General features: G+C 40.0%; 6 protein-coding genes across 9 annotated transcripts; 2 read left to right on the top strand and 4 right to left on the bottom strand.

Annotated features, from left to right (window-relative positions):
* Positions 1-7,821: 7,821 nt before the first annotated feature.
* On the top strand, positions 7,822-28,148 carry golga7bb (golgin A7 family, member Bb). The gene is made up of 5 exons (XM_084948621.1): positions 7,822-7,951; positions 15,702-15,827; positions 16,602-16,754; positions 20,558-20,659; positions 22,666-28,148. Exons 1-5 carry the CDS (start codon positions 7,940-7,942, stop codon positions 22,747-22,749), a joined length of 477 nt encoding a protein of 158 aa, XP_084804747.1. The 5' UTR covers positions 7,822-7,939; the 3' UTR covers positions 22,750-28,148.
* Positions 28,149-33,870: 5,722 nt separating this feature from the next.
* crtac1b (cartilage acidic protein 1b) lies at positions 33,871-57,045 on the bottom strand. 3 transcript variants are annotated; one of them, XM_084948885.1, is made up of 15 exons: positions 56,922-57,045; positions 53,902-54,092; positions 52,357-52,553; positions 51,853-51,989; positions 49,330-49,486; positions 47,296-47,430; positions 46,486-46,628; positions 41,971-42,107; positions 40,478-40,560; positions 40,094-40,194; positions 39,834-40,002; positions 38,079-38,224; positions 37,812-37,854; positions 37,560-37,703; positions 33,871-37,289 (listed from the first exon to the last, which is right to left on the bottom strand). In XM_084948885.1, exons 2-15 carry the CDS (start codon positions 54,084-54,086, stop codon positions 37,162-37,164), a joined length of 1,905 nt encoding a protein of 634 aa, XP_084805011.1. In that variant the 5' UTR covers positions 54,087-54,092; positions 56,922-57,045; the 3' UTR covers positions 33,871-37,161. The 3 variants fall into 3 exon arrangements, with proteins under 3 accessions (XP_084805011.1, XP_084805009.1, XP_084805012.1); XM_084948883.1 differs by having other exon boundaries at positions 33,871-37,284; XM_084948886.1 differs by lacking the exon at positions 37,560-37,703.
* A 12,411-nt stretch (positions 57,046-69,456) lies between these two features.
* On the bottom strand, positions 69,457-94,099 carry loxl4 (lysyl oxidase-like 4). The gene is made up of 15 exons (XM_084948859.1): positions 94,031-94,099; positions 92,640-92,973; positions 90,416-90,732; positions 90,121-90,335; positions 83,469-83,507; positions 83,066-83,279; positions 82,799-82,976; positions 78,152-78,306; positions 77,891-78,058; positions 77,371-77,533; positions 77,049-77,292; positions 76,077-76,192; positions 75,611-75,747; positions 72,273-72,384; positions 69,457-72,185 (listed from the first exon to the last, which is right to left on the bottom strand). Exons 2-15 carry the CDS (start codon positions 92,950-92,952, stop codon positions 72,115-72,117), a joined length of 2,442 nt encoding a protein of 813 aa, XP_084804985.1. The 5' UTR covers positions 92,953-92,973; positions 94,031-94,099; the 3' UTR covers positions 69,457-72,114.
* A 4,812-nt stretch (positions 94,100-98,911) lies between these two features.
* LOC146374921 (uncharacterized) lies at positions 98,912-108,722 on the bottom strand. 2 transcript variants are annotated; one of them, XM_084949046.1, is made up of 16 exons: positions 108,514-108,722; positions 103,558-103,628; positions 103,385-103,465; positions 103,242-103,298; positions 102,942-103,151; positions 102,648-102,761; positions 102,347-102,392; positions 102,101-102,191; positions 101,857-101,998; positions 101,655-101,759; positions 101,015-101,108; positions 100,861-100,900; positions 100,682-100,759; positions 100,456-100,558; positions 100,234-100,355; positions 98,912-100,108 (listed from the first exon to the last, which is right to left on the bottom strand). In XM_084949046.1, exons 1-16 carry the CDS (start codon positions 108,569-108,571, stop codon positions 99,973-99,975), a joined length of 1,548 nt encoding a protein of 515 aa, XP_084805172.1. In that variant the 5' UTR covers positions 108,572-108,722; the 3' UTR covers positions 98,912-99,972. The 2 variants fall into 2 exon arrangements, with proteins under 2 accessions (XP_084805172.1, XP_084805173.1); XM_084949047.1 differs by having other exon boundaries at positions 100,861-100,897.
* A 2,939-nt stretch (positions 108,723-111,661) lies between these two features.
* Positions 111,662-122,486, bottom strand: pyroxd2 (pyridine nucleotide-disulphide oxidoreductase domain 2). Its single transcript, XM_084948802.1, has 16 exons — positions 122,313-122,486; positions 121,968-121,987; positions 121,784-121,877; positions 117,603-117,676; positions 117,338-117,493; positions 117,028-117,181; positions 116,845-116,906; positions 116,670-116,767; positions 116,430-116,571; positions 116,205-116,339; positions 116,053-116,125; positions 115,564-115,717; positions 114,773-114,924; positions 113,169-113,275; positions 112,754-112,874; positions 111,662-112,553 (listed from the first exon to the last, which is right to left on the bottom strand). The coding sequence occupies exons 1-16, from the start codon at positions 122,434-122,436 to the stop codon at positions 112,483-112,485; spliced, it is 1,737 nt and encodes a 578-aa protein (XP_084804928.1). The 5' UTR covers positions 122,437-122,486; the 3' UTR covers positions 111,662-112,482.
* Positions 122,487-126,644: 4,158 nt separating this feature from the next.
* Positions 126,645-132,714, top strand: slc25a28 (solute carrier family 25 member 28). The gene is made up of 4 exons (XM_084948906.1): positions 126,645-127,190; positions 129,448-129,676; positions 130,464-130,520; positions 130,923-132,714. Exons 1-4 carry the CDS (start codon positions 126,846-126,848, stop codon positions 131,471-131,473), a joined length of 1,182 nt encoding a protein of 393 aa, XP_084805032.1. The 5' UTR covers positions 126,645-126,845; the 3' UTR covers positions 131,474-132,714.
* The last annotated feature ends 11,465 nt before the right edge of the window (positions 132,715-144,179 follow it).

Raw genomic sequence — 144,179 nt, 5'->3', positions numbered from 1 at the left:
TTTTAGGTCCATTCTGCTGCTGATACATACTTTAGGTTTCTGAATGTTAAACTTGTTGCTGCCTTTCATAGTGTGTAACTTGAAGGCCCTGAGTACTTTCTCCCACACTGAAAACACTGGGAGGATAAAATTATTTGAACATTACCTAATAAGACTGATTCAGGACAGACAATTAGTGATTCTAAACTTTCCTAGCAGTCCTTCACAAACAGGGAACAGTCTGCCTATTTTCTCCATCTGTCAGCTGCTGCTGGCTCTTCCTCCTCCTCTTCCTCACACACTGCTGAGTTTGTCCTGGTCGATCATCAGGGGTGCAAAGCCTCACAGATTATGTGCAGCAGTGGGTCCCTCAGTCTGTCCTCACTCTGGACACTTGGAGTTGTCACACATGGAAATCAAATGTGTGATAAGCTGCAGGATTCAAACACAAGTGTAACTTATAAATGAATGTTCATACTTTTATTACACAATCAGAGAGAAAGAAACAGAGAGAGAGAGTGAAGGATAGACAGATAGGTGACAGTCTCAGGTGTACACACTGCTACAAAACAGCACAAAAGAAGGAGGATTTAGTGTTTGTGTTATTACGAAACAAAAAGAGTTCCCAGATGGTACAGTGGACACATGTGTGACTCCTGTGATTAAAGCATCTTTCTTTCAGCTTAACGAGTGAACCGTCACCACCGAACAGAGGCAGCAATATAACATTAACAGTGCAGTGAATCCTGCTTGTGCCGTGATATTCAGGACTGCAAACCGAGCAGCATCACTGACTTTCAGCTTGTTGTGTTTGTGGATATATGACTGACTTTAATTATCCATAAAATCATCACATTCTCTGTAAGATTAAAGTCAACTATTGAACGGCGTATATTTTGAAGTAAAGCCTTTAAAACCAAGTTAGTACAAACATCGCTAATGTCACATAACTTTCCCGACATGTGGCCAACAGTAATGTTTTAATGTTCTTCATTATAAAAACATTTGCGCATAAATAAGTGACATAATATTCAGTACTTACTTCTGAAAGTTTACTCTTCGGCGGCTCCGCTTCCGCTGTTTTTTTCGGCAAAATTATCCACACCACCGCCGCGCTATGAAATCTGGGATATGTTGGGCCCATCCTTACAATTCAGGGAAATTAAGGACGCATTTGAGGGCCGCATTTCGAGCAGCCTTCGAATTGGGACAGCCTTCGTAGTGTCGCTGTGACATAATCGGCCTTAAAATGCGGCCTTTAAGGCTGCAGACCCTGAATTGGGATACAGCCCAAATCCGGTCATTGGTACTTCCTGGCTTGTGTAGTTACTAGGTAACAAAAGCTCAACACTGCCCCTAGCGTCCTGGAGCACTTCCGTTGTGTTTTGGAATTTGCATGTGTTTTGGGGTTTGCATGTGTTTTGGATTTTGCAAGTGTTTTGGAGTTTGCAAGTGTTTTGGAGTTTGTACGTGCTTTGTCTAGGGGCCACCGTACGTTCCCATCTTCAAAACAAGCATTTCAAAGGCAACAAGACTGCAAGTTAATTACACACAGTTTACACTGATCATTTTGGTTGCGCACCAGTCTCCAATTACGGTTTTCTCTAGCACGAACGTAACTTTAGCCAGCTAGCTATATTTTATCTGTGGTAGATTGCTCTGGTGATGCTTATGACATTTATGCAGATGAGCTATCATTAGCTAACACCAGCCGGAAGCCTGCGTAAGAATGATTTGATCCCTAGCACCATCCATTCTCTTTCAGGGTTGAGGAGGGCCTGGAGCCTATCCCTGCTATCATAGGGCAGGATGCATAAATCTAAAACCATGCTAATAACTGCATTTGTCCAGATGGGTGTCAGTCCTTTCATTGTATTTCATTCTTGCTAAAATTAGCTTGCCTGCCAAGCTAAAAATTAGCAGCTGGCTAACTATAGCTTGCTTCACCTCCTCTGTAGCAGCCTTGGCCTTAGACCTTCCCATGGATATCAGTCTCCAAATAGAGTGAGTCAGAGGACATCTCTATAATCTTTTGGCACATTTGCAAAAAACAAAAGTGCCACGTGCACTCTGAACACCAATCCCCTATGAGAAAATAAGTTTTGTAAATTTAGGATTTTGCAACCAGTAATCTGTTTACAAATCCAGCTTCATGTCAAACAAAGCTTTGGATTAAAGCTAGACAACATAAGCACTCAATAACCATGCGGTAAGGCTCACATGTTAACACTCTGACTCTGTGCTTCAACAGGAAGGGACAGCTATTCTCTGTGTATGTGTGTTCTATTTAAACAAAGCTGAATATGTCTTTATACGGCAGTGCAGCAGTATGCATATGAAGACCTAGGCAGGAATCTGTTGACTCATCTTTCCTCCTTCCCTCTGGCAGTGGGTAGACTGAGGAGCCACAGTTGTCACCACAGCATACAGTGAGAATAGTAATATCTGGCAGGACGGCGGAAAGCAAGGGAATGCAAAATACAATTTGTGGCATCTAAGTGGGAAAAAGATGAAGTGTTTGTGTCAGTCTCTATTGAAATATAGATATAGAGAGTCTATCACAACCATTGCTTGTCATTAATGTGAGCATGCCATCCTTATGCCTTCATAGTGCCTTGAGTAACAAGCGTTACAGCAATGTTTCTGCGCTTTACAATGGAGCCCAGTTCATGACAAACTCATTTAAATCTCCATCGTCTCTTGTCTTATTCCATTCTATTTATTCTTACAAGAATTTACATAGCACTCCTTTGTGAAGCCTCTGACTACCTCAAAGTGGCAAGGGAATTTCATTTGTTGCATGTTATTATCTCCCTCACCGCTAAATTAACTGTATTGTTGCTCATGCGGGATTACATGCACAAAAATGCATCCTCTCTACCTTTCTGTATTCTGTTTGACTTCGCTCCCTTCCCATCACTCACCCGTCTTTCTTCCTTTGCAACCTCTGTGTCGGATAGCTCAGAGCACCTCAGTAATGCTGATGTGTTTCCCTTGATCTGAAATATATTACATGAAAATCTTTTGTATGCTTCTGGCATGTTATTCTCTCATCCCAAATGTCCTATTCAGTTCTATTCTAATAAAGCTTACGCATAAGTTCAATAAGGAAGATCTGTAGTCATACACCTGTCTGTTTCTCAGGTGTTGGCGGCTAATTTAAACTTTACATCACTTCCACTTTCACACACTGCCGGCCTTCTTCAGGCCAATTTGCCTTCAACACTTCAACTATGTTAAATCTCACTGCGCATCTGTTTTTCTTCCTTGCAGATGCAACCCACTTCCTCCCCATCACCGCCTCTTCCTCATCATTCAATCCGCCATCTTCATCTCCATCAAAAGCATCTAGACTCATGTCCTAATCTTTATCACCGCTGGGATTCTGTTCTGCTGTGATGGGCCATCAGAGTCTTAGCGCCAAATACCTCATATTGAATTCTATACATCAATAAATCATGTTCAGCTCCTTCTTATAATCTTTCCTTATTGAAATATTTTTAGCCTGTCTGGGAATGAATGCATATCCCTATACAGATGGATTATTTCTTTGTATTGCCCCATTCAAGCCCTTGAGTACGACATTTTATGTTATTGAAGATTCTGCATTTTATAACAAGGATGTTTCTTATTTCTTCTGTTTGTACTTTGGCTCAAGCACGACATAATTGGGAACATGCAAAGTTGTCAGCCTCTTTCGTTTATCTGTCTGCCACCCAGTTCTTGTTATTTCTCAGCAAGAAGAAACAAAGGCCTGGATACTCTGAATCACAGCTTCCTCCCCTCTGTCTGTAATAATAAGCCTCTTCCTTTCTTATAATTCTATTCATCAGCTCCTTTCTTTTAACTTCACTCAGAATAAGCATTTTCCTCCTGAATGTCTGCTTAGAGTTGTGTTACGACAATGACGTGAATCTCCCATATACTAGCGTAATATGCGGGAGTTACCTAGCCAGCATTGACATCAGATATGAGAACATCCTCTGGCTTTAAAATGGAAAAGTCTTTGACTCAGATCCGATTGCTAGCAGAACCAGACCAATTGCTGAGAGGCCAAAAAGACACTACATAACCCAATGGGTTCTTACAAAAGATTGAGGATGTGTGGCAGACTGAAAAAGACAACTTGCCGAGCTTTATTTCATTTGACTATCCAAAATGTTGGGAGGCATTTGAGAAGATGTTTATTTGCTTTTATAGATTCCAAGTTAATATATTTTTTTGGGTTGAGTGTTCTCATTTCCTGTCATGTTGGAAGAGAACAGGATCTCTTTGACTGTCTTACAGCCCAATTCTGTGCATAAGTGTGTGTGAGAGAGATTCTCAACTTGTGGTTAAGTCAATAGAGAAGGGTGTTTGCAATGGCACTGAGCCCAGATGTGCTGGAGATACAAAATACGGCATGCATGAGCGCAAGTCGCATGCATTACACCCTTGTAGAGGTAGCATGAGAGACGCACAAGAGTAAAGTGAAAATCTGTACTAACACTTTTATGTACTGGCATTTCAGGACAACACAGTCACAAATCCAGTGACACACACATGCATAAAAAGGCACAAATAAAAGACAAGACTTTCATGACAGCAACCAAGCACACCAACAAACTGATTTGTGTAGCAGTGAGCCAAACATAATGCTCAAGCACAGTGTTATTCAAACTGGGATGTTAATAAGTGCATGGGGACTAAAAATCCTTAGTGCTTATTTTTTTGTCCATTCACATGTCATGTCATATGCAATGTACTGGTCACTCTTCCACATTGCAGGTGATGATTTGATTAACCTGACAAGTCAAAACCACTTTAACCAAGAAACCCTGACAAAGTGTTTAATTCTACCTTAACACTGCAAGTTTAAGGACATGGGAAGAGAAAAAAAATAGCTGATATTTTCTTAAGCTCTTATTTTCCTTTTCATTGCAGGGTCAGTATCACCATCTTCAACATTTCACAGCACAGGGTCCAAATAGAAACTGGCAGTTCTGGAGCGAGGCAGAAACCAAGAATGTTTTGCTGAAATAAATATTTCATGAAATACGAAAAGTGAAAAAGACAATATTTGTGTGCGGTCAGTGTGTGTCTATGTACAGCACTATGGGTCATTATGATAATTTAGGGCACTGGCAACGTTATTATTTTCTGCTGAAGTGTTGATTTAGACTCACACTGAAATAGCAGAGTGAGATATTATATGAAGACGTCTTCTTTCATTACTTTCTCAATATGAATAGGAATGCATATGTTCAGCCATGATGGAAGGTTTAACGCAACAACCCTGTAATTTTCTACAGCTTGCTTATATCCGCTGAAAACCCAAAAGACAGCTCAAATCCCAATACCTTTCCTATCTCAGTCATCTTAGCATATCAGTACGTATGTGTCAATCCTGTGATCAAATATAAATGCTCACACAAGCACAAAGTAGCCACCACAGATGTCCGCAACAACATCACATCATCTCAGCCCCACCTTCCTTCTTAGCCATGGCACAGCATAGTTTGGTTATGTTAGACCATTAATTCAATACAGGTCATTACACATCATTAGAGATGATGTTGCAAGCAGCATAATGTTTGCCACAGATTCTTTGATGTCTGTCAAATGTGCTCAGAGTACATATGCTCTCATCTATAAAGAAAGTAAGGCACCACTGGTAGACCTGCAAGTGCCAGTGTCTGCGAGTGAATTCAACTTGACCTGCACAGTACTGGTCTGTGAGCACAGGTCTCACAAAACATGGGATGTTGAGCTCTCATGTGCCCCATGGAGTCTGTTTGTCAGAAAAATGCTCAAGTAGCTGCATCAGAGGTCATCGTAGAGGACTCTGCCAGCGCTCCTCCTTTACTTCCTTGTACTGAGGCGTAGATACCGGTCCTGCTGGTGTGGTCCATCTCTTCCACGTTCTTTAGACTGTGCTGGGAGACCTTCTTGCAACGGCACATTTGGATCTGCCATCCTGGAGGGGCTGGACTACATGGGGGTGCATGTACCATCATGCTAAGAGTAGTGACAGTGAACACGAACAAAAACCAAAACCCATAAAAATAAGTCAGAAGAGATAGGAGAGAGAAACAGTCTGTGAGGACCACCTGCAAAACCTTTCCCTTTTTGAGGGTTTTCTTGTTGTTGTTGAATACTTGTGTTATATGCAATGATCCAATGTCTACCACACACAAGTGTTTGGGGAGTCCCCTCATCTTCTAGGATTGCAATCACAAAGGATACAATAAATAAATAAATCTGCTCCTATTTGGGATTATTTAGGTTTAAAACTGTGTCAAAATGTAGCTTTGTGATGTTGACAAATCAGATAATGCATTAGATATTCTTTTTATTCTTTTTATTCAAATATGCATTAGATATTCTTTTTTTATGTTTCTTCAAGATTTTTTAAAGTCACCTGTATTCGGGTGTGTGACGGGCATTTCTTCCTGTTGCAGTGTAGGAGTTTCACCGCAATGTATTCCACTTCAATATGCACATAAATTAAATATTTACACTAAAAGCCGCATCAGCTGAATAATAGGGTGTTTCAGCTCAGGCAAATGGTGCGGTCAGCGTGCCTAATAATGTGTACATGTGACTGAGCTTAAGATATATCAGAGACTGTCATATGGAGAACACACACACAGATTCACATGCAAACAAAACATGTGAATGTGGATATAAATAAACACAGCCCAAAGGAATCTGTGCCAGTGTGTGATTAGATACGCATCTTTTCAAGCAATCTGGAGCAAGCAGTGGGATCTTGGCAGATAATATTAGTTTTGCATAATTTTCTTTTTGCTAGAGCACTCCTGTCTTATTTTTGGATTCTGTTTCCATTCACAAGAGTTGCTTGCTGTTGTGTATTTCTAAATATAATGTGTGTTTGCATTGCCTGTGTTTGATTTGAGGGAGTTTGCCAGGGATGCAATGTAAGCCTTGGAGAAGTCGTTCATTTCAGCACACTGCATTCATGGTGTCAAACAAAGTCTTTTTACTCCCTGTAGTTCTTCATTCTCTCATTTTTATCTAAAGAAAAACATTTTTAGTAGCACAAACATATAAGTCTTTATCATGCTACCACATTTTAGTCGCGTTTTTGAATTTTAAGCCAACCTTCTAAATAATTCACCTCAGGTAAGACCTTGGTGTGTCCATGACTTGGAAGAATTTTCTATTTCTTGAAGGGAAAAATGCAGCAATGCGGTGCATCTGAATGGGCTCTGAATGAGAAATGTTGAATACGAGTATATCTTGATGGTGCATTTGACATATGGACTACAGTATGATTTATATCTCCATCATAACCAGTCTCCCTTAATCAGATAAGAGTATAAGCAGTGCCTAGATATGAAAACAGGGTACAGTATGACTGAACAGAAGTATTTCTGCATGCTAGCAGTTAAGAGTGAGTCATCTGTTTAAAAAAACAAACTTTGCTGTAATATTCCCAGTGGAATCACTTTATCATTCAATGTGATGATCTAATACCCAATGACCATTTTTTTATCATCATTATTGTTAATACTCCACGCTGTAGAAACAGGACTGAGATAAAGCGATTGTTGGGCATCCTGACTGGTCACAAACAGAAGCAGCAGCCAGGGCACTTTGTTTGAATTATTGATAATCAATGTAATTATTAATATAGCCCTAAAATAAAAGGGGGGCAAAAAAGGAAAAACTAACCCAAATAAACTGCTGATGCTTCAAAGTAACCTCCGTTTGCTTTCTGAAACTGTGACTGAATCTGAAAGCAGATTATTCTGGATAAAGAGAAATTCAGATTACTATAACCACCAGTGACCGCATCCCGCCGTGAGTCTCCAGCAGGAGCGCGCGCAGTCACGCACACACACGTGCACGCGGGCGACCGCTTACCGGCGGGCTGTAGTTGCGTTGTCCCAAACAGCACGCGCAAACGGTTGCCGTTTTCAGCACGGGACAGATCCCGCAACCCACTCACTGCAATATGGCGACAGAGGTAAGGAAATTCTTTACATTTTCTGTGAGTGCTGTATGAAAAAAGCTCCAAGATGTATTGTGCACCTCCCTTTGCTGTTTTTCTAAGAAATCCAGCTTGAGAATTGCCGTCTTGTAACTGAATGTCTTACCTATTGTGCCTCCGATTTCTGTGTCTTATCGTGGTTCGGGTGAACGCTGTTTTATTTCAATCAAATCAGCCGACTGGATCTTGAGAGCTGTGTGAATTTGAAGTCGTGTAACATTATCCTTACGTCAGGACATTTTTTTTCCTTCCCCGGCTTCAATTTCTTCTACTTTAATCAGTGTTTAGAAGCTGTGACTAATATCGTCTGATAAACAAGTGTTTGTTTTCCTTTCCCCCTCCAACACAGATACTGCTTTCTCGGGCATTGCCTGATAAGAAACAGAAACCAGTATCACTCAGACAGCTCCAGTAGGCTCAAAGCGGAGGAGGCTGATGACAGTGGTAATGATGATGGAGCAGTCAGCACCATGGACAGGGACAGCCTAACCATGTCTTTGCCTTGGTCATACTTTTAAATCAGCTCGATAAATCTTTATCCCTGCCACACACTTAACTCTCCACTGTCCGATTTCCTTCACGCCCACAAAAAACATGGAAATTATTTATTCAAGAAAATGCAGAGATCCCATAACTGTTAGTTTATCGGTTAGTATCACAGAGCACAACTGCTGGATAACCAGCCAACTGCGATGAATAATCAAACCCCAGCCTTGTGGGTCAATGATTATATGTTTGTACATCATGTAAAGATAAATGGAAGTCAAAAATACATTAAACAGACACACTGTGCTGTGGGACAAATTAAAGTGTCATTTTCTCAGTACTCATGGATCAGACTAAACATATCCACAACCCAACTACATACCTGTAGTTTTGTGACTATATGTAGCACAGTTGTGATGCTATTGCACTCAGAAAATCAGTCACAGAGGTACCTGCCAAAATACCCCAAAAGCCATTAGGCTGAGCAGCACGTCTTCCTCTCCGTCAGTTTGCATCACCATATTGGTGATGACATTATCATAATCATGATCTCAGGAGACAGCACATTTGGTTATATTCATACAACAGTGTGTTTGCATGCGTGTGGCCGTACATACATGACCATCTAACTTATTTCTGAGTGAAGGTATAATTCTTAAATAGTGATTCTGCAGGTAAAGGTGCAGGGGATAAGAAGCTTGGCAAGATCGATGCATATATTTTTTTCGGATCCTGCAAGACCCTGGCAGAGTGTCCCTGACTTCCTTTGGTGGTCTGCCAGTATCCCTGTCCAAGCCCCATCAATTACACACAGACACACACAGGCACACACATGCCTACACAGGAACACAACATGCACACGCACTCAAACACATGCAGTGTATGCACCTAGGACAGATTTAATGTCCAAAGCCCATCAATTATCCATGCCATATTTAATGCGAACAGGCTGCTGCAGTTTGTAACCATCGGTGATTTGAGTCTGAGATGAGCACCACAGTTTGCTTCCTATCCATCTGCCTCTCAGCCTGTCTCTACTTCCCTGTCACATATTATATTAGAACTCATTCTATGACATTTATTGTTTGCCAAGTCAGCAAACGACTGCATTAAGTGTTGAGTAACACTCAGCTCATTCTGCAGACTGTTTATGCTGCATGGACACTCTCTGGATCCATTAAGTCCACTACTGCCAGAGTTTCCTCGCAGACTGTAGGTTTTCTCCAGCTTGAGTATGACACTGTCAAGAAATAATGTGCAAAAGCACTGAACCCACAGAGACCTGCACAGACTTAGCTCCCCACTGAGAAAAGGAAAAAAAAAAGTCGTCCTTTTTCATGAAAATTATTTCTTCTGTAAGCTTTGGTCCAACAGTTACTGTTCTTCGACCTAGATGTCATGACAGTCTCACAGTTTTGTCAACACTGTCAAAGCATTATTGATTTATAGACCTCTGGATAACCCAGCTTGGCAGCAAGCATTAAAAACTCTGCTCTCAATGGCAGAGAATCACTTATATTATGAAGGGCTCAAAAGGGAGCTGAGTGTAACAAAACATGCTGAAAGGCTGCAGAAAACAAGAATGAAGTTTCTAAATCTGGGTGCATTTACTGTGCTGTAATCGTCTGTGTACCGTTTGCAATGCCTGCCCACTGGCAGCACTCACCCGTGCCGTCTGTATGTGCTCCCTGAGTCGGAGTGACTTAACTAGGAAACACGTCAGAGCAATGAGGCTCACAGATCTACAGATGCAAACTGCAGGAATTAAAGTGTGGGTTTGATTCAGCATGTAGGACTGAAAGAATATGACAGAGAAAAAATGATATTTTTCTCAGTCAACAGATTTCACTGATGCATTTTGCGTTTGATTTAATTTTCTTTTGTCTGCTCAACTTGGCAGAGTATGCTCATAGGGTATGAAAATGCTCTTTTTTTGTTCATCGTATGAAAGTCCTTCAAGAAAATTATTCACAATAAAATTGAAATGAACTGCGTATAAGGGGACAGCAGTTTATTATTTAGTAATTTAGAATATGTCTGTCATTGCCATGCAGTAAAGATTATCTATGTGGTTTTTATTCATCCTTGTTTACTTGATGCAGTACCTTTCTATGCGCTTGTTACCTGGTGAGGCACGTTTTTTCTGAAATCTAATCAGTATGCAGGCAAAAAAATATTAAACATAACGTTAAAGATGGGTGGGTGGAAATAGAAGTCAGTGTAGCACCATGCAGAGCTTCTTAACAGAGGCCTGTGTGATCAGTATCACACTTTAACATTGGTGTCTGCTTCTGCACTATATTTAGATGCAGGAACAGACCAGATTTGAACCCTTGGCTCCCATAGAGGAAACATAAGCAGTCTACCAAGATAAACCTGTTTGTCTTCAAGGTATAAATATACAGAGATACTTCTGCATTTCATATCACCACCAGAAGACTAAGAAAGTTTTTTTGTGTTCAGTAGTATAAATGAAAAATAGCTGTTTCATCAACTGGAAGTAACTCTCGAGTGAGTATAAAACTGTCATAGATAACGAGTCAGACCCATCCACCCGGGTCCTACTGGTCCAGGTACTCTTACTTTTTTTTTTTGGCTGCTGTCTTTAGGGGTCAACGCAGTAACTTATGTGAGTAAGTCATCAGCCCTCACCCTACCCCTAGCATCCTCTTCTGTCACACTAACCCTCCTTCCCTGCATCCATGAATCCTCTCTGTGGTCTTTCCTCTGTATATGTCCAAACCATCTCGTCCTTGCCTCTCTAACCTTGTCTCCAAACTGCTCAGCCTGAACCGTTCTTCTGATATACTCATTTCTAATCCTGTCTTAACGGTCACCCTGAAAATCTTAGCATTTTCAACTCTGACACCTCCGGCTTTGCCTCTTGTTATTTCGTTACTGATACTCACTTGAAACCATCCATAAAAGCAGATCTCACTACCATCTTTTAAACTTCCCCTCTCACTCTCCCTTCTGTCCTTTTATTACAAATCACTCCTGATACTCATCTCCACCAGCAGACTTGGTCTAGTAAATGCAGGTCATGAAATATCATGAAATATGGCAATGAGTTTGACAAAGATGTTTTATTAGTCTGATTTCCCAGTTTGATGGCATAATTATGATTATTGATGTCACTCAGTCTAAAGGAGCTTTGGCAAGAAGACAGGTTAAAAGGTTAAATATGTAGCCTCTTATGAGACTGAATTTTCAAGTGTTTCTCCAGCTTTAATCTCATCGGCCTTAGTTGCATGGAGTGCGAGATTGGGATACTGTGAAGCCTCATGTTTAGGCAAATCACAGGGAGGGAGACACCTGCCTTTCTTCTTTTAGTGTAAGTTATGTGTAGCACAGACATGTAAGGCAGAGGTCAGTTGGTCAGCACGGGGCCAACTGTCCTGCTGGCCTGGATGTGACAGTGTGAGGCAAGCCAACAAGGTTTACTCAGATGACTCGTGACTGGGTGACTGGACTGCTCCCAGAGAAACTGTCAGTGAAAACATGGTGTTACCCTGGTATTCCGTGCAAGTGTTCAGGTATTAGCAGGATGAAAAATCCAATGTTTCTATTATTTTTTTAATTAAAACCACAGGATAAGCATTGAGTCACTCCTTTACTGGGGTGTTTTTTTCTGTGAGTTTATTTGCATAGTAGCTTAATAAGTTGCAATGTTTTAAATCTTGTTTATTTCATACTTTTTCCATTTTATTTGTCATTTTACATGTTCTTCATGTCCACTGTTAAAGATTTTTTTTTTTATTTACATGTGTGTTTAACCAGCCCTGGTATGTGCATTTAACAGAACTTTTCATTTTGTTCTTTTTTGATTTGTGCAGCACATCACACAGGCCACTTGACTGTTTTATTTATATAACACTGTTCATTATGCATAAATTCAATGTGCTTAACACAGAAGATAAAACTATAAAAAGCTGTGTAGGTTCGTAATGCTTTAAGGCAATGAAAACAGCAAAATACAACTGAACACACACAACCACACACACAGCTATTGAGGGTAGACACGTGTGAGCAAAGAAGGTTTTGAGTCTGTGTTTGAATGTCAGTACAGATGTAATTGATCTCAAGTCAGCAGACAGTAACTGCAAGCACCCTCAACATACTTGGATCAGATTCTAGGACCATTTAAAAGATCTCCACCTGATGACCTGACAGATCTGGCCGAGTCATAAACAATGAGCAAGTCAGAGATATACTGGCGGCCAAATCATTGAAAACTTTGTGAACTAATAGAAAAAGAGACCTTTTGGACCAACAACAAATATTTCTGCCATGTCTCCATTCAGTTCTAAAAAGACATCTAACGTATGTACATGCATGCAGTGCATGTATGTATAGCATCACATTCACATGCACACGTTCATAAAAGACGGACCTGCGTGATGTTAATGAGTCTCTCTTTTGGCCAGCTGATTCTGACTTGGATAAATGATGCTCGGCTCTGTGCTGAAACTGTAAATTGCTTCTATTAATAGAAGGACTTGTTGTTCATCATGATAGCCTGAAGATAACACTTGAAAGAGTGAGGGCTCCGTGGTGGCGAGAGACAGGGAAAGCAAAAAAAAAACCCAAAACTGTGTGTGTGTTTTGGGGAGGGGGGGTGTATTAAAAGCTCTGGCTGTGAGATGGATGACTGTGGCTGTTAGCAGACAAAAATAGCAGCTTGGATGCTATTCCTGCTCGTGAGTGATACACCATATATAGAGATGAAAGGCTGGCACTGTACTAAGTCTGGCTACTGCCAAAAAGATGCAGTGTTTTTAAAGTAATTTAAACTTGATTATTATCAGTAAATACTATACTTAAATACTAAGGTCTATAAGATAAGCTCTCTTGCTTGACGTATTTCAGCTCCTCAACAGTTTGTCTTCTTTGTCATTTTTTTAATGATCCAATGATCCAAACTGCAGACGTGGAAACATCCTGATATAATATCAGTAGAATGTGCTTTAGCACTGTCCATGCTGACAGAACATGTCCACAAGGCAGCATCTGTTGCTCCAAAATCTCAATATATTATTTAGCATTCATAGTGTGCACAGATGTGCAAGTTATCCTGACCATGTGAACTAATGCATTATGCCATCATTAAGGGAGGCTTTTTGAAGTATGCACTGATAACAGGCTGGAGGGCCCTTTCCTTCGTAACTCTGAGGATTCACCTTAATTTATTTTAAATTATCAGAGGCTTAGGCAAGACAGTAGTGTTTCCTGGATATTGTTCATGTATTTCCTGTTCTTGGTTACATGTGTTTTTACTTGACTTTGTGGATGCACTGACATGGTTCTGAGACGTGTTCATGAGCCACGTAATTACAACACCAGCATGTAATTAAAAAATGAATGTTTTAATTAGGTGTAGTTCCAGCTACTCAGTATTGTCTGTGACATTTTGCTTGATTTATCATTCACCACATTACTGACCACAGATAATGAAATCCATGAATTCTTTCTTGCAGTTTCATGCTAAGAAGTGCCATTGTTAAATTGTAACTAATCTAACTATTTCCATCTACTGCCTTTCCATTTCTGGCAAAGATTTTTAGCATGATATATCTTTTTAGTCTTTTGTGGCCTCCATTTAAACTTTTGTTAATTTTTTAGACTTTTTAAAACTCAGTTTCATTAAATATGCTCTCTTTCTACTATTTACAAATAACTGCAAGGTTGAAATGATCTACAAATTGAATTCTCTATTGACGTATACACTGTATCCCAAATTTTTGGAAAGTCTTTCTCTGCCTCATGCATGTACAAGCATGTACTTGGATAATATATAGGTCACAGTGACACTGCTGTAACTGGCCAAGCCTTCAAAAAAAAGAAGAAAAAACTTAACAGCTGCACAAATGTTTAGCTTATCATGTGAACCATAGTGTTTTTATAAAATGATTTCAGGTTCTGTCTGAAGTGAACACAACCTCATATTTCCCACCTTATTTTCTCTCCTTCTCCCTGCCTTCTCCTCTTCCTGCATACTTTTACCGTATCCCTAATTACCGTCCTCTTGAGGACAGTAATTTAGATCAGCAGGGGATAAGTTTACAGTGCCCCACTTGCTTGTTGCTGTATGCTTTTAATGTAAATGACTGGGTGTAAAACATACTGTTCACCAACAAAGTGCTGTAAAGACCAGTCTTTTAATGTTACAACATCAATTTTGATGTTGGAAGACAGCAATGAGAGTGCCAGCTACTTTAAGTCAAAGATGTTGGTGCATTAACGTCGCAACAGTTCTTGCGTTTCGAACTTAAACTTAAATTTTATTGTGCAGCAAAAGCCTTTTTACACTTTCATTTATGCAGTCCTGTGAAAAACTAAGAACATTCCATGATTCAACAGCTTGTAAAGCCACCTTTAGCAGCAAGAACTTGAAGTATTTTGTCTTTTTCTTTTGTGTGACTTTATCAGTTTCTCACATCATAGGAGAGGCATTCTGGCTCACAGTGTTGCTTCATTTCTCTGAGGTTTGCATGTATTCACTTATACACAGCTCTCATAAGGTCCCACTACAGCATTTAAGTCAGACTGTGGTCTGGACTTCATCTGGACCATTGCAACATCTTGATTCTTTTCTGTTTCAGCCATTGCTGCTGTGCTTGGGATTACTTTTCTGTTGCACGACCCAATTTGGGCCAAGCTTTAGCTGTCAGACAGATGGCCTCACATTTAACTAATGCTTTGGTAAACAGAGGAGATCAGAGGACAGAGGAGGAGATCCTGTTGCGACAAATCAAGCTCAAATCATCAACCCTATACCACCGTGCTTTACAGTTGGTATGAGATGTTTGTGCAGATACGCTATTTGTGTTTTTGCTGTCATCTAACCTCCAAAGGACATTGTTCCAGATGTCTTGTGGTTCGTTCAGATGCAGTTTGGCAAACCTAAGCTGCACAGCCATGTTCGTTTTAGAGGGAAGAGTCCTCTTCTTGGCAACCTTTCCAAACAAGCCAAGCCAACAAGGGTTGCAGAAGACATTAGGTTGCTCCAAAGAGTTTCTGAGCCCAACTTTAGAGGCAGATTGAGGAGCTTGAACACATATATATATATATATATATATATATATATATATATATATATATATATATATATATATATATATATATATAAAACATATATCTTATCTTATTATATCCATAGAGTACTGTACATGAATTGAAATGTATTCTTGACCACAAAATTCATTTTTCTGTTTTTTTCTTCTGTTTTGTAACTTCTTAGTTCCACAACCTTCAGGAGCTCCGGCACAGTCCATCGCTGGTCACCAAGGTGTTTATACAGAGAGACTACAGTGAAGGAACTGTGTGCCGATTCCAGGCCAAGTTTCCCTCAGAGCTTGACAACAGGGTGAGTCCAAACACACACTCAAATACCTAGACAAAGGCAATATAACCCCCCTACTTCATATAACTCTAATTTGACTGATACAGAAAGATTGATGGCCCATATAGACTTGTCTATTAAGCTAAACTCACAGATAGATGCAGATACACTTAAAACAACACTTGTGCATATGGGATGCTTCTTAAACCAGGAAACTTCTCATTCCTGTAATGCTGGTCCTCAAAAGCAAAAAGCTAATACTTGAAATGCACACATTATGCATAATAATTACAAGGGCATCATCCACAGATGGATGCAAACGTCTGTTGTGTAAGTAATATATATGTTTCTCCCCATCTAACATCTCCTGAGATGCCTTTAGTTAAAGACTGTGTGAGAGAATGTGCTATTTATTTAAAGAGCAATTTTACTTTCTTTACCTTGCTTTAATTAGTGAATGGTGTTATGTAGGAGTATTATTGCATACTTGTCTAGCAATTTGCATATGAAGCAGACAATCCACACAAAGAGCAGAGCAAGAAAACATCAGTTGACATCAATTTACTGCAAATGTTCTCTGTCAGATGGAAAAAATACATTGCTGACGTAGTTATAAGTAATTGTTCATCAGGTTTTCCATATTCTGTAATCAATGTTGTTGTTGTTTTAATTCCTTGAAAAATTGCATTTTGGGTTGAGTAGAATACAGGCAGTATATTTGGCAGGCTAACAGAACATATTGCACTTGTGCCATTCTTACAACCGCTGTTGGTCTTGTTTGTTTTTGTTTATAAGTAGATTGAACGAACTTTACTTGAGGAGACGGTGAAGACCCTTAACTCTTATTATGCTGAGGCCGAAAAAATTGGAGGTCAGTCGTACCTGGAAGGATGTCTGGCTTGTGCAACAGCTTATATCATCTTCCTCTGCATGGAAACGCGATATGAAAAGGTAAGAAGTCCGTGTACACAAAATATTACATTTTGGGTGGAAATACTGTATAATCACAACTTTTTTGTAACTTGTCATGTTTTTGTTTCAGTTTGCTGCTTTTTATAGAGGTTGTAGCTTTAAAATGAGTTAAAATTAGCCTTTTAAATATAAAAATGCAATTATTATTCCATTAACCATCTTTAAGATCTGCTGTAGATAAAACAACAGACTTTTGCTGTAAATACAACCATTCTTTCAGTTTACTGCACACTTCGATTCAGCCACCATCTATTCCTCAGGCTCACTTTATGAGCTTTTTTTATGTTTTGTATGGAGTTCAGTGAGCATCTTCTATACCTGTCCCCCTTTTCAAACCTGAAACCACATCTTGAACTAGAATGTGTCTTTAAATTGCAGCACAAGACAACCTGTATTGCACTCTCTTCTCTGGGTATTGCAGAGGCATAGCGAAAACGCCATGCAAACCCAAACACAGTTCACAAGTGATAGCACATTAATCATGCTGCACGTATCCCACATGCCTTGGTAGGAGACTGAGGAACCTGAAAAAAAAAACAGCAAAAGATGCACACAAATGCCTCAGTGGAAAGAGCCCAGAATCTCAGAATGTGAGATGAAGGTGAACCTTTTAATGTGCAGTGATGAACTCCACTTACAGAAGTGTTATTTTCTCCTCTATGTGTCAATTTCTATTGAATTCAACTCTTTCCCACTCAAAAAAACATTAAGCCTCATCCGGCTCTTTAAGAAGAGAACACACAGTTCTAGGAGATGCAATCTCTCTCTCTGTCTGTCCACCAGAGTTTAAAACTCACTCTAAAGGCCACACAAGTGTGCCGCTGGATAAGGCATGGCACGCCAGCTGACGCTTACCTAAAGTGCAACCAAGATGCCCATCTTGACAAAGGGCAGGTGGTTAAAGCTCCGCATGGCTGTGTAGCTGCTTGTTAGTCACTGAAATGGAACAGGAACACACGCACACATAACACAATCGCATAGGCAGACACAGCGAGCGTGATTAATCCTCTTGTGATTTTGTGTGTACCTGCCGCCGTTTTAGATAGAACTGGAGCTGCATGAAGTTTTCAGCATTCCTCTCTGTTCTGATCTCTGTCACCCGCGGCATTCATCTCCCTTGTCTTGTTGCATTTTGTAAACATTTCTTCATCAAAGCACTACAGAGGTACTAGGAGCTTGACCAAGAAGTACAAAAGGACTTATTGCTGAGTTGAAGCCATGCAGAAATTGCCTAGTCTGAGGCTCTTTTCATCTCCCTGTCAGCTGGGTGCTGCCCCATTAAGATCCTGAGATTCTATCAGTTTCTCAGGAGAGTTGTTTATTTGCTTGCTTAACTCAGCCATCTTGGCTGAACAACATTATGACTGATGATGATAAAGTGTACCCACCCAAGTTGATGCTGCATGTTCATGTGTGTCCGAGTCCCACAACACAGCGCTCGCAGATCAGAGTGCAGATTCACTGGAGTCCCTTGATGCTTACATCTCACACCATCAAAGGACACTGATTGCTCCCAGCATGTCAGAACAGATACATGTGCGTAAAAACATTCACAAGACTTCCCTCACGCACACTTTGTGCCCTCCATCTTCTACTTTTCTTCTCGTATTATTGACAAGAATGTAGCTGAACATACAGTATGGGTTTCTAAAGGACACGTGTACAAACGCATAAAATCCTTTATATTGCATTTTTTTAGCATAAGCAGGGGATTGTGCGTATGCTGTCACAAACACAAAGCTTTTCCCAGAAGGGCTGTCACACACACATGCCAGTACAACACAGGCACAGCTTGGATACTTGACTGTCATATTGTTACACCGAAGAGGATTGAGCTGCCCCGAGAGCTCGCTAGCAAGTGAAAGGATTGGCCTTTTCCCTGAACCACAGTAAACTGATTAGTCAGGGCTCCTCTGTGTGTCTCTCTGCCACTTTACCGCGATGCTTGATTCTCTTGGAGTTTGTAGCAAAGGAAATGGTTTGTGTTGCGTTAAGAAATGTGTGGATATCTTATAAGTCAAATATTGATTGCTTTGTGCTCAGCGCTATTTCACATGGATCTCACTGATTTAAAGAACAGCGGGGCAAAACCGCTGAATTTCGATGGCTTCAGTTCAATTTCTTTTCACTGAGAAACGCAATGTCCTAATGTTTTCCAGACATTTTATTGCAAAAGTATCTTTTTCCAATGGGAGACAAAAAATATTTCTTCTGTTGTTTAGTCTCCACTAACAAGGGTCACTGTATAAGCAGCTGGGCCTGCAGCTGTAAGAGGCCTTTGACATACTAGAGGAGCACAGTGCTCAGTGAACTGCTCAGTGTTGTTTTAATCGCTCTAGGCTGTGTGCTGCAATGACCTTTAGCTAACTCACAAAAAAAGGATGTGAATTTGTCATGTTCAATAGAACCATTTTCACACGTACTGCAGCTCGGAAACTTTGAAGTCATTACGCAGCAGAGCTGTACTTAGGAATGCAAATGTCCGAATCAGCAGCACTGGACATTACAGAGTCTGCACCCTGCCAAATATTATAAAATCTGTGCAATGCCCTTGTTAAAACAGGGCAGGTAGTAGTTGGAAGAAGTCACAGCAAGCAAATGCTTCTCCTGTCTCCTCCTCAGACCTGAGGAAATGTACAGCGTCTCTAGAAAGTCATAATGAATTTAAATAAGCTCTCTTTAATAGAGTTGTACATATCGGTTAACGTGTGTAGTGGCAGCAGCTCTGTGGGTGCAAATGAGGCACAGAGGAACACGGCGCTGGCCGACATGACACTGGCAGAGTTTAGGCGAGCCGTGGTACATCAGCATGATTTGTTCCCATGGAGGCATAGCTAAGGCTGAATAAGCCGTTCTAATAAACCCACTTTAGCTAATAGCTGCCTGTTTGGCATTACTGGCCATCAGTCTGCAGACATTTGGTTGCTATCAGCAGCATCGCTGGAACAACATTCAGTTCTTAGGTTTCGTAGACACTATTCACATCTCCAGATAAAACGGTTTGTGTGCAGTTGCAATGAATGAGAGAATGTATACAGACATGCTTGTTTGAATCTGTGTGCCAAAGCATGGCCTGAACCGCACAGATTCACTCCACTGCTGCTCTGTGGTTTTCGCACAGTTGCTGCAATGCTCACTTGCAAAACCGAGAAAAACGTCCACTGCCAGTGCAATCTAAATAAACTGTCCACTTCATATTTTAGAGCCTTGACAGTTAACCAAGGCGTGACATTTAGCCTTAAAGAGAGCCATCTTTTGAATTAGGAACTCAAGCTTCCAAATGGAAAAGTTCAAAAGGAGAAAAGCTCATACGCATCATTTTTAGTAATTCAATTCATGCAGCCCTGCTTGACATGAGTGGCTTGGAAGTATGCAGAAAAAATAGCTGCTATACTTGGAGCATAATGGAATTACTTTAAGTTTGGATTTTAATGCGCAGGAAAAATAAAGCCAGGCAATGATTTGACAGAGCTGGTATCATATGCCACATGCTAAGTATGCGCAGAAGGACTGCAAATTAGTTTCTTTCATTTTTCATATTTTCCAGAGGTTAAAGTAACTTGGGCCAATTTAACCTCTTTTAGATACCGCGTGTAACACAGAACGCATCCTGAAAAAGTAGTCGGCAGGTACTGAATCTCAGTTCTCGCTTATTAATTTTTTATGGGAGCCTGATTGTCCTGCTTGGGTTTTCATCTTACCTCCAACATTTCTAATCAAATCTGGATTACCTCCAGAGGTACTTGTTCTAATACCTCTCTGCCCCCCTTGTTTTATTCCAGGTGCTGAGGAAGATATCAGGTTTCATCCAGGAGCAGAATGAGAAGATCTACGCTCCTCGAGGTCTGCTGCTCACAGACCCCATAGAGAGAGGAATGAGGGTTGTATCCTCCTCCCATATGTTACTGTAATCTCTGTGCAACAAATAGATAGTGGATAAAAGCCCAGACAGGACAGATCAACATTTATAAGACAATTTAAAGATGGCGTGGAAAGACATTGGTTTGAATTATTGAAACTGGTGGAAACATCTGGATTTGATACAGCAAATGGATGAAAAAAACTTCTTCATAAATTACCATCAGGATGCCCATGAACAAGACACTTAAAGTCCAGCTGCTGCAGAGTAGCTGTTCAGTGGCCAACTATTTTTTATCGTGAGTAAATCTTAAAAAAGCTCTGAAAAAAACAGAAAGCTCTTTACTTTAAAATGGAAATATGCAAAAAATAAAAAATAAATAATATTAATGTGGTCAATCGGAAGTAAGGTTTTATATCAAGGCCTTTTCAATGATTTCCAAGTTTTCATGTGGCTGTTCTTTTATAGATGAATTGCTACATTTTCAGGAGTGGACAGCACTATATCTCCTTTTGACAGCTGGCCTGATACCAGCACAGACACATGGAGAGAGTGAATGTGTCCAATAGACCATCACACAGTCCTGGCCCACACTGGCCCAAAGAAAAAAAACGGGCTGCAGGTCAACCCATTACCAACTCTTAAAAGACTGAGTGGTTATGCAGAGAACGAATGGTTGAAATTAAAAGGTGATATTAATAAATGAAGCAGACAGTCTCAAAGGAGAGAAAACAATGGAAGCAAAGAAACCAAAGACATACAGAGAAAGTTATTATCAATAAAAAAAGAAGAGGCCTACAAAGAAAGTAATACATAAACAAACAAAGGGGGAGACGCAGACAAGAGGAATTCTGGAAGGAGAAACCCAGAAGGAAGAAATTCATGGCAGACTATTGTTATGTTGTTTTTTTAATAAGCTCAGATTTCCTTGATGCAGAAGGAATTTTTCAAGAGACTCTGATGTGAGTTCATATGGTTCAGAAGCTGTCCTCCTATTGGGGGCTCAGCTTCCTCACCTTCATGTAGCTACAAACACAAGTAAACACAATATAGACATGTGCCAGAGACAGGCCACCATTAAAATCCACTGACTACGTTAAAGAGCAGAGCCCATAGGCTTGACTCTCTCAGACCTTTTCAATAGAATAGTAGAAGCCTTCACAAGTAATTAAGTTTAGCCTCGTGAACATTTTATTAACAGTATAATCAACATATGATGATAGTAGAGTAGCGCTGTCCAGTAAGACCATTGCCAAGGTTTATGAATGTAAGCTCAGAGTTCAGATAACTTTGATTCATACATTTCTGGACAGTGACACGCTTTTTGTCGGTACGCCATCACAGTGGATTTTAAGTAAACCAACAAGATGTGATCAGGGAATAGAGTTTCTGCTTTAACTAAAAAGCATTAATCCAAAATTATTTTTTAATCATTGAAGCAATTTTTAAACATTGTCTCCCATTCTCCGTGGCTCAAAAGGAATTTCACTATTTCCTGACAAGCAGTTCGACAGCCAGATGTTCCCTTGTTATTTTATGACAATCTAAGCAGATAAAAAATCTGGTGTTGAACTAGCGTTTGGTAGCCGTTCGCTGGAACTCGCTGATGTGCAAAGAGCTGCAAGTTTATGCAAGAGAAGGAAGCTCTTATTTAGATGAAAAAGAGAGAAAGCAAAATTTCTTCTTTAAAAGTAGGAATCCACTGGCCAGCACAGTAACAGGAGAAGGCCACAGAAGGCTACTAAATTATAAGATTCCAGAGTTCTTTCCACAATTAAGAAAAACAATTTCTTTGCATATAATCAAGTCAAGGACACCCTGGAGGAGTCTGCAAACAAGAGAACCCTTCATGAATGGAAATACAGAGGATTTAGAACAAACCACTGGTTACACTGAAGAACAGTAAGGTCAGATTAGGCTTGCCCAAATAGTTGGAATACCTTACTGAGGTTTCTAAAACTGTATTGCTTTAAATTCTCATGGAATTTGTCGACAACGCACAGTGATCCTTGACATTCAACAAATTTTCAGCTTGAGATCAGCGTGTTTGAAGACCGGGGCTCGGGCGGCTCCAGTCCCAGCAGCACCATGTCGTCGGGCAGCAGCGCTCGGTGACTGGAGGGGCAGCACCAGGCTTACGGATACCACCACAGGGGCAGCGGCACACTTACCAACATCCGCATGCTGAAACATGAGAGCACCAGGTTCTAGGACGAGTGGAAAGAAAAAGGCGAGGAGGTGATTCACAACATTCATGCTCTCTCTGCTGGGGCCTACAATGTATCACCTCCAGAAGAAGAGCTGGCTTAAAAACACACCCTGGATACAAAACAGAATAAACACAAGTGCAACAGAACCCACACATACTCTAATCGTTAGACACATAACAGCAACCAGAGTTTCTGTGAAGAAATATCCTACACTCTCCAAGAGCTATCAAACTAAAATACTCATGGATTGTTTTTGCTCTAATTTTTTTCCATTCACATTTTCTCTCATTCCATCACATCTGCTACTATGAGTCACACCATCTCTGCATTGTAGCTGATTCTCCAGACTTTCACTTCCTTAGACTAAATTTCAGTGCGGGACTTTTTCAAGGAGAGGTCACTTTGTCTGTCTGTTTATGCACTGACATTGCAATCTTAGGTTTTATGCAACATCTCTGAAATCTGAAAGGAAGGAAACGGCCACCTTACTGGGAGACTCGTAGCTGTCTGTTCTTGCTAAATGACTGCATTCATCTCAGGTGGTTTAGGTCAAGCTGCTTTGAATCCTGGCAAATTAGGCCAGCTGTGGGACTGCTTGGTTCTCTGCTCTGTTCACATACACTTGGCTTCAATATCAAAAGGCTAACAGAGAGCACCTTAAATTATTTATTCTTCTCATTCACAACAGTGGATACAAGTGATCCACATCACAGCTGTAGGTCACGCTCAAACACACTCTGTTTCTCACTTTCTTTCTCTCGCTTCCTGCATATTCACATACTTGCACATAGAAATGCACACAGCCATGTCATTTACTGCACTCGAAAAAACACATATCAGCGAGGGGGAGTGCACACGTGCATATACACAAATACACACCTGTAGATTGTGGCCAGGCATCCCTGCATGCAAGCAGATTCTGGTAGACTTGGAGTTGTAGTCGACCTACGCCTCAGCTCATTTAGAAAACAAGCAAACCTCAGGCCCTTGAAGGCTGTGCCATCTATTCCAGCTTAGCAGAGGTCATTAAGAAAATATCAAACATCAAGGAGCAGTACCTTCAAGAAGCCACAGAGTCAGTCTGACATGTTTGGTTCAGAAGAAGAAGAAATCGAAAGACATTGGTCTTTTATCTCTACACCTGTTCCACGCATGAAATAGTGTGGATGTTATTGGCAAATGCATATTTATATGTGAGTATAGATGTGTGCAAGAGGGTCAGCCACACAAAGTTCAATACCTAAACCCACACAAAAGCAAGGATTTAAAAAACTGTCTATTGACTTTAACTGATATATACCGCAATATGTTGATGCAGAATAAAGAATCTTTCATTTTGTAAGATAAAGAATAAGTTGTAGATCCTTTTAGATAAAAAAACCCCATTATGTTTGATCACAAAATATCCATCTATCATCTATCACATCTATCTAACTACTTATTCACAATATCACACTACAGTACAATACAATACAGTGCATAAAAACTATTTCTCCTTTGGGAAATTAAACACTGTATGACTAATGTGTATGTGTGTGTATATGTGGAGGCTGTTAAGATTAAATATGATGCGATTACCAACAGACAGCAACAATGCCCACACATCTTCCAACAAAAGACAAGGCCTTTCAGAAAAGTTTGTCTTGACCATGGTTCATTTTCATTTTTTATTTCTTGTTACCATAGTGTTGGTCTTCATCTTTTACCGTCTTCAGTCTTTTTCTCTGTAAACACATACATGTCTCTTAATAAACCATGAGAGTGTAGGTTTTGCTTATTCTTTAACACAGTAGGCTAGAAGCAAACTGCTCTGCAGAGAGCCCTTGCATGAAAATAGCCATGTGCACTTTTACCAGAGCCATGTCGAGTTAAACTACTCACTGGACAGTCATTGCAGAAACGATTACATGTTGGCTTCATTCCAGTAAGTAGTTTAATTTCAACATAACATTTTATTAACTAGTTGATTGAGATTTTTACCACAGCAGTTGAGTTCAGTTGTGCTTGTGTTAAGCCTCCTATGCTTTTTGATGCCTTCATGTTTCATCCCGGTGGAATGGATATCCAGCCTGGGGCTGATGGACTGACCGACTTTAAAATGACTCAGCACTGCCAATAAGCAGATAAAGGAGCTCATTAGACAATGTATAAAGAAAAAAAAGAGCGTGCAACAGAGTGTAAATGAACTGTACAGGAGATGAATTGTAATGTACATGCTTGTCAATGTTTACCCACACAAACAAGTGGATAGGGATTGCCATGAAGCCGTTTTCTTCCCCCCCAAAATCACTGATGTCCAGTATCAATATACGTTTTCACAATCTGTCTACATCTGGGTATGAAGTGGACGATCAAATTGTCTGTACAGCATGAGCTGCTGTATAGTATCATATGTAACAAGTCTTAACAATGTAGCTTATGATATTGTTGGTAATTATAACAATATTGTCACTTTGTGTAGGAGGTATAGAAAAGGGTGGTGTTAAAGATCCTCAGGGGAAATGTGCAAAATACATAGGCTAAGGTTCTTGGAGAAATCACATTTGCTTGGAGCTTTGGTGAGAATATTGTTGATGTGTGGGATTACAGACTAGTGATGGACTCTTTTTTAGGGGAATACAATTTGTCAGTTCACAGAAAGGTAGCCTGACAAAGTGTCCATTCACCCTCTGATTCCCAGTTCTGTCCTTCTGTTTGCTGTTTCTCAACTCCCAGTAGAACTTCAGTGCCATATGCTCTCATTTAGTCTTTGGCAGTGCATTCATGTGAAAAAGAAAGTACACACTCTTTCAGTTTCACATGTCAGGATATAATGGAAAGTTTTATCTTTAGCAGGTCTTAAAATAAACGAAATACAACCTCAGTTCAACAGAAATACATGAGATATTTTACAGTGTTATCGTTTATTAACAGAAATTAATCCTTAATGCAGACTGTGTAAAAAACACAAATACGCCCATAGTGCTTGCATAGAATTCAGATCCAGGCGCTGCTAATCAAATGTACATGATTAATGGATCATCAGTGAGTGTGAGCAGCAGATGCTTTGGTAGTTTGATGGTCTGAAGCATTCAGATATGTGTTAACGCAATGCCAAGAAGGAAAGACATCAGCAATGATCTTAAAGAAGTAATTGCTGCTGCCAATCAATGTGGGAAGCATTATAAGGCCATTATCAAACTATTTCAAGTCCACCACACTACAATGAGAAAGATTTTTCACAAGCAGAAAGCATTAAAGACTGCGTCCAGTCTTTCCAGGATTGGAGATCCCAGCAAATCTACTCTAAACTCAGAGAAACTACAGAAAACCAAAGAGTTACACCTTGGACACTACAGCCATAAGTTAGCAGGTTATATGTTAAAGTTCAGGAGAGCAAAATTAGACAAAGGCTGAACAAATATGACTTATTTAGAAAGGTTTCCAGGAGAAACACTCTTCTCTCTAAAAATAATTCGCATGGCTTAGGCTTGCAAAGCTGGATCTGAACAAAGACTTCTGGAACAATGTCCTTTGGATACATGAAACCAAAGAGGAACACTTCATGCTAATACAGTGGAGGAGCTTGTAGCTCCTCGCATGAGCTTGACAATGAACTCTTCTGTATATCAAAAAATATTTTAGATTCAAATGTTGGACAGGCTGTCTGATTGACATCTAAAGCTTGTTCGAATTTGATTCCCACTACAGCTCGTTGCAACAGAATGGCTGAAAAAGAAAAGAATGAAGGTGTTGCAATGATTCAGTCCAAGTGAAATTATTAAGAGAGCTCATCTCAGTCAAATGAAGCAATGTGAAGAAGACTGGGCTTCAAGTTACTTCAAGGTGTTGCTTATTTTTCCACACACTGCTTCTGCATTTTGGCTTAATTTTTTTTTTAAATAAAAAAAGTCACAGTGTAATATGTCATGTGTTGTTGTGAGGTTGTATTTATATAATTTTAAAACCTGGTAAGGAACAGATGTTTTTTTTTTTTAAATTTTATCCTAATATGTAAAGCATAGGAATCAACACAAATAGCTTGGAGATGCTGGTTTATAGCTTTACTGATCCTCCAGCAGTTGGTCCACTGTCACAATATGGCTTTGAATGAACAGCTTCAAGAAATGTCAGATTTCCATTAAGTAAAATGTTCCCCGCAAGATGAGTCGTAATAACTTTGTGATAAATGAACTTTTTATTTAGCACCATCATCGGGTTTCAATTTGTTCATGAGAAAACACTAACAGAAATCCCATCAACATCATCTCTTCTTTGAGATTAGTGTAAATTACTAGATGTTACTATGGTAAGAATTTTACCTACTAAAAATTAAGCGCTGCCATTGTGGGAATGTTACCATGCTAACACTGGTAATTAGTTTAACCAATTAAGTGCTGCTAAGCACAGCCCCACAAAGCAGCTAGCATGGATGTAGGCTTTTGGTGTTGTTTTAAGTGTGTCAGTATGTGGGCATGTGTGTTGGTGTAGACTGATCAAAAGTATTGCATTTATTTTCAAGAAGAAGCACTGTGTGCTATTTTATACTTAATGTAGCTTGTCCTTTCAGGAATGACTGATTCATGAAGACTGCCAGGGGAGTAAAGATTATGATAAAGCATTAAATATATTATTGTAAAAAGATGTCCATTGAGATACAAATAAATGATCACAGGTGAGAGTAGCCTTCACTTTGGATCCTTGAGCCTCAGTCAAGGTACTTATCAAGATAACCTCAGAAAAACAGCCATCTAATGATGTACAGTTCGTTTCAGTATGTAAATTCTACCATGATATGTATTTATCCTGTACTGTATGTGGGACTGCAGCTAGTTCATTTAGATACACGGGCTCATCGGCAAGAAGAAACATATGTGTATTATGCTGTTACAAGTGAGAGATTACTCAAAAGTGCAATATGATGTCTTCCTAAAAATATAAAAGACAATAATGATGTGTAGAGTCTGGCACCAGCATCTTTGACTTGCTTTGAGTTGAGTTGTTTTGCTTCAGGGAGAATAAAACCGCATTGATGTTTAATACTGCATGATGTGTGTGTAAACAAAGCGAGACGAAAAGAAGTGAAGCCCCTGATCCACAAAGTCTCCAGCGGTGCTGCTGCGAAAGAGGAATTTATATCTTATCTTGATGCTAATTGTGTGTTTACATTAGCTTATTTACAAACTAATTAAAATGGATTTATGTACTTTTTACATGTATATTTTTTTTTCCAAAGCTGATTATTATTCAAAGCCTGCTGAGTGAAGTTTTAACTGTCTCCAAGAGATGAATAAAATATCTGATGAAGCTGATAAAAAGAACGTTGCCTTTGACTCCAGGCTGCTGTTTGTAGCTACAGTTCATGTTGTTTATAAGCTCAGTCTGTGCTGTGTCTTTGCTTGTTCGTGATATATGATCTCTCGCTGTCTCTCATTGTTGAGAATAGCAACAGGAAGAACTTGAGTTAGTATAGGGTGCTCTTTGAGTTTGGTGCAGTGGTCTTGAAATTTGTTTTATGTGTTTCTCTAAATGTCCGTGCATTTGTTTTGACTGAATAACAGAATGGAAAGTAAGTTTTAATACAAAAAGTAGTTCACTCTACTTATTTAATCCTAAAATGAACTCTTATGGTAAAGGTGCGTCTGTGTGATAAAATTATTGTGTCCTAGTTAGTTGAAGCTCCAATCACAGTCAGAGTTGTCTGAGTATTTCAGAACAGGGATCGTCTCTACAGTTTGAAAAAGAGTAAGCTGAAGCTTGCTATGTTAAAGTGCCTCGTTTATGTCAAAGGTCAGAAGAGACTAGGAAGACTGCTGCAAGCTGATAGAAGAGTAACTCATAATTGGCATATTTGAGGCTCATAATTGCCTATCATTTAAACACCACAACCTACCTCAGTATTGTTGCCAACCATGTCCGTCCCTGTATTACCAGAGAGTGTTACCAAATCTCAATCTGACCTTTGGGATGTGAGCAGCAACTGTGCGATGCTATCCTGACCAACATGTTAACAGAACCATGTTGAATCTATGCCATGAACATAGAAGGCCCAGTGCAAGCAAGGTGTGCCTAATAAAGTGTCCAGTGAGTGTATATGTATATTGACTTTTTCTGTCTCCCATGCAGTGCAGAGTGGGCAGTGAACAGAAAGCTGTAGGCAGCATAAAGTTCAAAACTGAACCATGAAGGTTAATCTGACACTGAATATTCAGCTGGTAGGCTGTTTTGTTCACATACCACCCAAACCATAACCTAACCATTGTTTGCATAAAGTTGACAATTTCTATAAACATTATTTAGCCAAAGAATTGTTCGATGGATGCGTGACTAATGCAAAATTGTCCATAACTAATCGACCCTTCTTCATTACAACAGTTCAGTAACAGAACAATGAAACATTGAAACATCTGCAACCATCTAACAATGAAACATTAAAAGTTTGTCGCTTACCAAAAATGTCATGGTTTTCTTAAAATTGATATTAATTTTTGAAGAATTGTAACATCAGTTATCAACTAAACAGCTTGATTTCCAATTTTCTTCCTAACTCTCTCCCCTATAAAGACGGCATTTGACAACCTTCCCAGCACCATTAATCATGAGCTTTGACACCTCAGTATGTATCAATAAATATGTGGTTTGATGACCATTTAAATAGTTTTATGGGTTTTTCCAAGGGTAGCTGCACAGGCAGAGACCACTCTCAGTAAGTTCAGATGCACACCCAGTCATTTTGTTCAGTAAGCACGCCTGAAATAAGACAGAAACCGTCAAAGGGTTGTTCCTTGTAAGCTTTCAAAGTGCAAAGAGTTACCCATTTATATTTTCAGGAAAATGTGCGGTGCTTCATCATAAATAAGTAAAATGATTCCTGTGCACATCCAGTTTTCAAAGTTTTCAACGATCTTGCCTAATGAATATTTTTTTCTTTCATCTTTTTTTTTTTTTTGGTGCGCACAGCTTTTTGTATTAGTGTCTATTTGTAAGCATGATTCTGTGTGTATGTGTGTGCGTGTGTATAAGAGGTGTACAGTAGATCCATCATAGCCTGCTCATAAGGCCATAAATGAGCGATAACATCCTGATTGACACTGAGGCTTAGTTAAAATCTCAGGAGTGTAGACAGAAGGAGGAGCGGCGAGAGTGGACTGATATTTTCTCAAAGACAGCAGAGGAGTGAAGAAACATCTCAACACCTGCGGGCAAAGGTCAGCCTCACGCTAACGAAGCGCAAGCAACTCTTTCCTTCAGCACAGATCCCCCTTTTTCATCAAACTTTTGCTGGAAGGTTTTAGCTAAGTTTCTTTTGTCTTTCCAAGTTTAAACATTTTTTATTCTTCAGCTGCACAACGCTGTCTTTCTGTTTTATTCCTTCTACCCCCCTCCTGCTCATTCCTTGTTCTCCTTTTTTAAAAAAGGGGGGGAGGGGGTCTGCTTAATCTTTTCCACTATTTCTTTTCTGTCTTAGTCACAGATGGGGAGAATGGAAAGTCGCTTTCTGGTATTGATTGGTTAAAATGTTTATTCCTGCAAATGACAGAAAATCTATATCCTGTGTTTCAGGCATATTTTAACTGGCACCGGTGCCTGGCAAACGGAGTGCACCGGTTACAGTGAAGTTTACAATTGTGTGCTTGCATGTAATGCATGTAATGCGTTATATGTGGAACCCCTCGAGAGAGAGAGTCTTGGCCTCAGAGAAAAGTCCTGCCTGTAGTGACATTAAAGGATGTTCACGCCTATTTTCTGTTCTTGACATTAGTTTGGGACCGGATTACAAACAAATACACGTTCATATCAGTTCAATCACAAAAACTGGCATAACAACAGGAACTCAGTTAGGTAAATTAACCCTGGCAGTCCATCCCAAACATCCAACTGTTGGCTGGCGCACTGGAGCCTTCCAAACATTTATCCGCATCTGTCCAAATTTCAGGATCACGGTGACTTGCTATTCTGAATGAAAACTCTGTGATGCAATGCACAGAAAGACCCAGTGCCCAGTCTTCCTTTCAAAACTCAGACATTTTGTACACAGAGTCCCACCCACAAGGACTCTCTCGGCTTATTGTTTGAACGCCGGATGTTGTAACTGATTTTTAACATTTGTTTTGAGATTCTGGTATGAAAACCGCAGCCCTTCAGGAGCTCTTTGAAGAGTGGAAAGAGGTAAAACACAGTGGAAATGGCAGGATTTGTCTCTGTGTGTTTGGCCACACTTGATTTGCTGTGTACTCTTTAAAGTCGATTTTTCTGTTTTTTTTCCTCACCATACTGCTGCCCCGCCTGTTGGCTTTGGCACCAATATCCACTCGGTTTATTTAACCTCAGTGTGACTGACAGCTCTTGTGTTGTGTTTGCTGCTGGGCCTCCCCCAAGCACAGCCCAGAATGCTACATAAAAACACAATGTGAGAGTGGAAATGTGTGGTTCCAGTTAAAAATGTCACTTAGGATCACATTGTTTAATTGTGAGACAGCGCTTATTACGAGCACTCCTCCTCAGATCTACCGCTAAAGGAAAATAAATGTTCCCGTGTCAGTCCCTGCCCTCCTAATAGCTTTTAAATGAGTCAGGGATGAGATCCCGCCGAGCGCAGAGTTGAAACACAGATAATCGCTGAAAGAAGGAGAGCTGTGAAACACTGCATCTGTTTTCAGCAAACTCAAGGCCAAAAGCAATGATGAGAAAATACACAGAGATATCGCATGATCGGTGTTGTGAGTTCAAAGCCCTCCAGGGGTCATTTAGTAGACAAATGATTAGGCTAGGAGAAACAAACAGGTAAGTAAACGGTGCAATGCCTGAAGAAGTTTTGTTTCCTCACAGTACACCAGGATTGACCGATGTGCTCCATCTCTAGCCTGTGCTGCCGATTACGGGGATTGGAGACTTATTTTTGTTAGTTTGGACCTTTGATGAGTACTAATTACTAAGAATTGCCATTTAACTGATCTGGAGAAACACTCTAATGTTCAGCAGTGTGAGAAGTTTGAGGTAAAAAAAAACAATCACCTTATGCTACAGTCACACTAGGGAAAACAGTGATTGCAGAAAATGCAAGAACAAGAACAAAATTACTATGACCGTGTGAAAAAAAAAACTTGCATTCTTGTTACCTTTGAAATAGTTACTTCGAAGATGGGGACCAGTTGCTGTCCTCAAAGTGACTTTGGTGCATCAGGACAGCAGCAAAGCCAGAGTCAGCCTGCTTAAATTACTTGTGCTTTTACACGCAATTTGTAACAATACAGTGTTAACTGTGATATATCTGCAAATCTGTTGCTCTACATTTACACAGAAATTCACATAAAGCAGAAATTTATATTAATTACTTGCATTGAGAATCCAGCTAGAATGTCATGAATTTGAAAAGAAGTTCTGAAATTCTTCAAAAAATTGACATAGACACTCAACAAGTTTGCAAGACATGCATGACATACAAGTTACTCAGACTGATAGCGATGTGTCCATTTATAGCTTGTCTCCATTTATAAACTAGATTGTAATTATTTGAAAACCTTTGCCAATCTGTCTGAGAGTGACCGCAGTTAGTTGGAGACAAGTTGCCTCCCAACAGATGACCTGTTGATCCGCCTTGTGACCTAAATGGTGGAGGGTGATGGACGCTCATTGATTGTTGCAACTACTTGCAAATGATTGCTGAAAGAGGGAAAAAAAATTTTATTCCAGCCCCACTGAGATTTTAGGTTATCACAATTTATCCGAAGAGAGGTTGAAGCAAAATCGAATACCCAGTGTGTTTTGCTTTGATCTAATGTTGCTATAGTGATGTGGCCCCAAGGTTTCAGCAGTAACTCCTGTGAGTGTATTATCATTAAAATACAGAGACAAGATTAGAAAAACAGATTTTTTTTAACACTGCCATTACTTATGACTATTGTACTATGTAAGAAAACCTTTTCTAACCCTTTCTTTGCAAATTACCTATTTTGTTCACAAACGGGCTTTTATAATAACCTACAACCAGTCAGCTGCTGATGCCGTTCATGCTCAAGTGGTTGTTCGAGTGCCTTAATCTGTAATGTCACTGACTTATGTTAGTGTGGAGGCTTGGTTAAATTAGTCGGATAAGTTTAAATGAAATGACCTGAGTTGTGCTCGGGCAATTACAAGCAGGGTTGATAAAGTTTTAATTTTGATCTCAGGCTGCAATGAACCGGAGTGCACCCTTAATGGAATGAAGCTTGTGCTGGCCTGAGGAGAGTTTGCACACAGCATTATTATACTCATCAAGCTCTGAGAAGGCCGGCCTGTTGTTTGCACTAGGGATAAGAGAAAATAAGCACACATATTCTCTGGCTGCAGCTAAAAACAAATGACCGCTACAGTTAAAACATCCACATTTATGCAGCTTTTTCCGTTTGCAACCTTCCGTTCTTTTTTTCTTTTTCTATTCATTTCGGTGCAGTACAAATGTTTTCTTAACATATCACTCCATATCTGATCTTCTGTCATTTTCTGGGAAAGCTTCCTAGTGTGTGAACATCGTGCATGTACTGTTTGCAGGGCGTTTTGGCATTGGCAAGACTGCGGAAAAATAAGGCATTTTGGAATATGTTTCCACGTGGACAAAATCCCTGCACACAAACCGACTGAGCACATGAACACACACACACTGGACTCTCCTGAAACACACATAAGCGAGCATTTTGTTCCCGGTTTTATTTTGCACAGGGACATCTCTACTCTCAAGTTCATTCCTGCAGAGAGAAAAACAGCTGGAGCCTCTGGGATGTAAATAACGCAATGGCAATGACCATGCCAGATACCACACACACACACACACAATCACACTCAGCTTCCTCCCTCAGGTTCTTGGATGTTATTCACAGACAATCTTTAGACACATTTTGCAATTTTAAGACTCACAAAGTGATTTTTTTTCTAATTACATAGTTTCCCACTAAACACTATGCTCTAAGTGTATCTGATGATATCACGTGTGCATGTTCATCCACTCTATCCAAAAAATGTTTTTGCTTCCAGGTACATTTGCAGTGGTTGAGCAACTAATTCATCACAGTGAATAGTGTGCTTTTATTTATTTCCAGGCCTTCCATACATAGAACAAGCTGTGAATGCAAAGACACCCTGCATGTTAGAGTAGATCGAGTAGACACAGTAAATACGGCACACAGCATATTTTAGCATGTACATGTCGACGGGAGTTGCCATTTCTATTTACCAGAATCCTAACTTTTCTCTACAAACTTTCCAATCAGCTGAAATTTTACAACCTACTTCAACACAGCTATAGGAAAATATATATACTAGATGTCTTTGACAGTAGATTGTTTTGAGCACTGTGTACTTTAAATATGATAAACAGGGTTAAAAAAACAAACAAAAATAATGAACACTTTCAGATCCAATTATTTATGCAAACTGTGAGCTTACACATGTCCTTGTTCTGTTCAAGTCAGACCCAGCAGCGTGCAAGAAAGTAGAAAAAGTTTTGCGTTCTCTCCTTACAGTCCAATAACAGCTCAAGAGGAACCTCAGTTGAACCTCTGACATAATTTTTGAGAAAACATAAAAATGTTTAAGTGGACTTTGTCTCACTGAGCACTCAATCTCAAGGTTCTTTGGCTTTCATGGAGGGTGTCACGACAATGTCAGCATAGATCCAACAGGGATCTGTGGTGATTCATTTTAATTGCTTTAACACATCCATCATCATTTGCTTATTAGTTTTTCATGCTCCGATGCCTCCTTATTTTCATTAAAAAAGAGAGAACTGAGTTCAGCTCCCAAAACCTCTGAAATGTGTGATATTCACAGGTGGCATCTGGAGTTTGGGTCCAGCCCATTAAGAGGCTCAAGGACAAATGTCACGGGGCAGAGAGTAGCGCTGGAGCTTCAGTGGAATGTGTGAGGTTTGTGGTTAAGAATTTCCAAAATATATATAACACTTGCCTCAGCAAGCGAGTAGGGATGAATCCATGAATCATACAAAGACATTCGCTTCTCTGGAGAATTGCACTGGCCAACATTTAATAAGGAACATTATCCCCTGCTGTGACACTGATTGTGGTCGAACACTGGCTAAAGTTGAGGGTTGTGTTGCAACAAGTGATGTGCCCCTGCAGAATTATATGGAAGCAAAAACCTGTCAGTCAACGCGTTGTCATCGTGGAGTGGAGGAAAATGCTTTCACTTTTTAGTCGTCTTTTTTGTTTTTGGCCAAAGTATTTATTCGTTTCCCAAACGCTTCAAGAAACATGGCAATAAGGCAAAAAGATCTGTAGCTTTTAATAAAAATGAAGGGCTCCATATGTTTTATGTATTTTAGTCCGCTGTAGCGAAGGTTTCACGCTGAGCTATGTGAAACCTCACGGTGTGCAAATCACGACTCATCAAATAGCCACTTTCTTCCTTTTTTCCATATATTTGTTTTTAATGTCATTGTCAACAAATCCTTTAAAAACACCAAAATAAAGAATTAGATCGTATGCCTTTGTAACTGAGCTACACATTTACCAATGTGCCTTCATTTTATGTACATGGGAACTTTTTTTTTAACAAGTCAATGCCTCGTCCCACTGCAAACCAAATCTGCATTGTACAGTCAGTATAAATGCCAGCATACCACCGTTTTAGGAAATGATATATTAAGAAATTCATTTTTAAAGCTAAACTGTATATTTGAGCTTGAGCCACAATGTCACAGACATAGTAGGGGACTTGGAACGTAATAAGAGACATTGGGGATTTTGGTCTTGTAAGAGCAACAAAACTACTGAATGCCACTGCAACTTGTCAAGCTTTATATTATGTGGAAAACTATTAGGAATGCTTTAGTGCACTTAAAACTTAAAGCGGCAGTCTCAAAGATTATTATTATTACCAACTAGGTGCCTGTGGCATCATTAGCGGTTTAAAAAAGCTACCTTTAAAGCAAACTGAGAATTTTCTGCTGCCACATCAAAGGTAGAAGGTTTGCTTTAATGCTTTCTGCCACAAAGCCTCTTCAGGGCACGGTTCATGTTTTTGACAGGGTGTAATTTAACCCAAACTAGGATTTTATCTACCACTAAAACCAATGTAAAAGGAATAAAAATATTCAGTGACTGAATATTTTTGCTCTTAAAATGCATTCGAAGGTAGTTGCTACGAAAAATACTCGGCAGTTGTTTGGATTAATCATCTATCTACTGTCAGAACTAAAACACGCAAAGCTTGTCTCAGTAATTTCTCGATACCAACTGCTCCAAACTGACTGTGGTCTGGCTGTGAGCACTGGCATGATGGATTCCTTGTGGCGGTGATATCGTACAAATATCCGGTTGCAAAAGAAGACCTGTAGGAGTCCCCAAATCAGTCAGGACTGAAATCTTGAACACTGCTGCTTTATTTTGAACACTTTAAAATGTAAGAACAGCAGCTTTTACTGCATGTTGAGTTCATGATTGTAATCACAGTGTAACAGAAGGAGAAACACCAACATAAATTAAGTGCACTGTTCAGTTCAGTTTTAGGTGTTTTCCTTTTGTCATCATGTTCTTTGCACATGCCTACGGTGATATGTTTTAGTACACTTTCCAAAAAATGTAAAATCTGCCTCATCCTGTGCTCACACGCACGCACACACACACACAAACACACACATGTGTTTGCCTTCTTCTCTGTGCTGTTGTATAATTCATGTGTAACAAAATGTAACCAACCATCGGAGACAGATGGTCTGGCATATGTTCCCCTACGCGACTGCCTCTTTGGACCCAGTACACTGAGGCTCACACAGCCACGCAAACACATTAATACACACTCAAAACATACAGTTTGGAGACCTGGTGTTCCTCGGCATCCCAGTAAGCGCATAATAAGAATGAGAGTGACATTGTAAGGATTACCATAGCCGCATTTTGGATATACAGATGGGGCTCAGCGTGTCTCTAATGAATGTGGTCTGTGGAGCCAGTAGATCTGTTTGCTGTATGCGCAGCGGTTTCTATGCCGAAGCTCCTCTTATTGACTTGGCCTTGTTTCAGGTCCCACTAAGATAAGTGCCAGGTGATGACGTGAGGACTCTGCGGGTGTGGCACAGTTAGTTCTGAACCCTGTAGCTCCCAGCGAGCATGCTCCCTGTATGTTTCTTTATAGTCCAGAGGGGGCCGGGAGCCAAGAGGTGACACAAAGCAGCGGATGACCAGGAGGCGAGACTGTAAATAGCTGATGGGTAAAGATAGCATAGATCCATAGAGGAGAAGGTGAAGAGGAATTTCTCTTTTTTTGTTAAAAGTTTGCTCTAAGAGTTTCTGTACACCCACTTTTAGTAGTGGAAAGAGTTAGGAAGGGGAGAAAACAGTCACAGCTACAGCAGTCCAGAATAGAGATGGGTAGAGATGAGTGGTAGCAGAGAGACGGGGAGCAGCCGGAAAGTAAGGCCCGAGCACTTGCGCTCCCCAGAAGACCGCGTTCCCCCAAAGTAAGCCACCTGGGCTGCCGAGAAGAGAGAGAAACAAAGGGCAGGGAAATGTTAGCCGACATGTGTGTCTTTGTAGTTGGAAGACAGCTCATTCACATGAGGGTCAGTCATGCAAGACAGTGGGGTGCAGAGAGAGGACACGGTTGGAGGAATGTAAGCACCTCTACGCCTTTTATTCAAAACCACTGTAATTAAGACTTAATGCATCTCGTTCTCTGGTAGTGCTTCTTTTGTTCTAACGATCTTGGTAATCTGGATACCCTGATTCTGCCAGGACCACTCACCCACACAGGCTGACCCATCGTCGTTGGGCTCAAAGCCCTGGTTGCATCTTCTCTTGGCGCGGCACTTATAGCTACCATAGGTATTGGTGCAGACAGGGCGGGCAGAGGGACACACAGAGGGGAACTGGGTACACTCATCTTGATCTGAGGGCAGGGAGAGGTGAGGAAGGCAAAGACACTTGACGTGTGTGAGGATTTTTAAACAAGGAGACAAGCACAGAGTTTGAAGGTGGATAAAGTGCCTCAGCTTACCCGTGCAGCGGCCATTCTCATTCAAAGCAAACCCGTGACCACACTGTAAGAGACAATTAGTAAGAAATATTATTTTTAATGAACTCTCCTGTGAAAGATCCTTAAAACTGTTGCACTATCCCAACAATTTACAATAAACAACTTGATGTCGATTGTTTCTTGAAGTTGGTGTTGTGTTTGTAGCAGCTTTGTTATTCGGACAAAATGAGTATTTAGTTTATTGAGAATAAAAAACATGCTGAAACCCACTATGAAGCACTTGTGTACCTCTATTTCCACAGTAGGAGTAACTTCCTCCTCATCTCTTGGATAGTGGATCTCCTGCACTGAGTTGATCTCTGACGGCTCGAGGGCCCGGGCTACTGAACGACCATCTGGCCAGAACACCTCCACACTGGTGGCCACATCCTTGCCTATTCAGGGAAGTAGAATCTGAGGTAGTTACAGTGCATACAGAAATATATGACCACTGATCACTGAACCTTACAGTGTTGAGGTTTGTCAGACACATGACTAACCACATGGCGGTAACTTGTCTGTCATTTTAGATGGATAACAATCTTGGTGACAATGTATGGTCAAGACATCAGTCCACAAAGGAAACATTTGTATTCTCCAACCAGTTGGCAGGTGGTTGCCTAAGGTTGTTGCTAAAGCCCCAGTCACACAAGCCTAGAGACTGCTCCCTTAGCAGCCTGTCTTAGTCGGCCATAGTCTGTATGGGAGATGCAAACTTGTCTGCAAACACTGTCCAGTAAGGTGTAGTAAATCTGTGCAAACTGTGACACAAACCAGAAACTGAGACTTTTCACCTTCAAAGTAAAAGCTGCACATTTTGAAAGGTCAGTGGCGGTGCTGAGGCACAACTTTTACTTGGGAGGAGAACGTTCTCCATTTTCCAGTCTGCATTGCACTTTTCCAAGTTTCACTACAGCACAGCTAGTAGTTAGCGAATGTCTGCAAACAAATCCCCATCTTTCATGCAAATTATGGGCACCTGCAGCAACCAAGTAACAACCACAGCAGTTTACAATCACACAGTTTTCCCTCCCAACCACTGGTTGTATCACATCCAATACAAGAGACAATTCTTGAGCAATGTACACATGATGAAACGTGAGAAACCTCTATATAATGGAGGTTATCTCTTTCCTTTCTTTTTTACTGGCTCACGTTGTACAGGCACTCTCCCCTCTTCGCTCTATTAACTGTTTTCATCGGGCATAGAGAAAGCCCCTCTCCAGAGGCCCTCTGTAGCCCTTAATTAAAGTGGCATTTCTTATGTAAACAGATCTGGAGTTACCTTGCCAGACAGACAGTCCACTCAGCAGGTGTGCTGCCTGAGAGCCAAAGAATATTTCACCTGTTCTACACCCACGTGACACCGTCTCATTTTGTTGTGGGGAACAGATCTCACATGTCTAAGAGTACTGACACTTTTCAACCTGGAGAATGGAGGTCTCTACTAAAGCCACAATTGTCTGGATAGTTTGCTGCTGGAGTGTATTATGAGGGCCACCAAAGGTGATGTGAGCTTGGACAATCCTGATATTGAACAGGCTCAGTGAGGAGAGCCAGGGAGGAGTAGTGGGTGGGTGGGCAAGCAGGCCTGTATGGTAACCAGCTGACTGTCCTAGGGAAGGGCGGTCGGAAAGAGACAGAGAGCTAGTTCCTCACAACGATGGCTGGCTTCCATCTGCAGCACCTGTCCTCCTCCGCTCTTCATGTTTTACCCAATCAGCTCCCTCCCACAGAGAACTTTTGCTCCCGTGGGTGCCTAATCAGGCTGAAGGTATTAAGACAATGCTTTCCACATGCTTTTGTTTTCTTCCTTGCTGCTACTCTCTGCAATGTTTATCTGTCTTACTGCCCATTCAAACCTCAGAAACCAATTTGAGAACAAGAGAAGCAAGCTATGAAGAAATGCTTTTATTAATTTATATCAGAGTGAATTAACATTAGATGTTGCATCTGCGGATCAGAGAAAACAAGTTAAGCGTGTATTTTCTGATATTTCCTTACCGAGGCCAAAGTGGGCGACAGGCTCCATCTCACAGAGGTACCCTGAGCCGCCATCAATTATTCTTGTGTGTGGGCCACTCTTTTTTGTATATACAACCACTTTAGCTCCCCTGGCAAAAGCGCCAAATTTTGTCCGGGGAATCACTCGCAGCCATGAGTTTGCATTGCCCTAAGAAAAAGGCAGAAAAAGGGAAAAAAAGAGGGAGTAAGGCTTAATGTCACACTACCTATCGAGTATCACATGTCTCACAATCACTCACCTGGTTGACTTTGTAGACAGAGAGAGGCTGTGCTGCACTTTCACCGTGAGACACCAGCAGTTCCAGGCGCCCATCCCCATCAAAGTCTGTGGCTACCGCTCCTGGAGATTCATCACAGTAATGATGCGGCTAAACACTCGAAGATACATTCCTCATAACATTTATTATCCTCATGCAGGGACATAATCCAACAGTCATTGAACTAATAATGTGGAACCAATTCTATTTTTTCCTATAATAAAGTGCATGAGGAAACTCAGATTTTAAGTGGAGCTCCAATGCCATCTGGAGGTTTGATGTTGTAATAGCAGAGGAGATATGGTGTACTGCTGCTTATCATTTTTAATAGAGCTGTATGACAGCTATCTTTTCTGCCATGCTCACCAGTTCCTCGTCCTTCAGGCTCTGCTGCCTCCCCGATATTCAGCTCTTCTATCTGGGGGTCTCCATGTTCTCTCCTGCTCACCCTATCGAAGTAGCACCACAAACATTACCCTGAAATCACTGCAAAAATTCTAAGCTGCTATAAATGTGGTTGCAGTATAGGAAAGATCCAAATAACACAACTTATCACTATGCTACAATTCACTGTTTTGTTTTGTTGTTTTTAAACTGGAAACTCTTTAATGTATAAATTATACAATTCGATTAAAATATGATAAGTTTATACTTGATTTAATAAAAAAGACAATGAATTGTTCCAATTGCTGATATGTGTAGTGATAATGTCAATAAATTAGTACATAGTACATATAATATGCACCACTCAGACTACTGACAATATTCTATTATGAGTAGATTTTGAATAGACAATTACTGTAGTGGAAAACTTTACAGTGACCTGCAGTCTCCTAATCAGAAGATATAGTGCATAATACTACACATAACACAGGAAACTAACATAAATAATGCACATAAATCTCAGCAAACACAAATACAACAACCAGAAGACAAGAAGAAAATTAGATATTTCCAAACTTACATAATTACTGATTTGTATGAATTAATTATTGACAAATCAATTCGTAATTTGTCATATCTCTGTGAAGCACATTGGTAAAAATGTATTGAGTTTACAAACCTGTATCCTTTGTTAAACATATGCACATTATCACCCACCATGAACCTGCTTTCCTTAAAATAATTAGCTATCTTGGTACACTAATCTGCTGATCCTGACTATTAAACACTTCAGCTAAGCTAAATATTGATTCGTTGTGTTGAATTAATTAGTTTGGGCTTGTTTTTATTTCAGTGCCAGAGAATAGAGTTTGAAAAAAGCTGATTCATCTTCGGAGCAGACAATGGCAGAGCCACAGGCCATGGAGCTGTGACCCCTGTCAGACCATGCCCAGAAAAACAAATTTTCCTTTGATGACCTGGTGTGCAGGAATATTCAGCTCCAGGAAATCTGTGGGGCTTAAACTGATAATTGATATTCAGAATAAATTAACCCAACAGCTCCTGGCAACGTTCATCATGAGTTCTGCATCCTGTTCAGATAAATATGCCAGATCAGATTTTTATTCAGGAAGATGGGTTCATTCTACTATTAAGTCCTAACAATTGATATGTATCATATATTACATTTTAAGAGCTGAGTTCATTAATATTATCGAGAGAGGAAGCCAAACCACGAGCCAAAAAGAGACCTAAAACTGTCTTAATGAAAGATTCATTCATGTGTGGAGGAGGAGGCGGGATGCCAGACTAGATAAGTATCCTTGGCTGGGAATTTTAAATTCTTCTCAGCTTCCATGCTCGGCTTTAGAATATTAAATCAAGACACAAGAGTATTCGGTTAAGCTTCTCATCAAAGTGATGTTAAAAACTTACTGTCATACTTGAACAAAATCTGAGAGTGTTGGTGCGAGTACCTAAAGAGTCTGTTGGCGGAGGGGCCTCTGTAAGCGATGTTATTGAAGAACACCTCCAACTCGTTGTCATTGTCAAAATCTGCAGCGATAACAGTTCGAACCGGGGAGGGCATGGAAAACTTCTGGGATGCTATGTCCTGGGGAAAAAGGTAACATCACTGAAACACATGCATGCATTTAGAGAAGCACAGTGCATGCATAAGTTGAATGCATTTCAATTATTTGGATGAAACTGGATGCTGGATACTGCATTTTAACTATTTGGATGAATCTGGATGAAACTTACTAGATAAACTGCCTAGGGTACCAGAATTATCAGGATTTATATAGCTTTTTCTGTATTTATAGTTATAACATTCTAATTTTTACAAATAATATATTATATAGCATGTAGCAGCTGATCTCAATTCTGTTCTCAAAATTCTGTTATTCAGACTTAATGTACTTGAGTTGGACCAATTTTATTAATTAATAATATATCAACTTATTTACTGCAGTTGAGTCCAACCCATGCAAGAGTGTTGAGGCAAAGTACACCCTGGTGGACAGGTCGCCAGTCAACCACAGGGCTAGCACAGAGAGAGAGACAACCATTTGCACTCACATTTACATATTTATGGGTAATTTAGAATCACCAGTTAACCTAACCCCACTAACTGCATTTCTTTTGACTTTGGAAGGAAGCCAGGGTACATGCAAACTCCACAAAGACAGGCCCTGGCCTAGTAGTGGATTCAAACTCAAGACCTTCTTGCTGTGAGGCAACATGGCTAATCAGCAAGCTGTCACACCATACTTAAAAAAAGTAGGAAAGCTATGATTACAAGGTTTGATGCTGAATTTTTGTTATATTTTTGTCCTTGACAAGTTAAACTACAATAAATAGCAATAGCATACACGTGGTGCGTGTGTATGCTTTTCTGCCTCTTATAGCCACAGTGATTTTCCTGTCCTTTTTTTAATCTTGTTTAAAAAGTTGCTCAATTCCACTGACTAATCAGGGTTAAAGGGTTTTCCTTTCCTTCAACTGTCTAGATATGAGAACACCAGAGTAACTTTGTATAAGCAGAAGAGGTTTTCGAGGTAAAAACATTGGAAGGATGTGTCATTTTACATGAACTTGTTTTTACATGAACCTGCTGTGATTACATCTCGTGGTTCCTTAGTCCATTTTGTTCAATGTTATGTGACCTGATGCACTCGCTCGAAAGACCGTTTCATAACCTCAAGGTTCAACCTCCTTCAAAATAAAAACATGTCAATCAGTGTCCAGTGCTTGTGTCCAGGATCTTTTTACATCCTCTGGCATGGGGCAAGTCGACAGCAGCCCTCGTGCCCCACCTCCGAAAAAAGTCTGCAGCAGAAGAGTTTTTGCATGAGAAAGTAACAGATATCTCCCCGCTTCAGTGACACAGTGATAAGTCGGGAAAGAGTTATAGAGCAGCCCTTCACTCCCCCCAGTATTTACTCCCTGTTTTAATTATAAGGCTCATAAAGCTGCAGGGGTGGGGGCCGCCCACAGTGACCTTCTGCTTCTCAGGTGAAGGAGAGGGGATGGCCAGCTGAGGCCAAGAGTGAGGAAAGCAGGGACAGCTCCGTAATAAGTGCCGAAGACAGTAGGCGCATGAATAAAAGTGCCTTCAGGAACAAAAAGGGCTCTCCCCAGAACTAATACAGGGCTTCTAAAGATATAATCTGCATGGAGTTAATTAGAAATAAATAGTAAAATGACTAAATTTCCTTACACTGACCAATTTTTATTTCAGATTACTGAATGCAAAAGAACTCCAAGAGAACTTCTACTAAAACCTTTCTTCTTTTTAAATATACAGGGAGTAATCTGCAGAATTATTAGGCAAATGAGTATTTTGTCCACATCGTCCTCTTCATGCATGTTGTCTTACTCCAAGCTGTATAGGCTCGAAAGCCTACTACCAATTAAGCATATTAGGTGATGTGCATCTCTGTAATGAGAAGGGGTGTGGTCTAATGACATCAACACCCTATATCAGGTGTGCATAATTATTAGGCAACTTCCTTTCCTTTGGCAAAATGGGTCAAAAGAAGGACTTGACAGGCTCAGAAAAGTCAAAAATAGTGAGATATCTTGCAGAGGGATGCAGCAGTCTCAAAACTGCAAAGCTTCTGAAGCGTGATCATCGAACAATCAAGCGTTTCATTCAAAATAGTCAACAGGGTCGCAAGAAGCGTGTGGAAAAACTAAGGCGCAAAATAACTGCCCATGAACTGAGAAAAGTCAAGCGTGCAGCTGCCAAGATGCCACTTGCCACCAGTTTGGCCATATTTCAGAGCTGCAACATCACTGGAGTGCCCAAAAGCACAAGGTGTGCAATACTCAGAGACATGGCCAAGGTAAGAAAGGCTGAAAGACGACCACCACTGAACAAGACACACAAGCTGAAACGTCATAACTGGGCCAAGAAATATCTCAAGACTGATTTTTCTAAGGTTTTATGGACTGATGAAATGAGAGTGAGTCTTGATGGGCCAGATGGATGGGCCCGTGGCTGGATTGGTAAAGGGCAGAGAGCTCCAGTCCGACTCAGACGCCAGCAAGGTGGAGGTGGAGTACTGGTTTGGGCTGGTATCATCAAAGATGAGCTTGTGGGGCCTTTTCGGGTTGAGGATGGAGTCGAGCTCAACTCCCAGTCCTACTGCCAGTTTCTGGAAGACACCTTCTTCAAGCAGTGGTACAGGAAGAAGTCTGCATCCTTCAAGAAAAACATGATTTTCATGCAGGACAATGCTCCATCACACGCGTCCAAGTACTCCACAGCGTGGCTGGCAAGAAAGGGTGTAAAAGAAGAAAAACTAATGACATGGCCCCCTTGTTCACCTGATCTGAACCCCATTGAGAACCCGTGGTCCATCATCAAATGTGAGATTTACAAGGAGGGAAAACAGTACACCTCTCTGAACAGTGTCTGGGAGGCTGTGGTTGCTGCTGCACGCAATGTTGATGGTGAACAGATCAAAACACTGACAGAATCCATGGATGGCAGGCTTTTGAGTGTCCTTGCAAAGAAAGGTGGCTATATTGGTCGCTGATTTGTTTTTGTTTTGTTTTTGAATGTCAGAAATGTATATTTGTGAATGTGGAGATGTTATATTGGTTTCACTGGTAAAAATAAATAATTGAAATGGGTATATATTTGTTTTTTGTTAAGTTGCCTAATAATTATGCACAGTAATAGTCACCTGCACACACAGATATCCCCCTAAAATAGCTAAAACTAAAAACAAACTAAAAACTACTTCCAAAAACATTCAGCTTTGATATTAATGAGTTTTTTGGGTTCATTGAGAACATGGTTGTTGTTCAATAATAAAATTATTCCTCAAAAATACAACTTGCCTAATAATTCTGCACTCCCTGTATATTCATTCTGTGTATGTGTGAGCACAAGTGTATGTTAAACCTATTCCAAGGAAACCCTCTGCAATAGATTTTAATTAAAGCACAAACGGGCCTAGTCGGCACTTTCCACTGCCCAGGCAAGCTGCTGGTTCAGCCCAATTTAATTGGTGGTTTACTGAAGTGATACAACAGCTTCATTATGCATGCCAAAGGTCAACACGGCTAGTAGGAGTGTCAGCTTGTGTGGGCGAAGGGGGTCTTAAATATGTTTTGGGGTTGTGATTTAACAATCTTGGTTCAAAAAAAAAAAAAAAGCCATTGTCAGGCTAATTCAATTTGTCTTTTGTGTTTTTGCACGTATAGGCGTAACAGGGTTTGAGTGTCTCAGTGTGTGTGTGTGTGTGTGTGTGTGTCATGCTGATGGAACTATCTCTGGGCAAAGCATCACACATTAACCCCTTACTCGACCCCTATAAAGATGTCTTGGGTGACATTTATCTCCTAGGTAAAAGATGCGAGTGCAGGTGGTGGCAGATAGATCACCGAGCCCGAATCCTCTACAGATTTATGCAGCAGGGCCTGTCTCTGACTTCGCCACTCTAAAACTTAGTACCCAAACAGATGCGTGCTGCTGGCTGCCTTGCTCGCGCTGTCTGTAGAGTCATTGATTGAGTAAATCACTAACCTTGCGTCTTTAAATACCACTCAAACGCAAAGTGGGCAGCCACTGAGGAGTGTTAATTCACTCGCCAACCATTTGGACGGATAGTACTTTGATTCACAGTGAAAACAGGTCTGATTTGTTTTATTTGTGCTCCTTGTTCATTAGACAGAAGAACAACAACCTCTCTCTGAAACTCTCTACAGTTGACAGTGACAATCTGAATGGGCTTTTTGGGTCCTTCACTAAGTACAATCATATTATTCAATCGATTATTGCAGTGAAATCACAAGCACTGCAACTTTTGAGCACACTTTCCTCAGCAGATCACATGTGGAGTGGAATGTGTGGAAATGTGAGAATGCCCATGCTTCCATTCATCATATGTGATCATCTGAAGTAGGTCTTTATAAGGTATCTGGCAGTCGTGTCGGTTTGATGCTAACTGAGCTGATAGCATCAAATTCGGGCCCACCTTAAACTTTTGCTTGCGGTTACTGAGCTGCATGTACAACCGATGAGGTCCGTTCCAGTTCCCGTAGACGATGTCCGTCTTACCGTCACGGTTGAAGTCTGCAAGAGCCACCCCTCTGCCGTGCTGCATGGGGTCTTCTACACCTAAAAAGATTCGAGATGTTCCCAATCTGTTTCCATCATCTGCCATCAATATTTTCAAAACCAGGTAACCCTGACCAGTGCTGTTGCTGGAACTGTGTCATTGGGTACAATACAGCACTTCAGTGTCTGATTTATTAAACAACAAACTGGTGACATAAAAACGATGAAGTGCTACATTTCTAATGTTTAAAATCAATCACTGAATTCTTGGCAATCACTTTCTTGTCATCATGAGATGATGGTAAAAAAACAGCTTCTCTGATAAGCCGATGGCTTTGCGCTTCACCTGCAGCAATCAAACACATACTTTATCACAATGAGTCATTACAGAAAAGGAGGCCTCACCAGTTATTATTACTATAGTGCATTTAAATCACAAATCCATTATCTTGATTTATTTATTTTTTTAATAAACTTTCTCGTTCTCATTCTGTGAGGTTTCATTGTTGACAGCTAATTAATCATTAAAAGCCACAATATTAAAATATATGGTTTAACAAACTTCGATTTTTTATATTAATTAGGTTGAAATATTTTAGGAATCATGCACGACTGATATTTATTCTATACAATAACGCCGCTATTGTTTTTCACAGGATGATTCATGTGTGAAGAAATAACTGATCTCCCAGGCTATGATCTGGTAAACTGCACGTGATCATCTCACCAGCCTGCTGTGCCACATCCGTGAACGTTCCATCGCCATTGTTCCTGAACAAGAAGTTTGGACCGTACTCATTGTCGCAAAACACATCAGACAGAGTCTGACTGACAATGGGCCCCACCACGACACCTCTTCCTCCTGCACAGAGAAAGACAAGGGAACAAGACACACAGCGGTGGGAGAATTAGGCAGCTCAGAAGAGGGCCAGCACAACATCTGGGAGGAAAAAAATGAAGCAGGATATGAGGAACAACAGAGAGAGCAGAGGGAGAGAAATCACCGCCTTAACAAAAGTGAAAGGGAAGAGATTATTACTGTCTTTCCAGGTCATTTCCTCTGAGTAGGGCAGCTCTTTCTGCTGACACAGACACTGACTCTGATGGGTTACATACACACAAACACAGGTAAACACACCTAAGCACAACAAGAAATACAAAAACACAAAGAATCTTTTGCATTAACCAAAAGCAAACAGTAATTTTCTCCTTATGTAGTGATTTTTGTAACTGTTACACTTGAAGGTACACTTTTAGCATCACCCCAGGATTCTCCAGTGACATTCTGTAAAATGTAGTGCTTCATCTCAGACCAGCAGAGTTTAATTATGGAGTTGAAAGGGCTTTGATTGTCCTTCCAGTATGCAAAGTCACTGCTGCAAGTCATGACTCGCTGCTGATTTACTGGCCCGCTCCATCAACCCAGACAAATACCACTCAACCCCTACGGCCATAAACCACTAATGTCTCTCTGGAGATATGTAACCATTAGATATACAACTTCACCGACTGTCCCTCTCCTCTGATTAACGGCAGTTTGATGACAAAGCCATCTATCGTACATCATTCACAGCAAATGTGAGCCAGCTCATCTTCCCCCCTGGTGGATCAGATGATATCCTGCACGTGAAAAAAAAATCCACAGATGATGAAGATTCATGCCGGGGCGCTCACATACAAAGTCACCTCGTATTTCCAAAACTCACCAGAACAAGGACTTTTCAGTGATTATAATAAATTATCACAGGGGCAGCATTTTTTTTCATCATGACAGTCTCTATTATGAAGAAATTAATCATGGTAACATTTTTGCATTTACTGTTCTGTTCTTCTATATATCACAGACCTAAATTGATCCACGTGATGACGCGGGCTGCAGTGACACATTTCAACATCATTTCAGTGAAATATTCATTTTGTTTCCAAAAACAGTTCTAAGCAACATTTTTAATGAAAACAGGGGGTTGATTTGCAAATCAGTTACACCTTTAACTGAAAAAGGACCAAAAAAAGAAGAAACACTTGAGCACGTGATTTTTTTAAGCCAGCGTCACCTTTAAAAAGAAATTAAAAAAAAACATTAAAGCTGGATTTTGGATTTTGTACATTGTACAACTTTTTTTCTTGAATGAAATGTTTTTGGGCTTATTTCAAATTTATTAGACCACCATCTAAGGTGGTGGTAAGGTTTACGCCACAACTGTCCTAAATTAATAGTGCTGCTAGTTACCAAATACAATGTTTTATCTTCCTGTAATGATTATTCTGCCAGTATGTGAAAACCCTTTAATCCAAACAATTAATGCTAAAATATAATTAATGCCATCCATGAATTTTCTCATTTACTGTCTTACTAAAACGGAAACTATTTAATTTGATTTAGATGCCAAGATTAACAGTTGAATTTCATGGTTAGAATAGGTTTGATATATGTGTTTGCCGCCCTTTGCCTTTGATTCCCTGTGACTTTGGCTGGAGTAAATAGCTGACAGCGCCAAAAGAGCCTTTACATCCTCTTTATTCTTCTTCCTCTCAAGCCCTTTTTCTCTTTCTCGCCTGGCACTTCTCTAACCCCCTCTGACTCGCTCCTCGTCTGGTTCCCTGTGTGTCGCGAAGTCCTATATTTCAACCTCTGTGAGTACAACAAGCACATGCCCCTTCTGCAAATGTCTGTATAAATCAAACTGAAGGTCCAGTAGTGCTGGGTGATCTTAAAGCAATCGTCTATATCAAATACCCCCAGTCAGTGCTTCATACCCACCAATAAATTTGTTGACTCCAGCCCGCTCTGCCACATTGGAGAGGGCAACGACGCCCTGCGAAAGGTCACTCGCTGCCTCATCCATTTCTATGAGCGCATGAGGGCCCACGTTGCCACTGGCGTAGTTTGCTATGTAGATAGCATAACGACCTGTACCCTGTGCAGAAAAATAAAGATTTACGTGTATTCATATTTTCATTAATATAAATCAAGAATATGCTGCAACGCGATCAAATGCACTCATAGCTACGCATGAAATTATAAGCAACTGTAAATTTAAAAAAAAAAAAAAACATGTTTTATATTTCTGCATTTCTGTGTTTCCTGGAGAGCTTTTTAAGATGTCTGTAGTCAGTAAAACAGACTCTACGGTGCTCATGTCATATATAAAAACATTTACTTTTCCTTTGACCATATTAAGAATTGGCTGCATTTTCTCTTATTTCATTAGTTCTTTAATTGCATCATCAACACAATTTTCTTTTACTCTTTTGAGCGGGAGTGGAGGCTCTAAGCTCAATATATAAATCTATGTTCTACCTCTAGACTGCAGGACAGGACAGAAAACTTGTAGTCAGCTTAAAAATGTCTGAAATACTATAAAGTTCCTTAAAGCCAACTGAAAAAGCAAATGTTTTGAAATATGCAACCTCTTTCAGACCCTCACGTTGGAGTATTCATCAAACAAAAATAGGATTAAACGGGTTATTTGTAACACTGTCTGGATCATCTTTTTTTATTATTAATATTCTGGAGTTACTATGCTTATTAATATTGTTTACTTTCCCAGTCAAACCTCTCTTTCTCTTTAGCTCCACCTACCCCCATTTCTTAGCCCTTTCTCCCTACTCCTTGCTCTGCCTCCCTTTGGAGATTAATTTCACACTCCATTATCAGTCAGAGTCCCTGCAGACACAAAATCACAGACGGAACCACACTAATAGACTACACACTCGATTCCAATGAGCTTTCCCACCAGGCCTAACATATTTCAATCAACAGAAACACATGCACATATGCAAACATATGCACACACGCAATTTCACTATTTCTGTTACACCATACTGTAGCTTTACAATGCAAGGAAGGTAAATGAGTCTGGTTGATATAAATGTCATTTAGTGTCACATGCTGTGGGAGCAGTGCGTCGCGCACACACCGCATGCCGGACACGCAAGCACGCTCCGAAGCTGCCAAACATGAAAATGAATTACAATGAAAGAGCTAAAGGCAACTGGCAGTTACTTAACCAACTTAAAAGTCAACGGTTTTTCAATAAGTCTTCACCCAAGGCTAATTTCTGTCACTGGGATTGGCATTGTGAATAGCGCGCTATACATGCCTGCAGTGCATGTTGGTCCAAGGACTGCACACCCTTTACATCAATCAAGAAGTGTGAATAAGCTAACTTGCTGCTACTGCAGCATTTTTATTCTTTTATTGTCAAGAACTGCATCTTGTACTTTTTCACTGAGCTTCATTTGAACAATTTTTTAATTATTCTGGCTTTTAAAAGTCGTTTATTTTTTCATGCCTGCCAGTTTAAAGTTGTAGTGAACCAATCTATCAGTTCAATGTGAGGCCCTTCAATATGTCACCTTCATCAGTTTGTGTTAGAATGATGATGGGATGTCACTTTCAAGGAGACCGGGTAGGGACGAAACGGTCGGGTGGTAAATCGATCTTTTTCTCTTACAGATAACACTTTATTTATGAGTAAACAACATCGAAAGCATTAGCTACCCAGCTGACTATAAAGCAAGCTTTGCTTTTGGCCTGTGCAACGTTCTGCAGCTGTTTCTTTTAATATGTTCTAATAAAACCTGTTCAGCAACAGGAAAACATGTTCTCTCTCTGCTGGTCAGCTGGAACTGACATGCAAAAGCACACATCGGGGTTTTGGCTCCTTCCAAAAGAATCGTGTCATTTAAAAGCAGATATCTTTCCAATCCGTTTGGCAGCAGCACAACTTATCAGTGCTCAGTGTGATGGGACGGTGGTTAAAAAAATCTATTGTAGTCTTTACTTTCCTCTTCCCGCTATTACCTTCTTTAGTCCGTCCCTGATTGGAAGTGAGAATTGCATGCATGGGTGTGAGATAAGAGACAAAGAAAGAGGGTGAGCGTGTCAGTCAGTGAGAGAAAAGGGACTAAAAAATAAAAGTGGAAACAATGGAGAAGGGACTGAGTGAAAGAGGGGAAAAAAATGCTACAGGCAGAAAGCAGTAGTGTGCAGTCATCACTCCTCCCCTCGTACGATGTTCTATAAAACAAACGAGCCCTGGCTTCTGTAATTACACTGGTGCGATGGACAGAAGAGAGAAAATGGCACACCATTCCCCCCAAATGAACTGTCATAGCACATGCTGAGAAGGGCGGCGTAGGCAGGGCATGAGTTATCACTGGTAAACAAACAGAAGCACCCGTGCATGTACGGAGAAGACACTCTAGGGAGTGTGCGTACGGTGCAGATCTGCATATAGTGCACTTGATGTGTGTGTGTGTGTGTTTGTATGAGAAGTACCTTTCTGTCCACACAGGCCACTGAGCGCCCAGCCATAGGGTTGGCTACGTCTCTGTGTTCGTTAATATCATCGCTCAGCAGATCTTCAAAGCGCCCATTACGGAACTTAAACAGCTTGTCAGAGTATGTTGCCCGACCTTGATGCAGAGAGAGAAAAGGTTCAGGAAAGACAAAGACTGCGTGGAGAAAAGAGGCATTATGTAATGCAAAAACTGTGGGTGAGTGAAAACAGGCTCCTGTGGCTGGAAGTGAGCAAAGTGATAAAGGAGTTTAAGAAAAATGACAGACGTGAGGTGTTGCAGTTTTGGCAGTCTGATCTCTGGGTTTCTCACAGATTAATAGCGGTGCAAAGCTTATCTGTTATCTGCTGAAGACTCAGCTGAGATAAGCTTAATATCTGCATACCGATTCTCCTTCTTTGTCTCTGTGTAAAAGGAAAAAAAAGAAAGAAACCCCTGTGTGTGCCTTTGTAGTTTTCCAAAAGTGTATCAGCTCGCACTGTACCAGAGAAGGCATTATTGGTGTTGAGGACATAAATCTCTTCCCGTCCATCTCCATCGATGTCACAAGCTGTCACTCCGATGGCGTTGCCTTGACGGTCTCTCAGGGCATAGAACGGGGAGCTACGGTTGTCAACAGCGATGTTGACAAGCCTTTTTCTCTGTTTGTCGTACTTTAGCACCAGGTTCGGGCCGTTGTAGCTGTCACGGGCAAAAATAGCACGCTGTTATAATGCACATGACTGACAGTATGACATTCTTGTTTTACAGTTTATGAGCTTTAGCAAGTGCTGGCTGAACATGCTGAAAGCAACATTTTCTTGTTGGTTTAGTTTGAAGTTTAACTTTATAAAGACTTTGATGACAGCTGGACTCCTGCATCTCACTTCTATTCTGTAGTTGCAGATTTGATCAGAGAGATTGATTGGCAAGCAAAATTTTTAGATTCACATTTTATTTATTTATTTTTACTTATAACAAATCATTTTGACCTTAATGTCTATATTTTGCCTCTTAAAAATATCTGTTACATGCAAACGAATTCTGTTTATTGCGTAATAAAGTCACTCATGTATTTTCATAATTTGGATTTTATGGCATGTAAGTCCAGGATGAGTCAGTCATGTAATCCTTGGTTTACCGGACACAGAAGCCCTTTAGGTTTATGTTATGGAGACGTTTCACTGAGATCTTATGCTTGTCACATTGGAGCTCATGAATTTTGTTTACCCATAAGCCTCAGGTGCCATTGCAGTGGGGAGCAAATCAGTGAAAGGTGTAAAACAGAACAATGGATAATTTTGATTGCACACTGTTGTCATTTGTTTTTCAACAGTGTAATCTCTACTCATGGTTTTGATTTAGAATCCAAGCCTCTGATGTTTTTTATGCCAGTTTGCAAGAAATGTTGTAAACTTACTCCTGACAGTGCATTTTGCTAACATCCAGTTTGAAATCAAAATCTAAAATTGCCTAAATACTTAGAAGTAAAAAAAAAAAAAAAAGTCTAAAATGTTTGGATATACACTACAAAAGCTATATTGGTTGTCACCAAAGTATATTAGAGAAGGTCGGCACTGTCAGTGTAATGTATATAAAAGTAATTCATCTGTAGATTCTTTTAATTGTAAATTAAATTACATCCTCTATGAGGTTTTGGGATGAGCTCCCGTCCAGGATACCTGCTGAATAGGATGTTTTACCTAAATTACATCTATTAAGCAGGGTCATTTTTGGTTCATCTATTTCCTGTTAAGCACTGGGAAATGTATTCATGCTCAGTCATTGCTGGATTGAGGCAGTTTTGTAAAGCTGTTCCCATCACTGGCACTCTTTTCGATCATATCCATTTTTCATCAGTTGAGTGAGCCCCAGGGTGGCCTTAGCATCTCTTATCTTTTAGCTTTTTTTGCCTTTGTCTTTAACCTTTATCTTTTGGAAGTTGTGTTTTTATTTAAGCTTAAGAGTTAGACTAGTGGGAGGGAAACTTAAGGGATTTAGGGGGTTTTCATGGTGATGGTAAGTCCAGCTTTCTCTGCACACTCCTCACCCAGCTACAAATATCTCCAGGTCTCCATCCCCGTCCACATCAGTGACAGCCACGCCATAGTTGAGCTGGGTGGGGTTGTTGTCGTAGTCTGGAGGAAGGACGGTCTTGGTTATAGCTGAGAACACGGGCTCTGACCTCTGAGCCACCGAGAGGGCGGGCAGGAACAAAACCAGCCATAACAACATCCTTACCTGAAGGGCGAAACACACTATTTGCAACATGACTCGACCGTTTTTGTTTCAAAGAATTCAAGTGCTGAATAACGCCAACGGACGTTGTACAGACATATACACAGTCTGAACAGCAAAATTACCATTCATCCAATCCACAACGCTATTCACCTGAACTACTGCACACGTGACCTGCTAGTTGATGTGTAATGAGAATCCCATAAAAAAATATGAGTCATTCATCTGCAACTGCAACACACACCCCCCACTTTTTTTTGCTAGTTCTCCAAATCCATCATAAGGCAAACATTGCTGGCAAAGCTTCCTGCTATACTCAGACATAAAGATGAAGATATACCACTGCAATCAGCGGCATTCTGCAGGGTTAGATCTGAACAACCCATCACATGCAGACAGGCTGAGGAATTACAAGACAGAAAATCCATACATGGAGCGAGGGCATTAGCCAGAGGCCAAGTGAGTACAGAGGAAACCAATACGGCCTGTTATAACAGACCTGAGGTGTTGTTTCCTTAGAGACAAGGACCAACACTAAAATGGAAAAGATTTTTTTTCTGTTTGGATAAAAGGACTCAGTGATGTATTATTGTCCTTTAAGTGGTAAGCAGATAAAAGGTGAACATTGATCCAATTCGAGTTGTGAATTGCAGGCAGGTAAAGGTGAGGTGGAGTTTCTGACGCTCAGGCTGAAAAGAAGCAAAGAGGAATTGGCAAAGAGAAGGGTCACCTTCTTAACGCTGAAATAAGAAGCTCATCAGCAACAGCCCTGCAAAACATCACACACACACAGACACGCACGTGCACACATTTAAGTGGCATTCTAAAGGCTGACAACTTGATTTTCTCTGCCTGTGGATTTATGAACATGCCCTCCGTCATTCCATCTGTAATGCCACTGAGACGCTCCCATCTATACTGCTGCAGATTCTCCCTTTCTGCTGAGTGTCCAGGTGATGTATGGCTCTTTAACATCTCCCTCAACAATTCAATTTAAGATAAAACCACAGTGCTGCTTGAGTAATACTCTCAAAAGCACAAAAAGCAGGAGAGGAAGCACCTCTGCTGACACCTGCAGAAATATGGCCGGAGCCAACGCTAGCTCCCTGGGCAGGCAGCGCAGCGATAACGCCGGCAGAAGAGCCGGTAGTAATGTAGACTGTGCCTGTTAGCAAGAAGGGTTAATTAACAACACTGGGAGCTCAAGATGAGGCAGTTTCTCCCCATTAGAGCATGTGATGACAAATGAGCTGGCCAGTTCCACACTAGAGAAAGGGACTTTACAGACTTGCTAATAAACTCCATATTAGATAGGGGGAGTGGGCTATAAATTAAAAAGAAAAGGAAACGTAAACTTGGAAAGTCAAAAAACAAAGTGTTATGGAACAGCACAGAATCTCTTCAGATCTTTTCTTTTTAAATGAACTGCAAATCAGCCAATTAGAGGACAAGATAACAACGTGTAAATGATGCAGCTTCTACTAGAAAGGTGGACAGGTTAACTTTAATAGCCATGCATACAAGGTTATATTCATATTTCAGTTGAACACCAGCCTGAAAAAGACAAAAGGAAAAAAAACCTTTGGTATCCCTTATAAGTCACCCACACAAAGTAATAGCGACATGAAAGAGGATTGGCGATAGGACAGATGAGTGCATGAAATCACTGGAGACTTTTCAGTTTGATAAAATCATGAGGTACTATATTATCCAGCCAAGGACATGAAGTCTCTTCGCCACAGATTCACTGCAGTAAGAACCAAGACATCCTTCTTCAGCTGTCAAGCAAAGTTGGACTTTTCTGCAAGCACATATCCACAAACCATTTTTGCCCTCATCTGGGTTCGATGATATAACATCTGCCGAGGTCACCGCCCAAACAAGGGAACATCAAGCAAAGTAATCTCCTGTAAACCATTCAAAGACAATGAAACGGCCCAGGAAACGAATAGTCGTTTCAGAGCAGAGAAATGCTTTCGATGTGGTTATTTATGTTGGCATTAAGAGGTCATTACCACAGCGTGCAACATCAGCATGTGCTTTCTGAAGAATTCGTGCTCAGCTCTGATCCTGATAACACTGCGACAAAGAGCCAGCAACATCTTCACTTTCAAACACACTTTTGCAGAAGCTCTTTTCTGTGAAGGACACCCTCACTGCAGAACACACACACACACACATACACACACATGCACACACAAAGCACTCTACCAGTCACAGTGAATTACACTTCAATCAACACCTGACATTAATGACAAGCTCTTGTTCGTCTATCATTTACCACTTAATATAAGGCAACAATAAATCTGGCAAGGATTATTGTTCATTTGACTCACAAAACACATCATATGAGTAGTTTAAACCACCACATATTCATTTAAACAACGTTTAGTAGTTTTTATTGGCTTTTGTTCTATCTATCTATCTATCTATCTATCTATCTATCTATCTATCTATCTATCTATCTATCAAATAAAAATACTTCTTTTAAAAATGAGAAAAGTTAAAAAAAATAAGCGCACTCCACCTCGGTAATGATAAGTCCATTTACAAAACAAACCTGCTGTCATTTAACTACCTGCACATCGGCGTTTTTAAAACTATGAGCATCATTTAATCCGTGACAGCTACTGTAACCAAAGGGGATGACCGTTTAACAGCATTACTGATAACAAGCGTCTCTGTCTGGGTTGAGGTTTTGCTCTGAAAGTTACGTTCAAATCGTCAACTTTCTTTCGCGTCTTTGCGCAGCAGATCCCAGCTGAGCACCACAACGATCCTGAACCCAGCGGAAGACGGCAGCTTCAGCAGCGGGCAGACTCAGGTACTCACAGATGCAGAGACGCTCGGGAAACTCCGACAAAATCCTCCAGCGAACTGACACCAGGGACGGTGAGAGAGAGCGAAAGAGAGAGAGAGAGCTAAACAGCCTTTATCTCAAGGGTTTTTCCCCACTTATTCCCTTTACACAACTTCCAAAAGATTTGCTTTATGAAATCGCTTGTATGAGATTTGAGCCAATCTCCGCGCAGCTTGTTGAATATCTAAAATGACAACCAATAGGGAAGCTGGGTAACGGCGGGTGGGCGTGTCGGCAGGTGTTTATTATAATCTGGCAGTGGGGCGCAGCTGGAATGAGGATGCGGGGCTTACTCGGTTCAGTTGGGATGCTGTGACTTCTGTCCCATCCACGTGTGATTATGGATGAAAGTTATTAGATATTTTTGGATGTCAGCCACCATTTTTTTCCTGTGTTTTTTTTTTTTTTTTTTTTTTTTTTTTACACGCAGGCAGACTGATTTGAATGAGCCATTTAACAAATTGGAGCATAAGTTCGTTTAAACGGTGCCTCCAGGCTCCATTCATGTATACTGAAATATATCCCCACCATATATGTTATGTGTTCATAAAGGTTTATTATATTTATATCTTCAAAAGGTACAGGCTTCGATTTTTCTTGTGACTCTATATAATTAATATTTATAAAAGAAATATGTTTTTTTTTTTCATTTCAATATGTTTTTTGCTTGTTGTAGTAATGCCATTGAAGCAAAAGAAAGCACACTTAAAATGCTTAAAATGCTTCTTTTTCGTTATCTTAAGATGCCCAGAAAGCTGCTTCAGCTGTATGTGCAAAGTCATAAAACTAGAAGCTCTCAGGGAGTTCTCCAGTGAGGCTCCGCTAATGCCCTGTCTTGCGGTTTAAAAAAATAATTGGAGAAAGCACTAAAATTAAGCTGGTGCTTTCTGTACCCACGCTTGACCATGCTTCAAGAAGTTTCAAGAAATTTGGTGCATTAATTTTTGCACAATCATGCTGATTGACAGGGAAATGGTGCATCCTGCTAGGAGGAGGAACAACAGCATCATATCCGCACAGAGCTCGTTAGAAACATCAATATCAAACAGCAATAATAACAAATAATTCCCTCTCAGATTGATCATCAAAAAGTTAGTGTTCTGCCTCATACCCGTGAAAGAGAGAGAGAGTTTGCAGGTTTACTGCTGCCAGATGTATAATTCTTATGTCACACTCTGCTGAGTCCAGCCTCCCAGAGACCCCCCCCCAATGAAATGAGTTGTGTGTGTGTGTGTGTGTGTGTGTGTGTGTGTGTGTGTGTGTGTGTGTGTGTGTGTGTGTGTGTGTGTGTGTGTGCGTGCGTACGGCATGGTGAAATGAGATGTTCACATCCCAAGGACGTCTCCCACCATAATTTAAACTCACTGGTGCTGGAAGACTTCAAACTGAAAGTGCTGAAGTCATAAACCAGTGCACTTCTGTCTTTACTGTTATTGTCTGTGATCTACTGGTGTAAATCTGTAGGCAGGTGGCTGTGACTCAAACAATGCAAACATGAGGACAGAAAGCTTTTTCATGTTCTGATTACTGCATATTGGCTCCAGGCTATAAAATTAGTTAAAGACCCAAAGAGAAGTCCTTTTACATACTGTGTCTCATTGCTCTTTAATTGGAGTTTATCTGTCCTGGCTGATTTACAAGTTCCACAGTTCTCTGACACGGCCACAAAATGTGAGGGGTTCGAGAAAGAGAAAATGCTCTGGGCTTGATGTACTACTGCGCATGATACCTTCATCTATTTACACCCTGATCTACAGTCTCTTACAGTGGAGATCAGAGTTTTTTGGCGGGGTTTTTTTTTTTTTTTTTTTAACTTATTTACGAGGGACGAAGAGACATCTATCAGCACTCAGCTGAAGCCAGTGACAGTATATAGTGTGACTTTGAGGCGGAAAGTGAATTGTATTCCTACCCCTGGGGTACGCTGGGACAAACACGAGAAACAATGTTGTGGTCGCCGCCTGTTTCCATCAGCCACACACGCCCATTCAGCGCTCCTCTTCGCCTCACTCTTACTTGTCGTCAAGGTCGTGCCCCCCCTTCTTCCTTAGACACAATGATCCTTAAATAGACCTTCTTTAAGCGACGATGAGGATTGTGGAAAGCTCGAGGGAAGAAATGGGGAAGGGACAGGGCTTTTTACTACAGCATGGAGAAATGTCCCCTTTCCGTTTTAAGGGCTGCTGAAAGATGTATAGTGCTACAGCATCATGATGAATCCCCTCTGCGGTGGATAGAACACTTCTCATATCATTAAGCTTTAGTAATGGTCCCAGTGCTGTGCCCCTCCTGGCAGGGTTGCCTGGCATTTACTCCTCTCTGGCTAACAGGCCCGTTTGCTACCTACAGATTCTCATGGCGTTCCTGCAACCTTTAGGCTCCTTCAGGTGTGTCTGATAGCGTTTGTTTCCTAAAATAACTCCTAGTGAGTTGCAAGCTCCTCTGTGTGTTCATGTCAATTCATTATTATTACCACAGAAAAGTTACTTTAACAATATGCGCTTCTGTAACCAAACTGTGCAAACATAACACAAAATGCACTAGTTATCAACTTTTGTGTTATAGTGAGCAGGGTGTAGTTGAATGATAATTATCTTTTTAAATGAACAATGTATGATAACTTATATATAACGTTTTGTGGTTTGCAAGAGAGAAACTTTGATTGATTGATAAACAGCTGTTGCGATATCATGACATTTAGTCCCCTGTTGGCTCCAAAGCAATGAATCTTAACATTCAGAATGAAACTTTGCACCATATTCTTTTTATTTCTCTTGACTCTGTTCATGTCTTTAGGTTCCAAATCCTGTATCCTCACTTCTTAAATGCAAACTTTCAGTTTAAAAGTGATTTCACTAGATAATTTTGTCTATTTACGCAACAGAGCTACAGCGAGTTCTTACATACTGGCTGGCCTTAGTCTTTAGTCTTTATTATATTAGGAAGATAATTTCATTTCAAACCCTCCATGTTTAAATGTCATGCGAAAATATGAAAATGGATGCTGAAATATAAACACCTATAAAAACATCCATTACCCTAATGTGAACTTAACCCCTATCTGGCCAAGACTTTGCACTAAAATTTTATGGTTTATGTTATAGGGACAAAAAGGGATGCAAGTCCCCACAATGTCACTGTGTGAGGACATTTATGGGCAGTGAAGGCACAGGGAAGTTACACACACACACACACACACACACACACACACACACACACACACACACACACACACACACACACACACACACACACACAGAGTATATGTTTGATGGACTTTTTGTGAAATTGTTTAAAAATGCTTCCACAATCAAGAGCTGGTTCATTTGTATCATGTATGCTTCCTTACTGTCCTCACAGAGTGTGGACACAACTTCAAGCTGAACTGCAACTTTAAAGTTGATTACCCCCCCCCCCCCCCCCCCCCCCCGAAAAAAAAAAACGTGTTATTTGCAGTTGAGCAGCTTATCCCTTGCTGTTTGCGTCCCTACTGCTTTTGTAGACTCATTTGATTTTCTGTGTGGATGGGCTTCAGCTCTGATCTTTGAACCTGTGCACAGAGACTCCACTGTGCGTTAGCCTCCAGGGTGCATGTGTTACAGCATGCATTGGTGCAACTACACTTACGTCTCTCCCCAGCCCTCTCTCGCACTCTCACACACCAACACATACTCACATGCTGGGATATAGGTTTCGCCGGGGTCCTTCATAGATCAGCCTCCCCTGACAGCTCTCTTAAATGTCCTTGGCAGCCCCCCAACCCTCAGCCCTCATTCCCTCTCTGTTCCTGCACCTTTTCCTCTTCGACCAGGCTTCTGATGGATGCTGCCATACTTCTCTGCCTCTCTCCTCTGGAATGCTCCCATAACCACTGGGCCCTGTAATGCAAGACACAATCTGTATATATCCCATTAAGTGTCACTTTGTGAATGAACCTGTTTCTTCACACTCGGTTCACCTGACAGAATGAGATGCACGGGATGGAGGCTGAAAGTTGACCAGCTCCTTTAAAGTCAAGAGCTCTGACTTTAGAGGAGCTGGTCTCCGATCACAAACGTCGCTGTTACCATAGCTAGTATTCCCATTGTTAATTCTCCTATAAAAGGGAGGTTAGATGCTGATACTTATTTATAGGCTCCTTTAGCTCTGGCCCTACTCTGTCAATATTCCTTTCCCTTAAGCAACAACTCATCTCCAGCACATAGATGTCCTCAGAGCGGTGAAGAATTGTACTCAAAATGCAATGTTTGTTTTCCCTTCACCCTCTGCAGTCCCCAACTAATTTTTTTTAACATCATGAGGTTTTATACACACTCGCTGCTTTACTATCAATCATATTTCTAATTTAATGTATGAATATGTGATTTATGTTGCCCAGGCAGAGGATATAAATCTGTTTTCCAAGGGGTAGGGTGGGGTGGGGAGGGGGACAGGAGCGCTGATGTTCCCTTATTGATTGGCTGGCTTAATAGTGTTTGTTCTTTATAGCTGATCTCAGGAAATAAAGAAAATAAATAGTTGAGAATGAGTTCAGTCACTGTGATGCTCACAAGGGTGTGAGAGAGATGGAGTATGGAGGAAGGAACAGGAACGGAAAGAAGGAAACAGCAGGGAAATGGGATGAAAAAAACAGCTCAAATCATAAACCAACGATAAATATGGAATGTCAGTCATATCCTTATTGTTAAACCGGTGGGGGTGAAACTGTTCATCTAAACAGAGAGAACTCATTAAGAGTATTAACTTGCAACTTTTCTGTCCTTTAGTCTAACTGTGAAATCAAGGCACAAAATCACATAATGTTTTCGTCACTTTTTCCACGAGGCTGGGTCAGAACCAGAGGTTAGGACAGCTGTAGAGGAAAAGTTTGCTTCGAGGTATCTCTGTCCTTTGCATGGTCAAAATGCTAACTTTTATTGACACCTCGTCACAGTGTCATGAGTGACAGAACATGATGTTTTTCTTTGCAAACCCAGAAGCCACATGGTTAGATGTCAGTCTTGAGTCATAGCTTTTCTGTTAACGCGAAGTGTCAGGCCATTATTGGCTCTGAGACTGTTTTACAATTCTCTGAGGATTTGTCAAATTGATTTGAAAACCAAACTGTGGTAACTGCCCGGCACCAGGCTCTTTGGAGGAGTGATGAATTAAATTTGTCTTGACATGTCACATTAGGAGGAAGGAAGGAAATTACTCTTTTAGGCAGAAGTACTTGACCACGTTACATAAATACGCTAAAGTCATAATCACATAAGCACGGGTTTATGCTCTTATCTACATTCTTTAATTTTCATATAGATCTTATATCAGCTCCTCGTCTCCAACATTTAATCATAAACAATGGAAGAAAAACGGCAAAAAGACTTCGGCTTCTTCCAACTTAACTGAAGGGAGGAGATGAGAGCATAAATCAAGCCCATTAGCCCTCAGGTCTCTTGGTGACAGTTCCCGCCCTATGGCTGATGTAAACCAAACTTACTGTTTGGAGATGAAGAAGCCTGTCATGCAGCTGCGGCCACCTCAGCCCCTGTCACCCTCCCTTGGAGATGCTCAAGCATTAATAGCAAATCGATTGTAGTTGAGAGACAGGAGAAAGTAAGGAAAAAAAACGTGGCGTTCATGTCCGGTGGAGGGATGTGCATATAGGAAAATATTACAACAAACCCTGGAAACATTTCGGATATCCTTGCCAGTCTCTGCAGCTATATATCACTTGGTGAGGACAAATAGCAGTAGGTGGTGATGACACCAAAGGACAGAAAGACACAATTGCACCTTTTAACCCTTTTGTGTTACGAAGAACATAACTCAGAAATGCGCATCATTACTGCACCTTTCTGTTAAACGGACTCTCTTCTGCTGCAGCAGATTTCATTCATTGGTGCTCAAGAGCTTGATTGTCAACTTTGTTGTTTTGTTGTTTACCAGCCGATGGATTGCTATGTGACCAAAGTCTCCCCGTCTACAAGCTTCCCGCAGTGACCTGATGATAGGAGTAATGGGGGCTCTTTCATCTCATTATGCCTAATAGTGTATTGATTTCAGTCTGGGAGAAATGACTACATCATCTCCTTAGTTAGCCCAAGGCATAGATACTATAGACAAAAGGGTTTTTAATCCCTTTTAACCGTAATCTCAGCAGAAACCACCAATAACTAGTATCTCACGGATATTTTGCTGAATATAAAAACTGGTATTTGAGGGCTTAATGTTTTGTATTGGAGTGTACTGTACATGCCATGTGCTCTGTGATCTGAAGGTGTAAAAGCACTGAAAGCGTCCTTGCTGCCATTGCTGCCAGCCTTAGTCAACACACTATCCCTCCTCGTGTGTTTCTGTCGCTGTCTCCTCAGTGGGGTAATCAGCCATTCTCCTGCAAGGTAATTCCTGCTCAGGAGTGCATGTGGCCGACACTGCGGAAATTCATTTTTTGGTTTAATTTCAGGCCTATTGATCGCGGAGCGCTTTACGACTGCATGACATCCATAATCACAACAATGGTATGACAGCGCAGATAAATAATGTGGCAAAGGCAGAGAGAGCAGGAGGGATGAAAGGGAAGCTGAATTGAAAAAAAGGGAGGAGAGCCAGGATCCATCTCTTACTGTATTCTGTATTAATTACCAAACTCCAGCCTATTACACCCTCCCAAACCCAACCTAGTCACCTGATTGATCTCCTCTCAGAGGCCATAAATTAGTTTTCTTCCCAAACTTATCTGAAATCTGTTTGTTTAAGCATCCATTAAAGGATAGAAGCCAGTGCTCTACAGTAATTACCACAGCTACTGTAATATCTACAATTATTATGATTAGTGGAGCAGAATTAAGTTACTGCTAAAGAAACCACAAGGGGCTAAAGTCATGGAATAATTATGAGGTTTTGCATAGAGTAAAGCTGTAGAGTGCAGGCTGGAACGATGTAGCTGAAATGAATATCCATTGATAGAGCCCACAGTGGATGCTTACTGAAAAGCAAAACATTTTTTAAAATTATTTTGTGGGCTTTTTTTTCCTCCCTTCATTAAACAGGGCAGCATAGATGGAAATATCACGCAACACAGGTCCTCAGCTGGATTCAAACATTGCATGGTGGTGCAACTATCTGGTATGCACTGTAACCACAGAATGCCCCGGAAAGCAGAAATGATCGCGCCAGACGTTTCAACTGTAAACTTGTGTTTGTTCTGGCGGAGCGTATTGACACTACCACTGGCTATGTGATTTAAAATTAGATGCTTCCACACCATTTTGCACCTTTTATGAGATATTTGTGGAAATATGCACGCTTTCCCGTCAAGCTGCTGAATCATTTTCTCCTCAGTAACTATAAACGGCCATTTCAGAGACAGCAGGGGCCAGTGCGGTCGGTGTTTGAGTGGGCAGGAATTTCGAGAGAGTCAAGAGAGCTGGTTTAAGCTGGCAGCAGAGGCCAAAGCAGGTCTTTCACCTCAACTAACATACTGTAACTTTACCACAAGGCTGCCTCATTTCAAATGCAGCTTTAACCCCACATTCTATGTATTGTACAATGAGATGTGATAAATTGAAGTCCGAATTGTGACCTTTAGCAGTGTACATGTAGTTAAATGATAGTGGTGTCTAGTAAACAGTGGTTCCAGTGATGCAGCAGTGCATAAAGTGTGGCTCTTTTGGTTATTGGACTCTGAAGAGGGTTGACAGCACCAGCTCATAAAATGTCTCAAGTCAAAAAGGCGATAAGGATGCAGGGTTAATGCGGCTTGGCACACAGTTTTATTTGTGCGGAGGAGGAGAAATCCTGCTCTTCTCCCCCCCTCCGAAGAGGCTTACAGCAAAGTGGATACTGTTGCAGGACGGGAAGCAGTGAGGCGACGGAGGATGCCCAGCGAAACAGAGCAAGCAGGCGTGAGAACGAGAAACTGACCGTTTTTATTGTGGCCATATCAGACACACTTTGCAGGAGTCATCAAAATGACAATGCTATAGTGTCACCTTTCTTACAAAAGATACAAGCTAATCAACTAGTCCTCTGGATTTTTTTATTTTAATTTTGTAATGTTTCATCTAGTATAATGAAAAACAACACTGCATGTTATTGCATGAAGATTTTGCATATAGGCCTACATTTGGTGGCTCATCAACATAATGAACTTGTAATTTGCGGTTGTAACAGAAAAAAACACTTTGCTTAACCTATTGAAGTTAACTGAAGTTAGCAGGTGTTCATTGACAGATTAAGTTAATCTAAGTGCCTTCCCACTTGGAAAGAGCAACTTCTCACATACTCTACTACTGAAGTATGGACCATCCAAAAACTAAAGTAAGTGCTTGTTTTTCAAATGGAAAATTCAAGTGAATGGCCATGTTTTCTCAAGGTCTTTTTCACACATACAAGGCTGTTGCTATGTTTGTATAGCTGACATGCTGAAGTTTAAAATGAGCATCGGAGTGGGGAAGAAAGGCTGTTTAAGTGACTTTGAACATTGCATGGTTGTTGGTGCCAGACACGTTTGTGTGAGGATTTCAGAAACTGATGAGCTACTGGGATTTTTCCAAACAACCATCTCTAGGGTGTACAAATGATGATCTGGAAAAGAGAAAATATCCAGTGAGCTGCAGTTCTGTAGGCGAAAATGGCTTGTTGACGTCAGAGGTTAGAGGAGAATGGCTAAACTGCTTTAAGCTGATAGGAAGACAACAGTAACTCAAATAAAGCATTCAGAGATGCTTTTTTTCTTACCTTGATGCAGCCAAGGTATGCAGAAGAGCAGGAGCACAGATGGGATACACCAACAGAAGATCACACTGGATGTCCCTCCTGACAGCCAAGAACAGGTATCTGATAGTTTGCATTGGTGGACACAAAACTGGACAACGTGTAGATAAATTAGAAAAGTTGGTGTTGGCTGTACTCAAACGACCCCTATAGCCACCAGATTTCAATCTAATAGAACACCTCTGGGATGTGTTGGAACAGGAGATTCACATCATGGATGTAAGCAACTGTGTGATGCTATCATGTCAATATGGACCAAACTCTCTGAGGAATGTTTCCAGCACCTTATTGAATCTGTGCTAAGAACAATTAAGCCAACCATACATTAACAGGATGCATCTAATAACTGCATGGTGAGGTTATACCTTTGACGGCTTGGTAATGTAACAGCTACAGGCAGTAAGGTTTTAGAGCAAATTGCTGATCACAAGAGGATTTTCAGCCATGTTGCATGTAGTCACTGTAAAAATCTCCTCACTTGCTTCCATTATCCTGAGCCCCTGGATTTCTCTGCTGCTAAACATGCATACACAATGAGACACGGCTTGGCAACAAAACTATTTCTTGTTGGTGTTAGGGATGAGCACCACTGGGAGTGAATTGTACTGCCAGGCTCCACACCACTGATCAACTAAAGCTATTTGTATGTGAATCAACAACACCGCTGTCTTTTTATTAGGGAGGGCCAGTGACCCTATCATGGACACGACCTGTTAAGAGAAGCAGCCTTTTCTTATCTGCATGCCCTTGGAGTATGCGCCTATTGATATGCCACCTTGACTCTATCTTCATGCCAAGATGCTTCCAATTATGCGAGCCGCTGGAGTGAGGCAGAGCGTGGGTTTCTGTACGATGAAAACTAGTCCATGGGTAATGTGATTGTGCTGCTCTTCCCCATAGGTATGGTTTCTGCACACGGAGGGGGGATTAAAATGAACAGCCATTTCTCCCATTTCTCACCATTTTTCCCCCCACAACCTCATGACCCTATAAGCTAGACTGATCTATCTAGTTTAATAGTAAATGGCTTATCACGGGGGTTTGAGCTCTGCTACAGCTATCGATTAGATTTAGCAGTCAATTTTTAAATCATATGTGGGGATTTTTGCTGTGATATAACCTCCTGGCTGTCAGTTCTTCTGTAGACAGCCCAACGTCACCATACAGGCTGATTTAGGTGACCACAGGGCAGCCCAATCATTGACGGGAGGCTGTCACTATGCTGAAGTAATAGGATCTATATTGGACAGCCACTGGGAAAGTGAGAGATGAATAGGGAATATGTGCAGTAACTGTACATAGTCGGTTGAAGTTGCCTAATCTAACAAACTGTTGGTGTCAAACATTATTCTTTTCTTTTATTATTTTCCTGTCAGGATTCCAGAAAAAGTTCTCTCCATATGCTGTTATCTCGGTTTGGACTTTGCTGTTCGATACACCGTGCACAAGAAAATGATCTGCACAGTGATTTAACTCTCAAATCTTTCTCCTGTTTTTGCCATATTCAATTTATTTGGTATCCCAGAAGAGGGCAGCACTTCTTTACCAAACTTGCAACTTCTTGCTTATATAGTATTCTAGTACTTACTGCGCAATTTAATGAGAAACACGCGAGCAGAGATCATAATCTTGATACTTTTCACACACAAAAAAAAAGACTAGAAGAAGGTGCTGCTCATTTACTGCATGCTTCTCGTGCCTTTAATCTAAGCTCTGCTACTTCCTTATTTTCAAAGTGATTCAGACTAAAACACAGCTTGTCACATGCACTGTGATTTATGAAGAAAGCGTAAGACAATTTGAAGCAGACTTTAGTCACTTCAAATTGCACTGCCCTTTTCTGCTCTGTCTTTCTGCCACTCCTCCTCTTCTCCCTTTCTATCTCAACTAGCCTCACTTTTTTCATTTCCCCCCCTTCTCCTTCTTTGCTCCTGCTCCACCCTGTAATCAGGCCGGTTCATGGCTCTCATTTGGAGTGGTATATATAGCAGTAATTGTCAGGGTGCAGTACTGAGACTGGGCAGAGCATGTGTACTCTCTCACAGGGCTGTTTTGCAGTAAATCTCTTAGGGGAGAAGAGAGGTCCAGGCTGGGGAGGGGAGGGGTTGGGGTAGTGAATGTGCTAAATAACATGCACATGTGTGAAGACAAATTCAGTTGAACAAAATGCTCAGACAATGCAGAACTGAATGAAATTCTCAAAGCGGCTAAGCAGAGGCACTCTACCTAATCTGCCCCTGTAAGTCATTATATATCGCTGCCTATTCATTTCCTCTCTCAACGAGCCTTACATGGAAAATGAGCGGTGTCTTGCGATGTGCTTTTCTCTACAATTATGCAAATGTGTTCATTATTTAGCAAGGCGTCTCATTGTCAGTAAACGTTAACAATTCCAGGTGATGAGCTGTATGTCAGGTGGTCTGCTTATGATTCATGAGCAGATACTGCACACATACAAAGCAAAGAGAACAGGAAACTCAATCCCAAGTGGAGGAAAACCCAAGTGATCATCTTCAGCATAGTTTCAAATTCAAACATTATATAAGTTCATCTTCCTGAAAGTGATTCAGAAAAAAGCAAGTCAACGTGAAGGCAAAAAGCTGTCACGTGGCTTTCAGGGACAGCATTCCTGCTCAGTAATCTGAGATATTATCAAAAGATCGACTCGTGTCTGTCTGCTACACCATGGAACACTGCCTCCAAAAGAGATGACGGCAAAGCCTGTTATGTAGTTCAGTTGTTTGTGTGTGTATTTGAGAGACTATTGGCGTGTGAATGGTTGGTGGGTTCCCTGTAGCTTGTATGGACAGGTCTGTCATTCACTGAGAACACACAGTCTCCATTGTGGAGCTGTCTGTGGACCCCATCAGGTCAGGGCGGAGTGGGGGCTCTCCAAATAAAAACATGTGCTGCAAACAGGAAGTGGGCCTGTAAGGATAAAATGAGAACTGCTTATGAATGGGGTATGCTCATATTTCCTCAGTTTTTCCTTCCTCAGTTTCTGATTCATCTCAATACAATGATGTCGTTTGCTTGAGTTCCACATGTGTCTACACTGTAGCATGAGCCCTTTTGGAGATTTAATCAAGTTCTGACTAACAAAATCATATTCTAGCACGTTCTAGACACTAGTATCTTGTGTCTGCCTGCATGAAATGATAATTGCGTGCTTTCCAAAGAAGTAAGGAACTGTCTTCCAGAGAACAAGTAAAAATGTAAAAGACACATGTGGAATTTTCCAAGTTGCATGCGCTTCACTTAAAAAGTTTAGCATAAAAATAACTTATTTTAAAGAAGTCAAGATAAAGTCAAGTTTTGCCTCATAGTGTGTGTGCGCTTTGGTGAAAGTGCATGAAAGGATGCTGAACTCACTCCATGACCCCAGGTGCTCTGCTTTCAAGTTTTCCTGTCATGTTTGCCCAGCAGCTGTTTCATCTCAGCGAGTGACCACTTCACAGCTCTGCTGTTTTCTTTCTGGGTGGATTTGTCAGCTGTGATCAAATCAGACTTTTGTTAAAAGTAAACTTTCTGTTCAGACATAGTTGATTACTCTCCCCACGCCTCCCAAAGTTGGTATGTTTGGATTTAGTCATTAATGCTTTCTTGTTTTTTTACTGGAATGGTTAGTCAATTTCTCAGTTCCCCTGAGAGGCAGTATTCACAAGGGGACTGAGTCAGAGCAAACCTAAGATCTTAAAAGGGAATATAAAACTGAAGAACATAAGATACCTGACACATATCTTCCCACCAATTAACTTGCACATCAAGAGCAGGTAAAAGTTAATGCTACACATAATATCACATCTACAGTACTCACCGAGAAAATACAGAATTTGATTAGTTTTCTCATCAACAAGTATTCTGCAACATCATGCAAGGAGGAGGCAGAAAACAGAGGACAACTTTGTATGTGATGAAGTTTTATTGATTCACAGTAATGATGGATGAATGGATTGCGATTTGTTCTTTAACTGAAATGTGGCTCTGACTCAGACAGTGTCTATCTAACTTTCCTCAAGGAAAGACGTAACAAAGCTTATCACCTTCATACCTTAAATTTTACCTGCAAGATAAACATGTGGGTACAGATTACATTTTTTAAGAATGCTGACAAAAATAAAATTAGAAAAAACAAAAACAAAACAGATCCAGTTTATTTGGTGTCATAATGTATGCATCACAGCTAAAATCACATCATGTTTTTTAGTTTTTAGATGAGGTCAAAATCCCTGAGAGTACAGCTTTGTAGATAAGCACCACGTAGATCACACTCTCAGCTTAAAAGACAGAATTAAAGCACAACTGGCCGTAGAAAACAATACAGTAATATGATGAATATACAGCCACTTAAGCTATGGAGTGGCATATAATGTTAAATAACACAGAAAAAGGCCGTAATATGTCAAAATACACTGTACATAAGCACAAAACAACAGAAAAGCATCAGCAAACAGTAAATTTAGACTATCCCCCCAAAAAATCTCTTTGTTTAGCTGGGCATGCATGATTACAGAGCTGTAAAGGGCCTTCTTTGTCAAGGAAAAAAAAGAGTCCTGGATTACGCCAATCTGCTGAAGAAATTAATTAAGTCTGCAGCTGTCTTTATGAGTGACGTGTCTCTTCCACAACATGTCCTGGAATCTGTCCATTAGAAAACCATCTTAATGGGTTTAACCACTAAGCCAGTAAGCCAAACACATCAAACACATTAATGGGTAAAATAACATCATTAACACGTGTTCCACGTTGTAAAGAAAATGTTGTATTATTGTTTGCTGTGCTAAGAGATTCAGCAAAAGTGTACAATATACAGTACGTTTTACCAGGCCTTCTGTAAGCACAAACAAGGCCAGTGTTGAAACATGAACAGGACATTTTATTTCATTTTTTTCTCCCAGACAAACATGTTGTTCTCGTAGGAGAGCTGAAAATGCCAGCTTGTGGTCGTTGTATGGCTGCCTACAAAAAAACGCAGATTTGGTAGTAAAACTGTATGTCTGCTTGAGTCTTTCTCCAAACCCTGATCCCTTTCTGTCTTTCTCCTTTTCTTTTCCATCCTCTCTTTCCCTCACTTGCCAAATCTCTGAGAAAATCTTTTTCTTGTAGCCTATGTAAATACGCAAACACAAATTTGTCCCTTTTAAGTAACTACTCCATAGCGTTTCTTTGTAATGTCTTTGCTATACCCCGAATGTTAACCTTAACAGTAAGTCTAACCAAACGCATGCAATTAAAAGGCTTTTTATATGCTCTCAAAACCCAGCCTGCCTTCTTGCCTGCCCCAATGCTGTGGTCTTGTCACACCAGTTTTCTCTCCCATCAGAGAGGGTGGAAGAGAAAAAAAAGACACTTTACCGTTACAGTTGTTTTACTAAGTAAAATAAAATCTACAATTATTCAGCTGTATTATGGGGTCATTCAAATACCAAATACTTTAACAACTGTATAAATGATTTATCCACTGGTCTAGAAAAACAGCAAAAACATTTTATATAGATTCTAGCTAACAACGTCTTGACTAAGAATGCTGTTTAGGTGTCAATTTCATGAATAAATAAAGTAACAATGTATAGCATAAATAACACATTGAATATGAAAAAAAACCCTTTGTATTTCACTTTTTGACATGTAAATATGAAACGATAAAATTCTTAATGGTTAATGAAACAAGAGTGGGGACAAAACTAGAATACTGATGTTTAAAAGATAAAGTGCTTTGTTCCACAAAAATAATCTGACATCTACTCTAGATGAGAGGGACAGCTACACTTCTGTAAAATGCTGATTTTTCTTTAAACCAAAGTAAAAATAATCTGAAAGGAAAACTACCCAGAATGTACCGTTCCCCTGAAATATACTGAGGTTAATATAATGACATACAGTATTGTTAAAGAGCACCAATAACACAAGTATTACAAATGATCCAATCCCAAGTTTCTATCATGATATTGGGGAAAATAATTCTAACGCACCCATTTTTAGTCTCCAACTTTGGGGCTGTCATTTCCTTACAGCATCGGCACCCCTGTTGTCTTTGTGGCAGGTTAGTTACAGTGACATGAAGGTCTTTCATGTGTATGTGTTTTTAAAATCTAATTTAAGTTACTAGTAGTCCACATTCACAAAAAATAGTGTTGTTATAATAACAAAAATCTTACTTAATTAGAGTAAAAAACGTGTCGACCTTCTTTAACCTCCCAACTCTTGTAGTCGGTGAGTTGAGTAGTGTCTCTGCAATGGCCGCTGTTGTGTATTATTATTTCCACATCTTGCAAGGAGATGAGCAGGCACAGTTTTACATATTATTGTGGGTCCTAATATCCAAAGAGCCTGATGCCATCAACGTAAGCCCAACCTTAGTGGTCCCTGGGCCACATGAGAAGGCCTCCTCCTGGAACCTGGGACAGGCTACAGAAAGTTGTTGGTGATTTGCCTCTGATGCTCAAACAGGTCTTCAGTTTCTGCACTATATGCATCACCTTTAAAGGAACAACATCATTAATAAGAGGTGAGAGCTGAAACTTACGGCAATGTGAAAAAACCAGAAAGATTTTTAGTATCCTCACCTGCATGGCATCCATACATGTAAGCTCTGTGGCCATCATATTTGCACCGACATCTCATAACATTGTTCATAAAGTCAGACTCAGCCATGTCCAGTGAGGGGTTGACTTCCACCTGCAAAATAAAACGATAATATAGGACGTTATTTATTAGGAAACAGGGCGCACACTTTGGTCTAGTAAAGAATCCTCAGTAGACCATGTCCATGGCTAAGGAAGGAACAAGTCTCTTCTCCCCACACATGGGAAAGCAGTTTAAATAAAGAGCAGTTGGATTTAAAATTGAGGGCCTGTTATTAAACTGCACTCGTAGCTGGTATTGTTTTTATAGTCAGTCTGTTTCTCATCTATAAAAAGTTGGATGACTTTTCCATACAGTATTACTATTGTAAGGATAAATACACTATGTGGTACTTTCACATGGACCTAAAGCTGGTAGTCTACAGCTGAATATATACACTGAATAACATGGGGCAGTAAAATGCTTTTGTTATGCAAAGCACGGAATATACTGTTTGACCACAGGAATTCTATTGTTTCTTGCTTTTACATCTTGTACAAAAAGATTTAACAGTTTACACAAATTATGGCAACTGGCCATGTAAGAAGCTCTGGAAATTTACAGGTGCCCAAAGTGTCTGCAAGGGAAATCTTCTCTGCTCCTCATGCTGACATTGGAGTACACAACCAGGGCCTGAAATTAGCCTGAAACTGAAGTCTTTTGCAAAAGAGTAGTTATGCATAAGAATGTTTATGTGTCTGAAATTAGTCTTATTCTGAATTTTGCCATACACTCTACTAATAGCCTAGTCTGTCATTTGCAGAGCAACTCTGTAACTGCTGATACAACCATTCTCCTAATCTGGTCTGGTGATAATACTGAGACGCCATTTACTGTAATGGTTGCTCTGCAAACTGCTGCACCCACTTTAAGTACAGGTTACAAACTGCTTAAAGCAAGCAAGAAGGCTAACTATACTAAAAAAGGGAGAAACCATCTTAAAAACACAGTGAATGCAGAAAAACTCTCTTAATTTTTCAGTGTAAATTACAGTGTTGGACCAGAGTGTATGAGGCTTTTGCAGAAGATTGGTTCGGTGACAGAGTGCGTTGCACAGTGAGAAAGTAGCTATAAAAATAAAAACAGGGCAGGAGAAATTCCTTGGTGGTAAATTAGCCGTTCCTAATGGAAGAAGGGAACTAGGTGCTGTTTGACTAAAGGGAGGCACTAGTTAATTTGGGTAAATTGTGTGTTTCATTAGCACTGGGTGGTTCAAGGGCAGGCCTGCTAAATCCTCCTGTACAGCCTGCGATCTGTAAAGTCAGGCATCATCTGCACTTTACTAGATAAATGAAAGAACACAGCACAGAGGAGCACTGCTATAAGAGATGTTTGTATTTTTCCAATTCTGCAGCCTCAGTGAAAAACTCCTTCACAGGTTTTACTTTCTCGTTTCTCTCCGTTAAAATTGGTTCATACCCTTTCATGATGACCTTTGCACTTTCACTGGTTCCTGTCTCTTTCTGTCATTTGATATAACTCAATTTCTGCCTGTTCTATCATGTATTGGCCTTCATTTGCCTCCATACTATGCTACAGCAGTGTGCCACTTAATTACGCCCACTCATCTTACTCAAAATACATACAGTTAACAAATGCCTTTATATATGAGTACGACACATCAATCATGCCAAAATTAAATGAACTCTTCCTAAACAGACAGCAGAACAGTGTTAATTACAAAGACCTAGTGCAACCTCTCAGACAAACTGAGGAACAGCAATAATTATCAAACAGTGAGCTATACTGTAACCAGTCTACCACATCGAGAAGGTAATTGGGAGCATGCTCAGATCTGAAGACTGGTAGATCAGAGGTCTGTACTGAAAAAGGAAGATAATGAGATATGGAGTCCTTGATGTGTTTTAGACTGGCAGCCACAATGACTTCAGTCGACAAAGAAATGAGAGACACATGAATGGTTAAAGTGATGACTGTTTAGAAGAAGGTCAGTAGGTTTTACTGAAATAGACAGAAACCACAACCAGCCATGAGGAAATTCACCTTTAAAGCCTGTGAACCTCTCTTAATAAAAGGATCTCTGATCTTGACGAACCAGTTGAACATTTTAAGAAATAAATGTGATTTTTTTCTGGAACTTAGAGGAGAACATTAATACTGCACTCATAAAATACTATTCAAAAGTCCTAAGCCAACCATTTTCTTTGTATTCTGTTAGGAAAATCGGAAATAGGTGCAGCAACGTATTAAAGTGTCCAAAATAAAGCATACAAAGTAAAAGCATAGGTTGTACAATGTTTGGTATGAGCACCTTTATTCTTCAACACAGCCTGAATTCTCTTAGGCAAGCTTTCTTGTCATTTCTTTAAGTAGTCTTTGTTCTCCAGGCTTCTTGAAAGACATTCAAAGCTCATCTTTGCAGGGTAGCTGCCTTTTGTTACATTAACTGTACAGATGATCTCACACTATTTTGATCATTTTGAGGTCTGAGATCTGTTCCCTCATGTGTTTTTCTATCCGGGTATACTTTTACTGCATTGGCAGTGTGTTTGAGATCATTGCCATGCTGAAAAATGAAGCTGTTTCCAATCAGATGCTTTCCAGATGGTACTGCATGGTGGATCAAGTTTTCAGCTAATAGGTTTTTAGGAATCACCTTGTTTGCGCAAAAATATTATTTTATGCCTGTGACATTTTGTTATCATTGGCATTTTACATAGATTCAACAAATGACATTGGAACATATATGTGCTTTTGAAACAGCCTGCTAGAGACAAAGTGCCTAGAGATATAATCACCCGAAAGTGAGTGGAAAAAGCACTCAAAGTCCAAAGAAAAAGACTTTCAGAAAGGCTACAGAACTATTGCTCAAGACCACTTTGCAAAATAAGTTTACGAAATGAAGGTTGATTAAGATTTGTGCACAGTACTCTAAATGTATGCCATACATAATGCAGCCAACAATCACTTAGCTTAGCTTTGAAAACAGAAGCTCATTAAAGGGCATATTATACAGTATCATGTTTGTTTAATCAGAACAAAAGTATATGTGTAAAAATATCATTGTTATATGCAGATGTTTCAGCAGATTAATTCTCCACCAGTCACAAGAAAATTGTTGAGATAACTTAGAAGTCTGCAGTTTGTGCTGACAGTAGTTGCATTTTAACCAAACAGACCTTCTTTTCTAACAGAATAAGCCTATTTCCCTTTACTTTAAAGAGTTTTCTGAAAAGCAAAGTTACTTATATTTCATTTTTCTGGCAATAAAAATTTCCCACGTTGGAAAAAGAAAAGGTGACAAATATAAACTTCTGACCTGGAATATGTAGTCTCCTGGCCGTACATCAGTCACGTCAACCCACTGACAGTCGATATCATGGCGATATGTATCCCAGCAGCCCACAGAGATGCCTTGATCACCCATGTTATAACAGGAAAAGCGTTTCTGGAGGCCTAAAATACATATCAGCAACATTATCAATCACAACATCAAAGCTCATTTAATGCTTGGCACCCCCTGTTATTTTTAAGAGCCTTTAGCTTTCTGAATTGTGCTGGACTGCATACTGTATGAACAATGGGCTTTTTCATATGAGCTATTTCATCCATGATATAACAAGTAAATGGAGAGTGAACAAACAACAACAGCGGCGATCTAATACATTAACCACAAAGTAAAAATCTGAATAGCTGTAGCTGAAATATTGATATTAATTTTCTGTCACTAATGGGAAACATTATGGGTTTTTTTGGAAGGAGGGCTGAACTGTGCTGAAAATTACCATCAGGGCAATATGTGTCCTCCAGACAGAAACTGGCCTTGTGTCCCTCTGCAACCCTCGTGCCATTCAGAGTCAGCAGGTCGTAATGCGTGAACACCTCAATGCTGTGGTAGTGCCTGTGACGACAGATGGGAAAGTCCAGGTGAGAGCGTGTATGTGTGTGTCTGCATGTCTGAGTGTGTGCATTTACACTTACTGAACACTAGCTCCCTATGGCTTATATCCTTATGACCTCACTGCTTGAACATGAGAGAGGGTGTCACCGTAACACCTCTCACAGAAGCTTATTTTAGTTCTGGCTTGGTTGAAATGTTTATTCATTCTAAATGAATGGCAGGCTTTGAAACGCACATCCATAGCTCTGATATGTTGTAATAAACTGAGGCGGACTTGACTGCACATAGGCTGCACGGCCCTTTGTATTACACCTAAGCTGTGGTAGCCAAACGATTAAAATCATTGTGGAAATCATTTCCACAAACACGCGCTGTAGAAGGGTTCGTGATTTGGGACATCTCACGCAGTCAGCACAGTATGCCACCCTCTTCGCTTATCCTGACAGGTTTGAAAGTGCTCTGTTCCTACTGAAAAGAAACTGAGACCTAGTGACGGACAAAGGCGCTTATGTCTATTGGCCATATTGCATGCTTCCTGCCGTGTCCACGGGAATGAGATCACACATCAGTATGTTTTTTTTCCCTGGTTGCAATTGAATGCAATTAAAATAAATATACCTTTAATTACTCAGTGTGTAAGGAGCATTACTCCACATCCATATGTGGAATAAAGAACATGCTTTTGCCTGAATATTTCTGACAGCTCGTGAAAACCCAAAACACTCAGAGTGACCATAAGGGCAACCACAACATCCTACATCAGTATTTAAAAGTTTTTTTCCACTCCGTCAACCCACACTCCTAAACAGTGAAGCAATTTTACACTTCTCTTTACCTCTTTTCAGGGATAATGTACCTGTGACACTGGTGCCATGTCCAGCTCTCTTTCGATGCTTTGGGTCTGAAATCAGAACGACCCAAATTCATGATGCGGGAGGAGAACCTCAGCAGGCGTCGGTGGCCATAAGGCCAGTTCATCCTGGCAGCAGATGATGACAGACAGTTCTCTTCATTGGCACAGGTCAGAAGATGGAGAGGACGGTCTTCCAGGTAGGCTGTCTCCTGGACCAGCTGGGCATCCACAACAAGGTCAGGCGCCGCTGAAGCAGGTGTAACAGATTATCTTAAGATTCAAACTGAACGAGAAGGGAAGACTACAGGTAAAAACTGCAACTTACTGTCAGAACAGCTGACCCCAGCAGCCTTTGCTCCACCTCCACGAGGACAATGGATATGGTTGTTACGACGACACTGTTGAATTGAAAGCTCTGTCCCCACGCAGTGAGTTCCGCTGAGAATCACATCGTTGACACTGGGGTCGCCAGGCCAGTACCAGGTTTCCTGTCAAAGGAAGGGTGTAGAGTTTTCTATCAATAAATAGTATCATAGTCATCATTTCCCAGTCATTGTTGAAGTTAATGAAGGGGCTGTGACTATGGATTGGTCTCTACGTGTTCATTTATTTCTCATCAATACCTTAAGACACTGCAGATTAGATTTTGATAAATCTTAGAGGAAAGATGGCTCTGACCACTTTACTCTGACATTTTCAAAATTAAACTAATTGGGTTAGAAGTGGGAGTGCTTCGTTGTCCTTTTAGAACGTTTCAGATACTGATGACAATACTTTGGCAAAAGTTGGTTGCACCATAAAAAGAGTTCAAAATAACCTGTTATGTTTGACAAGGGGATAGTTACCTGATGAGCACTGGCAGCAAAGCCCAGGCCCAGCTGTCTGCATACCACCATGGCCTCGGTTATGCCCCAGTTCTCACTACAGACAGAGCCCCAGCGTTTACGACCCCCAACCTCCATCAACACCTCTACACGGCCTTCTGATGGGACTCTACCACCAGCAAGCCGCACCTTGAAATCCATTGAATTAAAAGAATTAAGTGGATGATGTGTTATAAGTGAAAGCTCATAAGCTCATGAACTGTGATGGTGTAGATTTCATACCGTCTTTTCTGTGCCTGTTTTAGGAACGTTGCAGCGTACTGAGGCATCCTGGCTGTGTTTGAACGTCCATGGTTGGACTTCCTGGAAGTAGCAGTCTAGAATAGAGTGTTCCAGCCCAGTACACTGAACATTGTTCATATGGATGGGCCCTGTACCTGCATAGAAAGGAGGAGATTTATTAGATTAAAAAATGATGCATCAAAAAAGTGGGAACAAATGAAAACCCAAAAAGCATGGACATAACTGAAGGGCAATATCCCTTGTGACTGTCTGAGGCCACCCACCACAGATGTAATGGCATTACGAGACTCTGTCATGCAAAAGAGCGCAAACACATAAAACCGAGGCTCACTATTCCTTTCATATGAAAAAGCTTCCTCTATGTTAGCATCAAACCAACAATGAAAAGTTCCTATCAGTCATGACAAAATGCTTCTGCAAGCCAAGCAGCAGCACAACCAACATCTACTTTGGGCATCTGTCACACCTCATTACCACCATTCTTTTGATTTAGGAATAACAACGACTACTACATTGTGTGTAGTCCACCACCTTGGGTGAGCAAAAAAGCAAAAGCTATGTCAGCATTATAAAGGATTCAGACAAGGATTTGTTTGCTATTTAAACCCAGATAATCTTTAAACAACATAGGAAAATGCAAAAGTTCTTAGGGAAATAGCTGGTGTGATAACGATGACAGGATATCAACAAACTATGGCTTCTGTGTTTTCCTAAAACACAAAGCACAAACTGTAAACTGAGAAATGAAGTAGCATTGAAATAAACACAACCAAACCACACAAACTATGGGAAAAACAAAACCAAGAAAAAGGGCGTAAAAGAAGATAGTTGGGACCAGATTGCAGCCCAACCAAATACGTCTCTGTGTTGGTTTTGGTAGATTGTAGGCCTTCTTCCATACTGGTCACCATGCGTGGGTTCATATGGATGAAAAGGACATATCTAAACCACTTCTACCTCTATCTGCATGGTAAATGCCACAAACTAGAGCCAAAATCCCACTGTTTAACGTATGAAGACAAACACAGGGGGACAATTTAAAGCAATACGAACAGTGAGAAGATCTATTTAAGCCTTAGTTTGGGAAATCCACAAAAGCTTAAAATAAATTTCAGGAAAGCCACATGCACTCTGCATCCACACAAATACACACAACCACTAAGAGTGTTACTAAACTCTTTGTGTTCCCACTGTGTAGACTATAGTACACAAACATTATACACTGGGTGTACGGCACCAAGTGTAAGAGGGGAAACAAAACTGGTTAAGGACCATCAATTATAATCAGACTAAAGATCTCTAATCATCTAAATTTAAGATAAAGCACAACTTTATCGTAAACAACAACAGGCACCATCATCACCATCATCATTAGAGCCAACAAGTAACAAAAATACTGCATCCTCAAAAGACACATTTGCGTGCCAGCACACACACATACACAAACTAAAACACACACAACTGTAAATTCGTTATTGATTGTATGTATTAATTATTAACAACACAGTCACATGACTGATCAAGCTCTAACAACAAATCAGAATTACTACTTTTCTACACCAGAATCAGCTGAGCTGTCACAGTTTTTACAGCAGCAGTGCTTAGGTTAAATGAGACCAAGTCCTAATCTCCCCTATTGCATCAAAATGGCTGGATATGTATGTACTTCACGGGCAAAATTACACAGTAAAAATAACAATGTTGGTTAAGAAAGGAAATAGAAACATTGTCCCTGTAATTTAACTCACTGATGATGATGATGATAAACGTAATGATGATGGGAGTTAAAGAGTTTGCGGGTGGAGTCTGAAGAGAACCTTTCTTCTCTCATATTCTGCCAAATAATTAAAACATGAACACAAGCATAAAATATCTAGGTTGTAGAGTGGATACATCTATGAGAGCAATAATGAGACATAATATAAATGTGGTATCTTAAATTTAGTCTATACAAGAAAGAGCAAGTTTGATATGTAATTATGACTGGGATATGCCAAAGATCATTTGAAGAGATTAGAAAATTGACTTTTGATGATGGAAAGAGCATAATATCAGTTACATTCTTGTTGAGAATAGCGCAAATAGTTGGTTTAGTGGTTACAAGGGAAACCCTGTTCTTGTCCTCTCTGAAATTAAACTCAATTTTAGGAACAGTTAAATGTGTGTAATGTTTTTCTTTCCATGGAATGCCTCTCTCTCTCTCTCTCCCTGCCAAAAGACTTTTTTCCCCTGTAAAATGCAACAGTCATTTAAATTTCTGCACAGATTTGCTTGCTTATTTGAAATTAAATGGCACAAGCAAACTTGCACCAAGATCGGCATGTATTATTTATCGTATTTATGTTGATATCTGGATTTCAAGGTTAGTTAGAATCCAGCTGGGATATTCTATGTCTGTATACTATAAAGGCCATTTAATACGTGCAAGCAAGCGTTTCAACAAATCTGATAAGGGAGGCCACATTCAGAGGCAGAACATCTGACTGGTGCGCTGCACTCTGTAATCAACCAGTCAACTCGACCACAGCCTTTATCACATTATTTATGATGATCAAATGTGATAAAGTCATGCTCTTCTGTGGGGTCCTGCTGGCAAAAAGGTATGACAGAAATGATGAGGAATTTTTTTTTGTGTGCGTTAAAGATATATAGGTATAGGCAAGTTGGCAAAAGTAAACACTTTTTACACAAATTTACATTGATGTGTTGCTCCTGTGAGAGTTTATTCCATCTACGAGTCTAATTAGGCCTTTTCAAATGACATTTAGCCCAGTATGCATATGTCCTCTGAGCACCAGGGAAATCAGGTAATAAAAATGACAAGCTGAATTTTGTCAAAAGCAATCTGAGAGAGCTTTGAATATTGAGTACTTTAGGACTGGTGGCATGACGCTTTCCAAATTCACTCTTAGCAGATCATATCACTGCTATTGTTCTAAAACCACCAAGTGAGCTGTTAGTGAGCTGATGTTCCAAGCATCAGCTGGTCTGATGCATATAAAAGAAGTATGGTTTGTCTGTAGCAGCTTGGTACATATTGGATATACATTATTTGAGGTTAATATAGTGGACAGCGGAGTGTAATTGTACTATACTATCGTGTATCACTTCTGCTATTTTCAAATGACTTCAGAGTTTCAAGAAATCAGTGACATTATATTATCAGTGCTCCAACGTTATCCACATAAAGCAGTATTCTTTGATTGTAACTAACTTAAGTGACATGGTTAACTGACATTTTGTATTTGCATTTTTTAAAAGATTTTAAAAGTCTAGAGGCAAAGTAGTTATAATACTTTGCTGATGAAATGCCAGTGCAATGCATTGCGCGGCCTCTAGAATAAAATTTCCACCTATTTACGTCTCTAGAAGAGCAAATCTGAAGGTCAAGATAATATCTCATCGTAAAGCTTTCTGCTCTGGTCAATGCATAGCCACAAAAAAACAGGGTTGCAAGTGTATGAGTGAATCACCAATTATAGAAACCAACTCACAGAAGTAAAATATAACAAATGTAAGAAGAATACATCTACCAATTCTGAGGCATATTTATTTTTTAAACCTAATTAAAGATTTTCAGCGACTGTGTTTTTCTGTCAGTTATGATTGCAATAGTTTCTCTCTACCTGTGTGTTTGTGTATGCGTGCAATGAATAGGAGAACCAGGTGAAGTGAATCCCAGTAAAAAACATTGTAACATTGTGGTTAAATAAACGAAACTCCACCGAGAAAACTGACAAATTATACACCTCTGTCTATTCTAGACATATGACTTTGAAGCCTGGCCAAATAACTAACTAATAACTAATGCAACTGAATCTGAGGAAAGCCAAAAAAAGCTGATTTTAGTTCTTTAAGGTAACACAAATGCCAGTTCAAGAGGTAATCGGGTAAAAAAGGACACATAAAACACATAAAAATATGCTTTTTGTGATCAACTGAACAGCTAGACCAGTAGAACATCATCCCACATTTAATCTCCATCAGCAAGATTAGAGACTACTCCCTACCATGTGGCATGGGGAAGCTGTTTTCACATCTCGTAAGGGTGGGGTCACCACTGGTGCAGCTGGGTACTGACTGCGTCTGTGTGTGTCATCAAAGCTGGACATTTGAAATTAAAGCAAAAAGACCACAGCTCTCAGTAAGTGAATGAAAAGCTTGCTTGAATCTAGCAAGATTATGTCTCTGGCTTTAGTATCAAATGCCAATATAAACTACTATGACTTATAGTATTTCATTTTGTGAGTGAGTGTTTGTCTACACACACATGCATATGCTGTTTGGGCAGCTGGAAGTCCTGGCACAAGACTCACATAATCACAGCTGGAGATACTGCAATCAACACATTTGCAGCTTCACAAGGCAACATACACAGACAGACAGACAAACACACATGCCCACACATTATCTGATCAGTCAGAGCAGACGGGTGCGGCGTCTATGGTAAACAAAAGATAAGCAAAAGGCTGAAAAGTCTCCCTGTCTTCTCTGAAATACCATGACGCATGATAAACACATTCAAGCATCCAAATTATACAGGCAGAATGACTTCATTAAATGTGGAGTTTTCCAGAATGTTTAATGAAAGTCTGTGCTTTGGGCAACAGCAATTTCTAGTCTTACCTTGACCCATAAAGGCTCCATGCAGCGCATCTTTGGCAGTACCAAAGCCCAGTTCCCTGCACACAACACTGGCTGCTGTTCTGTCCCACAAGTGATCTACGATAGTCCCCCATTTTCCATCACGGAGCACCTCCACACGCCCCTCTCCCAGTCTGGGGCCCACCTTGAGACGAACAGGCTGTATACGGCAACAAAGGGAGAATAAAAATCAGTTTACTAAGAAAACTACATGATTGTGCAAATGTAGATACAAATTCTTAACCTTACCACAACTGGATAGGGCGCTTGAGGTCTTCCTGAAGAGATGCGAGCAAACTGAGGTCCTGGTACACACTTGACCACTGCATGTCTCCCATTTTTACAAGGGGTAGGACTATGGGGGATTGACAGTTGAGCATGGCACTCTGAGAGACTGTTCTCAGTGCCTATACAATGAACTTTCTCTACCCAAAATCCTTTCTTTTTTGCCATGAGACTCAGTCTGCAAAGAACAGAAAGTAAATTGTAGGTAACATATTCTTAAAGATACTAACAATTTGGTTTTAATTTGTTAGCGTTTCTTAATGATATTAAGTAGTAGTAATTCCTGTATAGTTAATACAGGAATGTTGTTATAAAATTGCACATTTGTAGATAAGAAACAAAGGGTGAAAAGGGTCATTTTTATTACCTTGTTGAAGGATCTTCAACCTTGGTATCCCATATTTTCCTGTAAAAGAACAGAACAGAAACAGACATGATCAGGACTGTCTGTTTTCTGAGGTTGCAAGCACAAACACTCACACACACCTGGACCAATTTGAATATCATCTGCTGGTTTTTGTTTCTATCTAATCCAATCACTTAAAAGTGTTTTCAGCACAGAGAGCAGTAGCAAACACTTAAAACACCAACTTCATTTTTACTAGAAAAGTAGCCTTACTGGGTTACTTGAAATGAACCATGCAGCTGCAAATATAACTTCTGCACATAAATCAGGAACAAATTTAGCTGTGGCTTTGTGGTGAGTGTAAAGTTAGATATATTGATAGTAATGACTAGTACAGTTTAGTACAATCCTTGTCCTTTTTCAGGAACCTCACTTTCCATCTCTCTGTATATATTCAGTATGATGTATTTCTTTCCTGAATGTGGGCTGTTTGCTATTTACCAAGTGTACTCTGTTTATGTTTAGAGCCCGTGTAATAGTATGTTCTGTACCCACCAACATAAATATGTGTTCAACAAAAATGTTCAGGGTAATTTTTATCTAAATTACACACTTTTACATTAAATAAACTAACCCAGACTTTCTGACTTTCGGAACAAGCAATGCTGCTTAGCTGAGATTTACGCAATGTTGAAGATGTTATAGCTATAAAGAGATTAAAGAAATAACAAAAAAACAAAACAAAAATGAGATATTCTGATCTATTTTTTTTTTCTCCAAAACCACACTAGGGGGAGGGAAAGCATGCCATACAGCGTCTGTGAAGAAGAACATTTCTTAAAAAACAGGCTTTGACCAAGCACGATATACAAATAAAACCTCTGGCACTACCCGACGCTGAATGTCCAAGAACTGTAAGATTGAAACAGAGATTTATGTTCCAACTAGGCTGGCTGAATTGGGAGAGCGGTGGAGAGGAAAGCCGTCTGTTCTCTTGGCAGACACACAGTGCACACATGCCAAACAGATCATACCAGGACATCCTCCAACCACTGCAAACTGCATACACCATTACCAACATTCACATCAATTACACCAAAACACTCAAGGATATACATGGCACAATCACAGTGACATTTTTATTTTATAAGTCTGGACAAGTGGCTTAAGTTATTATTAAAGTAAGATTAATATTCTTCAGTCAGGAAAAAAGACCTATTTGTTGGGCTCCAGCATGTACTGGCTTTCATCAAACCACCCTGTACAGTGGCAATACACACACACACAGTATCAATATCAATATATATGGGGTTTTTTTTATAGTCACACACTGAAGAAACTGAAAAACACTCCAGTTCTGATTTGAGTGGTGTTCCCATTTAAAGAAACAAACACATTGAAGATCTATGAAAGTTAAGGCAGGTCAATATTTTTATTTCGGACATGAAACTCAGGACATTCCTGGAAAGTTGTAAGAGACAAACCATTAAAAAAGCAAACAAACTGAGGAATGAAAAAAGTCGTTGTCAGTGACATGATGTTATGCTGATGGTTGAGTAAAGTCATGGGCTGCTGATTTTACACTTTCCAGAATCGCATAATAACTTGTTTCCTAAAGCTATAAGTAGTAAGTAGGCAATGAGACCTAAAAATATAAACAATCCTTCAAAAAGTATTTCAGTATTAATAACATGTTTTTATTTCAGGAATCATTCAACATGCGTTTTGAAATTCACAGATATATCTCAAATCTTAAACCAGTCCTTTTCTATGGCCCATTTGAAGCATAAATGCAAAAACGAACATCTGTAAAAGATCAGTTGCATAAATAGCCCTGCCCTGATACATAACTACATGAAAAATATATCAAACAAAACCCCATGAAGGCATTGTTTTAACTAATGTGCATAGCTTAAAATAAAGCCCTACATATTGCCATGCATCTTACTGTAACTTGGAACTGGCTCATTGCATTAAAATTTAACACTTAAACTTTACAGTCTCTTGAATTACACTTGTAAAACATTTTAAATGTGTCTACCATGTGGCTTTATAGTACCATAAGATAGACAGCGAGGAACAGCTACACACTCATTTTCACATGAGGCAAACATGTCTGTGACTTGTTTGTGACCTCACCACAGACAAATCAGCTAACCATTTACCCTCTTCAGAAGCCAACAGGACTACTACTTAGACTATAAATGATACCTTTGGGTATTTTATTTAACGGAATTACAGCACTGTTTGCCATGCTAAAATCAAGCACAATGAAAGCCATAAATACATTAAATATATAAAAAGAAATAATGCAATATAACTAAAATATGAGGGGATAGGAGCTGTATGAAAGTATATCTGAGCTATCTGAATAGACAACCCCAGTATTCACTTGTTTTTCACCTCAACAGCATTCATCAGCCAAATAGTGTGTCCAGCACATGTTGTGGAAAAGAACAGAAGCTAAAGAAAAAAGACATGCATTACATCACTGTTTGGGTTTTATCAGCTTTACACTGCTCAGCAGTGATATTAGGTCATTTCTACATCTTCTGATGCTACGTTACAACAGAATTATATATAAATTACATTTTGTTTTACCTCAGATACATTTTAAAAACCAGTATTGGCAAAAAAAGAAATAAATAATAATAATCAGACTTGCTTACATCCATTTTTTCAGCAAAGATCTACCTTAAAGTAGACACCAAAGAAAAGTGAAAAAAAGATTTCAAGTAGAATTACACAGAATAGAAATGGATGCAATTATTATAATTAAAAATAAATAATATAAAGAGAATTATATAAACCAATATTAAAGAACATTTTTAACCTACTTTGAGTGGCTATGGTAGAAAATCTTGCTTGTGAAACAGTTGCTAAGCCCAAGTGAAGTGATAAAAATTCCTATGATTCAAGTCCTTTTTAAAAACCACCTTTCACAGTCTGTTCCAAGCCACAAAATAGCCACTGGCATGCACACAGAAATAAAAAGATGGGAAAATAAATTAGAGGGAAGAGCACTGAAGAAGATCATACAGACATCAGACAGGAAAACCAAATTTGGTCAAAGAAAATGTCACCCAAAAGCCTGAAAATGATACGTTCGTCATAAGAAAATTTTAACTGAAACATAATTAAACATAAAGTCCCCAGTTAAGTCCCCAAATCACTACGGTGACAGAGGAAGACAGACAGCTGCTGACACAGCAGGCAGCGCTGCAAACTGCAGCTGTAATTGGCTATATTTCACACGAGCAAGCAAAAATCTGGCTTGTCTGACTGCTGCTCTCTGTCTTTCTCTTCATCTGCTCTTCTCTTGTTACTCTCTGCCTCCATCCTCGCCATCTCCGTCTCACTCTCTCTCACACACAGCTATAATTGGGGGTGTTTTTTCACCCTCAGCAGAATCCCTGGAGAGCTTTGGTTCTGACCAACTTGTAATTATAGCATCTTCAGAATTTCATCCAAGTGACACAGGAAGAGTCATGGCAGGGTCTGGAATTTCTAAGAATGGACAGAAAAACTTGGCAAGAAAGCTTGGCTTTGTTCAAACCATGCAGTACAAGCCTATGCTTTTTTGGAAAGTGAAAGATGTTACATGAACGCTTAACAACCAAATTGTTTTTCTATGACTCTTCTGGCTATCATGATTGTAATTAGAGTACAAAGTGCCAATTTAAGTCAAGTCAAAAGTGCAACCTTACATTTACCCCTAATCCCAGTCTGAAACAGAATGAACATTTTTGCTGTATTCTTCTGGTTGTTATTTTGTAACCTCACATTTAACACATTCAGATTTTAGAAACCAAGTCTGTTAAACAACTTGCTTATGTGACTTGGAACAAAGGCATTCCAGCAAATGTATCTGAAACAGCCTGAAGTCAAAAACACATGTTAAAGAGGGAACAAACATGCTTCTGTGGAGACAGAAAACAGGTACAGATTTGGAAACAAACACATCATCATGGTTCAGACTAATATAGTGCCTGAGGCTTTAGCAAAACCCCTGGTCATACCCAAGAAAGACAAACCCAGATGTATCACAGCCACTTCCATGACAGAGCCTTATAATTTATACATGCAATAAAAGAATTCAAGATATTGGCTTACAGTACTTTTTGCTGAACATTAAGATAAACAGTATTGTGCACTTTGTTGTGGCTTTGGTCAGATGCTAAAAGAGCAGGACAAGTCCTGTTATTTAAGTTCCTTTTACTTGACCTTAGAGGATTTAAAAACGACATAAAAAAAAGACAGTGAGCATATCCCCCTGAAGATGTCAATAAAAGCCCTTCAAGCTATAACAGCCCTGTCCTCCACTGGCATATCAATCTTCCTGGTAAGCAGCCAAATCACCTCTATTCGAACCATACAAATCTATCCATCTAATTCCCCTAAAAAAGGACCTGTACTACACATTTTCACAGTGTTTTGTACCTGTACTGTGAATCAATACTGCATAAGAAAATCAAGTAGATGCATGAAAAGCACCACACCTGCAATGCGGTGAAGCTGTGCTCTAATAAATGATCCTGTACAGACCGTGTACAGAGTCGGGCTCGGCTGTTAAACAACAGCTTATTCGGAGGGACTTTTATTACTGAAGATATGATGCCATACGATCGCCTCCTCCAACAGTAGAATCAGGTTATAGCTTCACTGTGTTCCCAATAACACACAAGTTCAACAGAGATGGCATAATTCAAGGGCAATGCAGAAATACTTTCAGAGTGGCTGCACTCCAATAGTTTGTCAAGTCAATAAAAACTCAGAAAAGTCTATAAAACAAATCAACTTCCCTTTAACAGTTACAGCATTTCAGAAGCATGAGGATTGTAGTACCTACAGCAGATTTTGCGGTCTGTCACCAGTTGAGTCAGAGTAACCTGAGCCAGTAGAGGGACGGAACAGCTAAACTGGGAATCATCTATAGATGGCAGGTTTCCACAAGCAAGATCCACCTGGATCCATCTTCCACAATAATCCTCTGCTAATGTGTGGTCCTCCTGTGGTTTACAATGTAAAGAGTCCCAAAAACCACTGCTGAGGGTTTGGTTTTTTTTTCAACAAAGAGGATGCGGGCCAAAGGGGCAAAAAGATACATGCTCATTGGGACAATTGCAGTAAGCACATGCTTATACTGAACCTTAACCATATTTTAAGTATGGTTTTTAAGTTAAATTCCTTCATGTTAAAAGTCAATGAGATGAGGTCAGCACCATTCATTATTCATGCCTGTGCATCCGTCTTGTACTTTGTTACCTGGCTTAAAAACTGTGTCTGCCAAACTAACATAAAACTGCAACAACTATCTTCATTTGTCTGTGTGTTTTTTTCTTTCATTGACTGAACAATCAAACTGAGTAAAATGAAAAGCTTAAGCACTGTCATGACATAAAAAGTAGCAAAGAACACATTGAGACATCTTTTCTGTTTCTCAGTAATAAAGAAACACAATCCCCAGCCCATCATCCATTTTCTCAACAACAACTCCATTTAAGGGTCGCTGGGGCCCTGGAGCCTTTCCCAGCTGTCATAGAGCGAAGTACACACAGGAGAGATTTCCAGTGTATCGCAGAGCTAACAAACACACAGGGCAGACAACCATTCACATTCACACCTATGGCTTTTGGACTGCCAGAGTAACCGAAGTCTATGCAGGCACAACATGCAAACTCCAGACAGGGAGGCCCCAGCTCGCCAGTGGATTCATTCCTATCCCTACTTGCTGTGAGACAACAGCACTGTGTTTTTTACTTATCCTTTTAGAAGTTATTTTCAGAGCTCTGTGATATTTTCCTAGTTTTAGTGTGAGCTGTATTTATAAAGTGTTCTTGTACCATTACTTGAATGAAATTAAACACAAATGAATGCAGAGGTTTCCATGCTTCTAAAGTAATGCACTAAAAGAGGCATTGTTTTTTGTAGATGTACCAAACTTTCAGTGCTGGAAAACATAAAAAAAAGTAATTGGCACACTGGCAGCAAGTCACACATGCTTTTTCTGTGATGGCATGTAAAAGTAAAGAAAAGCATGGCTTACTTAAGCCCACAGAGATTCCCCTGCCAGAAAGACAAGTCACTCTACACATACCATCATCCTGCTCTCCAAAAGCGACCTCTGTCTCACACATAGTATCGATGGGACAGTTAAGAGCACAATCAGCAGTGATATTGCACCTCTGCATTGGAATCTAAAAGTTAAAGTAGAGCTGTTTGTCTGTGAGCTGCAGGCTGAAGATGGTATCAGAAGGAGAAAGGGAGTGAGAGGCAATGAGGTGTGCAGAGGTGATTTGCCTAGAGAGAGGGGTAGAGAAAGGGCAGTAGAGAGGAGTAAGGGATCCCCTTTATCATCATCCTGAGGCTGAGGAAAGAAGAGGTGGGGGGGGGGGGGTTGAGGGACATGGGAAAGCGGTGGCTGGGGGAGGAAGATAAGCCCAAAGCAAGACCTCTAACTGCAGTGCTGCTGCTGCTTTGTTGTTTTTTTTTTGTTTTTTTTATCCATTCTTCACAATGTGTTTGTAGTCATTTAACAGTCAGATGAATGGCATAGCATGTTGCCCTTCTGAACTACAGTCAACAGCCCAGTGTTTTGCAATCTAATGACCTGGCCTCATAAAAGTGGATTGTATTGCTGTCAGCGCAGCTAGTGAGAAAGATTCATACTTACTTATATGTTCTCACATTGTGCTGAGTAGCCTCTGGAAAGCCAAGCATCCCACACACAACCCGGCTGCTATTAAGACTCCAGCCCTTGTCGCAAACTTGTCTCCATCTCCCAGCATGCTTCACTTCCACCACACCCTCTGTCATAAGGCTCTTCTTCTTTGTAGACATGAGAATGGGGCGAAGACGGACCTCCTCAATTCGCACCTTACTTTGCCTCTTAGGGAATACAAATGTCACTACTGTTACATATTTTTCTACAAATAATGCAGTAATTAGCCAAACATTAACTGTTGTACCTGATAGTGGTGGTGATGATGATGGGGCCTTTGGAACCTGGTAACCTCATATGGATGTCCATTTCCATAATATCCATACCCTGGTTGCCCGCGGGTGTCCACAAGCCCCTGCCATTGAGGTGCAGTATTACCATTAGGCCTTGGAGCAGTGGTGTGGGCTCTGGTGGCTGGCTGACTCACCGCCCTACGCTCAGGGGTGCACACAACCCCCAAATCTTCAGAGTGTTTGCAGTCATTCACTCCCCAACCGTTGTGTTTGCAGTCCTTCAAGGACTTCTCTGAGCCGTCACAGCGTACATTATCCATCCATATTGGGCCTTGAAAAAGAATAAACAATGCAAAACTTGATTCACTCTGATTTTCATTGATCAAGTAACAGACTGGCCGATGCATCTAAACATCAGCCAGAATCACTTCTTAAATACCTAACCCTTGATTTTTAGTGCTACACTGATTTAGGGTTGCACCTTAGTGGCGTGTTTAGCAGTAGATACATAGTATTTTACAAGGAAGACTGCTGTAGATCCTGCTCCCCGAATCCACTCAACTCTTTAATTTGGATTTAAAAGCAGCAGTAAAGAATGTCCATAAACCATGGCAAGTGTTGCACAACTCTGGCAAGCAAATGCTGTCATTATTCTAAAACAAATGCCCTTTTTCGGCCCATATATTTGCTCTGCCGGCCTGCCAGGCAACCTTAACGAGATGTAGATTCCAATCCCACAACGAGTTATCTTTGTCACTTTATGATGTTAGTTATTTTGAATGTCTTAATTGGCTGCCTTTTCATGAAGCCATACAGTTGTGAGCCAAGCACACTGTACTGTGGAAGTTTTGGAGTAGACAGGTTAGTGGCTGCCTGCCACTCCAATAAATCTTAATTGTTAAGCTATACCCACCAGTTACTTTGTACACCTTTGCTCTCTATTCTATTCTTCCTTGCTAGCACCAGGTTGGACTGACTTTTTCCCTAAAAACAGTCTTAATTCTTAGTGGCATAGTTTCTACAAAGTGCTGGAAATATTCTCCAAAGATTTTGGTCCATATTGACATGATAGCATCATACAGCTGCTGCAGATTTGTCGGCTGTGCATCCTTTATGAGAATCTCTTGTTCAACCACATACCAGTGGTACTCTGTTGGATTGGGATCTGGTGAGGTGTGGAGGGCATTTGAGTACACTGAACTCACTGTCCCATTCAAGAAAGAGCTTTGAAATATATATATCATGCTGAGTACAGGCATCAAGAGATAGACACACTGTGGTTATAAAGGGATAGACTTGGTTGGCAACCATATTCAAGTAGGCTGTGCCTTTTCAGTGATATTCAATTGGTACAAAGTATTCCAGGAAAATATGCCCATTGCACCACCATCAGCATAAATTGTTGATACAAGACAGGGCGGAGCCTTACTTTAATGTTCTCTATTTCAGTTTTACAACCACCAATATGTGAACTTCGCAGCAGAAATGGAGACTTGTCAAACTAGTACACACGTCTTCAATCTTAGTTTTCCAATTTTGGTGAGCGTGTGCAAAATGTAGCCTCAGTCTCCTTTTCTTAGCTGACCGGAGAAGCACCTGGTGTGGCCTTCTGCTACATTAGCCCATCTGCTTCATGATTTGGCATGTTGAGCATTGAGAGATGCTCTTCTGCATACCTCAGTTGTACAGCTATAAATAATCTGGTTATTGTCTTCTAACCTCTGGTGTCAGCAAGACATTTTTATCCAGTGAACTATTGTTCATTGAACATTTTACATTTTTTGGACCATTATCTGTAAAACCCAAAGATGGTAATATGGATAAATTCCAGTAGATTAGCAGTGAAATACTGAGACCAGTTATCATGCCACGTTCAAAACTACTTAAATCACATTTCTTCCCCAATCTTCCTGACTATGTCTACATGTCTAAAAGCACCATGTTCCTGCCATGTGGTTGGTTCATTTTGTATTTGCCCTAATAAAAAGTTGAAAATAATATTACATTGTTGAAACAATTAACGAAGTATGACAGTAAGTTACCTGGCATAGACGCTAAATTGTCTGTGTAATACTAACTGTCACAATTTCAAACCCAGTCAGAGCCCCCCCCCCCCCCCCCCCCCCCAACATATAACTTGGATTTTCCTGACAAGACTAAACTGAGAGTAAAAAAAATAAATAAATTCTGACTGCCAAAGAAGACTCCACTGTAACTTCATACAGGGAGTGCTCTCACCCGTTCCTTCTCCATACTGTGCGCTGTGAGCCCACGTTAAGCCACCTTCGAACCCCAGCTCACGGCACACGACGTTGGCGAGCTTGATGTCCACCTCATCGTCGCAGACGGTCCCCCAAGTGCTGTTGTGCAACACCTCCACGCGCCCTTCGTGCGCTTGTCGCGCGAAGGTGCCTGCCAAGCGGACCTTGAGAGCTGGCGCGCGAGACACTCTGCGCTGAGACGCTGTAGTCCTCCGAGGTTCGGCGCGAGCGGGACAGGAAAGGGACAGGAGCACAAGGAGGAAGAGGCTGAACGATAGACTGCAGGCCATTACTGACTCAGAAGATGAGGTCTGTAGATAAAAATTGAAAAACGTTATTTATTTTGTTCAACTTTTCATAAATTGCCATTCGAACTATGCCATGAAACAATTTAACTGGCTTGCCAGTAAGTATAAAGTCAAGGGCCAGTCCTTATCAACTGTCTGAAGTTCATCTTAAAATTAGCAAAATACCAATATTTAAGCCTCTTCAACAAAAAAATAATAGGGTATTACCGGCTTTAGGCTACTGAGTAATTTTCTTAAACACAAGTCACAGCCAACCAGACGATAGCACGAGAGGCCTGGATATTAAACAGACCAACGGTGACATCCTCTGGACAAAATCTTTCAGGTAGTTTACTCTACCAGTGTGTCTACCAGGTAGTTTATGCTACCAGTGTGTTCCTCTCTGATATCACATCAAGAAATTAATTAGGCTCAAACACAGTTAACATTGCAGTGGTAACTTATCTGCTGGCAATCAGAGATAGAACCTGACTTGTTTTGGCGTTCCACATTTTGATTTTAGTCGTCGCATAAATCTTATAGTGATGCAATGGAAGCCAGAGTACATAAAACGAGTACTTTGCACTCGTGTCAGACACAGGCGTATAATTAGAGATGCACTTTTGTATGACAATTCACGTAAGTAAACATTCCCCAAGGCTAACTAACCAGACAGAAACATGTGGCAGGTTTAAACTGGAAGTTGACAAGTGTCAAAGCCAAACAAGAGCACAGTGGGGGCAAAACGTGAAACACTAAATCACTGACAGCCACAGGAAAGCACTAAAGACAAAAAAAATGTTTAGTGGATATTAAAAACTTACAAAAATGCAGTTAAGAATGTTTAAACTTCTGTAAATCCGAAGCTAGAAGACATAAAAAGTATCCACTTTATGTTAAAGAAATTCTAACAGAGTAAAAGAACCTGTGCCAAAGTTTTATCTCTTAAAACACCTGTTACACTTGATGTCAGATGTGCCTGAATTAAAATGAAATTAACAAGTGAGAAGCCTGTAAACATGGAAATAATAACAATAATACTAATAATAATAATGAGAAGGTAAGATGAAGGATCACTCACCTTGCAGACAGCAAATGTAGTGGTGGGTGTCACTTACAAGGGGAGAGTGACTGAGTGAAGGAGTGTGCCTACTAAAGGCTTTCCTCCTTTCTGCCCTCCTCCCTATATTCCTCCCTGCCTCCCTCCTCTGTACATTTCTGTCTGGGTTTCATTCTTTGATACAAAACTTACAAAATGTAAAGCTGGTTCATTTGAATGGGACCTATGTGTCTGTACAATATATATGTATATATATATATATATATATATACATATATATAAAGCTGTTCTTGTGAAACTAGGCTCCCTTTGTACTTGATTTCTCTTGGTTGACATTTTTGTATAACTGTGAATGAATACTCTGAAGCACTGCTGAATAAGCTCTGAGATAAAACATTGTGTGCTTCATAGACAAATTAATCTGCAGGCAAATATTTCAGAAATTTGTCACCAACACCCACAGTGTCATCAATTTCAAGACACATGGTTTAATACTTTAGACAAAATTGACTTTGTATATATCCACAATCCTATTTTCATTATTTTAGCTAGTATTTTAGTTTTCTTTTTTTGTCCCTTTATATTTTGTACACTCTGATAGGCTGAAGGTGTTTCACACAACTGTACCCTCACGATGTTACACAAGTTTAGGGTGAAATGTAAATGTAGCCAACAGGAAGGACTCTGGATCCAGAATAGTTTCAAACATCCCAGTTCCAAGTGTCTTAAAGAAGCTCCCTATACCACAGGGTAGATATTTCCTTGTTGAGATGGCCACAAACCACCAAATCTAAAATAGTCCCAGCCCTACCATAGCCATGGTGAACGTGACTGATGAGAATACGCCATACCACCCTTGACCAGGAGTATGTTACTATAGTCTAACCTATCATCATGGTGTAGAAAGCATAAAGCTTTAACTCATCAGTGTAGATCCAGAAGAAAGGGAAAATGTTCAGTTTATGGCTTTTAAACACTTCATGCTCGGTCCTGATTTGGGTTTAGGTTTCTCCCACATGTGTACTATTGGTTTGCAGGTCTGAAACCTGTTTATTTATTTCTTGAGTCATTTTTGGGAAGATTGGGGATAAATTTAGCTGTATGGAAATTTTTAGCCTCGAGGTGTTTTGTTGATAAACCCTTTTTCAGTTTTCAAGTAAATGTTGGTGGGCATGTTTTTGAGGGCAGCAAGGTTTATTCATAGACATGAAAAATTTCAGTTATAACAGGAGGGTTAGGAACCAAAACATCAAGCCCAACCGTAAAAAACGCCATATGCAGATTTCCAGCAAGCTCAAAAGGATTCGCACGTTCCTTACAATGTGCGCCTATTCATGTGTTCACATGTAACCACTGACGCTATAATTGAAATGTTTGTGTGTGCTAGAGATGGTGTGACTGGGTGGCGAAATGGAGGTCCCTCCCTGACTGGTAAAACTGAACAGGAAGAGCAGACCCCCTATTAGCGGGGCCAAATCAGAGGGACCTCCAAGGCCGACAGAGACGAAAAAGAGACGTAAAAGAAGAAAAGGAAAAAGGAAATAGGGGTTTACTTAGGTTAAAAAATAAAACTTGCTGCTGAGCGCGGCATCCTTTCATTATAATTTATGATGCATGATTGCATATCAGACTAATTAAACCAGACTAGACAGGTTTCCCTCCCTATGTGCCAATACTTTCATTGGGGGTGTGTGCTAGTGAGAGTGTTACACAGCTCTCATAGGACTATGAATATTTGAGTAAAGCAGGTCTCTGTGGCAGAGCACTCTCTCTCTCCCTTCACCTCTCTAATTACAGCGACCGAGTCGGCTCTGCCCTTACCCACAATCTGTGGAGGCATGAAATAAATACATGCTCTCCAACAATAAACAAGTGCCTTTTCAAATGACAGCACCTCCTCATGCTCACCCCCATTACCGTCTCTCCAGGCTTTCGTAACGTTTTTACTTTTAGCTGGCGACAGGCGCGTGTAGGCCTCTGCTCATAATGTATAGAGTATGGGCTGTACAGGTTGTGGGGTTGAGAGTAGAGAAAGCTAAATATAGGCTGACTTCAGTACTACGGCCATGTTTGCATGGAATGAAAAATGGTAAGTGCGATGATTTAAAAGTAGGTAAAATTTGATGCTCGACAGATTTAGGTTAAATCTCTTGTAAGAAAGAAAATCATTTTCAGACATTCATACAGCTAAAAACGACAGTTTTAAGTGGGTACTCTACATTGATATAATTGATACAATTAGGGGAATTTAAAATTTCAGGATATCATTAACTTCTTTGTCGTCTCCTAATAACTTTTTCTTGGCCTCAAAGAAAATCATGATGTCAAGAAAAGATGCAAATGAGAATTCATAAGGACTCCAGTCCAACTTGTCATGTTCTAGACTACTTAATAATGTAATTACAGATGTTGCTGACACGGGTCTATTGCATTGTCCCAATGTCCCAAAAAATAATTGTTAGTAATCCTAAAGACTGGAAATACAGCAGTTCCCAAAAAGAGTAACTGAGTTATAAGACAACAACACACTGATGTCTTTTTTTTTTTTTTTTTTTAAACCCACATTAGAAAGTCCTTCACAGGGGCCAACAACTTCATAACAAGCAGACTTTAATAAATTGCTGTACTGTAATGTTCACCTTTGGGTTCAACAAATTATTGGAAATCAAATGCATATTCTGCATTAGCAAATTGTGGCTTCAGATGGAAAATGCTGCTGTTTACATGATATGATCACTTCTCAGTTATTTTGATCATTTGTTTTTGTAACAGTGTCACTATGATCCATTGTGTCTTGTGGTAGAGGTGGTAAGAAAGAAAACACCAGTCCTTCCTTTCTAAATATTTAGAGATTCTATGCTAGTACTTCTCACTCCGTTAGGATCCTAAAATGAGTAAAGCTCTTGGGACACAAGATTTCCCTGAAAATGTCTTTTTGCCAAAGCTGATATAACCTCACTTTGTCAGGGTTGCCTCAAAAACTCTAAAATCCATTATAACAACTGTTACTGTAGCCTGAGTACTACTCATCCTAATAAACCTTGAACATATGAGTCATTTTAATTTTGCAGTTTAAGTTATCGGTGGCATCAGGCTCAGTTCCTCTATTAAAAATGTCATCAGTTACATAATGATAATGCCCCCCCACCACCACAAAACGCATACACTTCCTTAGTGCAATCGTGACTTCCCACTGGTCTAAATGTAATGTTCGCCATGTAAATGTCTCCTACTAGTGATGAGATGGTTACCATAGTTTCCCCACTCCAGCCTGGCCTGATTAGATTTACCATGTCATGGTTTTGGTTTCCAGCAAGAGGAATGACTCAAATTTACATGTTGGTTTCTGGAGGTCCAACTGAGGCAAAAGGATGGTCATGTTGATGATTGTACGTCAGTGAAAAGCTTACAAGTACAACTCTGCCACCTTGTGGAAGGCACTAAGTACATACCTCTGGTATTCCTCCCTCCACCCCCACCAGTTGATCTCATTACTCATGTAGACACTCAGAAAGGTGGGATAGGTGGTTCAAATTCCTTTATTAAATTAAAAAAAAAAAAAAAAAAGCTCCCCCCCCCCTTTTTTTTTTTTTAAAACTGTGCAGTAATGATAATACAAAATATTGTAGAGATTAGGTTGCAGTGCTCTGTTTATAAATGTGTATTGTATAATCAGAAACACATTTTCCTGAAATAGTTTGAAACAAGGTAAAGAGACTAAGCATACTCTAAACAAGCATTAAAATAAAATTCTTTCTCGTGTGAAATATTTATTCAATTAAAAATATTCTAGTTTAAAAAACACAAAAAAACAAAACAAAACACAACTTATCTATAAAATTAAGTGGAATATGAAACCGTAGTTAACAGCTGAGATCACAAAAAAAGCACTGAGCAAGTGGGCCAAACAGACAAATGCACTCTTAACTTTTGGTGTCCAATTCCTTTTTCACTAGTTCCAGCCACAAGACCGAAAGCAACACAAGAAAAGCAGAAGTGTGGCATGTGACAGTATTTGCACCTTTTTTTTTTTTTAAAGTTTGCTCTTAAAGCCAGAACTAAGCAGCAGAGACCTGAAAGAGGTTCATTAACTGGCCAGAAAGTGAAAAGACAATATGGCCAGTAAATAAAAGGTAAATTCAGTTCCCAGGGTATGTTGAATACAGGAAACATGGGAAAAAAAAGTATAAATAGAAAAATAAATACTGCTATGCATAGTTTACAAGTGAACGTAGTGTGGACTTAAACAAGATCTGTTTTCTACTAAATGACACAAACAGATGCTAATAGGCTTTAATGCACGGTCTAGTGTTAAAACTATTGAAAGAATGAGGCCGTGTTAATGCAGACCCATCAGATCCTTCAGTTCACTAAAATACTGAAATAGGAGGCCCAAAACTTTAAAACACTGGTTTTCAAGGTTCAAACAATAAGTGTATGATTTTAAACTGTGTGCGCACATTACTATTTTTTTTTTCTCTTTTCAAGAAGTGGTGTGTATTTCTGACACAGAACTGACAATCAGTTCAGGACTTTTTGCATAGATGTAAAGAACTTTGCATGTTTACGATGCAAATGTACCAACAAAGCAAGAAGAACATTCTCCTGCTGAGAAAAAGTAATAATAGTAATAATAATAATAATAATGATAATAATAACAACAACAACAACAACAACAACACCAAAGGTTTGACATTTGAATTGGGTCCACAAAACAGATCTCCTGCAGTCCACAAAGCAGAGACAAGTCTGCAGCACGGAAGCACTTCACAACAGAAGCTTCGTGCAATTCAGAACATCAAACATTTTGGGCTTAAAATTGCCAAGAGGTTAAAAATCCATCTTGGAGACAGACTAAAAAACAAAAAAACAAAAATAAAACTGAAGACTACAGCCTTTATAAAAGCAGCATTTACATTACGTCAGGTGTTGCTTTTACTTTTTCTATGGACAAGGAATCTCAACTAACATGTCAAGAAAACTCCTGCAGTGAAACCATTCAATCTTTCAAAAAATAAAACAAAACAAAAAAACCCAAAACAGCCAACTGGTGAAAATAAACCTAAAGTTGAATATAAACCTAATCCATGCACTGATGCATAGAACTTTGCAGTCCTTCAAGTCAAATCATTGTATTTATAATCACTCGCCCACATAAGATCATTTGTAAGGCTACATAGGGCAAAAGGGCATCGCCTCTGGGTTTCTGTAGCTTATTGGGAAGACAAAAATCCTCATCTGCATAGGTGAGGTACTTAAATGTCAGGTATGTCTTTGGTATCGTGAACAATGTTTCAGTACTGGAACATGAACGAGTAGGAATGAAGCCCCAGCAATAACTGCAGACCTAAGCGAGCTAGTTAGAATATGTCAATTAAATTTTACTTAGAAAAAAAAAAAAGGGGGGGGGGGACACTGGTTTGTGACGGAAATGTCCAAAGAAGGAAAGTCCCAAAGACAACGACATCCACATGTATTCCTTTCATTACTACCATACATGGCAGAGCTTTTAGTTTTCTTCGGATGACAGACAAAGGCAGTTTCACATCCTCTTTATGTTGTTTGCTTGAGGTGTTAGGTTCTTCCTCTTAGAAGAAAGAATAAAATCCCATGTCCCATAAAAGGCTGTGAATATGACGGTTTTTATTCAAAAGCTATACCAGCTGGTTTTGTTGCCCTCTTCTAGATAATCTTCTATTACAAAAAAAAAAAAAAAAAATTATCCACTCTGGGCTTTCGTTAGAATATAAACCTTCATGGTCCAAATCCTTTGTGGTACATGTGACTACCCCCCCTCCAGTAGAACCTGAATGCTGGCTCTGAACCTTTAGCCATTCTTATCCAGTCTGCCACAGTAAATATTTTTAGCCCAGAGAACCTTGTGCGGCAAGAACCAGTCCCATTGGCACAGTCGGCGTATCCCGGTTTCTTTTTTCAGTAATGAGGCAGAGAGTAAACTGTGTTCAAGGCTGCCAAGGTTTCCTGTCCTTGCCCTTCTGATCAGGAATATGTTTGTAGCGACATTTCTCCCCAAAATGGCAGCCAGTGGTTCTCCAGAAGTAACACTCATCTCCGTTAACCGGGCCGCGTCTTCGGGGTCTGGGTAGAGACACACAGGTTGCACATTAGTTATAAAACTGCAGTCCTGTTGTATGATTATTATTATCATCATCATTATTTTTCTTAACTAGAGTTTTAAAAAGAGCAGCCAGTTAGCTTCTCACCCAGCAGCTGTGCCTCCCTGCTGTGTGACAGGGAGGCAAGTCTTGAGTGGAATAGGAAGGGACCTCTGAGTGCGGCGGTCAGGATAGCGCACCACTAAACGAGTGTTTTCAATACAGTGACCCTGTGACAGCAAGCACATATGCACATCTAACCCCACGGCAATAACTGGTGCTATGAAAATAATAATGCTGACAAAGGAGAAACAACAAAAACGCACTTACATTTAGTTTCTCCATGGCACGAGCAGCCATGCTTGCATCCCTGAAGTTAACGAAGGCACAGAATCTCTCATGCAGCACACGGATACTCTCAATCTCACCATACCTTCAATACAAGGAGACACAAGCAGACCAGTCAACAACTGCAGTTTTAACTTAGCTTTCCACATTTTTCGTATAGGGATATTGTGTTTAAATGATAACATTTTGTACCAGAATAGGATCTTACATTTTAAAAAGGTCCCTTAAGTGTTTCTCAGTTAATTCAGTTGTCACATTTCCCACCCAGAGGGATTGACAGGGAGTTCTGCAAGAGAGAGAATGTCACCAAGAGTGCTTTAAAAAAAAAAAATAAAAAATTAATTCATCAACAACTCTATTTTTGACTGCTCAATCACGGTCACCTACCCTGGTTGCACAACAGATGAATCTGTGCTCCCAGCTGCTGCTGAGGAAAGAAAAAGCATCAACAAGAGAATACATCGGAAAATCTGTTGTATGATTTTTGCTTAAAACTTATTTGATCCAGAAGAAAAACTGTTGGTCACTTTTTTGGCCTTACCTTTGGCTGCTTCAGAATAATATGCCAGAACACCCTGCACTGTTGAAAATCTATCTAACAGCAAGACACTCTGCACTTCTTCAAAGCCCAGTTCCTGAGGAAGAAAGAGAGAAACTCAAATTACCACCACAAGGGTGTATGCCATCCGTCTGCCATTTGGCAGAGACTTTACAACCATGGCTGTGTACACTTGATCCTTGAACATTATGGTATCTTATCCATTTCTTAGTATGGCAAAAATAAAAATAAAAATTTAAAAAATAAATAAATTGTGTGTTGGGGTGGTCACAGCGACCTTAACCTCTGAGTACAGAATCCAAGCAGATCATTGCCAAGTGCGAGTAAATGTGCCAAATGTTTACCAAAAAAAAAAAAAAAAAAAAATCCCTTTAAAGCAGTCCTAATACAACAGATTAACAAGAAGTCGACTGATTTTAGTTCACTGTGACCTTGACACCAAAATTCCAGTCGGCTCATCGAGTAAATGTTTGTGCCAAAACGCCTCTAATAGTGGAAAGGAGGAACTTGAAAGACAAAAGAAAAAAAAAAAAAAGCACTGCCTTGGGTCACAGCTGTCATTGGGAGAAGGCATACAAATAATACGTGTCACATTTACAGAGCTTTTGTGTGTAGGCGTTACCATTAACTGCAGCACTTTGCAGTTAAATAGATTATTGACAGCCTCCTCGCAGTCTTTGTCCAGCTTCAGCACCTGCTCCATAGCCTTTTCTGCCTCACTGTACCGCTACAACACACACAGAGTGAGTGAGTTAACACTAATGCTTAACGCTTTTTCGGTAGATTATTTACTCGACTACAAGCTATTACAAGCTTGTACCAACCTTCATGCCCATGAGGGCGCTGCCCTTGCGGAAGTATCCTTTGGGCCAGTCTGGGGCCAGCTGAATGGAGCGTTCAGCATCTGCCAGGGCCTGAGGATACTGCTCCAAGCAGTAATAGCAATAAGAGCGATTCCCAAAGAATCTACACGACATTAAAAAAATAAATTAATAAATTAATTAATTAATATTATGTGAAATGTGCATTTCTTTTGTAATGCCCAAGTCGTGACCACAGAAGCTGTACCTGTAATCTTTGGGATCACATTTTATGGCTTCTGTAAACATAATGGCTGCTTGTGCATACTGCCCCTCTTGCACCAGCTTTATCCCTTTTTCTGCAGGACATAAAGATTTGTTTTTAAACATTCCCAAAGGCTCAAATGACCGCAGTGCTGTATGCTGACATGCTTTCAGAATGAATGTGTAATCAATGTCCTCAAAGCCTTTGTTTCCATTTCCATGAATAACTTTTAAAGTTTCAATTCTTTACCTGTCAGTGATGCACTTTTCTTGGTCATGGTGCCAGTTCCATTTGTCTGAACAAAACAAAGAAGAAAAAAAAAAAGTATATATATATATATATATATCATTTTCATCACTTTATATTCATGAAAATGTGTATTTACACTACAAACACACACACAGCTTTCATCAAATCTTTCATGGTCCATAGTCCACTTTCCCCACATATCAGACTTTGAACTAACACAAGAACACCACCTCAGCAAGAACTATTATATATGGGCGTTTTTGCTATAGCTGCTTCTCTTAGACCATCTGTTAGCATTCACCTCTCTCCTGGCTTCATTCTCCTTGTTTTCTTTGGACTTTCGACTTGATCCTTTGGGTTTGATATGGCTAGCAGCATTTGCAAAGAAGGCACTGCTGACATCCCACTCTGGCTCCTGTGGGACACAAAGTCAGACACTAGTGTTAAATCATGTGCCATCCAGGCCTACAAGCACACAGGCTTTCACTAGAAACGCTTCTATTAATTCATTGTCTTGAGGCCTGTGATGATAGCTAATGACTAAAAATAAAAACAATGGCTTATTCACACATGGATAATAAACTAGTGCCCCAACCTCCTCAGCAGATCTGGCTTGGGTCTCCTGATATCCTGAAGGAGCAATAGCAGGAGTAGCAAGATCTTTAGAGCAGGCCTCCGATTTCCCCTCCTTCTCTTCTTTCTGCACTCCTTTTTGTGCCCTTTCCTTCTCGTCTTCACCCCCAGCTTCTGCTTCGGAATCGCTCTCGTCTAGTTCAGATTCTGCACCTCCATCCTCTTCGTCATCCTAATGTGGAGGAAGAGCTGAATATTTAGATTTTCACCCCACAGAGGCTAAAGGAGGGTGCACTTCCAAGGAGAATATTAAAATCTTTACCTGTTCAGTGTTGTCATTTTGCTTATTTTGCTCCTGCTTCTTACGTTTTCGACGGCGCTGAAATGAATGCACAGGTACACTTTAGAAAACGAATGACATCCTTTGACATATAGATTTCCAGCAAGATGGGCTTTTCCTCTCACCTTCCTCTTGGCTTTGCGTCGCTCTGCCTTCCGTCTTGCTTTCTCCTCATCACTCAACTCCTCCTCTCCATTTAATGCATCCTAGAAAACCAAACATTCAGAACAATGGATCATTTATGTCCTCATCCTTACAGTCCTCGCTAGGTCCTGTCAGCCTGACACCAATTGTTTACCTGCGCCATGGTGGCACTTGGGTCAGGGTTTGTAGCACCACAGTCCATCTGCTCCTCCTGGACCACAGGACCTTCAGGAAATACGCAAACTGAAATCATCATCTGAGATATATATATAGCTACACTCTTGTTCCTATGAGCCACACTGTACAGGGAGTGCAGAATTATTAGGCAAGTTGTATTTTTGAGGAATAATTTTATTATTGAACAACAACCATGTTCTCAATGAACCCAAAAAACTCATTAATATCAAAGCTGAATGTTTTTGGAGGTGGTTTTTAGTTTGTTTTTAGTTTTAGCTATTTTAGGGGGATATCTGTGTGTGCAGGTGACTATTACTGTGCATAATTATTAGGCAACTTAACAAAAAACAAATATATACCCATTTCAATTATTTATTTTTACCAGTGAAACCAATATAACATCTCCACATTCACAAATATACATTTCTGACATTCAAAGACAAAACAAAAACAAATCAGCGACCAATATAGCCACCTTTCTTTGCAAGGACACTCAAAAGCCTGCCATCCATGGATTCTGTCAGTGTTTTGATCTGTTAACCATCAACATTGCGTGCAGCAGCAACCACAGCCTCCCAGACACTGTTCAGAGAGGTGTACTGTTTTCCCTCCTTGTAAATCTCACATTTGATGATGGACCACAGGTTCTCAATGGGGTTCAGATCAGGTGAACAAGGAGGCCATGTCATTAGTTTTTCTTCTTTTATACCCTTTCTTGCCAGCCACGCTGTGGAGTACTTGGACGCGTGTGATGGAGCATTGTCCTGCATGAAAATCATGTTTTTCTTGAAGGATGCAGACTTCTTCCTGTACCACTGCTTGAAGAAGGTGTCTTCCAGAAACTGGCAGTAGGACTGGGAGTTGAGCTTGACTCCATCCTCAACCCGAAAAGGCCCCACAAGCTCATCTTTGATGATACCAGCCCAAACCAGTACTCCACCTCCACCTTGCTGGCGTCTGAGTCGGACTGGAGCTCTCTGCCCTTTACCAATCCAGCCACGGGCCCATCCATCTGGCCCATCAAGACTCACTCTCATATCATCAGTCCATAAAACCTTAGAAAAATCAGTCTTGAGATATTTCTTGGCCCAGTCTTGACGTTTCAGCTTGTGTGTCTTGTTCAGTGGTGGTCGTCTTTCAGCCTTTCTTACCTTGGCCATGTCTCTGAGTATTGCACACCTTGTGCTTTTGGGCACTCCAGTGATGTTGCAGCTCTGAAATATGGCCAAACTGGTGACAAGTGGCATGTTGGCAGCTGCACGCTTGACTTTTCTCAGTTCATGGGCAGTTATTTTGCACCTTGGTTTTTCCACACGCTTCTTGCGACCCTGTTGACTATTTTCAATGAAACACTTGATTGTTCGATGATCACGCTTCAGAAGCTTTGCAATTTTGAGACTGCTGCATCCCTCTGCAAGATATCTCACTATTTTTGACTTTTCTGAGCCTGTCAAGTCCTTCTTTTGACCCATTTTGCCAAAGGAAAGGACGTTGCCTAATAATTATGCACACCTGATATAGGGTGTTGATGTCATTAGACCACACCCCTTCTCATTACAGAGATGCACATCACCTAATATGTTTAATTGGTAGTAGGCTTTCGAGCCTATACAGCTTGGAGTAAGACAACATGCATGAAGAGGATGATGTGGACAAAATACTCATTTGCCTAATAATTCTGCACTCCCTGTATTAAAAAAATAATAATCATCAGAATGTAGCTAGATAAGGACACACTTTTCTTCCCCCCACCCCACTCAGCAACATAGCTTGACACACCATTTAAAATTTCCTTCCCTGTCAGGGGAAAAGGGAAAAAACTCTCTGTGAAAATGCATAGTGTAATATGAGACGAGATGGGCAGAACCATCATTTAATATGACCGCACGCTTCTCTTTCCTTTACTCATTTCAGCCTCTATCAACCAAGAAAAGATTAAAAGCAAGCAGCAGGCATCCCCTGCAGCAAAGGAGGGTACAAAAACTCTGTTCCAACATTTTCAAGTTACCTTAATGTGTTATATTAAAGAGTCCTCTGTGTGTTAGGTTAGCCTGTCTCATTTATATTCCGGTCTAACCACAATGACCAGTGGTGATGTGCCAAATTTTTAAACAACACTGGGTGGAGACAGGAAGGATTATGCAATCCTTTCTTATATGAACCACCAGGAAAAGCATGTAAAATAAAATAAAGGAAACAGAACTGAAAATTGCTCAGAGACGCCAAATCAGGTTGTTTCTTTGAGGTCTTTGAGAGGCATTTAGTAATAATTATCTTTAGCACTGCCACAAGCCCGCCACACAACACATACAGCTGCCCTGAGTACTGCTTTCTGAGAAGCTGGAGTACTGAGAAGAGGGGAAAAAAGGAAAGCCACTGCTCTAAATGTGGGATTTTGTGTACATACGCTTGGGGGAGGGGGGGCAGCTTATTTGATCAAGCCAAAACTGTAGTCGTTTAGGTCAAACTGCAGCAGACATACGACAAGACAAAAGGAAGCAAAGTAGTGGGCTACGCCGGAATACATGTGGTGTCATGTTTCTATTTGATCAGCAAAGATTTCCAGAGAGTGACAAATCCCATACTTGGTCTCTTACTCATGTTGTGACTTGTGAAGCACTGACAGGAGAGTTTTACACTTTACATTCAACTGTTATGAATTTCATACAACAAAACTAGACACACCAAGTAGCTACTCAACTTCCTGATTCCGTGTATGCCTGTCCTTTAGTGGTGCCGTCCACATTTTAAACAATATGCAAAAAACATAAGAAAATAAAAGTCATTGTAATTGTATGGAATTGGAATTCCATGTGAATTCAAGTACATCCGGGGGGGATGCGTCTTCACATATAAATGTCTCTCACTGGCTTTGTTAAAGAGCCAGTCTGTCATCACAATGCGCCTCCAAGGATGCATAGTGACAGCAAGGAATTTCAGTTGTGTGCGCCTGACTCACTGCTCAAATGTCAAGAAATAAGCACTGTTAACAACTCCATCTCATTTGAACCAGGCCGTTGGTAAAACTTTTACCATACTGGAATGTCCTCCAAAAACATAAGTGATACAAGATCGGTAGACACGAGCAACAAAAGAGGCTCTGTTTCTTCACTTCAAGGAAATTTCCTAAATTAGTGTACAGCTGAAAGGTGAGCTCTTTCCACAGGAATGCAAAATAATCACGTACCGTCACAGGCTGGAGGACTAACAAGAAAATAAACTGCACAGGTCCACACTTTTCTTCACGAAAGCATGACCTTATTATTCAAACAGGCACTGCTTAATCATATGCCAGTGGTTTTAAGTGGTTGTGTAAACCAGTTAAACACAGAAACATGTAAACAATGTAGGAAATAGAAACGATCACACGTTTTGTTTTGTTTTTTGCAGAGTACATGGCTGCGAGGCACAAATGTTCTGCGTGAGACTGAGTGAAGACAACTGCATTACATCAGAAATCAACAGAAGAAAAATCATTAAAGATCTCAGGGGAGGTACACTACAAAGCCAGTTTGACACAGCAAAGCTTTCTTTGAATTAGCAGGTTCAACATAACCCTAGTGTGTACTGGCATAAAAGTTATGTGAGCACACAAAAAAAAGCGTTAGCAAAAAAGTAAAAGATGGACCGGCTGAGTACCACCTCCTCTAAAATGCTAACAGAGAGCTCTGAACAATACAGAAACACTATTACAGCTAAAAGCAACATTGATGCAGCAGTCTATAACCACAATGACCCTCGTTCACCTCTCCAGGTATGGCTTTTTATCCACACCTTCACTCTGGGAACAGTTATGAGAATTAAGCATATGCACCACCTACAGACTCTCACACTACCACTGCAAAGCCAGTAATGGTTGGAGTGGCAGGAAACCAAGTCTATAGCACTTTAACTGAACTGCTTCATCAGTGAGATTACTAACTGACGCTGTTAAAAAGATGCTAGAAATCTGTCAATGTTCTGTAGTATCTAAGCTCTTTATTACACCTTCACAGAGGTGTATGGATCTGGATCTAAGAATGAAGGAATGCAAACCAGTCTCTTTTGCAAATAGATATTCCCCTACTTTTGGATGTTAAACTGGGGAATTCCCACATTCACATATTAATAAATAAACATAATTTGAAACTGCTGCCTGCTACAACACATACTTTATTCATCCCATTTTGTTTGTGTGTATTTCTCATCTAATATTCCCACGCTTTCCATAAATGCTAATAAGATTACTCACACCAGATGTGTACTCCTATACTCCGAAGTAATGCTAAAGTTGGCAAGGCATGCCTAAAAGTTTTTAAATGTCGATGAAGGTGTGTAGATCAGCAGCTGTAGAGAGGAGCCACACATAAGCAAACCTGTTAACATGTTAAGCGAAGAAGAGGAACAACATGTGGGAACATAACACGTTATTTAAAGACATGTTTTAAGCTCATACAGTACTTTCAATCTGCGTATAAACTCGTTCTGTGCTGTGGGGCTTGTGCCCCTATCTAAGACATTGTTATCATACTAACACGCACCGAAGAATGCATTTATCTTTGTTTTGCTTTTTTATAGCACACATTACTTTATCTCTGTCTTTTATACTATGGTATACTTCAGCTTGTAAACTTTATAACTATTTGCTTCGTGAGCGAGAAAGTGTAAGAGAGCGTTTTGGATTTTCTGAGAACTTTTTCTTTTTTTTTACTGCGCAAACTTGGAAGCGGTACAGGCGAGGGTGTAACTGCCAAGAGAAGTTTCATTGTTTGACCAAGAGCTCAGTTTGATCATTAGAATAACACAAATGGGAAGCAATATCACAATCACGTCGTTTATGTAACTCACGAGTTAGCGGTCCTCCAAATGTGCCGTGTCACACGCGTTTCGTTATTACGTCCGTGAAAGATCTAACCAGTTTAGAAAGTTTCGAAAAGTGGGAGAGAATTCTTACCGCTCCCGAGTCCCAACAGCCTGCATATATCCCTGGTGATTTTCATGAGCGCAACCATCCAGCATTATCGTCCTAAATAGCCCATAAACGTGCTCGGCCAAACGTTCAGGTTAGCACGAACACGTATCTAACATTGGGACAATCGGTATCGAATCTGCGGGAATCTTTGGTGGTTTAATCCACTTCCTGAGCGTCTAACGCCGACGTTGGGTCCACCCTGACTGGCGTCTTAAAGGCACAGGACACTGTTATTGATTTCTAAACGGCTGAGACCTTATCAGAGAATGGCTTAACAATGGACCACGTGTTTAAATAACGTTAACAGCGTTAGGTTTAATATCTAATGCAATAGCATGTTTAATTATTATAATGATTATAAACAGATACAAATATTATAAGATACACTCATTTACTATCCACTAACACAACTTTCCCAAAGAGCCACATGCGAAACTAATAAGTTGATTTAAATTCTGTTGAATATTAATTTTATGTCATTGTTAATTTATTGGGGCAGTTGTGATAAATTAATTATTTAAAAAATTTATTAGTTAATGGCTCACTCATGCTGTAATTGACTATGTGCGCGTTAGCATATGCTACTTCCGGTGCGGAAACTCCTGTGGGGAGCTTTGTTTCCGGTGTCCTATTCACGCCCTGTTCCAAAACAAGTTAAGCAAATGAATGAATCAAGCGGCGATTTACATTTCTATAGATGTCTTGGGCATTTACCCAATATATCTGTAAATGATGTTCATCGACTTGTCGATATTTTTTCCCATGTCTCAGAGCAAAAGAGAAAAGGGATTCAAATGTTATATTTCTCAGCTGTCCCTCGTTTATCGCGGGTGTTATGTTCTAAAAATAACCAGCGATAGGTGAAATCAAGTAGCCAATTTTTTTTTTTGACGGTGCAAAACGTTTGGTGGACATCGTGGACATACAGTACTGCACTTCAGGGTCTGCTAGCGATCGATGCAGCGATTCTGTACTGTACAGGAGAGACATCACGGAGGAGATCGTCTGCAGCGATCAGGACGCAGGACACAATGTGACGTAAAATCCAAATTTCATCAACAAGCTTTGTTAAATTGGAAATTAATGTTTAAACATAACTTTAGTCCCCACAATGTTCCATTGTGGAATAATAGGGTGATATTCAATCGGGGGAAATCTATGTTTGTGGAAGAATGGATGACAAAACAAATTTGGTCTGTGACACATATAATGGATGAAAATGGAGATATACTTGAATTAAACAGGCTTAATGAGAAATATGACAGGAGTTGCTCGTTAGAGCTCTATAAAAAGGTTTCACAGAATATCCCAACAGTCCTTGTAAATACGATAAAGAACAATTTTTCAAATATACAGACTCCAAATTTACATAAAGTTAAACTAGATGGTCTTGACTTGGTTAATGGAAAATGCAATAATCAATTTTTGAGGAGGTATTTGGTTAACACCTTATATCCAGGTAGGACAAAACATTCACTCGTCTTTAAAGATTATAACAAATCTGAGATCTCGTTGATCAGAACCAAATATTTAACATTTCCAATTCCCCCCAAATTTAAAGAAGTCCATTTTAGAACTACAAAAAATATTTACCCCTCCAATGAATTTATGAGAGACAGATTTAAATTTGTGTTAGACAACTGTTATATTTGTAAAACAACTTCGGAAACAACAGAGCACATGTTCTATGGATGTGTGACAATCCAGAATTTATGGAAATCTCTCCATGTCCTAATATTGTCCCAGTATGGGTATATTGATTTTTGGTCTTTTCAAAATATTCAAATTGGAGTAATCCTTAAGGACAAAAATAGTGAGTTTTTAGTTAACAATCTCATTATTATAACAAAGTATTACATACATAAATGCCGATATGCTAAATCCCCCCCTTCATGGCCTGCTCTTAAAAACGACCTCTCCCTGTTCCGTAAATCTCTTAAGCTAATAAATAAGCCCCAAGCAATCAAATTGCATAGATTTTTAGAAGAGTTTGATTTTTCTTAGCCCCTCATTTAAGTTATGTGTCTTGTTTATGGAACCTCACTTTTAAAGATTTTATGATCCCCCTTGTCTTCTTTATTTCTGTTCCTTATTTTTCATTCTTTTTTTATTGTTATTTATTTTTGTATTGGTTATTCATCTTTTTATATTATTATTATGTAGATGTGTGTATTTGGATGTGTATGTATGCATGTGTATATGCATATATATGTATATGTATATGTATACATACATACATATGTGTGTGTATGTATGTATGTATGTTTTCTTTCAGTTATTGTCGATTTCATTGTGGTGTACAGGAGATGTGATTCTGTTCTGATTGATTTAAAATGTCGCTTGTCTCTTTGAGATTGTCATTGTTATTGTTCTAAATAAAGTTCATTAAAAAAAAAAAAAAACAAACAAACAATGTGACGTAAAAAAAAAGGTGCAAACTTGCACTAAAGCGAGGTGAAAGGTGAACCGCGTTATTAGCGAGGGACCACTGTAATTTTGAAGGTAAGTCACAACATACCCTTCGTAAATACTAATGTATAGAAACCCTTACCAGCAATCATTCATTTTTTGTGTGGCTTTTTTCACGGTTTGTTAACATGCTGTGTAGGTGTGTACTTGACTAGCTGATATCGACATAACGGGGAAACATCTGGTTTGACTATTCTTCACCTGTAGTTTGAATGCTGAACATTTGCCTGTTTAAATCATAAGACCAGTCACTATACAGAGATGTGCTTCTGAATGTGGACGATGTGTCTTCTGCTGCAGTAATGCAGTTCTGCTTGTGTTGAGTGATGTAAACAACTGATCGATCTAAACTCTTTAAACGTCAAAATTGATCATTAGATTTCTTATGACACAACAGTGGTGAGTGTTCCCACCTTCTCCTCTTTGTAACTTAATGCGATCTTTCCGTTTTCGAGTTTTGGACATGATTTTGGAGTATATCTTCGCAGTAGCGATTGACCACAAAGTAAAGCTACCGGAAATGTACAACCCCACATCCGGTCTCAAACCAGGAAGTTAGCATTTTCTCGTGCACAGGGTCAATATAATCTCAGTGTAAATGGATGTATTTTTTAAAGAAGAAGAAGAAAACCCCCAAGAATATCCTTTCAGGGTGTGGAAAAGAAAAATCAACTTTAATTTGCATTAATAAGAGTTTAAGATATTTCTAAGCTGTTAAAATGATTTTAATAACCAACAAAAGATACATAGTAAAAGATTGAATTTAAAACCGATTAGGTCACATTTTGTGAGTTATCCACCATTAATTTCAGGACAGGACAGGGCATGTCTCACAACAGAAAATTATTAAAACAGAATTGTATATTATAATGTGGGTAAAATACAATTGCTTCAAGCTATTTCTTTTGGAAAACACCTATGTTTTAGTATCATAACACTCTAAGCTGTGACATCAGCCCCAAGTGAAACAAATGCAACATAAGAAACAAACAATCATACATGGTTTAAAGGAAATTAGACATGGCTTCAGTTTATTTAAAAGTATTCAAATAGAGTAGTAAAATGTTCCTTTGTGCATGAGTATCATCACTTCACGGTTTTTGGTAGTTTAATTAAAACAAGAATTAGTTTTTCTAATAATACGTTTGCATTCAGTTTGCTTTGGTGGCATCAGTAATTTTCCGCTGGCTCACAGGTTGGTGTTGATTTTGTGTTTTTCCACTGGTAAACCTTTCACGTAGCCTTCCTGTCCAGACCTGTTTTATTGCGCTCTACTTGTCGTTTTTAATCCCATGTCATTTGTATTATTACGTCAGTCAATTAACTATTAAATCATAATGATCTAATCATAAGTTAATCTAACAAGTGACTGGTTTTTGTTGTAATATGACATTGATTTTTTAAACTAGTCACATTCACTCTAAAGAAATGTAGTGCACAGATAAGCGGACCACACATTGATAATGTTATCCGATAATGCCCTCAGCGACGTTTCAAGTCAGCGATGACGGTAAGGGCTGCATTCCAGCCAGGGGAACCCATCACACCCCCACCTGAAAATGACATATCGACATGGAAAAATTAGCCATCCTGGCCGTCATTTATCATCAGCAGTGAAGGCATGGGCACATCTTAAGATCAAAGGTTCATTAAGTGTGCTCTCTAAGACCAGCTAACATTGTATTTATTACTGTACAACATAATAAACAGCCTTATTTGCAATTCTGTGTTCAGCTGAGCATTAAAAGCAAACCTGGATGACAGCCACTGCCACACAGATAGAGCCCTTTAATTGGTGAGCGGTAGTCTGCGAAAGAGGGCAAGGGTCGTGTTAAGTAGAGCTGGTCCAGTGACATTGATCCATGGAAGATATTCTGTAAAAACAAGACCAAAAGTTTAAATTTCCCTTTTGTTTTTCCTTCCAGGGCTATAAGTAGAAAAATAGCCTCCCTTGTGGTTAATTACTGTTTTCTTCATACAAAGGTGCTGTAGTAAAGCTGCCTGTCACCATTAACTGCTTATACAACAGCCACGTCTCAAAGTAGGCAGTTAATGACTGAACACTGAAAATAATGCAAATGACTTCCTCATCCAGTGAACAGCTGACTGTGTCAAACAAATAAGTGGCGTGTCAACATTCAAAGTGTTGCACAGTGCATAGTATCTACCCCTCCAGTGAGCCCAAAGATCCTCTCCAGGTCAGGAGGGGCCAGGATGTCCCTGCCCACCACGGACTTTTTGAACCCAGGGGCGTATTGCTCTACCCAGTCAAACACTGAGGAGACAGAAACAGACATCCTTTTCACTCAAACACATTAATCAACATACAGGACATTTAAAGAGTGCAATTCATTTGAATACTTTAATAATTTTGGAGAAAATATATTCCTAAGATTCACCAGTCAATTTGTAAACTTGACTCATTGTTCCATTTAGTAAGAAAATGTCTAAGAAAGTTCCCGTCAGTGTCATTGAAGCCTGGTACAGTGAGGCTTTAGAGCTTGAAAAGAAGGTAACTGGACTTCTTTAGGTTTTTTAAAGAGGGTTTAGGTCTCATCCAGGAGGCTTCTTCAGGTATTAAATGCTAGTAGGTTTTATCCCATACATGAGCCAAGGTTTGACAAAAGGTGTGGCTCACTACAACCAGAGGTTTCAGGTGAACTGGAACATCATGCTTTGATAGTTCCTCTGATAAACCTGCTACATAAGTGATGACAATGTGGTTCCATTTGTCATTCTGTTTCTCCCTTGTCGGTTTCTCACCTTATTTTCGTGCATCTTTGCTGATTTGATGAAGGCCCAGTTGGAGTAACCACATTTTTTGGGAGTTTTTTTTACTTGTATGTGCTCCATTGTTTCCCTTTCTGGATAAGAGGGAACACTTTCTGCCTGGTGTTGCAGGTTCCTGATCACCCTAAGTTCACATTTCAGTAGGTGGTGGGAGTTAAAGAGTAGCTACTGGTGTGTGTTTTCGGTAAAGTACGATTTTGAGGCTTCCATCCTCCTCAATGCACACAGCCAGAAATAGCAAACTATTCATCTTTGTATCTTCCCTGGTAAACTTTATGTTTCTATCCACTGAGGTCACATGAATACTGAAGGCTTCTACTTCTTGGATTTTGACCCAGGTGTCATCCACATATCTACTGTGGCTAGGTTAGGTGCTATCAATTTGAAAGAGCCAATGAGCTTTACTTTTAACTTCCTTCATGGAAAGGTTGGCTATGGGAAGTCCATGGCAGTACCCAACCCCCCACACCAAAAAGATAGTTGCATTTAACATACATGCTGCTGAGGTAGAAGTCTAACAGTGTACAAATCTGATCGAGGTAAGGCTGGTTCTGTTGTGTAAGGAGCTGTCTTGCTGTAATCAGTTTCTCACAGTCGCCACTGCCTTGGTTGCAGGTATATAAGTAAAAAGCAAGACCACATCAAAGGACACTATGGTTTCATGTAGATTTAGTGTACGTTCAAGGCTTTTGTTTTGAAGTTAGTAGAGTTTTTGATATGATGCGATGTTACCCACAAGCACAGCTGAGATGGTGAAAAGGTGCTTGGAAATGTTGTAGGTGGCTGGGAGGTGGAACATCTTCAAAAAACTTCAAGAAGTCCAGTCACCTTTAAGATCTTAAAACTACTATGAACTGGATGACTGTGAATCTAAACAAACATACTGCCATAGTAAGCTAGAACTAAATCTACCAGCAGTAAACATGTTTGGCACGCTCAAAACATTAAGAAGTCCAGAGAGTGGAGCATTTGTGTTTCTAACCAGTGTCTGCAAATGCCTCCCGGTCCTGGTCTGTCCACTCCCTGCCTTCTATATAATAGGGGGTGAATTGGGTAAAAAGTGACACCACATGGCAGCCAGGGGGAGCCAGAGTAGGATCCAGCACAGAGGGGATGGTCATTTCCACCATAGGCCTACAAGACCAGAGGAACATGATGCAATGAGATGATGGATTGACAAATATGTTGGATAAAGATTTTTTAAAGATATATTTGGGTGATAATGTTCAAGTAAGTGCTGACTGTGAATTCTTTTATCCTTAGCGGGATGTAAACATTAACTAGTTCAAGCGTAAGTAAGTGTTATCTGTGAGATAAGGATACTGCACGTGGACTACTTATGTGAGTAACCTGGAAAAATATATGTTGAAAATACATAAACTAAAAAAATTGTATTAAACTATATGAGAAAGGATATTTTATTGTACAATCTCAAAGGTTTTAAGGTTGAAATGCTAAACATTCACACTACTCACTTTAATACGTTCTACCATTTGCAACTACACAGTTAATCCCTTATCTCATTAACAAGCACCTAAAACTTTGCCCTGTATTTTCCAGTTCACTAAGAACTTTACATGTGCACTGCACAAATCTGTGCTTGAACATTAACTAAAGCTAGTTTTCTTTTCTTCCCCAGAACATCCTTTGTAAGCCTTTGTAAAGGCTTTATTCTATTCTATTCTATTCTTCCCTCAGTGGGACATTTCAGCTTGATTTGGCATGCACAAATCTGACATGTTTAAAAGAACACTTATGCGAAGACATGTTCACCTTGCTGAAGGTCGTTCATATTTTGCTTCCTTATATGCTGTTTCCAAAACATCCACACTTTCGCAGTTCAGATGGATTGAGCACTGATGGTGTGGTCCAGGTTTATCACCTGGTGTGGGAGATGCTAAGAAGTTTGGCAACTTGTCTACTGCCACTGTTAAAAAAAAAAGAAAAAGAAAGAAAGAAAGAAAGAAAAAAGAGATCACAACAGGTAAAATGACATGGAATCAGTGTATGTGCTTCATTTTCTTTCATTTTCTTAATAAACTTCAAATTTTGGTCGAGCGTGCAGAAGACATGCACTTCTGATGACATCGCACTGGAAGCTGAACAACTGTTGAGACCCAATTTCTTCATAGGATTAAACATGTGATACAAAACCCACCAAAACAAACCATTTTTCCAAAGATGACTAAAAGATGTAAGTTTTTACCTCAGTATATTATATTGTGAGTCTTAACTTTAAGTTCTGATTGATGAAAGACTCACCGTTGATCTTGGTAACAGGTGAAGTGTAGTCGATCTGGTCTACTGCTTTGATGAATTCTGAAGAAAGAGCAGACTGTAGTGATACAAGAGGTCAGAATAAGGGACTTTGTTCAGAGCTTTGCTTAGAAATGATGTTCAGTTTTCTGAGTTACCTGTGGTGTCAGGTTTTTGAAGGTAATATATGGGGTAGCATTTGATAAAACAACTTTACTGTGGATTTCTGTGCCGTCCTTTAGCACCACACCCTTAGCATCACCATCTGAACCAACCAGGATCTGGCTTACATCCTGCCAAAGATAAATGCAAGAAGTTAGGGAAGCTAGAACATAATTTCCCATGAATCCATGAAATAAACAACATCAAATCAATGTGATTACCTTTTCTGTAAAGATGTCAACACCATAAGATCGAGCAGCACTAGCAATAGCCTGAGACACACCTCCCATGCCTCCTTCTACATAACCCCAGGCACCCTTTTCCTTCTCCACCTCTCCCATCACATGGTGCAAGAGAACATACCTGCAAGTCAAAACCATCAAGTCACTTGTAATTCTGTCCAGCTAGATCTAAGATTATGAGAGTTTGGTTGTCATAGGCTGCTGTAAAATGTGTCTCACCCACTGCCAGGATTACTAGGACTGGTCATGGCTCCTATTACACCATCAGTAGCCAGAGTGGCTCTCAGTGGCTCAGAATCAAACCACTGAGTGAGAATCTTTCACACAAAACACACGTTATCTATGCAATCTAAAAATAAGAGGAACTAATGACTTTGTTTAATCGCTAACCAACCTTCATTATTGGAGCAGTTACGATTTCATAGAAGTCTGGAAGGTTTTTGCCCAGTTTTAGACCTTTAGATTAAGAGCCGGAAATATTAATGACTAAATTAATGCAGTATACAAATTAAGTACTTGCTAAATAAGCTAGTATTGGAGAATAAAAAATGTTTAAAAAATAAATAAACCAACCCACCACATCTGAAGATGGGCATCAGTGTTTTAGCTGCAGCCACCCTCCGTCTCAGTGATCCAGAAGTGAAACCTGGAATATCTACAGGTGGAGCATCCAGGAGAGGGTTCATAGCATCTGCTAGCCTCTCCAAGTGTGCAACAAATTCAGGATAAGCCTGTATGTATGTTGAGGAATAGGTGAAGATGTAAGTAAGCAAAGGTGTGTGGGATTGTATCACATAGAAATAAAGGTCCAACAAGGCAAAGAACATTTTTTTGGATCAGCCTAAATGAACAATTACTTATTATGTTTATTTTCAAACCTAAATCACCTTAGCATCCTTCTGTGAGAACTTGCCGATCTCCATCTGGTTGGTGGCCAGATCTGAGCCCAGAGTGAGAGAACGTGGAGGAGCACCTCTCACCCCTTCCTCCAACATGGGGGTGAAGGCATGGGGGTCTCTCATATACACCTTCAGCCCATGTTTCTGAATTTGTAGAAAAAGGGGAAAAGAAATGATGAACTGCAGCGAGGCTGAGGACTGATATTATCTCATGATATCTAGAATCTTTCTTTGTGATTCTGGTTTTGTGTACCTTGAGCTCCAGGTCTCTGTATATGTGCGGTCTTAACAAACTGAGCAAGTAGGAACACCTAGAGAAGCGGAAACCTGCAAACCAATGTAATTTCTCTTAGAGGAGTAAAATTTTAGGTTACTTGCATAACCTAAGGTTCCCAGAGTAGCATGAGTGCGATATCCCCAGCACGAAAGGTTGCCTGGTAAGACGACTCACTCATGCTACTCTGAGAACTGGGGTTACGCAAGTAACCCAACGTTCTCTTTTCAAGCATTTGTTTCGATGTGTCACCATGGGAAATGGAGACTCCCGTATTGCCAGACAATAGTTATCTACTTTTATTTCAAGCAATCATGGCAATATATCTCCACCAGCAGTGGCGGTCCTAGCCTGTTTGGCTACTCCCTCTGCCCCCCCCCTACACACACACACACACAAAATATAAAGCTGTTGTACACACACACACATATGAAGAGAGAGTATGCATAGTATGGGGTTCAGTTTGAAAGAAGCCCTGAAAGAAGAGAACTATTTGTGCAGGTGGAAAAGAACGAGGCATGCTCTGAGCATGTTCACTCTCTCCTCTGACAGACAAACTGTCATTTTGATTGAGTCCAGAGATAAACTGGGGAATGTTATATGTTGTACTGGAGCCAACACAATCTTTTTGCTATTTATTATGAAGCCCAGGTGAGCCACGCCAGAAAGAGCCAGTCATCTAAATATGTTGCCAGATGAATGGCCCCTTGTCTCAGCAGTGCTATCGCCACTTCTGTGAAACAAGCAAACACTTTGGGGCTCAGTGACAGACCAAAAGGAAGCACTTTGTAACAGACACCCCGAAGAGCAAATCTTAGATACCTCCTTTGTGGAGGGTAAATGGGAATGTGAAAATATGTGTCCTTCAGGTCGATGGAATTGAACAAGTGGGCAGTGGAACATGCTTTATCAAACAAGAGTGTGTGCTTGTAAGGCTCAACACGGAGACAGAGCCTGCTGTTGCTGAAACAAAGTCTCCTTCCTCAGCAGCTTGGGTGTATGGGCTCCATATGCGTATCAGCGTGGGGTCGATGGGGCAGCAGAGCCCTTACAACACACTCCAGAACATGGCAGGTGAATGGAAAATATTCAGCTTCTCCACCTGGGGTAACAGAGGAGGCTGTCAGGCCATTCTCTTCTTCCTCCCGGCATACTGACTGACAGGCTGTGTGGGTTAGCCCTTCAGTGGCCTGCCCTGATCTCCTGCCTGAGTGGGGGTACTGGTGGTGGCTGGGACTTCCTTCGTTTGGAGATAGCAAATTGAGTGGGAAGCCAGACGAACACCTGCGTGAAGGTCTATCTCGGGGCAGGAGCAGGTGTTGACTCAGTTTTCCGGGGGAGGCAGAGCCTGAATGCCTCATCCTCTCTCTCATATTTCTGCTGAATATCCCATCAAGCACGATCGGCATGACCAAAATGTCCTCCTTCTCCCTCTCTGACAGGTTTGTCAGGTTGACCAATCTGGCTCGCTCGTGCAACGCCATCATCCCCATGGATTTTCTTGTGGCTTGGACTGCGCAGTGCTGCATGCTGAGTGAAATATGTGTGATCACAGTAATTTCTTCCCAGACATTTGGGTCAGGTCTGGTTGCCATGCCCCCACATAGCACTGGCTGGTAGGAAACAAAAATGGGGGAAACATTCAGTGCCATTACAGCTAAAAGCCACCGCTTTGTAGGCCCTCTCAGTCATGATGGACTGAAAGCGGTCTGCCTTCGATGGAAGTATGGGGCTCCTGGAGGAGGCTTTAGCCAGCCATGAATGGAGGTGGCCTGCAACTAGCGGCTCCATGTGGGGCATACAGAGTAGGCCGTGCTTCTCTATGCCCTCAAAATCCAGGGAAGAAGGCCCTTGCATGGCGGTTCTGCTGCTGAACGGGAGGCCCTCCAGGAGGCAGTTACCTCTTCCAGCAGCACCAGGAAGACTGGGAGACTGGGAGTTCTCTTCAGAGAGCCACTGTGGCTAGGCCCAGCTGTGAGCCCCAGCCTGTGGTTCGGTTTCCGTGACTCCCTCCTTGTCACCACCAGTGACCACTTCCAGTGGTATGACACCCGATCTATGGTGACGATTTGGGTTCAGGAGAAAACAGCTATGGGAATTAGCTAACACTCCTGTCTGTGGAAAGTTAAGCTAGTTAGCCCTAGAAGGTTGAGATGTGGCCCAAAATGAGAAGAGGATTGTGAATAATGCCTATGTAGTAACCAGTGATGTAACGAGTAATCTAACCAATTACTATTCCTATCGTTACAACGCCGTTACCGTTACTAACAAGAAAATGCAGCGCAGTCGCATTGCTATTTTTCAACAAACAGATGGTTGAAGCTGTGTTCAGCTTACCGCATCTTATATCAGTTGCACGGAAGTAGCTGTCTACGTAAGTAATCTGGGCGCTACAGCTTTAAGCAGCTGCGCGCGCCCCCGACGGCGGCAATCACTTTCTGGCAGACGATCACTTTTTGGCACAACACCTGGAGCTAAGGGGCAAAACAATCGCATGAGTGCTGCTGTTTGACTGAGGAAGAATCGTGCTAAGCCAATCACAACTACTTTAAGATGACAAAGCAACAAGGTGATATATACCAGTTTTTAAATTGTGTTGATAGGCCACGTAAAACCAGAGTCATGATAAACAATATATACGCGGCGTTTTTTCCTGAATAGTTTCGTCCCGTTTACTATCTAAGGACAGCAAGCACTCTCTGCTTATGACCAAACAAAAAAACAGCCCATTTGTGTTGGTGGAAAAATGCACCATGTCGACCAATCAAAAATAATATGGCAACATGACATTTGGTTGTTTAGGAAGAGGGGGAAGTTTTAGGAGTGACGGCGAGTGAGAGAGAGAGAGACTGTAGAAAAAGAGAGAGAGCGAGTTTTGAGATGTGAGAGATCTGTGACGTTTAGCGTGTTTGGGGTGTGTAGTTAATGTGTTGTCTTGTGTAGTTAGTGTGTAGTGTTGTGGATAGTTTTGTGTTGTGTGTCAGAACAATGAGGCGACTGCTGTCTCCAGGTAAAAAACAGGAGTGATACACCTGCTGCTGTCAGACCTGCAGGTATCAGGCTGTGATGTTCTCCTTTAAGGTGGACAGAAATTATTTTTTTGGAGTCGCACAAATAATTTGTGCGGCATCTTATTGAATGCAGAACAGCTGATTGTTATGTAAATAGTTTGAAATGGTTATTTTAAAAAAAGGTAAAAGGTAAATGGCTGCAAATAACTTTGTTGTTTGCAAAACTTGTGCATAGGATTTTAAAATTGACAATTGCATTTAATTCCATTTAAAGTTATGGAAGTTATGAAATATGATTCAATAAACATGTTTGTGGTTGTTACAGTAAAAAATATAACTTTTTCTGCTCGGATTTTATGTTTTCTGTCTGATTTTAGATCAATTGTGTTAATACAGTATGTCAAAATGAAACCGTAACTGTAAATTCAGGCACGTGAGGTTGTGCTGAAAAGAATGATACCAAACAAGGCAAAGTAAATAGTTTTTAAAGGTGTAATGTAGAGGTAAAATCAAAAGTAGTAAAAAAATGGCCAATTATACCCTGGACCCCAGAGGGTTAAACATTTTTTTAAAGTAACGCAATAGTTACTTTTCAAGTAATTAATTACTTTTACAATATTGTAACTCAGTTACTAACTCAGTTACTTTTTGAAGAAGTAACTAATAACTATAATTAATTACTTTTTCAAAGTAACTTGCCCAACACTGGTAATAACGTAAGCTATTTCAAGGTTGGTGCCGATCAGGATTGGTGGACTAATTTAGTATCTTAGGAGGAGCATGTATCTTAGTCACTAAGATACATGCTCCTCCTTCTGAGGAATACACAGGAAGGCACATCCCATAGTGAGACATCGAAACAAATGCTAGGAATGAGAACAGTACGTGACATAACACACATTTAATAAATATTAAATAAAGCAATTACCAGTAAAGGGTGAGTTCACCCAAATAAGAGAAAACCTGTATTTCTTCAAACAATTAGATAGTTTCCATAAAAATCAGTGTGTGATTGTTCAATGTCACTGTGACTAGTTTTTCAGTGGAGGAAATTCTTGCACCCCAAAATTAATAAACGTATTTTAAGTTTAAGAAGCAGAAACAAATATATACTTTTTCATATTTAATTGAGCTAGAAGTCAATCCTACCAGGGAAGATTTCCTCTGAAACAGCTGCACCTCCCAGCACATGTCTGCGTTCCAGCACTGCTGCCTGCAGACCTCCCTTCTGAAGATATGTAGCCTACAGGCATACAAAGCACACATCACCTTCACCACAGTACTGAAACCTTACTGCAAAAGCAGGTGTTAGGAAGTAAATATGTAAACTCACTGCCACCAGTCCGTTGTGTCCTACAAAGAGATGTAAAATACGCAATTTAAAACCGATTCCGAAGTTTCAAAAAGTTGTTCCATAATTAGGTTTTTAAAATATTTTGTGTATACAGTGTGCCCTGCAGTAATGAGTTCAAAGTTGAATAATTAAGATTAAACTATGCACAGCCGTAAACGGAGTAAATTCAGTTATCTTGGAATGCAATATTTATTTTACTACGAAATTACGTTATTTATACTACAATCCTACAAACTCAGATTTATCGTTTTTGCAAAATCTATCGCCCGTTATTACAGTATACATCGCTCTCTGCATTTCTTTCCTACAGTCCACAAATCTCACCTCCACCGATGACCAATGCGTCGTAGTTTGATTTTAAAGCAGTGTGACTTGACCTGGAGCCTGTCACTGTACCCGCAAGGGTCACAGCCCTCCACCATCGGTTAACCAACGCTGCTGGAGCCATGGCAGGAGTTTGGACTCTTCTACTTCAATCCCTCCCTCTTTTGTGGTGAAGTAGATCCGGGTTTCATACTGGAGGCGACCCTTTATGGACCTCATCAGTTAGGGAAATAGATACAGAGATATGGAAGTAAACTATAGTAGTTATATGATGTATAATGGTTCACTTCTGACGTACTGATAAGAGAGGGAGTGAAATGACACATGAACTTTGCACAGATAGCTAATGTGGTATTTCTGTCACATGAGGCAGTTTTTATACACTTATGGCCCGTTTGAGTTTACGCTGTTACAGTTAAAGTTTAGTACACATCCTTCTTCTGCCCTGATACTGGCTACGCCCATAGCAGAAATACAAGGATACATAAAATACATTTTAATGTGGATATTTATTCGATTTAAAGTCACAAAATGACCAAAGTAATTTAAAAAAAGAAAGCCAAACGTGTTGGTGTTATTCTGGAAGTGAACACATGGTGGCGGGGTTGTTCCATTAATATCAGGTTCACAGTTCGCGTCAGCACATCGGTAATATGCACTGTATGTACTGTACGTACAGTTCAAAAGTGGGGAGACTCACTAGCGAATTGAAAAGAGCAGCATTGTATATTGTTTTTTATTTTATTTTTTTATTTTATTTTTCTTACAAGGATCTTGCCTCTGCTCCCTGCTTCAATTTAAACACAGTAGCATACTTTCAATATCAAGTCACAGGACACATTAACATTACCTCTAATTCACTGGTTCACTTGTTTTGAATGTTTTTGCTGGGCATAAATGTGATAAGCTTAAAAACAAACAAACAAGCAAAAACTATGAAGCTACATTCTCTGATTTCACTGGGATATTTTAAAGGTTATGTTCATTTATCTCAAACTACTATTGCAAATGGTTTTTTTTTTCTTAATTTGTGATCATGTATTATCTATTATCTATATGGTTCTTTGTAAACAGGTCTCTCTTGAAAAATAGATTTTGATCTCAACTACAACCTGTTTAAATAAACAATTTAATAAAAAATATTAAATATAAAGTCTTTCTTGCAGAACTTGGGAATTTGCAAAAATCAGATTTTTTTTAGTATGTAAAAAGCTGAAAGGATTAAATTGATTAATTTAATTTAATTTAAAAATTCAATATGAAAAGTATGATAATCCAGAAGTGTCATCAGTCTTGGCTGGTTTGTGGCTGTATTTGAGTTATCTCACTGTACGGGCTCACATTAAGAGCTTTAAGATGAGCTCTTAACACAGAATAGTTTCCTAGTGCTGCTGTTGAGGATGTCATGTTGGCCTAGTGGTTCATTCACCTTGCATTAATGGGATAAGAGGCCATACATCATGCTATGAAACAATCCAGGGAGTAAATGGAGCAGGAGAAGGAGATCTAAGGAATGGAGGGTGTTAAATGGTACAAAAACAACCAAACACAGCAGAATATAAGCAAGTTATCTTCTCATCTTGTCCATATAATTTTGATTTTTGACTATGTTTTGCTTAGACAGTGTAAAATAATTCCTGAGGTTTATATAGATTGTGCACTCTCTTGGTAGGGGAAATGAAATGATGTGTTATGGTGATCTAGAGTTTCCCGCTAGACCTAACATGCCTCTCCCCCGGTGTATTACAGTAGCATTAGTTTCATGGAAGAGAAATGATCCAGATATGCTGTCTGCTTGGTTTTCCTTTAAGGAACGTCTGCGGTAAATCATCCTTAACTAGATCAGAAGATCAAGGCAAGAGATTTTCTTCTTGTAAGCAGAAATTAACACTTCATTCCCCTTTGTCGGCAGAAATTTAACACTGATGCCCTTAGAGGCTCTCCCAGGCAATAAAGGAGAAAATTCAATTATGCTATAACAGCTCCGCACCAAAACACAATTAGCCCATTTTATGGAAAAAAAAAAGTGATTCATGTGCCTCCAGGCAGAGTGGTTCACTAGTGAAGATGTTAGAGCTCTCAGCATTTACAATAATTTAATCATAAACTACTGTCTCAAAGCAGTCCGTGAAGGTGGAGAATGAGTATATGACGTTCTTTTACTTGATGTATCAAATTAAAGACGCTTTTAATGTTTATGATGAAGTTCACTGTTAATGAACAAGAAAAGCAGAATCAACTTTGTCACATGACAATAACAAATATTCTTTTTATTACCCTGTCAATAATTTACAATTTGTAATTTTTCAAAGAAGGAAAGCCCTGTTTTCACTTTAGTCAATTTTGAATGTGCTAGAAGAATCAAACTTACTTACTTATTTTAGAGTTTGGACATAAAAATTGATCGATCGATCGATCAATCAATCGTTATTACATACGTAATGGTCCAGAATTAAAGGGAAACAAAACTAATAAGAAAATCACAATGTCAAAAACACAAAACAAACAACATTAAATGAATGAAATCAAATAAATATTGATAATTTTCTTGCAAAAATGCAACAATTGCTGTTCTCCCTCAGGTTGCCCACAGTCAAATGCTCAAAAGCTGACATTTATCAAAAAAAAAAAAAAAAAAGTCTGTTATATGCTAATATTTGAATTGCTGACTCAATTTGGATATTATCTTGGAATAATGGAAAAGATGATCATTTCCACATTAATATTTAATGGAAAGCAAGTATATATAAGTGAAAGTTTACTGAATATCCATTTATTTGTACTTAAATATTGTCTATTTTAAAATCTGACATAAAATTGAGTAAAACATATTGAAATGCTTCTTATTCATGTGCATAAAACCATTATGATGTTTACACATCATTTACTGTTATGGACACTACAGCCTACATGCTGCACACAACTCCACTAATCTGTATCATCATTTATCCCTGTGCTCGCAGCAATGTCTATAGAATGGGATAAATATGTATTTTAAATAATTAATTGTGGTAAAGTAATGTGTCTATTTTCTGTTGCATCACTGAAGTCATACAGTCCTGTAGACAAAGTTGACAACTTCACACATAACATTTTGATATCAAAAATATATATATAATCAAGTGATATGTGCTCTACATAATATGATCATATAATAAACAATATGTTCTTAATAATGAACAGCCTTATGTTTCATATGACATTATAACAATTGCTTAAAAAGATTAAAAATTAGCATAGATTTGCAAAAAATGGTTTCATAGTTGGTAAACATCCCATGCTTGATATAATCCAGCCTACAAAAGAAGCATAAATATCACTACAATCTTTTTTTGCACATGGAAATGTGTTACAGAATAATTTGTAGGGTATTTGCATATATATTAGTGCTGTCAAAATTAGTGATTATTATTATTATTATTATTATAGTGATTATTGTGTAGGTCAACTGTGGGATTGAATGGAATCCTGTAGGTTGCAGCATGTGGCCTCTGTGGTTTGGGTTTATTCAAAAGCATCCAACAGACACTGGTGTTTAGAGGCTGGGTCAGCCCCTCTGAGGTGGTCCTCAAGCAGTTTTTGCAGGGAGGGTTGTGGCTCTTGCTTCTCATGATGGCCACAGCTACCGAGGACTATCATTTCCATAGGGATGTGTCTAGTCTCCAACAATTCGGGTAGGTGTTAAATGTCAAAGTGACCTAAGTGACACATGTCACTTTGATACTAGAACTCAAAGTTTTCCAACAGAACACGGCATTGTAATGAGAAGATCAATTACTCCTTAACCTTATCAGTGATTAGTGTGTGTTAGTGGGCTGAGCCTCACATGGACATTTTTTAAGCACTTTTAACACAATTCTTGTTATTTAGTTCTTTATGTCGACTGTTATTACATACACAGTCTCTTCAATTTAGCAAATAATACCGATCTAAATGTTCTTGTGTCCTATCAAAAGGTTTTCCAGTATTTTTTTAAGAGAAGAAACACAGATTGCAGTTTGGATTTTAGACAACACCACAAATCACACTAGGACAGCAACAAAAGTGACAACAAAAACTGTGAAATAGTGACCCTGGCCCATTCATCTTGTAATCACGCGTGTCTCGGTTTGCTCACAGCCACTAAAAGACATTTTGAGCCTGACCTACAATGATCTTCGGGTCTTTTGATGGCTTGCACAGATGAGCTACCATGTAGCAACACCTCAAGTCAAACGCCACATGACCGGATTTGAAACGCTCACCAAAATCCAATCATGAGGGGCATGGATATCATCCAATGGTGTGAGGAGTACTTGGCTATCGTAACCAATCAGAGATTGTTTCCTCATCGCGGCCTGTGGTGGGGCTCGCTGTGCATTTGCCGTCACGGCCTCCCTTTCCTGGCTCCCGCTGCTGTCAGGGGTAGAGGAGGGGAGGGAATGGTGTAGCAGGGAAGTAACCGTGAAAGCTCCCCAAGGGAATGTAAAAGTTTAAGGTCCACGACCAGCCGTGCACGTGAGCCAGAAGACTTAACACATCCCCTCGTTTCTCATGGAAACAGATGGATTTGTGAGGAGGCGTCGGATGACAGCGGAGACCACAGGGAATGATCCCGGGGTTGCAGGAGCCTCTGCCGGTGCAGAAGTTCGATGGCTTGGGGGCAGATTCTGGGGAGTTTCAGAAAGTATCGTGGGAAGCCTGACACCCCGGATCGGAGGGGAAACTGAAATACAGACTGTTGATTTGATCCGCAGTGCACAAGATGCACAGTCAGAGGACTCTGAACCGGACTATGAGGGTTTGCCACAGGGAGCTTCCACTAGCACCCACATGTTGGCTGGAGCTGTGGCCGGGATAATGGAGCACTGCCTCATGTTCCCCATCGACTGTGTTAAGGTAGCACGGCTCACTGGCTAACCAGCAAAACCACAACTTTCTGTGATTGTTGAATGCTTCGTCTCCGTAGTCCCTGGTGTGGTCTGGGGTTACCATTCATGTAGCCATCACGCATATTAGCATAGCCCATTAGCTTGCTCGCTAACCCAAACACGCCGCAGAACTGGCTGCTATGAGGACAAGGTCAGTCGGCTCAGTTAGCGTTTAACAGCCGTATTAGCTTATTTGTTAGCATGCTGTTACAGCGTCAACCTGAGTGCGAATAACGTAATAAGTTGTTTAGCCGACATTCAAGTCAAAAAGGAGTAGCTTTGTGTAACTAATAACGTAATTATCAAATCAGTCTGCTGTCAAGAGTTTCAGCGGATGTAATGTTACGTAACTGCACGTTTGTGCGAGCAAACGGGGAACCACTTGCTTAATTAAAGAGGTGTTAAGTTAGAGAGAATGAGTCAGCCATTCCAAAAATAACAATGGAGGAAATGTGTACTCTGTGTTTACAAAAACAAGTTGTTCTCTCTTGCAACTTACGCCCTTCCGGCTTTGACTATTACAAGATAGAAGACAATTTGCCCCTTCTCCCCCCACAGTGGAGCAGCTGCTTTCCCAGAAACCCAGTGAAAAAGCTGCCTGGAGCAGCAGAGCAACTCCCTCACTCATCCCCCCAAAAAGATCTTTTACTGCATGAATCATGCAGCTTCAGTGAACCAAGATTTGTTTTATTTTGTGTCACACTGGCCCAAAGAGGTCATTGTTACAGCCAAGAGGAAGGCGGCCACAAAGTGGGTTCAGGACACTGAGCTGTGTTTGGCAGGCAGAAAATCGCCACTCTCACTTCATCCGTGTCTTTCACCTGTAGCGCACTTAGGCCAGTTACAGGCCTGAACCTGGATGAGGCCATTTTAATTTTTTTATTTGTATAGTTTCTTTTGTGGAACTAGTGTAGCTCAGCATTTTTCCAACCAAGTCACACATGAGATCTGGCTAATTGAAATGCAGCAAAGTGCAGTCAGGGAGTACCTGCACACTAAATCCTGGACACCCTTAGTAGAAGCATAAATTTGTTTACATATTAGACGTAAAAACATCAAACTTTTTTAAAAGTAGTGTTTAGGATGCATTTAGCATTAGAATTGTATTTGTGCAGTGTAGCTATACCAAAAAAATCTTTCCCTCGCGCACATAAGCCTTTCTCTTAAGTACTGTAAATAAAGTTCTGAATAGGCTGGCATTTAGTCATTCTTGTATTGTAAATCCCAGTAATTTGCTGCGGCTCTGAAGAAGCGTGCTTTATTTGCAAGTCTGTCAGAGTCTACACTTTAGAGTATTTGACTCTCTAGTCAATGAAAAATGAAACCCAAAACAACCCTTTGTTGTTTTTTTTCCTTAAAGAATGGATGGACTTGTTACAGCATAGCATTACAAAGGTCATTGCTTTGTAGTTATATAACCACAGGCTATAGATAAACAAAGCAAACCTACAGCTGGTGAGGACTCCACACATGTGTATGTGTCACGACAATGAGTGACTGAGGATATTTCAGCCTCTTTGCAATACCCTGCTAATACTACAAGTGTGTGCACTGACTTTGTGTGCAGTATGCTCATAGCATTGCTCTGCAGAGCTGTGCATGGACACAGTGGGGTTTAAGTTTGTCCATTCAGCTGGAAGTTTGGTATTTAGGAGATTATGTTGCTGTTGGTGCCTTGGAGACAGACACAATCATCTAGTCCACTCATGCAGCCTTCTATAAATATCAAATACCAGGTGATTTAAACATTAATTGTGTGCTCTTGTCTTTTAATGTGTCTATATAATTGATCATCCACCTGTGTGTGAGTGTGTGTACGTGTGAGCGTCTGCAAGGAGGAAAAGAGAAAGGTGTGTTTCAGGGTCAGTGGGAAAAGAAGCTTAGAGGAAGTCAGCTTATGTCCCTTTGTGACCCTGGAGCTTGTAACTGCATACTTCCTTGTATTCATTTATGCATGTACACCAAGATACACCCCACACAATGTCAAATACCTCATTTCCCTCATTTAACCCGTCATTCACAATGCATTCTATTCAGAGCTGTCTTCATTGTCTTCTTAGGCAGACATATGGAACAAGTTCAATTATGCATTCTATCCTATTTTTAGATCAGAATCAGGTCAAACACCACAAACGTATCGCTTAGTTCTAAGTTAATAGTGGACAGGATAGTGGCACACTCTGCTCACGTTTCTATTTGACATTAGAATGCCATTTCTTTCGCAGACACGAATGCAGAGTCTTCAGCCCGACCCTGCGGCCCGCTACAGGAATGTGATGGATGCTCTTCGCCGGATTGTAGCCACAGAGGGAATCTGGCGGCCATTGAGAGGCTTGAATGCAACAGCTATTGGGGCGGGTCCTGCCCATGCCCTGTATTTTGCCAGCTATGAAAAACTCAAAAAGACTCTAAGTGATGTGATTCATCCAGGGGCTAACAGTCATTTGGCTAATGGTACCATAAAACATCCATACACAGTTTATGTTATAAATTAATAGATCGTGTATAGCAATCTTAGCCATGAGATCACTGTAACAGGTTGATATTTAGGACTTTCCCGACTCAAAGAGTGTTGCCAAATGCCCTCGTCTGTGAAGCTGCTGACTCAGCCTAATCTGTGTGCTGCCTGACCAGTCCAAAAAAACCCCTGGCAGGACATCAAATCGGATAAATGCTTTTCATAGCTACAGTTGTACACTGTAAAGAAAAGCCAGGGACAGCTGTCGGCCACTCAGTGGCTTCAAGGAAAGTTAAATAGTGGATCGGGTAAAGCTAAGCCATCTCAACTAAAAAAAAAAAAAAAAATGTCAGCCATTACCTTGTTCTTCCTACACTCTCTTTCTTCTGTTTCAGTTTAATGGGAGGCTGGGTAAGTCCTCTTTCTCCCATCTCATCTACTCTTTTTATTTCCCTGTTAGTCATATTTTATTAAGCTTAGGCTTCTGATTTAAATCCCTCAAATGAGAAACAAGCTGGCTTATCCACTAGGTGTCTCTCTTTGCTTACATTTTGCTTTACAAACCATGGTCAGAAATGTTCTTTTACACCAGCAGTTTATTAAATTTCCAGAAATTCTGCTGTAAGTTGCTGTTTTGAGCTGGAATTTTAAAAAAGCATAAGCTGTGCCGAGGTCAGATGGGTTCTGTTGCAAGTGAAAATTCTCTTCTGCAGTCTCTTCTAGTTTCCTATTTTGCCGTAGTTATCTGAATGTGTAGTGACTTCCGAAGTGTGTTTGTTTCAGGAACAGCTGGGTGTGTGGCCACACTGCTTCACGACGCAGTCATGAACCCAGCTGAAGGTAAGGGCAGCATTTTGAGAGTCAAGATGTATATATTTTTTTTTTTTCTATTTCAAAACAGCAGTTTTGGGTTTCAGTAAGGAAACCTACAGGTGCCACACCTGGGCCAACTATCTTCGCATGTTGGCCGCAGCCCTGTAGCTTCACATAGTCACTTTCACAGCTGTCTGTAGACCACCTGCCCAAACATGTCAGTAGAAGGACAATGGTCTGAGCCCTCATTTGCAGCTGTTAGATGGCTTGCAGCTGTCTGAGGAATTACATACTATGTCTTTGTATATGTTGTATGTTTATTCTCTTAAGGATAGCTTTACTGCAGGTGATGGTTTCCTAATTTTGCGTTTCTTTTTCCTTGTCTTTCCACTTTTGCGCTACCATCTTTGGACACCATGTTTCCCTCAGTTGTGAAGCAGCGAATGCAGATGTATAACTCGCCCTATCGTGGCGTGTTGGACTGTATACGTGCAGTGTGGCAGAAAGAGGGCCCTACTGCATTCTACCGCAGCTACACCACCCAGCTCACCATGAACGTGCCCTTCCAGGCGCTCCACTTCATGACCTACGAGTATCTTCAGGAGCTGTTAAACCCTCACAGACAGTACAATCCCTCATCGCACATGTTGTCCGGGGCTTTGGCCGGAGCGATCGCAGCCGCAGCCACCACGCCTCTGGATGTCTGCAAGACCCTGCTCAACACCCAGGAGTCTCTAGCCCTTGGCTCCATGTCTTCCGGCAAAGGAGCCCACAGACACATCTCAGGCCTGGCCCATGCCTTCCGGACAGTATACAGGCTGGGCGGCCTGCGGGGCTTCTTCAAGGGAGTCCAAGCGAGAGTCATCTACCAGATGCCCTCAACAGCCATCAGCTGGTCAGTCTATGAGTTCTTCAAGTATGGACTCACCAAGCACCAGCACAACAAGAGGAGAACACAACAAATGGAAGCTGAGATGTAGATGCCTCTGTGGTGTAATCTACTCCGAGCTCTTTCTACAAGGAGATATTAATGTGCACATAGTATCTCACTAAAATCCACTTCAGTTGTCCCAATCCCATTCAGACATAGCAGATAAGAAAGACATCCTCAAAGGCAGTTTGAGTAGATATATTTCTTTACCACTCAAGAATAGATATTGTTTAAGTCACAGGACAACACCGTGATGTAAAAGCGAACTAGCTGATCTGGAGAAGTTTTCAAACTAGCATCCTCTGATTCTTGAAGCTGAGGCTGTAAGGAGTTTTAAGCTGGAAGAATAGTCAGCAGGGGGCAGTAGTGTTACTTTGTTGCCTCTAGTAGTTCTGTAGCTTTGCTGTCCTAGAACTGGATTTTTATTTTTCCCATCCAGAGTTCGAGTTTGCAAATAACTGACTCGTCATCCAGATCCCTCATAACAGACAGAGCGTTCAGTTCTTAATTCAGCATCTTAAGCAATCAACTTAAAGCGAGAACATCTACATTTATTTCCTGAAAAGTGTCACTGTCCAGAAACCCTGAGACAATAAATCAAACTTGGCCAAAGCTGCAACTCAAGTTGAGAGAGAGTATGTTTTTCCCTATAAATTAACTTGAGATGTTGACAACTCCACAGATTAGGAAAAAACATCTTAGGTTCTACAGATTGAGGTAGCCCCCCCTTTTTTTTGCAAGCAAAGTAATTAAAAAATAGTGAATCTACTTTGTTTGTTTTTTCAAATATCAGAGTTAACACTGTTGCTTATGATTTAATTGGGAAAAAAATACAAACGTTTAGATGCTCCCAGGTGTCAGAATTGTGTATTTAAATAGTTTTTTGGTCATTTTGATAACTCAAATCTTATTTTATTTCCAGAACATATATTATTGTTTTCCCTAATTCTGTAATTAGTCACGGTCTACCTGTTTGGCAGAGGACAGCTTTAAAAAAAGAAGAAGAAGACCTTCATGTGCATTAGCTGGCACTAACAGTCTTGTAAACAACAGAGCTTCATTGTTTGTGCTCAACAGAAAAGGTTGTGTACATTATGCTGTATCCAAAAGAGTCTCAAGAGGCTAGTTATACAACTGTACCCACACTGAATACACTTTAATGCAAGCTGTCATTCTTATTGATTGATGTCTGATTGTTTCTGGCACTGAATTGCACTTGTGGAATAAAGGACCCAGCAGTCGGGCTCTATTCACTGCTATTAAAAGGTGGGGAGCCCAACTTTCTTTAAATGTTTTATTTTTTTTCCCGTGTGTGTGCACGCTTTGCAAGAGAATAACTCGATACAAAGGTGTGAAGCTCATATTCATGGACCACACACAGCCCACTTTTATGTTAAGTGGGTTGGAGCAGTGAAGTCCTTACATAAAACCAATAAATTTATTAACAAAAAAAACTGAGAGAGAACATGGTGGTAGGGCTCCATTCACCTTCTTTTATTGTGGTATGGAAGCCCATAGCTAATGTTCTTATCAGTAAGAACTCATAAGTAACTGGAAAGCTCTCATGAATGTATTCTTAACAACTTGTAACACAATGCTTGGTGCCATGCTCCTCTGAAGTTTGCATACTTTGCGGAGCCATCTGTTGGGCCAGATCTTCGGTGGAGCCATTTCTGGCCTTTGGGCGATATATTTGACACCCCAGACTTAAAACGCTCTTGCAAATTCACCAGTCAAAAAAGTAACAATTGCCGTTTTACTCTGTATAAAAGATCCAAAGCGTTTGTTTCCCTTTAGAACAGAAAGCATAGAACGGGGTGGATCAAAAGGGAGGCGAAGCCTGCAGCCACATCTGTGCTGTCAGAAACACATGGTAAGTTTGTGTGTGTTTGCAGGTATTAACTTTTCATCCAGGGCAGGTACAGTTGTTTTGTCTTGAGCACAGGTGCACATTTAAACTTTGACCCCCTCGAAACTGAAAGCGCAACTTGAACTTGTGAACACGCTGGCTGAATTCAAACTGCTGGAAGAGTGAAGGTTTGGAATTTGGAAGAAAAAAATATAAATAAAAGGGTGAATGGTGAAGACTTCGGAGATGGATCATACTGATTATGCAGAAGTCTGTGTCGAAGTAATGGTCCCTTTTTAAAAATCTGATGGACGCAGACACAAACATCAGATTTTGATTAATATTTTCAAAAAGCAACATTTTACTGGAAACTTTAATTACCTCAAGTTCACAGAAGACATCGGTGTAAAAGTTGGGAAAAAAACTCAATAAATAACCGTATGTCATGCATGCTGTGCTTCAAGACAGGTATATGTATTAATGCAACAAAGGTACATCAGTCATCATGACTCATGAGTTATTCATCATATTCACATTCATATCTTCAGTGTCAAGTCTGCAATTCATGCAACAAGCTAGAAAAAACATTCTGAAGCAGTGAATGTTTATTCTGTCATTTTCAAGTGTTGTAATCCTGATGGACTAGTTTTAATAACTTTGTCATGAAAGTAAAAATATTAACAATTACAATAAAGTTCAGTTCTTATTTTTTTCATGAACCATAGACAACAACAAAAAATAAATTAATATGATTAGTTACTCATAAATCATAATGTCTGAAATTCCATATTTGTTCCATTAATTAATTTGCTTTTGGATTAAACCATATATGAAAAATTATATTCTACATAAGTACGTAATTCCTGTGAGTAATTCATGTACATTACAAATACAAATGGGAAACTCAGACTTGTGACTGCTCTTTTAATATCTATCAAGAGATTTTTGTAAAAGTGTCAGTTTGACATCACAACATAGAATCAGCTGAATTTAATCAGAACTATATCAAATCAGCTAAGATCTTCAACTTTGTTGTTGATCAATCAGGTTACAAAGTTGCACTCCAGTGTTCTGTAAATCTGCAGACTGTGACGAGGGTGCATGTCTGCACCCGGAAGAAGCTGTGAACGGATGTTTTACTTACATTTGCAGACTTTTAATGATCGGCAGTCTTTTGATGTAAAATTGCTTGACTTGGTCCCATTATTGCTCTTTTGTACCGATATGAAACAAATGCTAGATAAAAACCAAAATCCTTTAGTTAGGAAACAGCATTTGGATGCATGCGTTTTAGAGTAGCAGGCTTAGCACTTGGTGATGAGTGACAGCTCCCCCACCTCAGTCTCTACACACACACACATAAACATGTTAGTCAGGCAGACACCTGTTCAAACAGGGAGTGTTAATGAACTGTTTCTGTTGCTTGGGCTCTCCCACTATGTCTGCATGCATGTACAGTCCACAGTATGTGTGGTCTGCCATAGCTTATCCTGCTAAAATGGTCTACTTGTATCTCCTTCCCTCTCTCTGTGTGAATAAGCATGTCTGCTCCAAATCTCAGCAGTCTGAGAGGAGTAAACTATTTAGTCTGGTCATTTGTCTGCCTCCTTCTTACTATATTTGTGTGTGTGCATATGTGCACTTCAATGAAGATAAATGGAGTATGGTACTATGTATATTTATATGACATTAATCCATTATATGCCTGAATAATATGTGGAAGACGCAGTGTCTCCTCTTCTCTTCTCTTCTCTTCTCTTCTCTTCTCTTCTCTTCTCTTCTCTTCTCTTCTCTTCTCTTCTCTTCTCTTCTCTTCTCTTCTCTTCTCTTCAAGTAAGTGAAATAAGGTAAAGCACAAAAAAGTGAGCTAAGAAGAAACCACTGTTTTCCCACTCTTGACAGTATGAGCCTGTGTTTTACTCAAGAATGTAACATGTAGTTATTGTTTACTATTATCTATAATAGTCTATAGACTATGTCTCATATTATAATTTTAAAAGTAGCCATTATTTTATGTAAGAAATATATGAAAGGGAACATTTTAATTCTCATTCTCTACATTTCTTCAGTTTGCTTTCATATGGGCTGTCGTTACATATAGCAAAAACAGTATCCACAGCACTTGCTCAAATGTAATCATATATTACTATTCTGAAACTTCTTCCTCTTCCTTGTCTTCCTCATCTGCCTCTCGGATTGTTTCCATTCACTGCTGGTTTCAAATTTCAACACACCCTTCCAGACTGAGCACTTTGAACTGGCTTATATTTGTATCGTCACATCATTAGCAACAAGTGTAAACAATTGTGAGTTGTTGGGTTTAAGAAATGACATCTGCGCAGTTTAACCTCCGCCTCGTTCGGCATCGCAAGTGAATCATTGTGCAAAAAATTGTTTTTAGACTTAAGAGTTTTGCAGAGATCTGCAAATTCTGTCCAACTAGATGAAAGCAGGTTAATATTTTGTAAGTAACTTATTCATTCTAATCAGTCAGAATTTGAGATAGCATTTCAGCACTAAACATAAACATAATACGTAAACTGTATTATGGCAAGGTAGTGCAAACACATTTTAATCTATGTTATGACAAGAACAGCAGATAAACAAAACAGTGCAAAATCACTTAAAAAAATAGTTACCTCTGTGGTACCAAGGATGTTAATTATAGTTTTATATTGGCAGGTAATGGCACCTCAGATTGAAACCCCCGTCAGTGCTTCCTGGAGTTCAAAAAGCAAGCAGTCTAATAAGAGACCAATAAGAAAAAGAGGACTTCTTTAAGCAAGAAACACAAGGGATGGTGAACTGATGGTATCTGCATATGTGGTTTTCATCATGGAGCATTGAGGAGGAGGGGATGGTGGGGAGATGGGTTTTGCTGGCCTCCACAATCACCTAACCTTAACCCAGCTGATGGTGGATTGGGATGAGTGTGCAGGAAAAATAAGTGCTCATTATATGTGTGAAGTCATTCAAGACTGCATCCTGTTGATGACATCATGAAGGTGGTCGAGAAAACATCAAGTCTGTGCAAAACTCTCAAAAGGTGGCTACTTGGAAAAACACACATCATTTTCTTTCTTTTTTTTTGATACTTTCTTTTTATTGTTTTTCTTTAAACATTATACAGAGGAGATAGAGGGTAACAACAAAACAGAACATAAAAATAAAAATAAAATAACATTCAATTCAATTAAAAAATAAAAAAGGAAGAAAAATAAATAAATAAATAAATAAAACAGGTGAAAAAAGAACGTGTTGGGTCAACATGTTTCTACAATTTGATCAGTTCTCATTATCAATGTAGAATAGAATAGAATAGAATTCAACTTTATTGTCATTGCACATGTCACAAGTACAGGTAACGAAATGCAGTTTGCATCCATGAAGAAGTGCTTTAGCCATGATATAGATATATTACAAAATATATATTAGCAATAATATACATACATAAATATATTACAGAAATGGGTCTGTTATAGGTATGAAGGTACAAAATATGGGTTTATTATGGGTATGTTATAATGTACACGGTATGAAGGTATGTTATGAATATGCTATAACTATAAGTATGTAGAGGCTGTAGTGGTGTACAAGCTATGTACTGGCTATAAATATGAAAACTATACAGAAATATGAACTATGCAAGTTATAAACAGTTGTAGAATTAAAATTTATCGTATTGTACAGAATGTTTGTTTATACAGATTTATACAGTAGTGCAGTTAAGATAAGTGAAATATGTGGATAATTTCTACAGAGGCTATATAAAGTGCTAGTGGTTGTGAGTGGTGGTTCAGCCATGTTATTATTGTGTGTATGAGGGTCCAGTTGTCCAATGTGATGGTCTTTATCCTGTCGAGTTTATGTAATCAGTCCATTTCTCCCACTTTCGATGGTGTTGATCTTCCTGAGTCCTTATTCTATAAGTCAGTTGTTCCATAATTTGTATTTTGTCTGTAATTTTGATCCATTCATCCTGCGATGGTGGGTCTGTCTTGTACCATTTTCTTGTGATTGCCTTTTTACAGGCTGCAAGCATAATTTTCAATATGTATCTATCCTCTTTCAACACATCTCCCGTAATGACACCAAGATATAATAATGTACAAGACAGCATAACCCAGAATTTTACCCATAACTAAATGAACATCTTCCCAAAATTTTGCGATCTTGGGACAGAACCAGAACACATGGGAATGAATCACATTTACATCTCCACAGCTTCTCCAACACAGTTGTGGTAATGAAGTGTGTTTATTCCTAATTAACACACATCATTTTCATTTTTTACCTATTATATGCTGGACTCCTTTGAGTTGAAAGTGAGACAACAGTAACTGAAGTTACAGAAGAGCATCTTGGAACACAAACATGTCGAACCGTGAAGCAGCAGAAGACCACACTAGGTGTCACTCTTGTCAGCTAAGAACAGGAAACTAAGGCTACAATTTGCACAGGCTCATCAAAATGGGATAATAGAAGTTTAGAGGCTGATTCTATTGCAGAAGGAAGATTCAACTAATGAGTAATGATGTCAGTATTGAGTTTGACAGCGTGGGCATGTAGAAATGATATAAAGTATAGACTAGCAGCCTGAACAACCAGGAGAGTAGGCAAATGAGTGAATACAGATCTTCCTTACTGAACTTATGTTTAAGCTCCATATTGAAAAAATTACTGCCTGGTCTGATGAGTCTCAATTATGCTGCAGCATTCAGATGGTCAAGTCAGAATTTAGTGTAAACCACATGAAGGCATTGATCTATCTTGCCTTCTACCCACAGATCAGGGTGGTGGTAGTTGGTGTGGAGGATATTTTCTTTATGCACTTTGAGCCCCTTAGAACCAATTGAGCATTGTTTAAATGCAGTACCTGAGTTTTTCTGTTGACTGTGTCCATCCCTTTGCAATCAAATGGTCTCCAAACCAATCAAACAGAGCCTCTCTAGGAAGAGATTCACGTAATGGATGTGCAACAAATCTGCAGTAATGATGTGATGCTGTCATTTCAATAAACACCAAAATCTCTGAGGAAATTTTCCAGCACCTTTTGGAATCTATGCCATGAAGAATTAAAGCAGTTCTGACGGCAAACAAAGCTCAATGTGCTAGAGAGGTGTACCTAATGAAGTGTCCAGTGAATGTAATTCAAACTCCTTTTTACACTTTCTGTATGCTCAGTATTTTATTCAGTGCAGAAATTAAAAATAATGCAAAAACCTAAAATAAAAAATTGTGTTCAAACTTGTGACTCGTACTTTCATTCACAGGCCGGTTTTATGGTGAGACTGAGCTCCAATAAATTGCTGAGTCAAAGATGGAAGTGAGAAACAAAACGCTGGATAACCTGACTTAGAAAGACATTCACATGTTTGGCAGTTTATTTAAAATGTCAAACATTTAAGCGTTTACAAAGCTCAGCCTCTAAATAGAGCACTGTAATTCTGATAATATTGGGTACCAACATGATCATTAATATGTTATCACCTATTACAGCAGTTATACACAACAAACAGTGCAGATTACTTTCACAATTACCCATTTATATAGATACAATGCTACATCCTTTACACTTTCAGTCATAATTAAGCCGAGGTGTTTACCCAGTGTGTGTGTGTGTGTGTGTGTGTGTGTGTGTGTGTGTGTGTGTGTGTTACGCATAATGTGTAAGTGTGTGGTTTAATAGCTGCTGTGCCCTAAAACAAACCTGGAGTACTTTCACTTCTGAATATTATCTCTGCTTTAAGGACATCTTGCACGACTGCTTTGACAATAAGGCAGACACACACACATTCATGCAGTTGTAATTCACCATAGTGACTGGTGAAAAAGATTACAAAATGCTGAAGGGCTGGTATACATAACCTCCCTTGCACATTAGTGTAAGTCCATGTTTTGGAAACTCAAGCCTGCAGTCAAAGCCCCTTACAGCAAGCACCTGTGGAGCTGTGTTTTTACACACACAGTAACACGCAACAAGGGTATTAGGAGTGTGAACGCCTGAAGGACTCAGGTCCCCTACAAGATTTCTCCCTTAGTAGCTTAGTAGTCTTCTCTCCCTCTGTATTGCTCTTTGGTTGTTTCTCTTGTCAGATCTCTCTCCATATTTTAAGCTAAATCGCAACTGGACCACTCAGCATGAATTACAGGGTGATACAGGATTATGCCATAATGTCCACTTATTTCCACACTTGCCAACAGATAATAAATGAGGTGTGATTATGGTCTCTTCATCTAATTCGCTGGGATACACACAGACACATATAGTTTGTGATCTCACGCTCCTTGGGGGTGCTGCTGGATAAAGGAGCTGTTGCTGTAATCCCCTTGGCTGCTGCAGTCTCTCCAGCTCTAGGCAGATTTGCAGGGAAGGCAAGGAGCCAAGAGAGGAGGAGAAGCCGGTAAAGCAGAAAGGAGCTAACATAATTGGTGTTAGTGAATAAAAGATCATATGATATCCATTTATCGCTGGCATAATTTGTTTAGATTGTTTTATTTACTGGCTTTCTGTATAACCTGAAATCACTTTGCAGCCATGAACTGAGATGCTATCTCTTCTTTTATATCCACGGTTCTGGTAGAGTGCTAACCGGAGTTTCATAATCTAATTCAATTGCTAAAGTGATGCTGAAGCATTAACCCCCACCCCTCAGTCTCAGAATTTAAATCCACATGAGTGCAAAAATATAGTCGCAAGACAAAGAAAGCACCCCATCTTTTAATCCTAAGGTTTTATCATCTAGTCCCTAGCAGGTCGGAAAATAAGACAAATATGAACTCAACGCATTACATATCACACTGTGTAAATATATATCTGATAAAATGAAGCCAAAATGCTGAAGTAGTGTGTGAAAAACCAAGCACCTCCTTACTGGATAAGTAGCTGCCAAAATGCTGCTGATCAAATGCACTTGATTAACTGATTAACAGCAAGTGTGAGCACTTCATTAAAGGGAGAGGTTTGTGACAGTTTGCTGGTCTGGAGCATTCAGGTGGGTGATGACACAGTGAACCAGTTGTTCTTGCACATCAAGGGAAACATTTCCAAACTTTCCAAATTTGAAGTCCGTCATTCTACATCGAGAAAGACTATTTACAAGAGGAAGGCAGTCTTTCCAGGAGTGGACTTTCTAGCAAATTCATTCCAAGGTCAAACTCCAATATGCTTAGAGAAACTGCTAAAGAACCAAAACCTTCATATTAGACTCTACAGGATTCAGTTAGCACGTTAAATGTCAAAGTTTATAACAGTAAAGTTAGACATAATCGATACAGCCTGATGACTTGAGTTTGTTTTGTAACCACAGGACCTGAGCATGCTTACACTTATTAAGTCTAACATGAACTCCTCTGTATGCCAAAGTATGCACAATGATCTCCCACATAGCAGCAACAGAATGGCTGAAAAAGGAGAGAACTAATCCAAACTAGTCCTCAAACAATGAGTGAAAAGGGGCCTTCACAGAGTTGTGCAGAAAATAACAAATAAATGAATAAATAATAACAATAATAATAAAATGCAAACCTCATTTACACGAAACAACAATGTAATGAAGAAAACTATTTACAGCAATGTTACTTTGAGTTGTTGCTTCTAAATTCAGTTCTGCAAGCTACTGAATTATGGAGTGTGCATAGTTTTCCCACACACAGTTTCTGTATTGTGGTTTTGCTTTTGTTACACAAATAATGACACAGTGTAGTATGTCATGTGTTGTTGATATCAGGTTGTATTGAAGTAATTTTGAAACCTGTTAGGGACCAGGTGATTTAAAATGCTGATATTTAAAACCTTATTAACCTTATTAATTAAAAATATTAAGTCTTCGTTTGTTTTATCAGCTAAAAGGGTGATGGTGGCTCAAGAGTTGGCAGTTCGTCTTGTTCGAGCCCACGGCTCCGAAAGTCTCGGTCCTTGTGTCCTTGCGCAAGACACCTCACCCATTGCCTACTGGTGGTGGTCAGAGGGCCCGGTGGCGCCAGTGTCCAGCAGCCTCGCCTCTGTCAGTGCGCCCCAGGGCGGCTGTGGCTACAATGTAGCATGCCTACACCAGTGTGTGAATGTGTGTGTGTGAATGGGTGAATGACTGAATGTAGTGTAAAGCGCTTTGGGATCCTTAGGGACTAAGTAAAGCGCTATACAAATACAGGCCATTTACCATAAAATACTCAAAACTGCATTTTGATACAAACAACAGGCTGTACATGAATCCAGACCTTTGAAGTGAGGTTTGCAGGGTGTTGGCTTTAATTACTGTAACACCTTAATGACAAACACAGCAGTACTGAGTGTCTGTTTATTCTTATAATAAGAGAATAAACAGACAAGACAGTAAGCGTAACAGACAAAATGTCAATGATAGCGCTCAGTCAGCAGGAATACTAAAAGGAATCCAGAAAGGACATGTGACAAATTTACTAAAGACAGTTAAACTAAAAGATGGCACACACTCATTTGTCTTTAAATTGCTTGTATGCCAGATTACAAGGTGGTGTTTTAATTCTTTGAATGGAAGATGATTTGCAGTGCTGAAAAACATTTTTCCATGAGGTTCTTGCATGTTCTGTGTTTGGTAATTTGTGTTGTGCACACACAGCACTATGGGACAAAATCCAATGGATGACACATTCACTTTGCATAAATCATGACATTTTACAGTCAAGACATGCTTTAAGGTAAGGTTGAGGCTTAATTTAGGTTAAGGTTAATGAGAGGTAGCGTCGGAAATAGGGTTAAGAGAAGTCACTGCATCCAGTCTCCATCCATCCATCCAACCATCCATTCGCCTATCCCAGCTGTCTTAGGGCAAGAAGCAGGGTACACCCTGGACAGGTCGCCAGTCTGTCACAGGACCTGCAGTCTTTTCATTCAAAGTCCATAACATGAAGCTCCAAACTCAAAAGTCCCTACGCAGAAGGCTCTACAAATCAGCTCTAAGCTGGCCTCCAGTATTTTCAGTGCTCCAAAAAAATGGTAAAACACTTAAATGCTTCCCACATTTGTCTGATCAACTTTGTCTTGTTTAGTAAGACCCACATTCACCGGTAGTTAATAGCATTCAGAAACCTCGATAAGATTCCAGCTGGAGTTTTCAAATTTCTTCAAGAAAACTCCAGCTGGAATATTGAGTTTTTTTTGTGTTTACACATGAAAATACAATGAAGGAAAAAAAAAGCCCGGATTCTTTAAACACAAAATCATTCCTGGAATAAATCCATGAGAACAGACATTTTTCGTCTCGCTTCTTTTTAGATGTTCTCACAAAGTTCCAAACATACCACTTTCAACCTTTAGAGACAAGTGACAAATGGTTTCTGGCTGTTTCTTGTTAACTCAGACATGACTCCAAAGATGGCAATCGGGGTGAATTATGAAGCACAAACAAACAAAATATCAACTAAAATAGCTCACAGATCACCAACTTGCTGTGCCAGTTGTGACTTGAATGTCTCCCATAGCATGTGTGTGTGTGTGTGTGTGTGTGTTTGCGTGTGTGAGCTATGAAGAATTGTGATGTGGGGGAGACACAGCTCCTGTCATCACTTAAGAGAACAAGTAGGGGAGGAAACATTTTCCCACCACTGCCAAGGATACAAGATGATCAGTGAAACGCAATAAAATGCTTACACATGCTCACACATAGTAACTCTGTAACTCTGTGGGAGAAGGTTGGAGATAAAGACACACCAGCTGTTTTGATTCTGAGCATTCATACTCAGGGATGTAAAGACACAAGCAACGGGGCGAAGTTGTGGGCGGCTTTGGCGTGCGTGCTAGTTTGAAACAGGATCCTTTTCACTTGTCGTGCAATAAAAGAACAACATGCAAGACTTGCACTGAATACAAAGCTCCTTGATAAAGCCAAGTGTTTACAGTATAGTAAAATGCCAGTGCTAATGGGCCAGAATAAGGAGAGGCGGGTAATCCTCCTACAACATGGAAGCTGATATTTTAAAATGAGCAACAAAGCCAAGATGTGTTATTTAAAAAAAAAGTGAATTCAATGGCCTATAAAAGACCTAACGATGCTTTGTGGAACGGTTCTTTGTTTAAAGATGGAAATGTATTTTTTTGCCTCAGGAGGAATCCACCGATTAAAAACTTACTCTGTCATGCTTCTGTCATGATCAAAGCAAAGGCCATACACGCACGCATGCACGCACGAACACATGCACACACACGTGCACACGCAAACCCTTGGGCCTTTGGGAGCGAAGCCTTGTCAGGGTCTGATGAACTGCAGCATTGTTACAGATCATTGCAGGTGTCCAGCACTCTTTCTCCTCAGACCTTCCTTCTGCCTCGAATGTTGTGACAAATTCTGTGAATGAAAGGTAGTCGAGGTCATAAAACCATCTCAGAAACATTTTGGAAAAACACCTGCACAATTAAAAATTTCCGCTGCACAACAGATGTGCAAGTACAAAGATACATCAACAGCTAATGCATGCAAACTTAGACCAAAACTGAATTTGTCTGTCAGCGGAGGGAAAATGGCGTGGACAATATTCCTTGCATGTGCATGCGTGTGTGTGTGTGTGTGTAAGCAACACAGGTGCAGTCAGGGACACCGAGGGAGAAACAACGCTCTTGCCCTTTGAACTTGATCTTGAAAAGAAAGCTGCTTTTGCTTCCTGTCAAATAAGCTTAACTGTTATGCCTTCAAGCTCTAGTCAGCACAAACTGGTCTGGCAAAAACTACAAGCTATTCATTTATTCACAGGAAGCTCTCAAACCATTTCAAAAGTTTTATTCACACTCTTGTCTAAAACAACTCCAGTGACAGCTATTGTCATTTTATAGTTTTCTTTTTTGATTTGTGGTGTTGTACTTGGAAGATATTGTTACAGGACAGGTGACAATCATAAATTTTATCTCAGCTCATGTCCAAAAATGTTTTTT

This window comes from Perissodus microlepis, chromosome 13 (assembly GCF_051167445.1).
Source record: "Perissodus microlepis isolate ML-2025 ecotype Zambia chromosome 13, ASM5116744v1, whole genome shotgun sequence".
Classification (NCBI taxonomy): Eukaryota; Metazoa; Chordata; class Actinopteri; order Cichliformes; family Cichlidae; genus Perissodus; species Perissodus microlepis.
Note: the sequence above shows the minus strand (reverse complement) of the source record. Positions and strands in the feature narration are given on the sequence as shown.

Coding starts and splice junctions, on each gene's coding strand:
- golga7bb (XM_084948621.1), top strand. Junction 15,828..16,601: donor CCTCAGAGCTTGACAACAGG/GTGAGTCCAAAC, acceptor GTTTATAAGTAG/ATTGAACGAACTTTACTTGA. Junction 16,755..20,557: donor TGGAAACGCGATATGAAAAG/GTAAGAAGTCCG, acceptor GTTTTATTCCAG/GTGCTGAGGAAGATATCAGG.
- pyroxd2 (XM_084948802.1), bottom strand. CDS start 122,436: ATGGCTCCAGCAGCGTTGGTTAACCGATGGTGGAGGGCTGTGACCCTT. Junction 116,126..116,204: donor TCAAAAACCTGACACCACAG/GTAACTCAGAAA, acceptor GTATCACTACAG/TCTGCTCTTTCTTCAGAATT. Junction 114,925..115,563: donor TATGAACGACCTTCAGCAAG/GTGAACATGTCT, acceptor CTGGTCTTGTAG/GCCTATGGTGGAAATGACCA.
- LOC146374921 (XM_084949046.1), bottom strand. CDS start 108,571: ATGGTTGCGCTCATGAAAATCACCAGGGATATATGCAGGCTGTTGGGA. Junction 103,466..103,557: donor CAAGTGCCACCATGGCGCAG/GTAAACAATTGG, acceptor TTGGTTTTCTAG/GATGCATTAAATGGAGAGGA. Junction 103,299..103,384: donor GACGCAAAGCCAAGAGGAAG/GTGAGAGGAAAA, acceptor CATTCATTTCAG/CGCCGTCGAAAACGTAAGAA.
- crtac1b (XM_084948883.1), bottom strand. CDS start 54,086: ATGTTGTTATGGCTGGTTTTGTTCCTGCCCGCCCTCTCGGTGGCTCAG. Junction 49,487..51,852: donor TGGCCTGTGTGGACAGAAAG/GTACTTCTCATA, acceptor TTTTCTGCACAG/GGTACAGGTCGTTATGCTAT. Junction 40,195..40,477: donor GCCTGAAGGACGAGGAACTG/GTGAGCATGGCA, acceptor ATGAATCTCCAG/GAGCGGTAGCCACAGACTTT.
- loxl4 (XM_084948859.1), bottom strand. CDS start 92,952: ATGGCCTGCAGTCTATCGTTCAGCCTCTTCCTCCTTGTGCTCCTGTCC. Junction 75,748..76,076: donor GGACACATATTGCCCTGATG/GTAATTTTCAGC, acceptor TATGTATTTTAG/GCCTCCAGAAACGCTTTTCC. Junction 72,186..72,272: donor CATGTATGGATGCCATGCAG/GTGAGGATACTA, acceptor GTTCCTTTAAAG/GTGATGCATATAGTGCAGAA.
- slc25a28 (XM_084948906.1), top strand. CDS start 126,846: ATGGAAACAGATGGATTTGTGAGGAGGCGTCGGATGACAGCGGAGACC. Junction 127,191..129,447: donor TCCCCATCGACTGTGTTAAG/GTAGCACGGCTC, acceptor TTTCTTTCGCAG/ACACGAATGCAGAGTCTTCA. Junction 130,521..130,922: donor AGTCATGAACCCAGCTGAAG/GTAAGGGCAGCA, acceptor TGTTTCCCTCAG/TTGTGAAGCAGCGAATGCAG.